This window comes from Labrus bergylta, chromosome 6, assembly GCF_963930695.1.
Source record: "Labrus bergylta chromosome 6, fLabBer1.1, whole genome shotgun sequence".
In the NCBI taxonomy this organism is placed as follows: domain Eukaryota; kingdom Metazoa; phylum Chordata; class Actinopteri; order Labriformes; family Labridae; genus Labrus; species Labrus bergylta.
In genome coordinates, this window is record NC_089200.1 from 15,088,643 (window position 1) to 15,232,821 (window position 144,179).

The 144,179-nt window shown below is 39.2% G+C and overlaps 5 protein-coding genes and 2 long non-coding RNA genes across 10 annotated transcripts; 2 read left to right on the forward strand and 5 right to left on the reverse strand.

Annotated features, from left to right (window-relative positions):
- Window positions 1-5,003: 5,003 nt before the first annotated feature.
- Window positions 5,004-39,849, reverse strand: opa1 (OPA1 mitochondrial dynamin like GTPase). Of its 4 annotated transcripts, XM_020639259.3 has the most exons (31): window positions 39,662-39,849; window positions 38,084-38,408; window positions 37,662-37,758; window positions 37,346-37,453; window positions 36,443-36,496; window positions 35,211-35,293; window positions 33,509-33,664; window positions 31,759-31,812; window positions 31,344-31,448; window positions 30,973-31,059; window positions 30,508-30,621; window positions 30,216-30,296; window positions 30,051-30,125; window positions 29,885-29,956; window positions 29,544-29,643; window positions 29,188-29,318; window positions 27,948-28,020; window positions 27,683-27,755; window positions 27,481-27,596; window positions 26,405-26,469; window positions 26,195-26,271; window positions 24,451-24,616; window positions 24,035-24,187; window positions 23,678-23,786; window positions 23,220-23,299; window positions 22,857-22,997; window positions 22,469-22,585; window positions 22,265-22,358; window positions 21,533-21,643; window positions 6,664-6,737; window positions 5,004-6,493 (listed from the first exon to the last, which is right to left on the reverse strand). In XM_020639259.3, exons 1-30 carry the CDS (start codon window positions 39,688-39,690, stop codon window positions 6,673-6,675), a joined length of 3,111 nt encoding a protein of 1,036 aa, XP_020494915.1. In that variant the 5' UTR covers window positions 39,691-39,849; the 3' UTR covers window positions 5,004-6,493; window positions 6,664-6,672. The 4 variants fall into 4 exon arrangements, with proteins under 4 accessions (XP_020494915.1, XP_020494916.1, XP_020494917.1 ...); XM_020639260.3 differs by lacking the exon at window positions 36,443-36,496; XM_020639261.3 differs by lacking the exon at window positions 33,509-33,664.
- Window positions 39,850-40,923: 1,074 nt separating this feature from the next.
- Window positions 40,924-80,382, reverse strand: atp13a3 (ATPase 13A3). The gene is made up of 34 exons (XM_020639264.3): window positions 80,219-80,382; window positions 69,793-69,875; window positions 64,259-64,345; window positions 63,984-64,157; window positions 63,658-63,900; window positions 62,664-62,734; window positions 62,349-62,432; window positions 61,884-61,953; window positions 60,232-60,366; window positions 59,504-59,576; window positions 58,574-58,705; window positions 58,218-58,400; window positions 56,807-56,964; window positions 55,749-55,937; window positions 55,381-55,442; window positions 54,742-54,892; window positions 54,428-54,547; window positions 54,064-54,081; window positions 53,513-53,666; window positions 53,285-53,405; window positions 52,920-53,044; window positions 52,067-52,227; window positions 50,489-50,617; window positions 50,267-50,346; window positions 50,040-50,082; window positions 49,819-49,928; window positions 49,592-49,688; window positions 49,413-49,485; window positions 49,075-49,252; window positions 47,967-48,145; window positions 47,786-47,874; window positions 47,517-47,597; window positions 46,698-46,790; window positions 40,924-45,604 (listed from the first exon to the last, which is right to left on the reverse strand). The coding sequence occupies exons 3-34, from the start codon at window positions 64,307-64,309 to the stop codon at window positions 45,407-45,409; spliced, it is 3,825 nt and encodes a 1,274-aa protein (XP_020494920.2). The 5' UTR covers window positions 64,310-64,345; window positions 69,793-69,875; window positions 80,219-80,382; the 3' UTR covers window positions 40,924-45,406.
- LOC136179401 (uncharacterized) lies at window positions 54,835-59,496 on the forward strand. The gene is made up of 3 exons (XR_010666525.1): window positions 54,835-54,964; window positions 58,603-58,742; window positions 59,263-59,496. It is a non-coding gene; the product is annotated as an uncharacterized lncRNA (long non-coding RNA).
- A 2,734-nt stretch (window positions 80,383-83,116) lies between the features above and the next one.
- On the reverse strand, window positions 83,117-88,984 carry tmem44 (transmembrane protein 44). The gene is made up of 10 exons (XM_020639234.3): window positions 88,716-88,984; window positions 88,516-88,642; window positions 88,349-88,439; window positions 87,986-88,143; window positions 87,597-87,683; window positions 87,324-87,494; window positions 86,785-86,946; window positions 86,449-86,517; window positions 86,192-86,329; window positions 83,117-83,348 (listed from the first exon to the last, which is right to left on the reverse strand). Exons 1-10 carry the CDS (start codon window positions 88,898-88,900, stop codon window positions 83,175-83,177), a joined length of 1,362 nt encoding a protein of 453 aa, XP_020494890.2. The 5' UTR covers window positions 88,901-88,984; the 3' UTR covers window positions 83,117-83,174.
- A 490-nt stretch (window positions 88,985-89,474) lies between these two features.
- lsg1 (large 60S subunit nuclear export GTPase 1) lies at window positions 89,475-95,844 on the reverse strand. Its single transcript, XM_020639266.3, has 14 exons — window positions 95,623-95,844; window positions 94,424-94,550; window positions 93,386-93,506; window positions 93,195-93,281; window positions 93,012-93,098; window positions 92,852-92,912; window positions 92,491-92,667; window positions 91,914-92,264; window positions 91,725-91,826; window positions 91,466-91,609; window positions 91,138-91,261; window positions 90,828-90,907; window positions 90,259-90,429; window positions 89,475-90,116 (listed from the first exon to the last, which is right to left on the reverse strand). Exons 1-14 carry the CDS (start codon window positions 95,719-95,721, stop codon window positions 89,937-89,939), a joined length of 1,911 nt encoding a protein of 636 aa, XP_020494922.3. The 5' UTR covers window positions 95,722-95,844; the 3' UTR covers window positions 89,475-89,936.
- Window positions 95,845-96,958: 1,114 nt separating this feature from the next.
- fam43a (family with sequence similarity 43 member A) lies at window positions 96,959-98,960 on the forward strand. The gene is made up of 2 exons (XM_020639267.3): window positions 96,959-97,034; window positions 97,160-98,960. The coding sequence occupies exon 2, from the start codon at window positions 97,187-97,189 to the stop codon at window positions 98,225-98,227; it is 1,041 nt and encodes a 346-aa protein (XP_020494923.2). The 5' UTR covers window positions 96,959-97,034; window positions 97,160-97,186; the 3' UTR covers window positions 98,228-98,960.
- Window positions 98,961-111,603: 12,643 nt separating this feature from the next.
- LOC114920504 (uncharacterized) lies at window positions 111,604-121,105 on the reverse strand. The gene is made up of 3 exons (XR_003808819.2): window positions 120,386-121,105; window positions 116,765-116,814; window positions 111,604-113,636 (listed from the first exon to the last, which is right to left on the reverse strand). It is a non-coding gene; the product is annotated as an uncharacterized lncRNA (long non-coding RNA).
- Window positions 121,106-144,179: the final 23,074 nt, after the last annotated feature.

Genomic DNA, 144,179 nt, shown 5'->3' on the forward strand with positions numbered 1-144,179 from the left:
ATTTTGGTAGCAGTAATTTTAATTACATTTTGATGTGTAATCAAATCAGCTTTTTAACTTTGTTAATATGTGCTCATGCTAACAATAGCTTAGCAGCCAATGTTAAGGGCAGGTGTTACAGGTTTACACTTTCACATTAAGGCTACTGGCTTTTTTTGGGGGGGGGGGTGCTTTTTCATGCCTTTATGGAGTAACAGGACAGTGGATAGAGTCTGAAACAGGGAAGAGAAATGACATGCAGCAATGGGTCAGATTGGAACCTGTGACTGCCAAGTACTGCAACCACTGCACATGGGTCACGCGATTTAACCGCAGAGCTAAACAGGGGCCTTGTTAGTAGATATATTGGTTTTGGACAAAAATCTTGACCTACTTTCTTCTGGAAATCAAACCTATCACTCGCTGTGAATGTTGATATTCATTAAAAATGATATTTTTAGGAATATTGTACTTCTTATGGTTCCTTTTGCCTTTGCAAGTCATACAGAGACATCAGTTCTAATTTAAGATTGTTTCAGAACAAACTTAAAACTCCTCACAGTAGCTTTAAATTCATCTTTTGTCATGGCTGATAAATTATGATATTCTTCATTTTTTTATTTGTCATATAAAAATGATCTTCCACACCGTCTGTGGCTTGTTGTGATGACACTCCAGCTTGGGTATGGGTTTTTTTCCCTGCTGTTGTGTGTTGTGTGTTGTGTCACAATCTGCATTGTGGGGCTCAAGGAAGGAAAATAAAGATCCGCCATCAGGGATTAATTAATAGAGGCCGTGTCCCTCCACAATGGCCTGATTCATTTATGACATCACTGTGAGAAGATGAGGTCATTTTATGGATTCTTTTAGGGTGGACGTCAGACTTAAATGGAGAGAATGTGCTGCGGTCTTGGCCACACACACACACACGCATATGGATCCAGGACCACCACAGGATTCACACGGTCAAAAAATTGAAGCACTAAGTTCCGCCATAATTTATAGCTCACACAGGACAAGAACAGGGCTTTCTGTATGTGTGTGTGTGTGTGTGTGTGTGTGTGTGTGTTGGGGGTGTGACAAGAAGGGTCACTGACCTTTGTGACTTGGCTAAAATCCCCCTGGGCCTAATTCAGCATTGGAATAGACCCCACAGCGCAATGGGAAGATGCCTCCAACATAATGAACACAAAGGCCAATTGTGACGCTATTCTCTGCGGGGCAGAAAGCAGTGGGCCCCGGGGACAGTACAAGGTTTTGTTGGCTGAAACAGAGAAGGAAGCCTGTTGCTTCAACAGGACTCTGATAAGATTCATCAGTGGTGACTCAACAGCAGCAGTTTGTCTCCCAGGGCGCAGAGTGTTAGATTTACATCCACTGTATTTATCTGCACTTGTTGAGTGAAGAGCTGATAAGTGTCTCTCTAAGGCCAAATCAGTGTCTCTCATGTGTTGAATATCTCCTCACATATTCTACAGGCTCTCTTCAGTACTGAGGGTTACAGAGCAGAAATGTACTCTCAAAGTTTGTTGTTGTCATTGTTCAAAAGCTGCATCATCAAGGGATCAAGTGCTGTTCCCTTTAATGTTGATATATGAAAAAGCAGCCTGGGGTTTCATGGCGCCTCAGTGACTGATACAAATAAAAATGAGCTACTAACAATGAAGGTATGTGTGCAAGAAAAATGTATTTTTTTCCTTTGGCAAAAGAAAGTAATAGGAAGATATATAAGAAAGAGCACCCTTGTCATTAACTCATTATGCAACAATCAAAGTGAGACTAAAGGGAAAATATTATTCTGAAAAGCAACGCTCACAAAACTTCACTATAGAGGTTCAGCCTGACTGACACAAGTATATCAGGTTTAAGGTTCAGCAACATTTTGCAGAAGACTGAACATGTTGTTGTGGACGCTGCTAATTATTGTTTGAAAGAAAGTCTGCTAGGCTTATTCCTCGTCAGAGATGTTGTGTATTTCAGTAAGAAAATGGCCCACACGCTTAAGGTTTAACAAGAATAAAATATATATTTCTGAATTAAATATTTTTAAATTGTATATAAATATTGTGTCTGATGTTTGGGAATAAACGTTTATCCTTTCCCTCCTGCAGGACCTAGTTGAACGGATTGCAATCTTGACAGTGGACTGCTTAAACCACTACAGTTAAAGTTTAATGTCCAACGGAGGGATGGTATAAGAAGGCTGTGGTAAAACAGGCTTTCCCATCAGATGATTGTTCTTCACACTTAAATTGTTGCCAGAGTTTCTGCCTCTCCCACAACCTCAGCAGACAGTTCACTAACAGAAAGGGGACAGAAAGAGGAGAACAAAGCCAGCATCGCCCAACAAGAAGGTGAACAAATGCTAACACTGCCACTACTGCCAAAAAAATCCCCATCCCCACAATTTATTGCCCTTTTCTAAGCCTTATTCAACATTTCCATCATATACTGATCTGGCACACCCCCTGCCAAAAGACCCAGAATGTGTCTGTGTGATGAGGTGGGGGATTAAAAAAACGAAGCAACAAGATCGGCCTTTTCATTTTGGTAAGAAAGAGTAGAAATGAAGCTTTGTGCACGTTCGCTGCTGTGGCATATTTGAAAGGTCTGGCCCGGCTGCTTTTGTGTCACCAACATAAAGGGGATTGAGGGAAAACACAAACTGAACCACTGTGCCGTTGTGGCTCTAGCTATTAGTCAACGTGACGGTCTTTGCAGATGCTAATGGCGTATAGTGTGTCCCGGGCATCCTCCCGCCTCCCAGAACGTGGCTATCTGATAGCACAAAGGCCTTCAGCTGGAGGTTGACTTTTCCCCCTTTCTTTTCACGCCTTCTACAGAGTCATTAGGCTTTTTTCACTTCTTTTCCCTTGTTTTGAAGAAAACATGGGAATATAATAGCTGCACAGAAAACAGAAAGTTGACGTGAGGCAGTTATCTCCATGTGTTAAGCCTCAGGTGATGTTAGTGAGACTGAGGCCTGCCCCCCTCCCCCTTTCATCCAGCCTTCCCCTCTGTACTTCAATCCTCTGAGCGATGTGGAGATGAAGTAACAAGCAGCCTCTTGTGAAAGAGGAGAGGATGCCCAGGAGTGGAGGACCTCTGGACTCTGACTTATTAATCAGGCAGGCCCTCAGCTGCCCGCCTGCCTAAGGCTGCAGTGTGTCTTCAGCCTGCTCAGGGTTGAGATAACAGCCTGCAGAGTTAAATACTCGGAGGGTTTGCGCAGACCTGGGGCAGGGGCCTCATCACGTCAGCACACAGGTCATCGCATCCAGCAGCAACCAGCCGCAGGAGAACAGCAAACAGTAATGGAAACACGCGTTGGTTCAACTCCACTCTCCAAGGATGAGAGTGGAAAAAAATTGTGTTTAACTTGCCAACCTTTTATTTGACTAAAATCTCTCATTCACTAGTAAATGGACTTATGTGATATTTTAAATGGATATTCATGATGCCCAGAGGCAAATGTTTGCAAGCTGAGGAGATCTCTTTACTGTTCCTCTGGTATGATCATGAGGTACAAACTAACAAGATACCAATCAGCCTCAACCAGACTTTGTGTTTTGTGCCATTCACCAAATGTTAGCATGGTAGCATATGATGGTGCACAAAGAATATTTAACATTGGCTGTTTAACAGGTGATAATAATATTGTGATTAGGAGCGTGTTAGCATTTAGTGCACTAACAGTAGCTTTTACAGAGTTGCTATCATGAATGTTTAGACATACACTTTACAACGTTCATTCTGAAAATAGCCATAGATAAATTCATAGTGAAACATGCACGCACTAGTTGCTCTGTTGTCACATTAGCATCTTCAGTAGATTGAGCCTGCCTAGTTGTCATGGAAATGTAGATGATATTTTTCCAAGCCTTTAAAGGATTTCAAGTCAGTGTTTGCTTTAGTAAAAACAAACGTTTAATCCAAGTTTATGTCAACCTGTTTTTCCAGAAATTCTCTTTGAACCTCAACTTCTTAGCTGACAAGGAAAAGTAGTCCCCGAGACGCTAATATCAAAAACGTAAATACAAATTTGTTAACATAATTAGAAAAGTTACATTTGAAGAAGTTAATTCAGTATACGGTAATAATTTAAATGTTTCATTTCAAATCTCGTGTCTTTTCTTATCATGTTTTCAGCCCTTAGGTTTGGGTATGACTTCTGCTACATAAATGAAGTTTCACGATTGTCAATTGAAAGCTTCAAAACAGTTAATAAATGGATTTGAGATTCGTTTTTAAGTCAAATTTCATTTAATTTGAGTTTGTCTGACAGGTTTAAGTGCTGGTAAGTGGGTGTTGTTAAAGGTACTCCTGCAGAAAGGCAGAAACCTTGGATATTAATCTGGCAGGTCATGCACTCAACTGCAGTTAAATATTTAAAAAAAGAGTTGGACACTGACTCAACAGGCTGACACGTCATGAAAAAGGCGTTGATTTTTCATTTATGTCCATTTTATTTTATTTTTTTACTTTTTTCCCTTCAACACAAATGTAATAAATAAAGCACATCTGATGGGGTACATCATGCAAACATTACTTTCTACAACATAAAACATTTTTTGAACCGACTCACCAATTTTCTGTTACACAAGTGGCTCACTCTGAATACATGTGCTGTACATGATAACTCCACAACTTCCCTCTATCTCTGCCTGTACAGAATGCACGGCGTATAATTTATATGTATACCCATATACACATGAATGAATGACTGTACAGGGTTAGCAAAGAGCACATCCCTCCTTCAGGCAGACATTACACTGTTATGCAAGCTAGGAAGCGAAAGTGGAGGTTCATAAGGGTAAATAAAGAATGGGCATTGAGCAAATTATCCAGATTTTCAGAAAATGGATTCAAGCTGAGAGACTAAAGACAAGAATGAGGTGGAGGAGTAAAATTGGTAGCCATGTGGAAATCTTGCCGTGGACAGTGACTTTCAAATGGATCAGTGAGTACACTCTTAGCACACACATTAAAAACCCACCAGCACGTTTTATATTTTTCTGGAGTACCTGGAGTACAGTTTCTGTTCATTTACCAAGGAAGAGAACGATTTATCTTTGTGTTCGGGTGTGTACTCTCACCCCTGAAGCAGCAAGAAGCACACGATCTCAAAGACCACTCAATCAGAGACGGAGGAGGAAAAGGAATCTGTGATGTGTACATGTTTTCAGAGATAACTGTCCTGCAAAAATAAAAGAAGATCAAAGCTGTTGTGGTTTGAAAACCCAGAAAGACAACCCACTTACCCCTGTGTAACTGTACCAATCTGTAAAGATGGCCTGGATACTAAACCATTAAAGTCTAAAGCCCAGGTCAAAAGTACTGTGTGTTATAAGTGTAAAAAAAAAGTTGTTAAAAGTATCTTGAATCTGGTTTATATATTCCTTAACCATGTTTGACAAACATTTTAATCTGATGTTATATTTATAATTACTTATGTCTTAAACTTGATCACATTAGAAGTTGGAACCTGCTGCACTTTTCTAATAAGGTGTATCATTACATTTTTAATCACTTTAAAATGTCCCCTTTTCATTTGAAGTTTGCCTTTTATCTGTCGGTTTGCAACATAGGATGAATGTTGTTAATGTACAAAGATGGAAGTGCAAACAGTACGCACACACAAAGACAGGAACTAAAGGTGAATGATGTGCATTTGGCAGACATATAAACAATGTATCGTCCAAAAAAAAAAAAAATCAAAATAATTGTATACATTATATTGTTTCCAACAACATCAGAGCTGCTTGTTGTCCTGTTAGCGAGCGTATGTTGTGGTTGAACAACAGAAAGTGTTGATATCAGAGATGAGGGGAGGGCAGCTGAATATCAAACCAGGTAGTTCTTTTTTGTTTTGTTTTATGGATTCAAGTTGAAAATGGGAACACTTTGTCCTTAAGGGATACATGTGGGGTAAATGAAGAGTGCAGCTGCAGTAAGTGCTTTGGATTTTAAGTGCAACAAAAATCTAACGGGTGAATGCTAAATGTAATACCAGATCATCTTCATGACATATTGTCGAAGCACCAGGCAAAAGAAAAAGGGTATGAAACTCAAGGCTACTTAACCCAACAGAACAGTATCAATGGTGTGAACTTCTAATCATATATACACAGATACCATCAGCTTAAAGAAGGACACACAAACATGTACCCAGCCTTTATTTCTTGAAAATGAGTCGGCTGGTGTCAGATGACACTGAGCAAACTTCTCATTTTCCACCTGATCTGACTGTTTAGGCTTCGATAGAAGTCCCCCTGACAACTAAGCATATGAAGTCAAAAAGAAAGCTGAAATCCAAACTTCCATGTTTTCCTTTTTTTAAAGGTCCATTTCTTTCATCAGTGACAAGGGGGGGGGGGGGGGGCAGGAATCCAAGCGGCAGGTATTAAAATCTGGTGAGTTATGGAGGAGCGGGTGACGAAGGTCATTTACATATTTAGTTGTCTTTGTTCAGTGCATTTTTTTGTTGTTGTGATCCATACATTTACTTTGATGACTGTAGAAAGAAAAAGAGGAGAAGGGACAACTGATCAGACACATATACAATCAATAGTTTCCATTGCCATGTTGATGTACGCTCTCGTTTCAGACGTTTAAACACTGACATTTAAAAGTTGTTAAACGAATATGCCAATTACTATTCTTCAAGGTTTCAGAGACAAATACCTGCTTCTCTTATTTCTCCTTGTGAAGAGCTTCTATGAAGGCTTCAAGTTTCTCTTGGATCTCTCGAACTTTCTCTGCAGAAAACAAAACATATTGATTAGATTAACCACGATAAACACGCTGAATGCTTAAAACAAAACCAATACAAAAGGACACAATGTCAATCAACTGAGTAGACACAAACGACATGTTCTGTTACACTTACTGTTACAGGTTATTTTAAATTATGTACCAAGAATCCAGAGACCATACATTATGAATATGGACATTTGCAATTTAAAAAAAAACTGTGAACAGTGTTGATAAAAAATAATTTATTTTGATTGAAAAAAATAATCAGCAACTACAGGAGCATGACTTAACATCAATCAAGGAACTTCAGAAAAGTTATTTTCAAATAGGAAAGAGAACATTCTCTGGTTTATATAATGTTTTTATTTCCTGATTTCTGTATTTTAATTTAATGTAAACCAAATATTATTTTTGGATAATTTGAATTTGACCCCTCGTCACAAAACTAAAAATGACTAAAGTTGTCAACAGCTGTCCTATGGAAAATTGCAATTTGCTCCTTCATTTTATTTTAACAATGAATAAACTGTGATTTTAAAAAGTGATTTTTCTCAATAATTACAGAGAATCATGGAATAAATCAATAATGAAATCAACTATTAGTTGCAGCCCGCCTTTGGTCAAAAAAAAACTTGTGAGGGCAACAAATAGTTATCATAAAAACAATTTATAAACATTGTATGAAATGATTATTCAGTAGTAAGGAAACAACTGGTAGGCTCATTGGTATTGCACGTTACTGTTACTTGCAGACCTAAACATTTTAAAATGTCATCTTCACGTCCAGCTGTGTGAGTGTTTCTCTGCTTCTTTTACGGTTCAAACAATATCTAACACATGGACTGAAAGAAAGATAAGGACGGACAGCAGGTTAGTAACTTTGATCTTTAAATGGAGAAACAATTGAACAATATTCCCATCCATACTGTACATTTGTGCAGATGGAAATTCCCTCACATTTTACCCAAACACCAGATGGTACCTTCTGAAAGTGACAGCCAAACCTCAAGGCAGACCTCATTCACACATCATGAGGAGGACTTGTGTACCCTTTCCCAGTTAGCTAAGACCACATCAAAGCTCTCACACTCCTCTTTTCATGGTGTGTAGCTCACGGGCACGTTGCTAATGGACAGGAGGAGATACCATAACAACAACATTTCACATGAAAGGGGGGAATCTACTGGAAACACAGTCAGTCACTTCTTTTCATTATTAGACTCTCATTGTCCGCAGACGAGCATAAGACGAGCAATCCTTCCAGCCAACATGTACTGTCACACGAGATGAGCGAGCCATCTAAACCAGTCTTAATCGCTGATTAAACAGTGGCTGAAGGAAGTCTGTGGGCCAACACAGAGAAAAAGGAAGCTGTGGCTCTGCAGTGCCAGCTGCACCTCCAGGCCTGGCTGCTGCTCCAACTTCCCTGTCACCCTCGCTAATCTGTCTGGATCTCCCCCAAGCACAAACTCAAACACCGACTCGGAAGAACAAACTTGCACTGCGCTATCTCGATCAATCAGCCACACGAGATCCATAGGCGATCTTTTGTTGATTGTTGTCCTGAGAGGAGGCCCAATGAAAACACAGTTTGAAAAAGTCTCATTGGTTTTCAAGAAGATAAATTATTGTGGTCTAGACCTCAGAGCAACAGTGTCCCAAGTGTCCATTTCAGGTCGGCACAAAGATGACAACTGTGTGCGTGCTTTGGAGTGAAACTGAATATGCTACTTGGGGGTTTGTGTGTGTGCAGCCCCCTTTTGAAGGGAGCACGGCTGCCGAGGTATCCTCTTCCTGATGGATGAAAAGCACACGAGTTGTGAGGGATGCAGGCACACCCCCCACACACGTCCTGAAACACTACAGGAGCTGGGAAGTGCGGGATACCACAAGAGTTGAAACGAGCACAAAATAACACATACACAAACGCACACACTCAGACTGAGGTGTAGGCAGAACTTATTAAAATTAATTGACAGCCAGAAAAACCCTGCCCTGTAAGACACACGCCCCCAGTCCGCCTTATGTATTGAAAACAGGCAAGAGCTGTACAGTCATGCCACCTCCACCTCTATTCACCTGCCTACACACTCACCGCTGGCAGGTGGCAAAAACAGAAAAAAAAAATCCCCAGCCTTTGATTCTCTGTTAACACACTCGGGCGAAATGGCAGGGCGTTAGGTGGAGATTACAACACCTAATGGAGGTATTAAGAGGGCCTGTGGAGGGGCATACTGACAAGTTGCAACAGCAGGTGTGGGGTTGAATGAAACATAACCATGCGGTACGCCATTACAGCACACAGCCCACCACAGGACATGGCTCAAAGGCAACTGAGTTGAGCCGTGTGGGCTGAGCACTCTGACCACAGGGCAACATAACTCAATCCAGGCCAATCAGAGGAGGATTAGCAACATCTGTCTGACCTGAAGAAAAACAGATAGAACAGTGGAGTTTTTGGCTGGTGTGAAGAAAGGAGGGTACTACCTGTCAGATCATCAAAACATGGGAAATCCCCCGGCTCGGTCTTCAAAGCTTCAAACTGGGTTTAGATGTGGTTGATGATCAGTTTCTTTATGAAGCCTCTGTGTTTCGAAAGCCGAGTGGTTCACACTGGTCAGACATTAAAGATCCTACTCACTGTCTGACTGTCAAACAACAAGCTCTGTTAAATCACAGGGCTCAACAATGACCCAGCAGTTAGATTAGTAAGTTTGTGGTAAGAAAAGACACATTTTACAGAGAAAGCTAACGAGAGGCTGAAAATCAGTTTCCATCAACACCTGTGGCAACTAAAACCAATGTTTGTCAAGATTTTCACATCGCACATAATCACAAGGCTAACCTTTCCTCAAAAGACCTTACACACTGTTTTAAATATGATCTCATTTATCCTTGGGTCACATTCAGAATGATTTCAGCACTTCATGAGAAACCATCCCTTGTACTTTTAAATGAGGCAATATGATCATTCTTGCACTGTGGTAGATAACTCCATAACATGAAAGCAGTATATTCATTGTTTATATAGCAACTGTGATGTCAAAATATAAAAAAAAAAAAAATGGAGATCTCTTAACTTTTAAAGAGGTATAAAATAATCTGAAGAAACCACAGACAATCCTCTAGTGTTGGATAAACCTTCAGACATATCAATCTGTTTCTCATCCATTTCTACTTGGGTGGTGTTCCATTTTCTTGTTGGTACAGTGACGAGCCACTTAAATGCATTTTAGTTTGAGTTTTGCCTGACTGCATGCCCAATATTGCCACACCATTTTTGAGTAAGAGTGGCAGAGACTACAACAGCATAACCCATCGAGCAGCATTCTGACAGCAGGAAACTTAATGACTTTAAAATGAGCCCTCAGCCGCTTTAGGAGCCCAGGGGGCCACTGGTGAATGTGAATGGTGTCTTTCAGAAAAGCCAATATTCTGAGGATAAAAACTGTGAGAAACAGATATTTATTCCCCCATCACCATCTGTTTGCCACCACAAGACATCAGAGGGGGAAAAAAGGCCACAACAAGGCTTTCTTTTTACGTCCTGTGGAAAAGAAACAAAAAACAGTGGACAAAGTCACCATTGCCTGGTGCAGTGGGAGTAGTGATATAAAACTCCATTTAGGCCCCTGTTTACCTAAGAGATGAGCCCCAAAACACAGTCATTCAACCGCTCACCCCTTTATGTGGTCATGAATATTCCCATAATCCCCTGGCCTCTATCCCAGAGGCCCCTGCTTTAAGATGCTTGTTGTTGTGTTGGTCGGCAAGGATGGAGAGGGGGGGGGGGGCTTTCCCTCCAATCTCCTCTTTCAATGCCTTCTCTCGGCTGATCTCCACATGAAATGATATCTCATTCACTCTCACTCTGTAGAGTCCCGTAAGCTTAGGACGGCCGGAGCGCTGGCAGACGGACGGCTGAGCCACAAAGCCGCTAATTGACCTGTAATTAGACTGCGAAACTGCATGGCCCTGCTGGACAAGTAGCCAACACAGAGGAGAGAAAGAAGAGGAGAGAAAAGATGAGGGGATGAGGCCTGCACCTTCTGTAAAGATAGAAAATAATCCTACCTCTAGATGGCAAGTCTCCTGCAAAGCTAAGCTTAGGTGGTTTTAACACAAAAGTGGCAACCAAGAATGACATAAAATAAAGTTTGATGCCAAGACTGAGGCTACACCTGCATTACTCTCTAGAAATTTCCTACTGAAAACCAAGCAGTAATTCACAGCATGGTCACTAGAGAGATCGGGTTGGTTCCTGTCCCTACCTGTCATCATCAGGAAGAAACGTTTTTATATCTCCTGACTTTGCTCTGCTGTTTCTTTCTATGAAAGAGGATCTCTTAATGTAACAAACAGAGAAGCCTTTTTCCTCAGTGTGCTGCTTGATTTGTCACTAAATCTGGATTGTCACGCTATAAAAACTGAGCCGTGGGAGACATGGACACAGGGAGAACTGGGAAGTCGACGGCCCAAACGCTGTGTCAGTGACTCAGCTATGAATCAACCCTTGTGCTCACCCCTCTTATCTAGAAAACAGATGCCTTTGAGAGCAGCTCAACCTGGGAAAAGACATACGTAGGTCTGAGCAGGTCAAAGTTGGGGTCGGACAGGGGGCAGACTAAACATAAACAGGAAAAAGCACGGCAAAATCCTTTGAAAGAACCAGGTGATGACCGCTGTTGGACTGTTTTCTGCAGGTTTTATTGACAAGCATTGCTTGGGTCTTTGAAGTTCCACACATTTCAAATGATTTTAGAGCAGGGGGCTATAAAGATGAGGATGGTGGTGATAACATTTCAAGGATGGTTAATCGAGTACCAGGCCTGAGAGGATTAACTAGAGGTAGACCAAAAAGAATACACCAGGAGATGTTCTGGGTTAAGGGGCGAGACATCATGGAACACTTGTTCCCATTGATGACCCTGCAGCTAGTGGGTACCGGTGGAGGTGCCACCCCACAAAGAGGCAGGCACCTGGAATTGCTTTTAGTCTCTAGCAAAGCCACAACTGCTGGAGTCACTGGACAGCAGAGGTTTGCCTCAAAAGAAGCTCAGAATATCTTCTAAAAGGGAACGTTCTTAAGTTACAAAAGTTAATCTCTTGCATTAAAGTCAACACTCAAAAATGCCTGTTGAATACGAGTTTGAAATCTTGGGAACCTGATGATTTGATATTTTCTCCATTGACACGACGAGAAAAAGATAAGCAGAGGGAGGCAGAAAAAGAAACAAGACAAGGTTTGGACCAACTTCCTCTGCTGTATGCGAGCGATGAGAAGATTCCAACCTAAAGTTTGCATTTTTACAAGAGGGGGATCGTATGGCTTTCCTATTACCTCACCCTAACCAGCACCTGATGTCACATCTTTTTGTGTGCATGTGTGAGTGACAGGCAGATCAGTGGTAATGTGTCCCTGGTGGCCACACTGTGCTGAAAACATAAGAACAGAAGCCTTGCTGGAGTTCCCCTCCCCATAACACACCTCCCTCTCTTTCCTATTTTCCCACACTTACTCTCTCTCCCTTTCTCCCTGAGGAGAATGAACGATGGCTTCACATTCTCTGTCATAGTTTTACTTCTTTATCACCACTTCTATTATCACCTCCAGATTGACAGTCATCTAAAACACCACAGCTCTTTTCCTCATTTCCATAGTCTGTTGGATGTATTTCCTGAGTTATGTCCCGTAAGGATTTTTTAAACCAGACGGATCACATGCAGATTGGTCATCAGCCAAATAAATCAGATTGTAAGTAATATTACTAAAAGCAGCACTGCTAACTACTAACAATGAGCAGTAGAAACGTTTTAATCAAATTTAGAGCAATTTGTTGGATGTTTAAATGCAGGGAGCCTGGAGTAAGAAAGTGTGTGACGGTTTTAGTATTGTTTCACGTTTTTTTTCTCCACATTCATTACCATACAAAGGTACTTTTAATGATTCATCCATCATCGTGGCCAGAGATTATTCGCTGAGTTTTTCAATAAGATGCTGGATTGATGGGTCCCCATGTAAATAATGTTTTACAGACTTGACTGGTTCTTGACATGAGAGAAAAGATGGATTTAGATTTAGACATGGAGGATGATAAAACAATGTGGGGAAAAAGGGGCAAGAGATGGATGATGGTCAAAAGAAAAAAAAAAAAAAACATAGGTCAGGACTTTGGTAAATGGTGGCAGATGGCTGGTAGATGGAGTGAGTGAGCGGTAAAGTAGAAGAAGAAAAAGAAGAAAAGAAACCTTGAGGAATGGAGACTATTGTGTTTTACATAAGCTTAAAAGGAAAGCAAACTGTATAAAGATTACTATATCACACAGAGGACATCAAGAAACAGGGTAGCTGTGATAGTAAGAGAGAACACCAAAGAGTGAACAACAGAGATACCACATGCCCGGCATCAGCCATGCTTCTGATGAGCTGTCTTATGAGAGGAGAAGGAAAAGTATAACTGTGTAAAAGAAACAAGAAGACAACTTTAGAATTTGAAGCTAATGGTAGATTGTTTCACATTTTTAGAGCTAATTAAAATATATATCTCAAACTAAGGGCAAAATAAAATCATCAGGAAATCTAATATGAGGGGAAGCCTTCGTAATAAATCTTATGACATACAGTATATGTCTTTTATCTGTATTTAACTTTCCTGCACCGCTCGACACAAAACAAAGACTGACAGACATAAAAACTGAGTGTTAGGAAATCTCATTCATACATGATTGGGACAACATTGAATAAATGCAGGCAGCGTCACTGTGTGAGCGTTACAACAACTGTAGATCTACTTGTTGCTTTCAAGCAGAAAATACATCGTTCTGCATCCGGAAGTTTTATCCTCTGTGGGACAATCAAACCTATATTGTATCACTTTATAGCCTTCCTGGATTGATTCAAAGAAAAAATGTAATGGAAGGATTAGTGTAAAGAATGGTTACATAAAGAAAAAGAAACGTAAAAAAGGGGCTAAATAATAAAGAGAGAAAGTCCAAGAAAGAAAGGATAAGGAAGGAATAAGGACAGTGTTTAACGTAGAGGCAACAGAAAGTGTAGCTGGAGAAACAAAACAAGCAATTCAAATTCATAAAAGGTCATGTTGAAGTAAGAGTGCAAGTGAGAGCAGCAGACCCCGGCGTGCCAAAGAGCAGACAGTCTGCCCACTATCTCACTGTATAAAACCACCCCCACGTTCCCTAAGAGCAGTCTCAGGCTGTGTCTACAATGATGTCGATACATTTTAAACCGCATGTTTCTGTCTCCTTTTGACTTTCTTTCAGGAAAAAGGTGGAATTTTTAACCTCTGAGGAAGAGACTTTTAAAAAGATACTCAAGTGTGTCAACCTCCACAAACAAACAAGATCAGGTAATAATATCAAGTAGCAACAAAAAACAACAGAACTGTGACCGTATGATGCACTCACACCACACATTCAAATCAGCACATTGAACTTTGACACCCTGGACACTTAACACAGAGACACTTTACACTGTTTACATTTTCTACATTTTTATATATTTTAATATTTATTTTAAAATTTTACATTATATATTTCTACATTACTGTATGTATGTGTATTGGTAATTTTAGTATTAGTAATTAGTGTTTATTTTTCATGGCCTTGCGGAACAGTCTTTACATTTCACTGCACATCTGTATGAGCATGTGACAAATAAAAATCTTGAATCTTGCATCAACGCTGAGATGAAAACAGTGATCTGTTTCATGGCCATAATGCTGTGAGGCAGAAATAAGGGTTACAGGGCTTGGTAAGACATTTGTAAATGGTGATCAAAACAGTCTTTACTTACATATACTGTAGGGTTGGGGACCAAATAGGGTTCAGATTGAAGAAATTCTCCCCAACTGTCCACAAAATCTCACTACCTCACATAAGCAAGAAAAATGCTTGAACTGGACAAAATTAGCCGCCACCCTTTTTTCCATCAGAAGGTTTGTTTATCATGTTTTCAGTTAACTAAATGAGGAGAGGGTCAACCTCCCTTACTCATCAACTGACAGGACATTTCTCTCTGAAATGTGATAACACTTTCCAAAAAAAAAAAAAAAAAGACACCGTTTGAAAAAACTCAGTCAAAATGTTGGTATTTCAGGAGCAATAAGTAGGCTATTGGAATAAAGACAGAGAGAGAGAGCATGACTACACCACACTTGCAGTTTTTCCAAACAGCCTTTTTCACCCCACATTGCTTTTTAAAGTCAAAGTGAGCATGCTACATTAAATTGCACCGGTTCACATATGGCAGGGGCTAAATGATCTGTTGGATTAAAGTGTAACCTGTCAGTCAACCAATGCTATGGTCAGCAGACAGAGCCATTACAGACAGGGATACAGGGACGCCTGAGGTTGTACAAATGGGTTTGGAGGGATGAAGGTAAGTTCTTATCATGTGTGGTGTGTTAATGGTTGCATAAAATAATAATGTTAAGATAAGGAAGTTCGGGGGCGCCCGTGGCTGGTTTCGACTTAGTTTTTGTCAATTTGGGGGAATAAAACTTTCATTTCAGACTGGAAATCGAAGAAAATGGAAAACTCGACTTTGCAAAAAATTTGAATGACAAGCGATATATAATTTTCCCTTCGAGGCAGAATGGCCTAACTGTAAAATAAGGTACAAAAGATAAAAGATCAAGAGATGTTCAGGCTCATTTCCTGCTTGCCCTTATAAAGCCTCACAGGAAACATGAACCAGCTGTAAGCTTTGTCCAGGAGCCCCAGCAGAGTCCTGACAAACTGTGGTTCTCTCCCATCTGAAAACAGCCACATGTGCACACAACACTTTAAGACGATACGTCATCCTCTACAGAGCAGCACTCCTCATCACTAATCACTCTGGAGGAAGCTGCTCAAAGAAGGAGGAGGGGGAGGAGATGAAAGGAAACGAAGTGAGCGTGCGGCTGACAGGGCATTCCGGTGAGCAAGCCCAGACAACCAGAGCTTTATTGTGTTCTGTTTCCACACAAGAGAAAGGAATAAGGAGAAAGTGACTGCATGTGCAAACATGCAAACACTTAACACATTATCACTGTTCTTGAGAGCACCTTCTGTTGACACCTTTCATTCCTTCAATCTCAAACGGCCTCAACACAAAAGTAGATATCAATAATATATAAGCACATTTTTGCAATCATCAGGGGCAACAAGCCTACAAAGATGGTGAAGCTATTAAAGGTTGTGAGAGGGCCAGGTGTTCATTTTGAGCAGCTCTGACAACAACATGCCAGAAACCAGCAAGAGGAGATGCTACATTACGGGATCTTGTATCTGAAACACTGACAAAAGCTTCTTCGAAGGTCTTGGGGCAAATGTACTGTCCAGGATGTTTCCATTTCAACAAAGTACATGTCTGGAAATAGAAAACTTACACAACACATATCTGAACCCTAACTTCTTAAACATCTTTGAAACCTTTGATTCATGCTAATGACTCTGCTAATAGTCTGAGGAGAAATTGTATTATTTTGATGAACTATGACACTTCATATCTGGAATTCCAGATTGAGTTATATTTACCTAAAATATATGTATCACAGTAGTGACAGCAATCATTTCAGTGGTTGATCATGCATCAGCATGGTAAGAGGCAACTGGGCCTAGTGTGAGTGTGCCGTAAAAAAAAAGCACAACAAAAAGAACACACACATTTATATAGGTACCAGCATTACAGGACACACATTTATACACAATGTAGATACTCGGTCATGGGAGAGCGGTAATGCAAGAGTCATGGATGGAGGTTTTAACTAGACAGCTGACCTCGACTGCAAACTGAAGAATAGAGCTGATGTAATATTGTGACAATACGGGCCACAGTGTGCGTCTGTGTGCATGCAGGTGCTCATGAGAAAGCCCAGTACACAAGCTCCTCATCAATCTGATAAAAGCAACCAAGAGGGAAGCAGCAAACAGGAACTGCATGATGTGACAAAGGAAGAAGTTGGGAGGAAGAACAGAAATGAACTATTTGTTGCAATAACATGCATCAATGCAATAAAGATTGAACCTAAATGCAAAAAAATGAGCCTGGAAAGTTAACATCACCATTGAATCCGAGCAAAAGCTCCTTTAAAAAAACAGCTCTAAATGTTATAAATGCCTCATGTCTAATATGTCTTAATTTGCAGCATCATTTGCTGACATAAACCTTTTACTAAAATGGTGCAGGTGTTATGTTTATGAGTGAGAGGGGTCTGGAAGCTCACAGTATTACATAGGACATCCAGCAATTAATAATGCTGTAGTAATTCTCGAAACACTGGTGTAGGGAACCTTTTCAAATCAAACACTGGTATTTTTTTTCCATCACAACACACACACAAAACACAATTTCTATGAAGGGCAATGAAGCAGCCAAGCGTCATCCCAGTGGTCTCCTTGGAGGCCTGTGATTGAACATTAGGCCTGGGCTTTGCTCCAGAGACGGCACTGTGCCATACAGCTGGTCTGGCACACGTTGACAAACACACATACCTCCTTACAATTTAGACGGTGTTACTCATTAACGGTCACGCTCTTACTCATTCTCAAACACACACACACACACACACACACACACACACACACACCTGACCTTTATCTGTAACCCGAGCTGTGCTGATTCTGAGCATGCCTGCGGGTAGGGGCAAACAGAGCTTTACAAAAAAAACTGCCTCTGGGAACACATTTCTGCCTTTGTTAAGTGTGTTTATCCTTTCTCCCGCCTGCTATCAGTCCCTCTTTTCCCTCCTCTCTTCCCTCCTTTTCCTAGAGTTCAGGCTGTCAGGTGAATGTGGGATCTCCAATCTGTGTCTCATTCATTCTCTCAATCCCTCTGTTAAGGAAGGGTAAGGAAAGAGAGGACCAGGGTCAGATGCACAGAATTTGACAGAGGCAGCAAACAGTGCCACAGATATCCAGAGAGATGGAAACAAGGCTAGCAGGATCAAGTAGCCAGTGGAATAAGCTTGCTGACCTTTGGGGTTAGGTCACAGTTTAGGCCTGAGGCGATTCAAGCTGCTGTCTTTTAACAGGCTCATGAACAAGGGGGGAAAGAACAGGTATCAGGAATGGGGTTAAATAATGCATAGAGTAAAGTTGCCACATAAACAGATATCTACAATTCACTTTTCAAAGTAGCACTGTAGAATCCTGCATGGCTAAAAAAAAGAGGTTTGTGCTGCTCCCATTAAGATTAAGTTCGACAGCAGCTTTTTAATTATGGAGATGCAAAGATGCTCCACTGATTGAAAAGCTACAAGTTTAAAGTCTGACTTTTGAATGCTTTTTAATAATGACTTGATGCTGTATTTGTTCTATATATTTGGTGCATTTTGAATGATCCGAGATCCATACCCCCCAGCCAGATACCTTAGTCAGACTCATGAAGCTAGCTTTGGATAAGGCATCATATATAGCAGATACAGGGTATGCTAATGCATACTTGATAATCACTTAAAGATTTAATCTGCATCAACGCTTGAGCACCACAAGTGAAAATGTCTGCAGATCTCCCCTTACGGTATGAATTTTTAGGTTCAGAAGACTTCTGAACCTTCAGAAGTTTCCCCACTTGGTGCTCTGAGGCGTATTACAGCGTCAACCCATCAGCAAGCCATCACAGTTCAGTCTAGACTGACGGACCCACATACCCACGCCCACACACAGGGGTCTAGTCTACATTACCCTGAAAGGCCTGTGCAAAGTGTCAGAAAATTAATGACCCAGATCCTCCACTCACCCACCAACTCAAAATGACAGACTGACAAAGCTAAAACTCTCAAACATACATTTTCTGGGTAGGAGGAAAAAGAAAAGTCTGACTTCATCATACCATCAGCTCTAAGTGATATAGGCATGCTGAGAGGTATATATGAAGCATATTTAAATATTATGAGTTACAGCAAAATGAGTGCCGTTAGTATTTTTGAGTCATGTTTATGCATCCCATTTTGGTTAGACGGTGAAGTAAGATAGGAAATGAAAGGCGAGAGAGACACAAATTAATATGAAGTAAAAAGTCGGATTCCAGGCGGAGACTAGGAATGATGCAGTCCATTGTCAGCGTCTATATCCCTCTGGCAACAGGGTACCAAGTGTTGCTTTTAGAATGAGAATATGAGAATCAACTTTTCTTTAGCTTTTGGTTCATATTCTATGATTTTCACCTACACAACCATTGCACAATAAAAAGAATCATTTGTGATGTAAAAACTAAATCACAGATATTTGTATTCTCAAAGTGAAGCTCTTGCATGCTCGTACTAATGTAAGTGAAACACCTGAAGCATAAGGGAATTAAAAAGTTAAAAAATCTAAAGGGAATATATTGCACAAGAGTCATGGTGTGAATTTTGGCCAGTCCCACTTTAAAACAGCTACATTTTAATTGTCACGGTGGATGAAAAAACAAACAAAACAAAACCCAACAAAAACTAAGTAGATACAAAAAAAACTGAGATGTATTATGGGGGCAATATTTACATGTTCCCATGGACTCCATGAGCTTTTAAGAGTGTTTGGTGTGCATGCACAGGTGTTTTTCTACCCTCTAGATCCCATGAGAGATTCAAACCACATTTATCAAAGAGTGGAGTCTTAAGCGGTGGAAGTGAGGATGTCATGCCTGTTTGGGAAAGTTTGGGATCGACTTGCCTCATAGGATTTGCAAGGCCAGGCAGGTCTGGGCATTCCTGACAGTGTGTGGAATGGAGAGCCTACTCTGAGTGTAAGTGTGTGTGTGTCTAGTGTGTGTGTACTCTCCTCTCCCCTTGGCTTGTATGACAGAAAAAAAGAATCCAATGCAGGAAAAGAAGTCCTCTCTTTGCCCCCAGAAAGTTAAATACCATAAAGTGTGTAAACCTCAATCTGCAATATCCTGTTTGTCATGATCTGGGTACGTATCCGTGTTTACATTACAGGGCACAAACGTCATTCAAGGTGAGTGTCTCAGGGTGATAAATGCGAGTCTTCTTGGTCAACCACACTGAACAAACTCATAGACAGACCAGTGACTCAATGTTTTGCATCATTTAACTGTGGGGCCTGTACAACATGAAACCCTTGTCAATAGTCAGGAGGCCCAAATGAAGACAGAAAACAATGGGGATAGTGTGCACTTTGTGAAGTTAACAATATTCCAGGTTAATTTTGGAGCCGAAGTAACACCCATCAATACGATTCTGTTTATCAAAGCCAAGAAAATCGGATGCAGGAAACAGCTGGATGATATTTGTCAGATTTAGAGGACAAAGCACTGCATACCTTATTTATTCTGTTCCTCGACAGGTAGAATCAGAGATATGGCTACCATACAAACTCAGGGTTTTTAAACACTAATTTTAAGCTTTTTAAATGTATTGTTTAATAAAGAACATGAAAAGTACATGAAAAGATCACCTTAGCCAAATCCAATGCAGAAAGGCGTGTTTTCGTTTTTGTAGAAAAATAGAATATTAGTGTGTGTAAACAATGCTGACATTGTGTACGCCAACGATGACCGGATCTATTATTATATTAGTGTCCTAGTGGAGTTCTGAAATGGAAGAAAGCCAGCTTGCCGCTGCGTAAATGCAGACTTTTCTTCACAAGCAGAGTTCTGCTGAGTAAGACTGCAGCTGGAGACGGCTCAACCCTCATTGCCTTCAAAAACATACACACGGGGAAGCTATTGAGCAACCACATAGTGCCATTGTACATACAACACATACAGTACATACATAAAGGCTTTTAAACAATTCAAATGAGACATTTCTGTATATTGGGATTCTGAATCTTTGACGCACATGTGCACACAAGTTTCCCAATGATCATGGATAAATTATTTTCTTAAGTGATAAATTTGAAAAAGCTTCTGCCAGGGACAGCCAACCAGCACTATTGTGCCTCAATCATCTCCCCATAAGTACATCGGGATTAAGAAGCCAATAGAAACACAAGGCAATATGTACAGGTCAGGGTTGCTTTTATTCACGTTGCATATGCACAAAACTAGGCATATGCAACTTCCATGAAACTTTGTGATTGAAAAAACAAACCTGATGTTAAATTGTCAGTTAGCAAACGGATCCTGTAGCCGATGCAGTCGAACAGTCTCTTTTTTAAAGTGGGTGTGTCAATCACATTAGTGGTGAATATCTGGTTCTTAGAGATATGCTTACCTATATCCCCTCATGCAATTCAGAGGGAAGTTCAGAGAGATATATTAAGTAAAAGAGGCTGTTACTATAAGGTATGTGTGATCTCTCATGGACCAAGATGGCGAGAAAGAACTGTGATGTGGGCAATCTGTGTGACTCTGTTGATTACACCAATGTTATTCTTTCTATTTGTAATTAAATGAATAGAATAGAATTGAATAAGGGCTGAGCAGGTAGATTATGTTAAGTGTGTTTATCATGTTATGCCAGTTATACTTTCTAGACAGAGCAGCATGGTACACTTGGACCTACGTGCAGTTGAGTACTTTTGAGAAGACAACACAGCCATGTTTGAAATGTGGCAGCAGTAGAGCTCATAATGGGTAAACAGTAAATCTGCCATTTAAGGATCCTTAACTGTGTGAATTCTGCTACAAGCAACTAGTCAACACTATTTCGTTAAGCACTACTGCCACCTACTGACAACTCTAAGAAGTCCTATAAAGACTAAATGTTTGGGTTGTTCAAAATACCGTGTATGATCCCTTCCAGCACTAAAAAAAAGCATTTTCACTTTTCCCTTAACGTAATTACTTGCATTTTTGTTTAACTCATAAACAGGAATAACTTTGCTGCTGTAAAGTGTTTGAGTAACTTACTGAGATCTTCTGCCAGTTGGACTCGGCGACCAGTAATGAGCTGACTCTTCCTCTCCTGGTCTTCCCCGAAGTCATCCAGCACTTCCTTTACATTTTTCTCCAACCGACGCACTGAGAGGAGAAATCAAGGGACAAGTATAACAATCAAATTTCAATCCAAAAGTGCATCTGATTTCTTCTCCCATTTGTTCCCTATGAATGTTGTGATCAACAAGTATTTCAATCATTCTAAGGGTTGAAAGAGGTATTTTAATTCTCACAATAGGCATATGTAACTTGGATAACTGGTTATGGATGAAGCTTAAGGCCAGTATTTACGATTGTGTGGATAACCACATTTGGACAGCTTGGAACTATGTAGCCGGCTTCTTTACAGTGATCACCTTCTTTTTTTTCCAAAGAAAATGTAATCATTTATAAAAGAGCAAAGTTTTAAAGTAGGGCATAAAAAAAAAAAAAACAAGCTATAACCTCTTAGCTTTTGAGTTGAAAACATACAAGTACCGTTACAATGCAGCTAAATCCAACTACATGACAATAAGACAACTGATCCAATCTTGACAGAGCGATGCACCGCTGATTGAATGAGTAGGACAAAGTAAAGAGTGGCCAAGAGTTTTTATATGTAATTCAATTCTGGCTTCCAAAGTATCTACATTCTGTTTATTTTTCTGTGAATGATAGACATTTTTTTGTGTGACTGAATCTTCCATTTAGACACGCGACACTTACCTTCAGTGTTGGTGAGCTGTTGTCGGAGGGTGTTGGCTGTGATGACCAGCATCCTCTGGATCCTCCAAAACAGTACCACATCATTGCACTCCAACTGTAAAATATAGACATCTAACTTAGCTTTTCATTCACTGACCTTTAGATTCTGCTGCTTATAATATAAAAAAAGTCAGACATGTAGGATTTCTGATTCTCTTTTGTTACCTCAGAGTCAACAAAGTGTCTCTGGTAGTAATAGAAACCTCTCTTGCAGAGGTTACAGTGGGACAGCGCGTTCTGCAGGAAGTGTCGGCGATACAGCTGATGCCACGTGTCCTTTATCTGAAGAGAGAAAGATGTTTGTTATTCAGCATTACCTGGACTGTAGACATAATCAAAGAGGGAACATGCATCTCATACATTACAAAGCTGTTGGGACTTTCACTGAACACAAAAATTAGGACTTCTTGTTTTAAATAAGCAAAGACATGAGATGATTCATGCTCAAACTAATAATTAAGATATGATTTCTATTGTTTTTGTTTTCAGTATTTTCATGTATATTTATCCAGTCTCTCGTTCAGACGCTGAGTTGAGGGTATTTTGGTCTCACCAGCACAGGGTCGACTTCGACCCCTCGTCCCTCCAGGTTCTTCCTAACAGTGGTGACCTCATCATTGGCCAAGTAGGCTGTGTGATCATCGTGAAGCTTCAGCAAGCGCTCCAGCTCATTTTTCGTTTCATTACGAATGTGCTGTAAAGATGGAAAAAAGGGAGTGAGTGCTGAGTTCAAAGTGATGATAGTCTGTGTTTAAAGTAGATGGTTGTTTAATGTATCGTATATATTTGAAGAACTGAAAAAATTATGAAGCATACAAGCATATTTTTTTTAAATTTATGGTAATAGATGCCTCAAAAAAAAACAACAACAACGCAGTCACAATTAAAGAATTTTGGAGACATTTCAAAATCTGACCTGATCTGGTGTGCGATTCTTCCAGTTCAGCCACCTCTGCTTCCAGTCTGGTCCCACCATATCACTGATTACTGACTCAGCTACAAGACAAAAGCAAAACAGGACAACAGAAGACATGAAATACATAAAGAGAAAGGAGAGCATGTTTTGACCTCTTCAAATTAATTTTCTAATAAATGTTTCTGTATCTTGTTTTAACCTTGTATTGAAAACTAACCTTATATTATGAAGGGAGGGAATATAACAGAAACTGCAAGTCAGATGGTTAAGGTCGTTGCTTGTGGTCACTGTTTTTAACATCTCCTAGTACAAAACATGACACTACTAATGGTGTCATCTTTAAGCCCCGGTTGACAAATCTACTAAGAGCTCTTGAAACATTTTGACAGGTATGTTATCACATGGTTAGGAAGGAAGTCCAGGACTGGTATAAGAGACATTAGAAGAGGCTAACATACTGTCTTTGAGGCGGGACTGCAGAGTTTCCTCCATGAAACTGATCGCTGCATCCCACTGGGGCTTGTCTGTGATGGATCGGTCCTCTAGAGCATTGTGCTGGATCACCCTCTGACAGAAAAACAAAATAATGCCCCATTATTTGGTTAACTTTAATGTCATAAAAATGCACATTGAGTTCTGTACCAGATGCTCACCAAAAGAAAAATGCACCCATGTTAGCGAGTGGGCTCTCTTGACAAACATTTAAAATAATAATGAAACCCTGCGTTTGTCAAGACCTGTGAGATCAAATAGTATTCATGCCCTCCACAACCTTCAACCCTCATCTAGAATGAAAGGATTTACTGTGTGTTTACCAGGCTGTCCATGGCCCTCTCGTTCCATTTGTGCCTCTTGATACTCTCGTCCTTCACAGCCTCCTTCAGCTTGTCAAAAATGTCGTCTTGGTCTTTGCCTCTGTATTCAGCCATGAAGCGGGCAAACTCTTCCTGCAGTGTCTCCCAGGCAACCTAAAGGCAGGCAAAGTATAGCAGGGAAAGAAAAGGCTCATGTTACCATAACACCACTGCCTGATTGAGCTTTTATTTCTGCAGTCTTAGAACAGACCATTAAACAAGGAGAACATTACAATTTAAATCAACCCTCTACTTTCAGTTTTAGTAATATCCTCAACTTACCATCATCTCTGAATATCTGATATCTTATTTTAACATATTCCCTTTAAGAAGCAGATTTAAAAACCAGCTGAATAACGACTGCCCGTTTGCTTTACCTCTAGTGCTTTGTGTGGAAGCTGCTTGTCCGTCCACTGCTTGAGCTTGATATCTACTGTGGTGTTGAAGGTACCAGAGTCCATTGTTTGGGCAGCAGGTAGGTATATATTTTCAATCACATGGGTGGAAACACGCTCCCACAGCTTCTTTTGCAGGATGGACTCCCTGGAACGGTCGAAGCAAAAGTCAAGTCAGCTTCCAGTGACTCGAGGAAAGACAACATTTTTAAAAATGGCAACTCTAGCTGCTGTGATTTTGGTTGTCTGTATTCAGTCAGGTAGAGACAGAAGTTCTCTGACAATACTTTACCCATTATTTCTATATTTCAATTTGGGATGGATCTAACGGGCAAGGGGTGGCAAAAGAGTCGATATAAGATATTCAGCTTAGTTCTTGAAGGAACAAGGTTTAGGGAAAGAATTGAGGGAAGAACCTTCCTTGTGCTGGTTTAATTTTGTGATGACTGCCACTGTGATTGCAGTACGAGTAGGACTGTACATTCCAACACATCTCAAGCATCACCCTGTTAGCAGCTACCAGCCTGCACACTCCCGCCAAATCCCTCTATAGAAGTGTGGCAATGAAAAAAAAAAAAAAAACCTCCCCAAGTCCCTGTTAGATGAAGCCAGTGTTCCGCTCCTCTCATTTATCATAAACGCACGCTCATATTTCATTAGGCTTCCCTTTTGTTCAGGCTAGCTCTCCTCACTGTCAATAAGCACCATCTTCAATAGTGCTTGCTGGCTGCAGGCTGGCTAACAGGGCCACCCCTGTTCCCATCCATGGGCCATTCATCAGAGTATTGATCAAGCAGAAGTGATGGCACGCACACTTGGGACGACCACAAAACGATGCATACATCTCATTTAGCAAGGTTTTCCTCTTTGGGGGAGAGGCAGAACTATGCACTCCTGCACAGATAAATACACACAAAGACAAACCTACAGTTTGCTTTAAACTAGCTTTCCCTCATACCTCGTTGAGAGCCTTAGTAAAAATACATGAACTCATTGATTTAAGACCAGGTCGAAAATGTTTCAAAGTTCAGTGCTTATAATGGGCCACCTAATTAAGAACAAAAATCTACATAGTGAGTTAAACATTTTAGACTAGTAAGAGTAAAATGATGATTTGGCACTTGATTCCCTTAAAGGTCAAACAATGTAAAACCACAGTTAAACACATTTCTGCTTCTAATGGTATTTAAATTAATATAAATATTCCATGTTAATGTTAAAAAAGAAAATCAGAAAATGCATTTTTGAGCATTCTTCTTATTTTAACCAATAATTTATTAACATAAAATACATTTCGCCTTGATTAAAGCTTTTATTTTTAAAGCCTTAAAGCTCCTGTGAGGTGTTTTTAGCTCCTTATGAAACAGAATGAAATGAATACTGATGCCTCATTTTGCTGCCATGTTTAGATGTCTTCTACATTCCCAATTTTTTCCTCCGTTAATGACTTTGTAAACTGGTTCAACGATCTGATCCCCTCAGCTCTTGATACCGTGGCCGCTAAAAAGACCTGACTTGCCCGTTTTGAATCAAACCCCTCAGATAAATAATTTTGAATCAGTGATAAATTAGACTTTTACAAGATAGCAGGACACTTTTGTCAAAAAAAACAAAATAAACTACTTAAACCTTTACAGGACAAAATCAACCCATACTACTTTGTCCACAGGGGGGCACCAAAATGGACACAAACTCAGCCTAAAGTAGATACTCAGTATTGACTTACCAGTGTAAGGGGGTCACTTGACTCAAACTGATTACTTCATCCAATATTTCATTTTTGGCCTTTTCATAGAGTTCATTCTGCAAAAAGACAAAATCGTAAAAAAAAAAAAAAAAAGAAAACAGACGATTTCCTCCCCGTCTGTTGTATTACGAGGTCTTGTTTTTAATTTGATACAAATTCTTCATTTTCCAATGTATTCTCAATCCTCACCCTGTCCAGCTCTCTCAGTCGAGGGTAGTTGTTCTTCCATTCTGTCTCCAGATTGAAGCGAGATGCTGGAGAGAGAAGGGACAGTGACAATGTTTAAAATAAATACATACAGTATCTGTAGATGTACTGAATTAAATGCTCGTTCACATGTATGGATGATCCTCATATCTTGCATGTTTCCATTTCTTATTAATGTTTGATGCTATACTCCATCCAACAATAATTCTCCGTAATCAACAGGCAACGAACAAACAGGTTCCAGAACCTTCTTTTTATTGACTTGGTATGATATAAAGTCAGCTTTCAGACGGCTAATGGAGCCTATCCTTTAATAAAAGTGGGTGAGGACACACTCACTGTCCTAACTGGTCCCTTGGGAGAAGAGGGGATGGTGCCAACATCCCAATCTATATCAAAAGCCAGTTTTCATTCTCATATATGCACACAGAGAGGGATGCAGTGAGACAGACACACACACGCACACACACACGCACACACACGCACACAAACGCACACACACGCACACACACGCACACACACGCACACACACGCACACACACGCACACACACTCAGCCTGCTGTCCCTTTCCACAGCTCCCTATCCACAGTGGGGATTAGGCTAATTGCTGGTTTGTGGGGCCACATCGGCGCCAAGCATGGAGGACGGAGGCCGGCTGTATGCGATTTGATGGGATATGGATCGATACTCAACACAATGAGCCTGTGGGAACTGCAGTTTCAAAGCCATAAATCTCCTGTACTGTTAGCGACAGGCTTGTGACTGTCTAGACTAATTGCAGTTGGAAGGCCGGATAGTGAAAAAGTGAGGTAGGGTGTGCTGAGTAGAGCCAGTACAGGGAGGTAGGGGCATCAGAAGATGAAGAGGATTAGCATCTGATCCCTGAACAGTTAATGAATAAAAACTCACCATGTCCATTTACACTATTAAAACATGCCTGGGACTGTAAAAGATGTTTGCTATAACAATTCACGAAAAGGGAAACAATAACAAGACATATGAATCACTCAACCATTCATTGGATTAAGGTTAGTTAGTCCTGCTAGTGTATTCATACCTTTGAAGACATCCGCCTGCTGCTCAACAGACTCCCTCACCATCTTCCAGAAGCAGTCAGAGACAGCCAAACTCAAGTTCTTTGTGGTCACCTGGTGGGCTTTAAGCATGCCGTCCCTTTTTACAGAGACACATTCAATGTCAACTTTAGAGTATTTATTTAACAGAAGGAATTAAATGTGGAGGGATGTGGTGTCACTTGCCTTAGTAATCTGGAGTTCTGGAAGAAGTCTTCCTCATAGTCTTTAATGGAGTCTATGCTTTCACTGCTGCTACCTGCAGAAGTTGCCCAGAACAAGATGTGAGTCAAGGACAATTTGGTTAATGATTGATTTTAAAACACCAGGCAGCTACAGATTCTTGGCTTTTCCAACTGTGTTTAAAATCGAAGTAACTGACATAAGAAATGATCAATCATGACCTGAGTTCTAATTAAATCATGTGAAATTAAATGTTGCATCATAATACCTCTTCCTGTCACTACAGCAAAGTAACCCAGGGCCTTCATGGGAAACAGCTTGCCTTCCACTATTTGCTGGATCTAAAAGAGAAAAAATACAGATGATTACTACAAAGTTACACCAGTCCACCTCAGAGTTCAGACTCAGGATTTAATGCAGGAAGAAATCTGTGTGCACTCCATTTATTTCAGCAGAGCATGAGCGAGCTTTGCAAGTCACAGACAGTAATTTTACTGTACATCACTTTGTTGCACTAAATGAATAAGCTCACTTTGACCTACGAACACAACAAGCCTGGAATTGCTCCTTTACATTGAGAGTAGGATTACTCTCAGAACAGACGATATATAAATTGTGGTTGGAACATCAAAATAACAGAAACAGAACACTACACTTTAACACAATTTCACTGCAAAGAGCTGATTCTACTATTTCACCAACTCCCTTTCCTCACGTCAGATCGTCACTGACCATAAATGTCATGAGAATTGAAGAAAAATAAATCAGCCACAGTGATTCTTGCTAAACTTCAGAAGGTCAAAACTTTTTCTTTTTTTTTATATTCAGGTCTAATTACAGATTTTTTCCTCAACTGTTTATAGGTTCTTGTTTAAATTGCACATATATTTTTATCCCTGCACGGGTTATGTACATTTCTTGTGTAAGTCTATTTTTAGTTGCACAGTCTAAGTTTAATTCGTCTAGGGGTATTCTTTAATTGTGATTAATTTGTAACAAATGTTCCATGTCATGTACGTCTTTGTAACCTGCTACTGGATGCTTTGAATTTATCTATCTATCTATCTATCTATCTATCTATCTATCTAAAGCCTGACATTATAACAGATGTGAGCAGCTCCCTCTTGTGGATCTGCTGCATGTAGCCTGACACTTTATCCTATGGTAGGAACAATCTGTAGCTTTAACTGGTTTCATATCTAGTTTGAGGCTGGCTTTCTCACCATTTTTTACATCTTGATGCAACTTCATTAGGGATGTTAATGATTAGGATTGATTCCTACAAGATTTCATTTTCAGATTTTACGATTGTATGTCGACTCATAGACACACATTTCACTCGTGGCATTATTGTCTTTTTTTTATGGCTGTGCACAAAGAGCCTGTAGAGGGTTTGATGCTTTGGTCATTGCAATTTGTGATGGATTAAGTCAAGAAGTGTCAAGGCATTAACTGTAAAGGCGTAATTTTTGTAGTATTAGCTTTTTGAAAAGGTTCAGTTGTCTTACTCTGCTCGGGCTGGCCAGGTTCTTCTCTGCCAAGTCCACCTTAGTCAGGACAAAGATGGTTCTCTTCCCCTGGGGGTCCATCTGGCTAACCAAGTCTGTTACAATGCTGCGCTCTGCATCCACACTGCCATCTGGAGGGAATCAACAAAAGCCACAGAAGATTTAAGTATAGTTTACAGAATAATGAGTAAAAAAACAAGAGTAAAAAATATGAAAGTTGGCACAAAACCTTGTTATATGGCACAAAAGGAGACAGGTCTGTTAGTCTATGTTCTGAAGGTCCATCTCCATGCTCACAATGTCAAATGCTGCCTTTGTGATTTTCTGTGATTGCGGATAGTATGTTATTTGCTCACCCTGAATACAGAGGATGATTGCATTGGGATTCTGCATGTAGGCCTTGCTGATGCTGAAAATGGTTTCCTTAGTATCTGCTGCCATGCCTGCAGTCACCGTCTAAAAAAGATCAGCAATAATCAAACATTCAAAACTCGTATTTCTGAAGACAAATTTGGTCAAATTGTTTTGTTTTACAGGAGAGAACATCTTTAATATAATCAGGATGATCTACAAATGAAGTCATGATCTCAAACAGTATAAAACAAAATAATAATCTGAAATAAACATCCTGTAAATAATATAATTAGAACTAACAGCAATTCATTTCCACTCTTACTAGTTTATGATCAGTACTCACACTGATGACACCTGGTAAGTCAACAAGCACCATCCTCTGGATGCCGGGGCCTTTAACACTCAAGGATATTGTCTGACATGAAGAAAATAAATATTATTATTATTCTTTAAAATAATAAAGACGGTAATAACAAGGAGCAGCAATGAGAATGGAAGCAGCGTCTTACCTCAGTGCTCACTGTTTGTCCCTCCTTCACACTCTTCCTCATTCTCAGCTCGATCTCGTGCCTCAGAGCAGCCAGCTGCAAGACAGAGGAAGAGAGGACAGATATAATAATGAACAGGTAACAATGAGTATTCAAATCCACGTATTCATTCACTTAAAGACTTACATCCTCCTCCTTGGAAAGATCAAACTCTCGGCCACTGTCCTTGAACATGGCCACATGGTGGGGTCCTTCACTGAGTGTTACCTGAAGAGATCAAAGTGGTCAGGAGCTCAGATTAATTACAGAAACTGTTTTCATCACATTTTCCACTTTGAGCATCAATTAAAAAAACAGCAACTTTTGAGGAAGCGAATCATTTCATGACCACTTAAAAGCAGATTTACAAATTGTGTTTTTGTTGTTTATGTTTAAAAATAAAGATAATACAAACATCAGTCCATCTCGTCCCACATACCTTGACAGGAGAGCGTGTCATCATCTCTCCTGAGCCCCTGGGAAAGATCCTAGCCTGGGCTACCATTTCCAGAACACTTGTCTTTCCAGCGCTCTGATCCCCAACCACAACCACCTGAAACAGAGAGGTGATTAACGAGGAAGCAAAACATGCAGATATAAGGACAGAGGACAGAAGAGGCTTTGAAGGCAGCTAAACCCAATGGCATGAGGAAAAAGTGCAGAAGGAAACATGTGAATAAGTGGCCAGGGTCCTAGAAATATAAGAAAAAGTTACAGATTTCTGTGTTAAGCTACCAGCTCAAAAACATAATTTTGGATATCAGCATGTTTATACCCCCCAAAAAATACTCAAAATAAACATTCTTCTTACATGTTGTGAATAAAGAAAAAGCATACAAATAAAGCCTCCCTTTAGAGAAATCAATTTTCTATGAAATGTAGAATGAGTCTGACCGCTCCTTACCCTGGGCAGGTGGTCCTGGGTATTGTAGTTTGAATCGTAGTCAGACAAGATGTCTAGAACTTCGGAGTACAAGTCAATAAGGGATTTCTACAGGAGGGAGGAGAACAGTAAAGCATATTAATGATATGCATCTTTACATTGCATTGAGTTTACAATGTTATTCAAAGTGAAAACGCCAGTGAAGGGTTAACCAAAGGTAAAGTAGAATAAAGCAACAACATAGAAATACCTGCATTTCAAGAATGTAATTAAAATAACATTAAAGAAAATCCTGAATATTTAGAGTGATCATGTTTGGTTGAGCTGAAGGGAAACTGTTGGATATATCCATGTGAATCATGTGTGTGTTTGTGTTTCTATATGAAACCTACCTTCACTTTTCTTTGGTGAATCCCCTTGTCATCCTTTTGCAGCACCACTTTTCTTAACTCTTTATTCTCCTTCTCCAGTCTCTCCAGCATGCGTTGATATTTAAGCTGGGAGAAGAACAATACGACTCAAAAAAAACGCATCAGCGTCACATGTAAAACCACTTCAATGCCTAACATCTGATACATTTTTGATTTTATAAACTAGTGGAGCAATAAGAGGATTTACCACCTTTGAAGCTGTAGAATAACACAGCTATTTGTAAGATCTTACAAATTAAATGACTCTAAAAACACGTAAAAAGTATATACGAGTACTGGATGACCAACAATCTATTAAATTGGGATCACTAGTATGGTATTAATATTTCTCTGTGCAGTTTAGATTTAATGGAAAATAAATCACGATCCACTGTACCTGCGTACGGAGCAGTTCTTCTTGAAGCTGGTCTATCCTTTCTCTGTCAGATGACTATTTGTTACAGTAAAAGAAGAACAGAAAGAAAATGGGTTACGCTTCCTTTCTTATTTGAAAAAAAAAAAAAGGGCTTTCCTTTACTCTCGCTGTGCTACTCCACAAGCATGAAATCCGAGCAGCACCATGAAGGTTGATTGCGTGCACACTGTATTACAGAGAGAAACAGTGTTGAGAGTCAAGTTTATGCAATAAGAGGGGGACAAAAATCAGATCTCAGGCAGACATTACTCATGGGGTATGATTCAGACTTGATCAACAAGCGATTGATTCACCAACAGGCACAAATTACAGACTGAGTCCTGTACGAAAACACAGCTGAATATGATCACCAAATCACATAGTAATTACTACCTGATCGTTTTTTAATGATTGAGCATATTAAATGTCACACTTGCAATATTATTATCAAGATTAGAGACAGGACAGAGAGCAGGAGACACAGGATACAAGGACAAACGGGATTTCAAAGCAAAAGAAAGGGAATTTAAGAAACACACCAAACTATCTAACAATCTCCAGAATACACAACTTTAAATCACACAGAGTGTATCCGAATGTTCTCTGAATTCCTCAATTAAGACAGTTCTGTGGGCATTAAAAAGCTGCTCATAAGGTAAGGACTTCAACGATGAGTCCACTCAAGTTAGCTTCAAAAAGTGCAGCTCACACCATGCAGCGGGTTGCCACTCCACTCCATGCAGTGCATCTGAACATGAATGATTGCTGCTGATGATAACACAGCCATGTATGGGAGAGCTACTTCATTGTTCCTTTGGGACTCCTATGAAAGCTGATAAGTCGCATGCATGCCTTCTTCGCAACCGACTGGAAAGGCAAATCTGAGCTAGCCTGACAGACTATGGGCTAACACATGGAGGCTACAGGTGGGTTTGAAAGGGGACAGACTAAATCATTAACACGCCAATTTGTCTGCACTAGAAATACTTCAATTGACTTAAAAGGTTAGAAAAAATAATTTGAGCAGAGGTCTGGACAAAAACACCTGTCAGGTGTAATACAATCAAGTGGCATAACAATGCAATTAATACTTGAGACTTGAGATGTTTTTTCATTAACATGGTACATTTAGAAATACCGGTTGCTATTTATTGTCTTCAATACAATGTTGAACAATAGCATTCATTGTATGATCACAGCACTCTGAATTGTATTATAAGGCTTGTTCATTATTTTGCAGCTGTTAATGTTAAAGTGTTCTCCAGCCTCTGCACATCAGACATTAACAAATAGTACTACCACTTAAATCTGGATCTCTGACTCTTTCATAAAATCTTTTCTTTGGATATTCAAATTGCCAGCGAGAAGAGAAGAGAAATTTAACATCAGCTGAAAAACTGGATTTTAGCTGACCCCTAGTGGACTTTTAAACTTGCTGCAATAATGTTGAAACAAATTCCAAGTATCAATACATTGCAACAGAAGTCCTAGGCTTCTTACAGGTGTGACACAGCACCCTCCTGTATACAACCAACCACACCGTGGTCAGAGGTGCAACACACCTGAAACTTTTACAGTAGGGGTAAATGAAACACTTCTTTTCAGCGTGTTAAATGAATCTTTTTTTTTTTGTCCAGGCGAATACATTTAACTGCCTTGTAAATATAAGTTGAATTTCTTCTCTGGAGGCGTTGATGGGATAGGGCGAATCTAAGTGGGGTGGGACCTTCACCTTGCGTTTCTGTTGAAGGGGACTGGGGTTCGGAGGCGGACTGGGAGCAGGCTCTGGCGGTGGGGGGCGCGCATTATTGGCTTCTGCGGCCCGCCGGACCTCCTCCTCGTGCCGCTGGATCTGCTGTTGAATAAGAATGAGCTCGCCCAGCAGACCCTGCTGGGGTACGCCATAATGAGAGACAGGCAGGAGCGGCAAAAAGACAACAACCAGATGTTGGGCTGGTCAGTCATACAATGCTGCATCCAAACAAAGGGCGAAAACAGAGAAAACATGGGCCTGCGGTTCTCTGTCTCATGAATCTCAGAAGCGTCTCAGAATCACGATACAGTCAAAGCTCCAGTTAAAAAGACATAAGGACTTCGGCTTTGATAATCTCGCCACCAACATCAGTGTGACCCAACAAAGTCAGTCTCTCTCATACACAAAGAGAAGATGCCAAACTTTGCCAGACTGAAAGCAGAGGAGGTGACTAATACCACAACCAGTACCTCTCAGCAAGTGGCAACACGTAATCTTTCCTCACCGTCACGCTCCTCCGTAGATATATGACTGTACGTCCACTATGAATAACACAGCACTGTAACTGTTTTTTATAATTACACTTTATAGTGTAAAAACTGCAAGAGTCTGTTTAAATGTGCAACACAATGATGTTGGTCAGTTCTGAACATAATAAATATGATGAAGATGAAGATGATGATTATATAAGCAAAGCAAGCGCTGGGATATTTCCTTACCAGGAAAAGCATCACAAAGCATCTGTTTAGCAGGTGGAATATGTTTTGTTCAAGGTTCCCCAACATGAATTAATTATTTTGCTCGATGTAGTTTTTTTTTTTTTTTTTGGCTTCTTTCTGCTTTGTAAGATGCAAATACAAAAACTGTTCAATGTAATCTGAAGAGCAACATCAACATTGTGTTTTATGAGCTCATGTTGGAGACCGTGATTGCAGACAAAAAGCAGGGCAAAGGAGAGGAAAACCACGTGTACTTCTTAATGCTCTTCTTTATATTGATGATCAAACTTGTTTTAATGAAACAATAACTCTTCACAGTTTTCCAAAAAAACACAGAAAAACATGAATATAAAGCAGAGGGACACTGAAAAGGTCACTTAGTGGAAAAGAATAAAACGAACAAGAAACAGAGAGGACAATGGCAATGACACCAGTACACATATGACGAGTTCAGTCAGAACTGAAATATCAGACTGTATAAACTATCAGGCATTAATCTGTGTGAATGAGTGCTATACACAAAAAAATGAAGCTGGTAAATGTCTTTGGTTGTTGTTGAAAGCCAAACTTAAGAGAAAGTTCACTGTGGTACAACCTCCTCAACTTACTCTAGGAAAACTAACAGTTTATTATATTATCCTATGATTGCATGACAATAACAAAAGAGCCATTGTTTCACTATATCATTGCCACATGGCCTTAAAAATCCTTATCTTGACTGTATTAAAGGCTGGCAGCCAGTGTGAGACTCTAGACTCCTTTCACATTCAGTGGAACAGACTGATTCAAAAGAGAAACATAAATATGTCATAAGTATGTTTCCTTTAGTCCATTTGTACTCAGTCCACTGCAGTTTCTTGCTACTGACATGAAAGGTAGCCAAGCTGCGGGCAGGAGCTAAGTGAGAACAAGCGTATGTAAAGTAAGAAGCTGAGAACTGTAAGCAGGTTTTATGTACTTGCCTTTTTGTATTGCTTGTCGCTGCTGTCTTGTGTGGATGCAGCAGATGAATCTGCGGCTTTAAGTGGAGGATCCCCTGATGTTTCTATCAAAGGAGACACAACAACACAAAATGAGCATGCTTGTGAAAATTGGAGTTTGGCTATTGAGTGCTGAAATCAAAGAAGCTTAGGGAGACTAAAATGCCCACAGTGTCAAGATGCCAGATAGAAATTTGAAACACGTTTGTTCTAAGAAAAAGGGACAAGAATAAGTGCTACAATTTCAAATGTTTGGAAAAATCTTGCACTGATGGTGTTTTTTTTTACCTTTGGTTTTAATAGTAGAGCAAAAAAATGAAAAAAAATAAAACACAAACATTAAATGCACCTCGAGTTGGTCAAAAAAGTTGAGCCTAGAATGTAATAATTGATTTTTAGCAGTATCATGATTATTATTATAACCAAACAAATAATCAGTGAAAATATGTAATATACGTCCTGGCACATTTAATTTATGATGCATCCTCTTTGGAAAATATGCTATCAGTAGTTTTTCCCAAACATTTGAGAGCTACAAGCAGACTGAGATCATCCCAGAGATTAGTGAATGTTAATGTCATTAAAGAAGGCAGTCAATACAGGCCAGAGGAGAGAGAGTGTGGAAGTCAAAGGAGGTAAAGAAAACACCACACAGATCGGAAAAGGGACAGCCAATGACAGCCAATGGCAGGTTAAAGAAAGGCCAAAGGGAAAAAGGGTGACACTTTATGACACTTTAGAGCTTTTTAGACAAGGAAAGAACACTTCTTATTGTAGTGTTTCTTTTTTAAACTATTCAACACTTCTCTTATGAGAATTTTAAGCTAGGTTCTCTGTGGATTTTAAATAAATCAGAAAGATGGAGGGGGGGGGGGGGGGGGTAACAGATTTCTGACAAATAGTTTTAACTGGATAATTGAATAAAGCATATTCCTTTTGAGAACCTGAGTCAAAGATTAAACAATTTTATAATCTCAATGAGAGGTCATAAACTTTACTGAACACATCAATGAATCTGTGTTCATTTCAAAAACAGCCAATGTAGTCAGCACTGGTCTGCAACATGGAAGCCAACGTCCTGGGAAGATGCTCTGCTACCACCTTTAGAGCAGGAACCCACAACTACACCAATACTTGGGGGTGTTAAACAGCATTAGAGAGAGAAGAAGGGGGGGGGGGGGGGGGGCAACGCTACAGAGTGCAGGTTTACACACCTAACAACAGATGCAGACCAGAAGCTCCTTTGACTTCACTACCCAAACTCACACCTGTGAAGAACGTTGAGGAGGAGGGGAGGGGAGGAGGAGAAAAAGGCAGAACAACACAAGATAAAAAAAAAAATCATGTATGACAGAAGCTGAGGGATGGTGGTCAAAGCAGGGACACAGCTAGATGAAGTGTATTTTAAAAAAGCTGTGCCAGAGCTTCAGTGAGGCAGCCACTTAATAAGAAACTGTTAAAAAAGCACAACCCGTACCCGAGCCTCAAGAAGCCCAACGTCTATTTTTTTTTGCCACTAAAGTATAATGTATTTGTTATTGATGGATTATGAAAACTGTATTACTTCCCTGTGTAGGGATTTAATGGAAGTAATTGAGTTAGGTCAGATTAGACTCAAAGGGCTGAACTCAAAACATGTTGAATCTGCTCCGTTTTTTTTGTAGAATTTTGGAGGTTATTTCAGTTTATTTAAAACTATTGAGATTGTTTAGCAACAGAAACCAATTTGCAAATCTGCTGAACACAATGACGAAAGTTTCGATTGACAGGTGTGCTTTTTGTAGAATATTTCAATTTCATGAAGAATGGCTGATGCAGAGAAAGTAGAGCACTAGAGTAAAAAGTAGGATGCTTTTCTAGAACTTTTCAAAACTCTAAGTACATATAATCTCTCTCAGCTATGGTCAATTTAAGGGAAAAGAAACAACAAACTACTATACTTTAAGAACACATACAATCAAAAAAACAGATCCAATGTAGAAGGGAACTACATGTTTGCTATTGTTACTCCTTTAATTAAAGTTGTCTTCATTTTAAAACCAGACACAAAATAATTATGATTTTGTATTGTTAGTATGCAGTAGCTGGAAGGCACAGTGAAGATTTTGTTTACTCACCAGATGAAAGGAGGCTTTTGATGAAAGTGAAGTTCTCTCCTATCTTGTCTAGGTCAGGAAGAAGTTTGACTATTTCCTCCATCTCTGGTAGAGCTTTGGCCAGTTTATCTTTGGATACAGAGACAAAATGTCAATTGGACAAGCGCTCAAAAGTTGGACCTCACAATGCAAAATTGTTAAGCTTAGCTATACATTAAGATAAAGTAATTGTGCATGTGATGTGAGACTTTTGAAAATCAAACACATTTTAAATGCAAGACAAAGCCGGGTATTTGTAGATTCATATCAATCATGTCTCTAAAATCACATCGCTTACCAAGATCAATTTGTTCACTCAGTTCCCAGACAAAATCTGGAATGACCCAGTTGTATTCACTGAAATCGGGCAGCATGTCCTTCCACTCATCATAGGTCTGGAGATAAAATGACAGGGTAAAGTCAAATAAATGAAAGTTGTTCTACCCTCCTTAATAAGAATCATTGTACAACCACGTATAGGAAAAGAACAGGAAAGCTCTCTTAGATATGAAGAAAAAATGTTTTGTTACACAGGGCAGCTAAGATCATTGTTAACAACTTTAACTGTAGTTGTTTGTTTATTGTGAATCTAAAGTGACAGGTTTGCAGTTCTTAAACTCTGTGATGATAAGATAACAACGGACTTAACACTAGTAGTTAATGGCAAGACAATGATAAGAATAGTTGAAAAACTCTGTGTTGGAGACCCTTAATACTGACCTTTTTAGCTGTGTAGCCTCCTCCCACTGCAGAGCCCAGCAGAATGTATCGTAGCTTCAGCAAGCGGGCAGCTAGGCGGGCCACCCAGAAGTTGCGCTGCTGCTGATGGCCACGGCCCCCTGATCCCGGGGGAGGCTTAGGTGGTCGCATGGGCAACCGTGACATGGAAGTGAAATAACGGGCAGCAGTGCGATGAGGGGCTCTTTGAGGGTTTGTGTTGCCGGAGTATCGGTGGTGGATGGCACGGGACAGAGGGTGCAGCTTCTGCAGGGGTACCCGAAATCTCACGCCCATGTTGGTGGAGACCAGGTTCCTGCAGGCCAAGCTGAGACGACAAGGGCATTGGACAACACATTAGAAAAGCATCTTTATTCCTGTGCTTATAAACACCAAAATATCTGAATACATCTTATTATAGCAATAAGTAAGGTCTTTTACCTGCTTTTTGTAACATAACAATAAGTAAGGTCTTTTTACCTGCTCTTTTGTAACATAACAATAAGTAAGGTCTTTTTACCTGCTCTTTTGTAACATAACAATAAGTAAGGTCTTTTTACCTGCTCTTTTGTAACATAACAATAAGTAAGGTCTTTTTACCTGCTCTTTTGTAACATAACAATGAGTAAGGTCTTTTTACTTGCTCTTTTGTAATGTTAACAGACAAAGAGTAAAGTATTTTACCTGCTTTTTGTAAAGTGTCTCGAGATAACACTTGTTGTGAGTTGACGCTATACAAATAAAAATTGATTGATTGATTGATTGAACGCTTCTTGTTTCCACTCCTACCGAGGCAGCCAGAGGCCAAAGACATCAAGTCATCAAATCAATTTTGTAACAACAACATGTCACCGCCCAGATCGAATAAAAAAATAAAATAAATGTTGCACTGTGGAAGAAGGAGAGCTCAAACCTTCTGTGAAAGTACCAGTGGTTTACTTTAAATAATTGCAACAGGTAAAGACAGCAGGGTTCATGTCATTAAAATGGGTTTTTTTTCCAGAATAACATACTGAATCAGGCTTCTGGATAGACACACATATGTTAGGTGGGACAGTGTTATTGTAGCTGATGTGTAAATCCGTATGTACAATTTGGAAACACAAGACAAAACGAAACTATGTTTAAGTAACACTAACACAGATTCACTATTCAAAAAGGTCAATTAACATTCAAATAGACAGTATATAGATCATTTGGTTTCCTATTTCCTGTTTACAGAGACCAAAATGTGATTTACATAACAGCCTGTAAGCCAATTTGTTATCAAATTACAGCTGAGATGAATGCCAGCTATCGGCATTCACTGTACCTTGAAGCTAAGCTAACAGGCTACAGTAACGTACAAACACACAGCAGCAGCAGCATTTGACCGATTTGTAGCTTATAATACATTTCAGTTTCAATGTTGGGGAAGGTTTTGAACGAACTAAGCCATTAATACATGTGTCTTTTAACTAGTAAGGCTGCTGTTTTCATGAAACAAGTAGCTCTCCTCGCTGTCCTCAGCTGTCAAAATGACCGGCTAGGTGTGCTGTCCAGCTTCTGTTGCGGGTTTTCTTCTTGTAATACAAAACTCACCAGGCAGCTTTACTCCCGACACGCAACATGGTGCTGTTATATACAGCGAGTAAACTCAAATCTCTTCAAATTCTCTCCTTTTTAGGCACGGCTTAATTCATCTTTCCAAGTGGTACACATCTGCCTGCCTGTAGCTCGTTAGCTAACAAGGACACAGCCAGAATGACAGTCCACTTCCTGTTGACGGTGCTACCTTCAAATGAGCACTGACAAAAAAAAAACCCACACACCACCAGATAAGTACTTCCTATGTTGCACTGCCCGTCACTTCTGTGCTCTTTTTTTTACACTTTACCAAAGATGTATCTGTTGTAACTCATCATGTATTCAAGTCATTGCAAGCTTTTATAATAATATGTTGGAGGATAGAGCCTACATTATTGTGAAGACACAGCATGTACTAAATGGCTGACAGTTTTATAATGTCATTTTATTGTCCTTTAAATTATGATCTCCTCTTACAGACAAAAACAAAAAAAAACAGTAGACAGCATTCTTCCTACAGCGTACATACCGAGAATATTACTTTATCTTCCTTTCTTTCAGTTTAGAAAATCTAAATGTTATGTTAGTGAATACATCTCTCAAGTGAAGTGCCCAAGTGAGTGTCTGAAGTAGACAACATACTGGGTGCTGCCTATCAGATGGGACACTTCAATGGGCAATATAATACAACGAATATGACTTGATAAAGATGTCATTTGAATACACAGGTGCAGTTTAGGCTAGGAAAGTACAACGTGAATAATAATAATAATCAATAACTGTCGATAGTTTTTATGTCATATAATTGAAGTATTTACAGATATATCTGCCAAGTATTTTGTTTTGTCATATTGGATGTCTGTGCAAATGTAATAACTTGTTATGGCAGGTATTTAAATGTCACATTTGACTCTCTCTTCCTCCCATCTTTATGGGTGAGTTATATAATTGTACTTTAGATGGAGATGTGTGTAAGGTCCAACTAGAACAGACTGACTTTGTACTCTGTCTTTGTCATGATCCTTCTCAGTCTATACTTCTAGGTTGGATACTTTAAAATGTACTAATTCAATTTTAAAAGCTGTTAAATGTGACATCTTCTGCATAAATTTCAACTTGCTAAACAAGTCTCACAACACGTAAACTCCATACTCAAATTTTTTAAAACTTTTGCCGCACATTGGAAACTTTAGGCCCGATTTCCATCCTGCACTTATAAATAAATAATTACGGTATCCTGTTCAGTGGAAACTAATTATGCAAAGAAATGCAGCAGACTGTTTTGAGAACATTTATTGAAAAGAAAGAAATCAAGATAAATCTGAAATACAATAATCAGGGGGGGAGAAAGAAATGAAAATAAATACAAAATAAATTAAAGGTACAAAAATTTTCATAAAATGTACATTTCTGCCAATAAAAACAATACATTTACTCCAAACAAGGTGTGGGAGCTTCAAATGAAAATCACACCAAACAAACTGAACTGAGAGAGCTAACATACAGTAAGGAAGATTTACCAACAGTACATTTTTATTATTCTTTTATTCTTCATTACAAATAGACACATTTCCCTGAGGAAACAACATCCACATGAGGCTTCAGATACTCTGTGGTTGACTCGATCTCAATGCCATTTGATGTTTTGTTAAAAATACATGATGTGAATAAGAGGCCGATGCTAACTGTCAACAGTCGGTATATGTTGTACCTGTATGAGAGCAAAGAGGTTTCAGCATTAAATCCATTGCTTGACAAAGCAGTGTCAGATTAAAAGGCAAAGCTGTAGCGTTGAACCAAAGCATTAGTATTTACACATCAATGAACTGATGACTTCTTCTGTATTAAGGTGCAGTTATGACACAGCTTAGACTGAATCATTTTGCCCATAGCAGCAATATAATCATTTCTACAATAGACTGCTGATATCGAGCAGCAATGCACATTCTTTTTGCCAATTACATTTTAATTTGACATGGATATAAAAGATTTTAAACAGTGAAACAAGTACATTTAGTGCTCAAACAGAGAAGTGTCAAGACTGTCAGATGTTGCTGATAGTTGTGAATTTGTTTAGAGGTGCCAGAAAGACTAAATGAATTAAATTCCCTTCTTGTGTCAAAGTATTGAGACCAAAGAGAAGCAACCAGTACATAGGAGGATTTAATATACTTCATTAACCTGAAGAACAAAGAAATCTCTCCATTCAAGTTGCTCTGAGTTTAACTTTCATTAAACTCTAATGCAGACATGAGTTGCGTAAAGTTCACCCAAGACAGAAAAAACATTGATCCATGTGCCCCAATCATACTTTACAATTTTCATATTGTGTGATAAATGCCCAAGATGACGAAATAAGGAAAACCCAAGATAATGCAAGTCCTTAACAAAAGTGAAAGTAAAATAAACCCAAAAGCCATGAGTAGACATAGAACTGATTGTAACACAGTACCAGAATAGTAGAAAAACACACACCAGCCCTTTGATAATCCAAACACCATACATTTTCAATAACTAAATCTTGTGACTTTAATGCACACACTAGAAATGTATATCTCATATATACAGATAGAATCGAATATATATTATAACGGTTACTTTTTAAAGGAAGTCTCTACTGAATCAAATCATATTTGAGAGAATTTAACACAGGCTAAAATTGAACTTTTTCTTCTTTGTTTTTCAAATGAAGGTGAAACGGAAACTCTTTGGAAATAGATTCAATAAACATTGTATTGCCTGCAATAAATTTATACTTTTTTTTTTCCTTTACACAACATTCAATTCTAGCCTGACTAAAAAAAGAAGTGACTGTAAATAAAATAGACAGAAAAAAACACGACCCAAGTTGAATCATACCAGCATCATTTTTGATATCGAACAGAAATAAGTAACATCGACATTTCTAACAATTTTCTTTAGAATCATTCCATCGATTGGGACAAGAACGTCCATTTGAGCCATGTTGTGCATTTCTCAATCATTTTTTTTTTCATATAAATATATCCATCTTCTCACACTAATAATTTACCAAAAAATACTATAACAAAATACTATAACTTTGCTTATCAAATAAATAATGTAATCATTCAAAGTATGGACACAGATCCCATTTGAGCTTGTCATTAAACCGTATGGATTTGGGATTTTATGACTAGTCTCTGAACAGTTAATGGCTTTTAGGAACTGAGCAACTTCAGACTCTAGTTATTACTGATATAGTAGGAAATGTGTTGTGATCTCCTTTCTAAATGAATGAAATAATGACAGTCAGAGGACAAGCTAAATGTGAAGTCGTGTGTTACACATGAAGAGTCATGTAATACAGTGTTTTTCAAACAGAAACAGCAACGTTACATATAGTTTGAAAGACCTTTGAATTGTTGTACTTTGTGACACAAGACTAGTTGAAAGCATTAACCCACATAATTCATGACAGGCTGCTATAATGAGTATAGTTAGAACCGGCCAGCACTGTGCCTTAAAGTTATACTCCACCCTTAAAATGCCTCTTTGAGCATTTAGTTTATAGTGGCTGTGGTTATCTCTCAATCAATGAATTAATATGATTTCCAGTGATCCATTCTTGAGGCAAATAATGAATCCACTAATGTCACTTTAATGTCAACTGCCTCGTAAACTCATCAAACAAACATTTTAGAACTCAGTACCCACCACGTGATGAAGTGTTTGAAACTGAAAAAAGCTTTTGGGAAACAACACCTTGAATTTAAATGAGGGAGCAGTGAACATACAATATAGCCCTTAGCTCTCCATGCAAGTAGCCTATATTTAACGCATGAATACAATTATATACGGTCCATCCATCTTATGCAGCATGTGTTGTTGCATGGATGTTTTAAATGTGCTTAGAGCAGCGAGCTGATGAGATTTAAATGCTTTGCCTTAATTTACATCATTTTAAATCAGTCTTCCATGGGAAGAATTATTTTCTTCTTTTTTTTTTTTTAACAGAAATATATTTGTAGTGCTGCTGGCTTCCTTGAACTCATCTGACATGACCATGTAGATGAATGATGTATATAATGATGTCATGCATGAGGTAAACGTTCCACAGTAACCATCCATATTCATGCAGCTCTTAAATGAAGACATGTTGATGTAAATGTTTCTTAATTCTACAGTTATGCCGCATTTGTAATGATATTTTCAGGATTCAAACTATCAAGTCTTTAGAACATGATGATAGGTAGCTGGCTTCATGCAAGTCATTGTAAGCTTTCTGTTTCCTGTCTGATGTCCTAATATGCTGACAGGGCTCGACTCATAGATGCAAAAATATAAGATTCTACATTTTTAAGTACACTAGGGGCCCAAGAAAAGAGCTCAAGGAGAGACATGTTTGCTGTTCTTAAGTATTATGTTTCAATAGTGAAACAAAAAGTTTCACCTGAAGGAGTGTGAGAGGCAAAGCTATTATGTTCCCTGTCGAACAAGACTTGAGCTAGCCTTCAGTATTTCACATTCAAAATAGCATTAATTTGAAAGTACAGCTGCGGTCGTTGAGAATATAGTCATTAGTTTCAGAGATATCCTGTTATACACTTGTTAAACGGTTGGTTGAAGGACATGAAAAAGCTGGACAATAAATGTCTGTAACCGTTCCAATGACAAGACGTGAAATAGTACTTCAACTTGGACCAAAAGGTCACAGGATCCATGAGGCTTATGTGTCTTACAAAGCTGAAATTAAGTTAGTCTTTTTTTGTTTTTTTTTATACTTTTCTACTTAACAATCTCTGTTATAATCATAACGCTAAACTCTAGCAAACCGACAAAAACAATGGAGATACTTCCACAGCATGTCGTTGAAAAAAGACTTGCATGTCTCCATCACTGTTCTCTTGATGCATTTACTGTCTTACAAAACATGATGTTTGAATTCATATTATGTTTCAGCCTAATTAGGAGTGAAAATGCAATCACAGATATGTTTCTAAGTGTCATCATTTAGTAGTCTTAAGTATAGAACTGTAAAAGACCACTAAATAGTAGCAATCAAAGTCAACTAAGAGTATCTATGCATCAATCCACCCATCCTCCACTCCACCATTTCCTCCCACTCACCTCTTTCTCTGCCTCCCTCCTCAAACTCATCCAGACCATTTCTTCTATCACTTGGCCTTTCAGTCAGAGTAGCTAGTTCTTTTTAGGGCCTTAGTTTTAACAGACTTTATGTCTAGTTACTTTGTTTCAACTTCACCAAAAGTTGAAATCTAGTTTTATGGTCTATAAGTTATTGTAATATGATATGATATAATGGCATACAAGCAATCATTCAAGATTCTCCTAGGAAATTGTGCCAGCACATGAATGTAAGAGGAAAGCTCTGAATTGGACTGGCAAGGGGGCTCTATTTTGTACTTGTACACCTTTTAAAGAATATAGATCTGAAAAGGTCATCTGCAGAGGTCAACAAAACTGACCTGTCTTATCAACCATCTTTTGATTCTGCATTTATAAATGATCAGACACCAAGAGGGGATTCCATTTAGTATTACTTGATGTTTAAATGTAATTTACACAAACTAGAGAGACCTGAGAGCACATGAGTTGTTGAGCCAGAGTGCTGAGAGGACTCAGATTTATTTGGTGCTTCTGTGTAAGATTATTTTAGCTGTACAGTCTCTGGAACTACAGTATGAGCTGCAAGTCTCAACCCAATTCAAGAGATTGAATGTGTGTTCGCTGAACACATGTTAATTTCAATTTGATACTAGGAGGAACCATGGGGGGGGGCTAGGAGTTGACCATGATGTGATAGGTGGAGCCATTTTCTGGGCGGGGCTTGGCTTCAGTGGTGGTGGTTGGCTTTGGAGGCCAGTCAGGGTCCACACTGAGCTCCTGGGCTAGATGCATGTAGCGGGCCTTGGGCGCCATCTTGCGTGGGCAGCACAGCCAGGACAGACACTTGTATGTGCCCAGGTTAATCCCCCGCTGAAAACAACACAGCCAAAAACAAATCAATACAATTACCACAGAAAGAAAAAAGAGATTAGATCAATGAAGAGGTTTCACAAACATGTGCCGTATTTTGTTCAGGTTTTCTTAAACACTTTACTAACATGCAAAGAAAATAAACTACCATACTTATTAAACTGTCACATGCACAAGATAAAACTGAAGAAGAGCTATTGCTGGACACATTGTAACAAGAATGAAGGCATGCAAGTCATTCAAAATGAATTGTAGCATGATAATAGTTAGAAGGAGTTATCTGTAGACAGCCTTAAGAGCCACTCCTTAAAAACAAGCTAATGGAGTCAAAGATCAAAACAAACAAAAGATTCAACAGCAGATCTTATTGACCATATTTTGGAAAAGTCTGCTTTGAAGCTTAGTATGGCACATAGGCTTAATAGGAAATGAAGCGGAGGGAGAAGAGGTGGCAAGCAGTCAAACAACGGAGATATCCAAGGCATGGGAATGTTGTGCAAATTAAGAAAATATCACTTATAATCACTAATAATTTAAACTATAAAAACAACACACTATCAATATGTGCATGTTTTCTTTTTATCATTAATAGGAATGGCACACACTGTACACAACATGCAGGCCTGTAAGAAGTAGTTAGCTTCACCTTAAGAAATTGTTGCATAGAAAGAAAGTTGAAGTCGGCCTAAAGTAGCTAATAGACAGCTAAGAAGGGTCATTAAAGGCACTTTTTAAAAGAGGTAATGGGATCAACCCACTTTCCAGAGTGTTAATGTGTTCATCATTGACCACCGGTAGCTGTACATGTATTAACAGTTTTCCAGTTTTTCTTCGAGCCTATTTTAAAACATTGCGGATGAGCAGCAGGTTTAGTAATTAATGCAATTGTAATCAAGCCCTGGACAGGAGGACAGGAGAAGGAGGGGACAGATCAGGATGCGACTGACATCTCGCACATGCATGTCTTGGTTAAGGGTTACATTCAAAAAGTGTGCTCTGCGGCATTGGAGGGAGGAAGTAGGGACAGAGAGAGGGAACACCACACAAGAGGAGAGTGAAAAGGCTGAGGAGGAAGGTGTCATGTTTTCCCAACCTGTGGTGTCTGGGCGGCAGGAGTGTCGACAAAGCTTCCCTGTTTGTCTCGGCTGAATACAAGCTTCCATAAGATGATGTCAAGGACGAAGGTCTACGGAATAGTGCAGTGGGCAGGGAAAGAATTACAGTGAGGCGAATTTGATTTTCACAGTGTCTGTTATTGTTTTTTTCTGCACAGAGGTCTTCCATTGTTTTTGCTCAAACACATTCAGCAGAGTGTTTGTCATTACATGTGAGGTTGTAATTAAATTTGACATATTAGTAAGAAAGAGTGCATTGATTCTGTTATTTAAAAAAAACAATGTGGTTATATGCAAAATCATTTGGTGAATACATTTAAAAAGTGAAGTTATATGCACTGGTAGTTCAGGATGTAACATCATCTAAGACATCTGTTATGTAGTGTACGGATGCAAGGATTTCTGCAAGTAAAAATAGTTATTATTATCCTGCTATACTAAGTATGGCAGGCCAAAAGGCCATTTATTTTCACAGCACAAGTAATTTTCTTAAAGAGCATCTGTCTGTTCAAAAATGAAACAAGATAAACGTGTGCTGCTTTAGGGAATTTCAAAAGCCCCAAAAAAGCAGAAATCACTCAAAAGTAGCTTCAAGCAGTCAAACATAAACTGTTAACTTTCACATATTCTAAAGCTCGCCTCTTATAATATACACATATTTGTTTCCCACAGAACACGATTGATCCTGCTGTCCAGCTGAATGAAACAAAGATGAGCACACTGCATGAAAAAACAAAAACTGGACATGAAGGAAAAAAAACATGTATTAATACTTTAGGTTCAAGGGTGTGTCTTACCTCCATCAAAATAGATGCAGCAGCGTTGACGAGGATGATGAGGAAGAGTTTAACTCTCCACTCAAATGGGACACACACAATCTGTTCAGAGTGAGAGAGATAGACTTTCAAACACTGATCATCAGAGATCAAAAACAGCATTTGAATTATATCAATATTCTAAAAAATAAATATATTTTACATGAAAAAAACTGAGTAAGAGCGGAGTAAAGGTACATGTTTTTCATATGAATGATTTGATTGCTGGTCCTACATTTAACGAGTCTTACCTCTAGAAACTTATCAATGCTTTGGACAGGGTAGAACATGATGAACAGCAGGCAAACGTACAAAAAGAAGGAAGACAGCACAAAAGGCCCTGGGGAGGGGACAAATAAGTTCATAACAATGAAAAGTTACTTTGTAACTCAGAGCAGTTCTACTGGTGTCAAATCAGTCAGGTTTTCTTACAGTTCTTGTAGCTCGGCTGTCTGAAAGGTTTTCCTTTCGAGAAAACGATGGCAATGATGAGATACTGGAAGCAGGAGACATAGAAGAGGCTGGTGTTCTCAAAGTTTTGGATGTTGTGGTCGTCCAATTCGGTGTCGTTGTGGTCAGAGACATTGAGGTGTGATGAGTGGTTGCAGACACTAAGTGAGACGAGAGTTCAATTATTAAACGAGAAAATAAAATATTCAGTCCGGCGTCATCATAATATAGAAATGAGACATGGAAGTGACAGTTAATTAGAACATATCAAATTATTTTAACAGGAAGGCTACAGCAAATCCTCACATCGGGGCTGCTGCCTGTTTTGGTGTGTCACTATTATTTTGTTGTATGTCTTGTGGATTGTTTCTGTAATTGTTCCTCTTTTGTCCTCTGGAAATGGGCTGTTATTTACATCAACTGAAGAGGGTGCGGTTATTTGAAGTAGGCTTGCATAAGGGTCAGACCTTTATTAATAGTTTCCTCTAAAAAAATAAACCCGTTTGTTTCACTTAAAAAGGAAGCCTGTTTGAATTCTTATCTTTTTTGTTGTGATGCTGTCCTTTAACCATTTCCCTGTTAGAATTAGGGAAACATGCCATGAATACAACTAAGTATCCTCTTTGTATTAAACAGCCTTTGTCATGACATATTCGCAAGAATGTGATATGAAGGCTTGAATGAGACCCTTGAAATGTAGCTATCGCCATCTTGTGGCACTTGTATATTACTACAGAGTATAACTTGGCTCAGACATTATTACATCCACTCAGAGATAGAAATTGTATAATAACACCCAAGACAAGTAGTCTGGAAGAGAAAAAAAATGTGATGAAAATTGAATGTTTACAATGTTAAATGTATTATATTGAGGATTTGTTTAGAGTGCATTGTGCTTATTTTGGCATTCATATAATGTGAGAGGCAAATTTGGGTGTGTAAACCATCACTTATACTGGATATGCTGCTTTTATTTGACCATCTTCTTTTATTTGAAGAAACAGGGTAGGTAACATTTATATTATGATGTTTTTTTTTTTTAGCTGTAGAGCAGCAGAGGCATAGGTGAGCGTTTCTAATAGGTACTCACTCTGTATGCGGTGTCCAGACTGTGTACCAGGGCTGGTGTCGGACCCAGAGGAAAGTGATGGTCTGGAAGCCCAAGCAGATGAGGATCTGGGTCAGCACAGAGAACAGCAGAGGCCCTGAGATCAGACCTGATGGGGGGCGACGTGCCACTAGTTCTTTCCACGCTGGGTTTAAACTCACTGAAGAGGAGAAGAGGAAGGGAGCATGATGAAGATTGGCAGAGAAGAGGACAAGGTGAAGAGGCATTAAATAAAGATATTGATTAAGATAAACCAAAGCAAGGCAAACAACCATAGGCTAAAAAAACAAACAAATTATTTAGTTTTTTCTTATACTTACTGGTAAAGACAATAACGAGAATGATGGCCATGTCAATAAAAAGGAACTGGAAGTCTCCAAGGTTACTGAGGATCTAAGAAACATGAACGACAGCACAGTATAAATCAGTGTGTAGAGTAAATTCTGTGAAGTCCCTGAACGTGTTCTATCTTCACTTGTGGTAGCAGCAGCATACTTACAGAGTAGAGGAGAGTGACACTAATGTACTGGATGATGCTGTAGAGCGCCATGAACTTGAAAACACAGAAGGAGGTGATGAGAGCAGCACGCCCCTCCCTGTAATAATAAGTAAACATTGAGTCATCTCTATGCAACATAGAACTCGAACAGTACGTCATTAGTACATCAAAAAAAAAAAACATTCTAGCGCTACTAATTAGTCTAAATTGGTCTAAGGAAAAGATACCTTATGAGGCTGGGTACACAGGAGATGTTGGGGGTCCTGGAGGTGAAGGGAGATGCTACAGACGCCTCAAGCTCGGACAGGGAGATGCCACCATGAGCCCTCTTAAGAGCCTGAGTGAGGAAAGTAGGAATCACTAAATATGACCACATGTCAATATCTTAATGTACATTTTTAACTGTTGATTTAAAACTAGTAATTGCTTAACAAGTGTGTGTACATACCCCACAGTCGTTTGCTCCATCTCCACACATCCCCACAAAGTAGCTTTAGGCAAATAAAGAGCAGTGACAGTGTGAACAATGTTATCCATTATTCTTTAAACATGATCATAAAAATCTAACTGAAAGTTAAGCTGCTGCTCATCATTTAAGCAAGCCTCTCAGTAGCATGATCATGTACTTTGGATGTAATAGTATAGCTCCATCATTTATTTGACTAAATCACTTACTCGACAGCCTGCAGCGCCTCAATTAACTGGGTTTTCTGGTCAGGGGCCATTCTGGCAAACACTGTCCCATGCAGCACAAGCTACAAAACAGAATGCACCGTCATTTCAACAGACATATAAGGATTCAGGGAGATTATTCTAGATGTAGCAGCAACTTTTATTTAGTATAATACACAGAAATGCTGGAAACAAAGTCTACTCTCATTTAAGAGATCAATGTACCTTTTGAAGCATGTCAGGGAAATGTTCCTCGATGACAGCAAATGATTTTCCATTCATGGCAAAGTGGTACAGCTCTTGTGGTTTTTGCTCATCTATGTGGAAATTATCCTCCAGACTGATTGTCACTTCCTGTTAAAAGAGGCAGAACATTAAATACAAAGCTATCCTCAGACAGTACGTTCTTGTTAAACCAACTGGTCAGACTGTCACAACAATTCAAGATTTTGATATTCCATAATAATCAATATTATTAGTATTATTAGTATTAATATTGACTTGTTTTATTGGACCTCATTATGATATAAAATGATTGGCATTGTTGGAACATTAGTCATTTCTACATATTTGTTTTTAGACCATATCTGTAAATTATAGTGGAAGAAGCCTGAGTGGCGTCACCCATTGGTTACTTAAGTGGGCTTTGAAGAACTGTCGATGCTGGAAATGCTTTCTCAACCCAACTTTTAGTCAGTTCTTTGACCAACAACTAAAAGCACATACAGTTACAATCAAAATTATTCAACCCCCATTGCAAATTAGGTTTATTGGCAAAATTTACAAACTTTCGGCTCTTTGCAATGAACAAACCAAACAATTATAAAGAAGTAAAAAGTAAAGTAAAAAGAATACTGCAGTGTCAAAATTATCTAACCCCCTGAATAGAATCCCTCATAAAAGCACACATTTGCAAATTGAGTGTTGTTTCAAGCACACTTGATGCAACCAATCAAGGGCTCAATTAGTTCCATCAGGTGTGCTTGAAACACATCAAATACCTGGTCTGACAAGGAGTTTGTTGACAGTGACAATTGGTTGCATGTGAGAAACATGGCTAAATCAAGAGAATTGTCCAAAAAGATAAGATAAGAGAAGAAATCATTGTCTGGCACTAACAAGGAAAAGGATACAAAAAGATGGCAAAGGCACTAAATGTTCCTAGAGAAAAAGTTGGAATCATAGTTCGCAAGTTTAAAGCTAAAAGGAACTGTGGCTACACTACCTGGACGTGGCAGAAAGAGGACGCCCATGAGGAATGGGCTAAGATTCCTCAGGAACGCTGCCAAAGGCTGGTGTCTGGCTACGCATCACGTTTGCAGCAGGCCATAACAGCAAAAGGGTGCTCTACGAAGTACTAAAGATGCTTGTCATAAAGGGGTTGAATAATTTTGAGACTGCAGCAGGCATTAAAAGTGACATATTGTGTTGAACTTAGAGAAACCACTGATATTATTAGTTGTGTTATGTAAATTGTGCTTTTTTGATTTGTTCATTGCAAGCAGCTGAAAGTTTGTAAATTTAGCCAATAAACCTAATTTGCAATGGGGTTGAATAATTTTGATTGCAACTGTATGGGAATCTTGTTGAGTTTGGATTGGGTGCCAGGGAAAACATTTAGTTATCGACATGCTTGAATTTGTCTCTCCGTCCCGTACGTGTATGAATGTGTATGCATTAATGCAGCCTTGTACTGTGTTTGTGTGATTGTGCAAGCCTTATTGCAGGCTGCTCTTTCGCTATGCTTTTTCTCTCTATTTATTTTGTGCAAGCAATCTATTCCCATTTGCCTCAAATCCTCACCTCCAGGCGAGGTGTCTTGCTTGGTTTGTCAGCATATCGCCAGGTGATCTTGGCAGCTTGTCCATTATGTGGAGGGAAGGCATCAGCAATGATCACTGTGTCCTGGGGAGGGATCATCCCACAGTCTCGGGCCACAGAGATGGCGGTCAGCATGTTGTCACCTGGAATATGAGTATAGGACCTCTCTTATTTTGCACTTTCTCTCCATCTCCATAAGAAATATCAAGGGTGATGTGCCTCACTCTTGTTATGTTGATACCAGCTGTTTATGGGAAGTAGAATGAATTTAGCTTATTGCCCTTGCTCCATTTGACCTTTGTCATGCTGGTATTAAAAAATCCAGCAAAGTCAGACATTAGTCACTTTATCACAAATACACACACATTAAAAACTTAAGATTTTTCTTAAGTCCCATCCTTCAAAATAATGTCAGTAATTATTTCTGTAGGTAAGGCGGTCTGTGAGTAGATCATACATTTGTCACGGGTTACTGAGTTCCTTTTCAGCTCCAATGTACGAGGTCTTTTAAAGGACTGTCTTTCATTTTAGGATTTGTGTAGCAACTTCCAACAGTCAGATTTTAAAGAGAAAGCCAAGCAAGGAGGTTTTTACAATCCTCTCGTACATGTTGGAGTTAGTTTGTGCCAGTCACACTGAGCAACCTAGAAACAGGTATTAGTTGAGATTACAGGTAGAGCGGACTGAATACCAGAGAGATTAAAATATCTTTAGTGGCAAAAAACAGATTACCAGACTCATTATGTATTATGTTTCTATTTGTAGTCTCAGTGAGTGGTTGTGTGTTTTAAGAGACTATATAGATACAGTTATGAATTAAGATTTGTGGACTAACCGGTAACCATGACAGTGCGGATGTGTGCTTGGCGGAGGTCTTGCAGAACCGCCGGGGTTTCAGCCTTGAGCTTGTTCTGCATGATGATCAGACCAAGGAACTCCACGTTTGTCTCGATGTGATCCCTTGTTTAAAAGAAAAGTCAACACATATTAGTAAATAATACATATTTTAGAATGTCTATGACAAAAAAAGAAAATAGAAGTGCTTCTCATATACATTAGCTTTATAAATGACTATAAACAAACATTTCAAATATAAATTGTTTCTGTGGTTAACAGCTTGCAATTAAAGCTGCAACAAGTATCTGTATAGTGTAAAATGAAGATGAGAAATAATATTATCTAAATTAAAAAGTCTGCCACCTGTTGACATTTTGGACTTTGTGCCAGGTGAGTTTTGATTCAAGTCGACGATGAGCCAGAGCTATGACCCTGAAACCCTGCTTGGTATAGCCCTCCAAAACCTCCGCAAAGTTTTCTGGCACTGCAAAGAGGCAGAGAAATATAAAATCACAACAGTCAGAGACCGATAGAAAGCAAAAAAAGAAGACATATCTAACCTGTGTGGATTTTGTAAAATCAACTGCTAACCTGTGTCTTTTCTGCAAAGACTAGCCACCACCTCTGGTGCGCCCTTTACGTAAGCATCCATGCGTTTCTCCCCCAGCAGACGAGCCACCACACACATCCTCTGGAGTGCTGAGGAAAAGGGAAACTGGCGGACAATACCGATCTCGTACGCTGTCTGCACATGCACACCCACACAGACGCAAAGAAAAACACATCAAAGTCTTTATCTTCTGTGTGAAAGAGAAGATAATGCTACTTACTGACTAGCTACAAAATGACTTTTAGAAGGATATTTGGAGACTCAAATATTTGGTTGACATGTTTAGAAAAAACAAATTATACAGACTAGATCTCAACTTTATTTTTTCAAACTAAAACATAAACAAATTCCCTGAGCTACAAACAAATTGATTTGAAACTTTACAATTTCAATCACCTTTGTAAAATGCTGTCAAGTGGAAAAAAAACATTAATTTTAATATTCTAGCCAACATTACTTGTACAACTATAAATGCTCACTACTAAGAACTGAGCTGCCCTTTCGATGTGAATATGGGAGGCAGAATACTTACGGCTAGCTCGTATAACTCCTAGAATGAGAAACAGAGAACAGTGGGATGAGTCAGTGGGGAATTTATAAGCCAGTCATTCAGTGTTAAAGTAATGTTGCCTTTGTTATTTTATGATGGTAGTGTTTATTTATGACACACTTTTTTGCTTAGATTACAGCTTATAACCTCTAAATCATTTGTCACCTTTCAGTTACAAAACAAATTATACAACGCTCACACCAGCTCTGTTCTATTAATTAGTTATGTGTCATTTGAATTTATTTGTTTGCAATGATAAGAAAGTGTTAACTATAACATTTCAGACTTTTCCCTGACTCTGAAATCCTGTGATTATACTGCGGAGCCACTAGGTTTTTGTCCATACCATGTCCTGGTCTGGTGATGCAGCTGGCTCCGGGGGCAACAGTTGTTTTGGGGGTCGAACCACAGTGGGCATGATACGATTGTGGAGGGCTGTTTCCTCCTCAGTGGCCTCTTCCAGGAGCTGAACAGACAAAGATTTAAATCGAAAACATAGTTGAGATAATTTATTTTTTTTCTCCCTGTAACAAACTGCAGAAAAATGGGAAATGGGATTTTCAGTCACTCTTTACACTTTTAGGGTGGTCACTCTAATATGATTCCCACTTTTCTGTCCTGACCGATAAAACACTTTTGTATTGATAGAGAACAGCTCACCCAGCCCGTGGCCTCAAACATTTTTAGGTCTAGTGGGTCTCCAGACAGCTGGCCGTCTATTTTGGTGAGAGAGTGGCAGGTGGCCATACAGGCCACAAACTGGGACTTGACAAGGTTTTCCTTATAGGCATTTTCCTCTGACAAGTGGAAACTGTAGGGGCAGGAGAAACAGGATTTGGACAAGAAAGGACCCATTTTACTCGGACATATACATGGAGAAAAGGTGAATCTTTAAACTTGTTTAAAATGTGTTTTTATGATTTCCTTAATACTATACACACACAAAATCAATAACTAGTTTCTTAAATGAAAAAATCCTTAAAGTCAATATTCCTGCACATTACAAAATCTGATCAACACCCATAGGAGTCCCCATGCAGCCCAAAAGCATTTATTCAGTTTGTAAGAGGACTCTTAAGGTAAGAGGTAGGTTGAAGATCTTCTCAATTTTTAATTCATCCTTATGCTTTTTGTTTTTAATTCAGCATTTTCATTGATTTGAAATGAGAAAGGAGAGCTTCAGAAAACACAATCTCAGCAATGGCTAAACCAGAACAGTGACTTGAGATCTTTAAGGTAAAAATGGTCTTAACCACGATTACTTTGATGCTTCATAAATCTGAGAACAGACGAGCTTACCTTCCGTTCTCAACCCTCTGAACTCCCCACAGATCTAACCCATCTTCTGTCAGAGTTCCAGTCTGTAATTACACAGGAAGTACATTTAACTGGTTATTTACTCTTGTCGTTTGTAGCAACACAACTAAGACAGGTACAATCAATTTAGGGTAACTTCAGAAGTAAATACTGATATATATAAACTAACTTCAAAACATCATTAATACACATGCAAACACAGTTTTCATTCATCCTCCTCAAAGCATTCTCCAAACTGTAAAAATAAATAGAAATAGTCATAGTACTTTTTACCAAGTTATATCCAATGTTGTCTACATTTATGCATGTACTGTCTAAAGGTCAATGCTAAAAGAGATGCTAGTACTCACCTTGTCAAAACAAACCAGATTGATTTGTCCACAGATATTGATCCTCTGTGGGCTGATACAGAAAATGCCGATGTCTCTGAGTCGTCGCTGGGCGTAGACGATGCCAGCTGTCATTGCGGCGGGCAGCGCTGGTGGCACAGTGATAGTGATGATGTCCAGAGATTCAATGATGATGGTCTTGGCTGGCACCTGGGGAAGGCAGAATTGAAAAAAACATCAGGAAACTTTTGCATTTTAGACAATTTTTTTGAGCCCTGAATCAGCACTCCTAAAAATGGGATTCACAGTCCAGATTTCAGAATCACATAAGAGGCATTTCCAAACAAAAGCCAACAGGAGCCAGTTTGAACTGAACAGCTTGGTACAGGGTGTTTTTCTGCACTTTCAGAGCATGGACCCAAAATGGCTGATCCTCAAAGTCTGATGATAATCCTACTATAACAACACTATAATCATACAACAGGCTTTATAAAGAAGGGGAAACTAATGCCTAACACAGTTAATGTTCCTCTGCAAAAAACTGCTTCAGATATGTTTTTCCATTCTGTTAGTTATGGAACAGCCATCCACTTCTCATTATTAGTTTGCTTTGTAGTGATTCTGCCCTCTAGTGGGCAAATATCTATTTGGTTCAGTTTCAAGCTTCCTCCCTAGAGAGCTGTTTTTTTATTGTGCACAGATTAAACTTTGGTTATTCTGGGAAGTTTAAAGGCTTGAGTGTGTGTGACCATGTACTGCAAATGTAGAAGAAAAGTTGCTGAAGAAGGAAATTTGTGATCAAAAATAATCCCTTGGATTGACTAGCATTAATTTCCTTTTACAATTGCTTTGTATTGGTCTACAGACGCAGTACCATATATTGTTCTGATACATTTTATAAGTATTGTGTTGGTCAATCCACAGAAAGCCAGAGTCTCTGAATAGTCAAGAATAGGGCAGTTTAAAATTAGATTTTCTTAAATTGGCACTCCCATTCTAATCACTGCACTCACTAGCAGTCTCAAGGTACGTTATATGTTATGTCATTTTATAAATTCATTCATGGCCTCCTACGTTACCTTGTTCATGATGCTGAGGACAATGGAGTAGACAAAGCCAATTCCAGCCACAGCCACCAGACACAACAGGAAGAGGTAGGCATCACGGTACAGCTTGAAGTCGGTGGGTTTTGGATAAAGGATGGAGCGCACCAGCTGGCCTTTGGCTGTGCTGAAACCTGGAGGTTAAAAATTGTTATGAATAAGTGTGAGAAGCTTTCAATATTTGATTTTAAATTATTTTCTGACTGAGGCTCAGGTCTCTGAACTGTTATGAATTAGGCTTAAATGGTCACAGAATTGTTTTAAAAATGACTTTAATGTTGATAAGTCATGTACTGTATTTACTGGATCACATCTTTGGAATATCGTTGGCATTGTTGTTGCTGGTTTGAAGCAAAACACAGCACGCTAAATGGAAATAGCTTCTCCAGTCAGTCTACTAACAAAAGTTATACTGTTTTCAAATGCTTAATCCAAGCCACTAATCCTGCTCCGTAATCCTGCTCTCAATCTGCATTCTCAGGGTACACAGAAAATTTCCACAGACATATCTTGGCATTTTAATTTGATCCTTCTTTTACTCCTCACATTCAACAGCTGGTAAAAAGGTTAATATGGAAGCCGGGCTTTTTTCCCCATAATCAAATCCTGCCTCTTTTTTAATCTAAAAAGAGACTGGTTGCTGCCACTTTTACATCTGTGCTATGGTGATGTGTTTCATATGCAAACTTCGTCTAAAGGCTTACATTCACTGGACACGGTGTGTCACAGAGCTTTGAGGTTCATCACTGATAGCCTTAAGTCTTCTTTGTTTACTGTATTCACATGTTGGATGGTCATGAGACTAAAACACTGGCATATTCTTATTGAGAAGGCCATTTCAGGTCTATTCCCCTCGTACCTTCTGACCTACATTAGTTGAAAGAGTACAGGTACTAATAATATTCGGTCCCAGGAACTTTTCTTACCCTTTGTTCCAAAGGTCAGAACAGAACTGGGGAAAAGGTCTCATTAGATGCTTTTCAGTGTATTTTTAACGACTTGGATTCAGGTATCGGGACATGTTGTGCCTGATCTATTAATAAGTACTCGACTTTGACAAATATTTGCTGTTTTACTTGTTTCATGTCTTTTAATGTATTCACCTATTTTGCATTATGTTTGTACGTATAGCTTCTCTTTGTTTGTACATATAGCTTCTCTTTGTTTGTCAGAAACTTTATTTACTGTGCTGCTGCTTGTCTGGGCCAGGAAACTCCTAGAGTTTTCTCCTGGTTAAATAAATATATTTTTTAAAAATTACAAAATTGATGATCTAACTGTTTCATTGTCAAAGTTTCTGCATAAAGCATCATAGAAATTGTACACCAATGTAGAGACCATTCTAACTTGAACAATTCTTAATGAATATCACAAGACACACACGTACCTGTGCGGACCACAACAGCCTTGACCAGTTCTCCTGTGTAGAAACGGGTCTGGATGACATTGGTGCCGCAGAAGAGTGTGTGTCTCTTATACTCCTCTGTGTTGTAGGCACTGTCAGCTTCCTCCCTCCTCTCCCCTGGTTCAGGATTTGGGAGGTTGGTCTTTGTCACAGGAACACTCTCACCTATCAGGGTTAGACTAATGTTAGGACAGACGGCTATGAGCTCTACAGAAAGAGTGTACTGATGTTGTGAGTCTCCTGAGGTCCATCGCTTAATTCATCTACAGACATACTGGGCATCCCACCAGTGTTTCTCCTGTGTAACAAGATAAACACTTTTTCTTATATTTACTAACCTGTGAGCATGCTTTCATTGACGATGCAGGTGCCGCTGACCAGCACGGCGTCACATGGCATGATGGTCCCATTGCTGGGGATAATCATAACATCACCAGGCACAAGATCTGTAGACATGATCTCCTCGATATCTGCCAGGAAGAAAGTACAATGGAGAGGAGGAAAAAGGTAAGTGGACAGAAGTGTGTGTCACTGAAAAGAAGATAGAACATTAGGAGTGTGGAGAAAGGTGAAATGGAGCCAACAGTAGCAGATGGTGGGGGCGATGAGGAAATAAATATTTTGTGTGTCAGAGCCCCTGAGTCTTGTTCAGCACATCTTAATACTCACAGCTCTCTGGGCAGCAAGAAAAAAAGCTGAGGCATCACAAGCAGAGTGCCAGATCAGTAGGTGAATGCACTGACAAAAATATAACTGGAGTACAAATGCTTACAGCATTTTTTTTTAAACTGAAGTTTAACTATTTTCCTCGGCTACCTCAGAAAAATGTATTTTAATTGGCAACAGCTGATAAGACAAACAATGTAAGAGTTTATATCAATGCATCACCTCTGCAGAAACAATCCCCTTTAAAAGGCATGCAGACATGAAAAAGCAATGTAGAGAATGTTTAAAGAATGCTTTCCAACACATAAATAAGCTACACCCACTTTTTTTTAATACACACATTGTTCATTCTTTCTCATAGCCTGCATTGTCCCATACTGGCAGCCTTCTGGAGGACAGCCAAAGCAGGGTGACTTTGTTATTGAGTCTGGGCCAACACAGGAGCAGAAACTGTCTACTGTCAGGTTTTGTATAGAAAGCACTCTTTACAAAAGCAGGAAACCGTTCAGCGTAGTACTTGCTGTGTTTTAATGTTGAAGTGACTGAAACTCTAACCCTTAACCCTGATTAAAGAATCAAAAATTATAAAGAAATCAACAAACCTTTGTTGGCCCTGCATACAGACACACGGACGATACTGTGAGTTGCCACCATATCATGAAGCATGACATATTGCTGAAAAAAACAACAACAAATATAATCTTTTAAAGAGTGAACTTTTGAGGTTGTCGATTTAAAAGCTAGGAGTAGTAGACATAGTGTAGAGGAGCCTTTAAACCCTGAACTAGACACAAGAAGAGGCAGTGAAAATGTCTGATATGGTCTTTTCCAAGGCTGCTGCTGTTCTAGTTACTGTAGTGTTTTTTAGAGGGTTGAGAATGTTGTGTACTTAAAGTTACTGATATGTTGATGTAACAGTTAACTGTTCTTTATTTTAAGTTCCTTTGATTTGTTTTAAGGAATTTCTGGCATGTGGTTTTTTGCAGCAGAACGTTAATTTCTTAGGAAGCTGATCCGAGTTCATTTTAAAAAAGGCATTTATATTAAGTTGATGTTTCATAAGTCTCATACGAGCAGATGATCCTGTCAGAAAATACCAATACCCCAGACACACATTTATTCATTTAAATCTAGCAGGTTGCCCCACACAGACGTCAAAATGTAGGAACATATCTTCCGGATCAGACGACATCTCACTTGTAGCTTAAGAAGTTCCATAGTTGCAAGTAACATATGCACAAATAAGAACCTATTTCGTTTCTTTCCAGGGCAACTTGTTTAATAAATGGCTGTGGATTCACAAAAAGTCCCAACTTTCTGTGGAGCTCACCTTTTTGATGGTGTACAGAGAGGTAGCTATGGATATGACCGACATGAAAACAATGGCCACAGCATAGTAGTAATACTCATCGGCACTCCACAGGATCACACTGAAGAGCTGGAAGATGTAGAAAGGATTGAGGACCTGCAGAAGGAGAGAGAGAGAGAGAGGGAGAGAGAGATTAGGTTGGCAATTGCAAAGATGAGAGCTTGAAAGTAGAATAACAATTACTTTATAAACAGATATATCAATAAGGACATAATTAAGACACTGTCAGGACGCAGAGGTGTTCAAGTTCCCATAAGTCAGCATGATTCCCACTCAAGATGTTAACTTATGTAGCGAGAGAAGGGCTGATGTCACTAGAGGTTCAGATGTTTATCAGTGTTTAAGGTGCAAATGAATGAGATGCATATGTAAATAAAGAGTGACCACTGAGGCAGGTTGAGGCTTAATGTACATGGCCAGGTCAGCAGAAAAGCTTGAGTTTTGTATTTACCATGAATCAGCAGTTCTCTTGTGGAATTTTACTAAATGGATATCCAAACTTGTTTCCTTTAAAAATTAGGTATATAACTGTAAATGTCTCTTATTATTCTCCTATATATGTACCGGCAGAGAAAGAGAAAGTCTGATCAAACTGACAATGTAACTGAAACCTAATTAAATGAGCGATAAAACTGATTAAGTATGCCGAGAACAGAGGAACAGATGTGCACTTATTTATACGGCTTAAGTACACAAGTAGGTGTTTGTGTTTCAAAAATAGATCTGGTGGTTGAAGTGACTAATGCCTTGCATAAATAATGGTTTGCATGAATCGATCAGAGATCAAGTTATTATTTCAAGTTGCAGAAAAATAAGTCCAAATAACTAAATCAGGGGCATTAGCCCAATTCTACAATTTGTCTAAAGAAATCTCAAAAACACTGGGCTGAGCGCAAAAGTTGACATGATGCATTTTATTGAAGGAAACATGTGTCTCTGTTGAGTGTTTCCCTCTGTTGAGTGTTTCCCGTTGAGTGTTTCCCGCACCTACTCAGAAGTGCCAAGTATATTGGCCATTTTCCCTCCAGTGAATGCACCGATTTGAGGTGTGAGGTCTCTTGTTTTAACTGATGCTTCTTATGCCCTCATTTTTATCATTTCTCTGCAGCTGCTTGCTGCCAATGTGTGTTGCGCGTTTAATTTAGGAAGAATGTTGTGAAACGCTGAATCATCAACAAGCCTGCAACATACACAGATCCCCTGTTGTGGTAACGGAGTATCTATGGAAACATTTCAAAACATGAGTAACCTTATTTGAGCATCATTATCAAATGTACTGCTGATAAATATTGTAAAAAAGAGAAGACACAAACAAAAAATAAACCGGATACAGAATGGGGCAGGTGGGGTCAAGCCGCTGTGTGTAAGTATTAGAGGCTAGTTCAAAGTTTGTGTGTGTAAGTGTGTGTGTTTGTGTGCGTGTGTGAGAACATATAAGAGAATGAAAGGGAAGAAGCGAAGCAGAATAAGGGTTTTTGTGTACAGTTTATATCCTATCCTTTTATTAATAAATATCCTACCCTTATACAAATAAGGTACGACCCCCCCCGCCCCTTCCATCACCCAGGTACAGCATCATAACAACACTGCTGTTTATGCACACTGGACCCTACCTCTTTGATAAGCAGCTTGAAAACAGAAGGCACTTTCACTGCAATTTCATTCACTCCGAAGAACAATCTCCTGACAAGAGGTGAGAGAGACATTTATGAACCAAGTAAAGTTAACAACTCCATATGAAAACAGACATAAACATGCATGCAAGGGGCAGCAGTGAGACATACAAACTGTACCATTGAAGGTCAAGGGTATGAAGTATTAGTTTTAAACAGTATTTAAACATGATTTCCCTTCTTCATAGTGTAAATAGTCTTTGTAATGTATCCAAACTGTCTTCCACACATTGGGATCCCTGACTGGTATCGTTCTGACAAATCATAGAGGATGGAAACATTGCGCTGAACACTTACAAAAATTGCTGGTGCTCTAAATTACAAGACAGAATAATGTGATTTATAGGCCTGAGGACCCTTGTCCTATCAGGCTGTTTCAAAGTTGTGTCAGCTGTCAGCTGTTACCTGTACTCTTGCTGGTTCCTGGTCAGGCCTGCGCTGTGCTCAGAGTGGAGGGTGGAGCAGCTGACCTGCAGATCCTCCAGGCCACTGTGTGGGAAATAGATGTAGGTCAAAGCACTGGACAAAGATGACACTTTTAAGTCACATATTCATACGTGCAACGTTTAATAAAGCTTGTTTGTAATTGATGTATACTGTGACGTATCACTGCAAAAAGACTGCTCAATAAAACCCAAGGTCATTTTGGCTTACTGTCAGAATAAGTGCAGATTAAAAATAGCCCATTAAAATGTCTGTGGAAAATGAATGAGTGCTTACTTTAAAACTTCAAAGTTCTGCAGCTCTTCGTTCCAATAATACTTTGTGCTATGGAAGGTAAAATAACGAATCTGAGGGAAAAGAAGAGAGAAGAAGCAAAGCTGTCTTACACATTTGAACCTTCATAAAACATATCACCTATACTTTTTTGTTAGCACAAACTTAAAAAAGGCAGGAAACAGTAAATGATAGAGCCGTATGACTAGAGCCGTATGACTAGAGCCGTTTTCACAAATGCACTCCGGATAATATCTAGATATTTACAGGAGGACTTCTCCGGAGATTCTCACAACCTAGCCGTTCACATATGCTCCTCACAGCTGGGGACTTACCCTGTCAGAGGGGAGGGGGGGAGGGGGATTTCCCGACATAAGACGTGACGTAAAAATACAACGCGGAAATAGCTACACAATGTTATAATGAGAATATTTGCCTTTATATCAATGCTATGTGTAATCCAATGGAATGACAACATCCACAAAAGAGTGGAGAACAACATACTGACGAACAGAAAACATAATGGAGCCGTTTAATTACGTGCACGGAGATCGTAGTGGTCGCGTGCAAACACTTTAGCTGGCCACTGTATATAAACGTCATTCTCTTCCCATTGGCTCGAGGTGAGCTCGAGTTGAAATCTCTGGAGTATATGCGGCCGCGTTCAGACATCAGCTCACTCGGATTTTCTGTGGAAAAAATACTAGGGGTCTGGCTGGAGAAACTCTGGGTAAAGTCCGTGCGAAAAATGCGGCTGTTTGCGTTCACACATAGCCTAAATCCCCTCCGGGTAGCCAAATCTCCGGAGTTTTTCAGGAGATTTCCGTATGTGTGAAAAGGGTTGATGCGTCAGGAAGAAATCGGCTTTATGTGACATGGTTACACAAATATATCACGAACATGGTGTATAAATATACATTACTAATAGCAGTAGATGTAGGTCTGGCAGCCACTTTAAGATATGCCTCAAAGTGTTAACGTGCTTGTATGTGAATACCTGTATGGGCTGGTAGTATGAAAATCTACTGATTAGCTCTTGAGCGGGGCTGCCATCGGAGGGATGGGGACTATGTCCGTTGGCCAGAGGAGGGGAGGCATGGGAGGAGAAGGGGTGGGAGGGAGAGGAAGGGGAGGACAGGGAGGAGGGGGAGGTGGTCTGGGTGTCCAGGCTGTGGAAGGGGTTGCTCCCTGGGGCCAGCATCACTCGAACCCTGGCCAGGAACCAGCGCCGGAACTCATCCTAAGCGAACAGAGACAAACAAGGTGAGTAGTGGACTATGAAGGATTAGTCGATTCATTATTTCTGTTCTACTTGCAACCTACCGTGGAACGCATCAAAACGACTTTAGCATCTCGAGCTGTGGTACGGGTGCAGGTGGATTTGACGCACCACTCTGGCATCCAGTAGAGCAGCAGGAGGAGGAAGCCCCCTGTACACAGCACCCCGATGCCCACCAGGGCCAGCCGCCAACGACATAGACGGTAGCCCTGCAGCTCCTAAAGGTTGAATGGTTTTTAAAAAATGGCAGTGCATTCTGATGAGTTTGAAATCAAAGATTTCAGCATTGGGACTGATGTCGAATAAGACAGAAGCATACCATCTCCTCTTCTTCCCCTTTGTTGAGGACCTTCAGGTCTTCTTTCTCCATGCTGCAGAACAGTTTGCTAAGCCCCTGCCTTAGTCACTGCAAACACAAGAGACAAATGTCAGGGTGACCTGTATGGGAAAACATTTAATCTCTTAAAAAGACAACCAAAACAGTTCCTCGGCACCAGAGGGTCAGACACCCAGGGTTGAGTTGCAAGATGCTTTCAAAAATTCTGATGCAAAAGTGAACTGTTTGGAGAAAGCCATTAAAACCCGGACCATCTTTCATTGTTTTTATTTATGGAAAAAACTGCATTCCTCTGGTTGTAAAATCATGAAAACTAAATAAAACACTTTGCTGTTGGGGTTAATGACCTGAATAATCTGGAAACACTAATCTGCATCCAATCACCATTTAATCTGGTTGCAAAATCTAGTGTGACATTGTTGGTGAAGAGCCAAAGGGTGACCAGACAGTGGTGACCATTGCAATTGGATTAAACACCTTTCATCCAGCCCCATACACCTTACTGACTATTTACATCAGGTTAAAACACTGAAGTGTCCGACAATCAGCCTTACTGTAAGAAACCAAATCAAGTAAGTAGTACTCGAGTGTGACTGCTGATCCTGCTTTAAACTTTTCTTTGTTATTTTAGTGCCTGGGTTCAATTTATTTGGCAATTTAAAAGTTTTAGACCAAAATGTTATTTTAAATCATAATAATAAACTTGAATGATCTTCTTGATATTAAGAGACCATTGAATCAACAGAATTGACTTATTATTCAATACCATATTTGAACTTAGAGAAGGCAAACATAAGAAATCAGTTTAGATATATTTGGCAAAGTGGCTTTCATGTAATAAAAAAACAAAAGTAATGACTTAAACTTGATCCTTCGGTGCTCTGTGCATCTCAGATTTTGAAGTGTCATATGCTCCTTGAGTAAGTAAGACTTTAATTAGATAGCACTTTTAAAAACACAGTACACTGTTACAAAGTGCTTCACAGATAAAAGCAATTAAACAATTCGTACAGTGAGGCAAATGTACATGAATAAATCACAAAGTCCAACAAGGCAAAGTGGGTCTATAAGGATGGTGATGGTGCAATGAAGATTCAGCAACTGAAGGTAGCCACCTGACTGAAACAAATAATTTATAACACGGTTATGATTCCCAAATGTGATGCCTGTTTAGCAGTGTGCTTTTAATTTAATAGGTTGACAGGGTGTCATCAGTACCTTCTGGTAATACCTGTTGTTACCCAGCTGTTCGGACAATAAAACTCTCATTTCTTGCTCTCTCCCTGCAGGCAGTGTGTTGCATGGCTGTGTTAGTATTTTTCTCAGTTGCCTTTTGGCCCTGTTTTTGCACTTCAAAACATTCACACGCCACTCTCGACCAGCATACACGCGTCACCTTCTCATATAGACCCTTTATCACACCAATATGGTGTTTTTGTTGTGAATATCATTTAGATACTTTTATAAATGAATACCTGTATCATGTTTGAATGAGCCAGGATTTTGCAACAGAAAACATAGAGACTATCTAGTCAGGTGTGTTCCACTTCCATCATCAATACAATTGACAAATCCAGCAAGTTCATTAAAATAACAGGCAGTGTTTAGTAAGCAAAAAGTAACAAAGCCCTCAACCGAGTGTTAAATTGCTTAATCGTTTCAGGGAATAAAGGATCATTTTTCTTGTGTTAGAAACAATGATCTCCATGTTCATGCTGTTTGTCCTCAAAAGACACATGTTTTGTTCTAAATTCTTGTAAAGACACAAACCCTTGTTTTTTTTGTGCCTGATAAGATCAGTCTCAGAGGAAGAGAATACTTGTCAGTAGGTATAATCACTCTCACAAACTGGAGGTGAATGACAAAGCAATATGTCAAACATATCCCTCTCAGGGTCTTAAGCATGAGATAGAAAACTTTTCCAGTTTTGCACATGTACTGAGGATACGTTCAACTGCACTTTCGACAATAGGACTTTAATTACAAACAGGTTCAGCAGGGATTGAATGTTTTACTGAACTCTGTTAATACATATTTAACCCAGTGTTAATCCTTTAACTCTATATTGCTATAATGAGATGAGACACAGTATTACCATCTGTGGACACAAAATGCAGGAAAGCTCACAGAGGTTAATAGTTCACTGGAGCACATGTGACATTTTCCAACTTCAAGAATGCACAGCTCTTCCCAGACAGCTGCTTGACCTAAGAACACCTGAGTTTATCTCTTAAGAGCTTCAACACACACACGCACACAGACAGACCAACTGAGTCATCAGATGTGTGGGTTACCCAATATCAAGCTTGTCCACATCTCCTCCTCTCAGTTGTCCCTGAGGACCGGCCAGCTGCTAAGGAAGGCATGCTGTCACTTCGTGTGAGTGTTTGTAAGTTCTGCATTGACACTGGCAGAGACGGGCATGTGGGTCAAAAGATGAGCCGGCCCAGAGAATCACCAGTTAAACAGCAGACAAACTGTCTCTGTGGCTCTGTAAATCAGTTTTGCTTGGGATTATTCCGGGGCTTCAGGGGAAACTTGTGACATCCTATCCAGGCCTCTACAATGGAACATGACTATATGTTCTTAAAGAAAATTGCAATTACGTTGGTAATATTAACTAAAAGTGCAAAGGACTTTAGACTAGTAGGGATGTCCCACGTAATCCAGAGTTCACTACAACTATGCATCCTTCTGTTATAGAAGTAAAACTTGGCATGCATAAAGACAAGTAATTTATCAAATTAACTATCCAACAAGCAAACAATGCAGGGGCATATTTCAAGAAAATAACTGAACGGATGTTTAATTAACCTAAAGTTGTTAAGTTTATTCATTTGAAGCAGAGGCTGACAAAGACATTGCTTTACAAGTCATATGAAAGTCTCAAGTCAAGTCCAAAGTCCTCAGTTTTGAATGACGAGTCATTAACGAGTCATTAGCTCTCTTCACTATATGAAATGCCATTTCAACAGAGTAATAATCTATTATATTTACACAAATAATGAACGCTTTATGAATGATTTCATTTAGCCTACTTCATAAAATAAAAATAACAAGACCAGTGTGACTGAACTAAATCACACAAAAAACGCTGAAGGGAAAACTAAACACAAGTAATGAAAGCTGTTATGTACCTAAGTACAGAACTTCAGTAAATGTAGTACTGCTTGACTTTATTATTAAAAAGGTAGCAGTGCACAGACCACCCTGCTCCTCTGTGGAACTGCCCCGGCATATAAGTGAAAAGGGAAGCGTGCATTTAGTGGACACTGCATCTTCGGTGTTTGGATATAACGCACAGATCATGGACGGTGTTCTGTTTAACTTAAAGTATACGGGATAGACGCTCTGACATGCAGACAGCAAAAGAGCTGGATAGCCTAGAGACGCTGCAACTACACCAATAGGCTTTGCTTCATTTTTTGGCACAGAACTGCACAAGTTTGTCTATTGACACTGATTCAGAGCTGCATACAGAGCAGAAAATGATGGCCTTTATCTGTGCAGTGTTTGCACAATGTGTTTGAAGCAAAAAAGTCAGATGGGGATACAGACATGCCTTTCAAAGTGTTAATACATCAAATGAAAAATGGTTGAAAACAAAAAGACACACACAAAGGTGGAATACGCAGAAAACACTTGAAGTTACAAAAACAGAGGGAGAGTTAGAACCATCAAACTGAACTATCAGACCAGTGGCAAGTTGTATCAAGACATGATGCCCATACGGCCACTACTTCTACCTTACAATGCCTACTTATCCCCCCCCCCCCCCATATCTCCATACACATACAATCTGTTTTTGATCTGCAGCTGCACTTGGCTGGATTTTTTCTCTGGCATACCGCTGGATATTTTGCTTAGGACCAAGCCCTTCCTAGTATTTTACAATAGCAGCCCCCTGGCCGGCGCTAGGCAGGCGCTGGGTGCAGTTTACAAGAACGTTCCCTCCCAACTCTGTGATATGACTGGAAATGCAAACATCAGTGCATCATGTTGACATTCTTTGACTAGATTACCATGCCTGTCACCAACATTTTTTTCAGTATATTGTTTTAAATTAATTTCTTCAGATATCAAGCAGTGGCAACTAGGACCTAAAGGTTTCTCTTTCCACTACTCCTCACATTTATTTAAAGGGGCAATATGTAACTTTTCACATGTATAAATCGTTTTGTATCGCCCATTAATAAGCGAACGGTTAACTGATGTGAAAAAGTAGATGTTCACTGTCTATCTGTGTTGCCTGTATATAATTTTTCCCCGGGTCGTATTTTCCGTCCTCCTCACTCCGCTCCGCTTACAGAGATCAACAGTACAAACTCATCGCACACTCCCGGTCTTCACCTCCACAGCCAGAGGCCGCCTTCCACAAACTTCTATCCACCCTAGGAGCTCTCAAAGGTGGACAAACTCGTCACACACTCCTGACAGTGCCTGCCGAGACTGTCGTTTGTAGGATGGAGAATGAATACAGACACACAGACTCCTTCACAGACTTTCACATGTGTATGACCACTTACCTCCTCTGTAAACATTATGCCGGTAAATATCCAGTGTTTCGCAGCCAATGATGATGCTCGTTTGTGTACGTACGAGCACATATGACGAGCAAGCGAGGGAGAGCGAGCAACAGGTTACTGGTGCAGTTCGCCTAATGGCCATGCGGTATCGCTACAAACGCAGTATTTTTGAAAGTTACATATAGCCCCTTTAAATAAATATATATTAGAAATAGTTTTGATTCCAGAGTAGAAGAATAATGTTATACATAACATTGTTTACAGTACACCATGCCACATAACAGAGAAAAACAAAATGCAAAAACAAGTATTTGTTAATAAATTTTACTAGCGCAGTTTGGACAGAGGCAACTAACTGTCAACAACAATGCTAAAAAACTAAACCACAAAGGATTCTGAATGTGTTGGAGCAAACAGCAAGGTGAACATTTTGGTTTATTTTTTTCCCACTCAGTTTAACTATATCCACCCTAAGAAGGTTGTTTGGAGTTTGTTTTCGTTCCTCAACTCACAGACTGATCTTTGATCCAGTAATTGGAGGCAGTCCTTTTTGTAACCTCAGAAAAACTCACATGGATCCATAATTACAGGCTGGGAAGTTAATACTTAGAGGGCAGAGAGGCTCCAGCTAACTCCGATCATGGCTCAAGTATCAATATGTTACAAGTTAACTCAGGCCGGAGACAAGTGGAGTGATACTTATCAAGGTAAACTTGTGCAAAACAGGGAAGGGAAACAGAAGAAGAATTACCAGTAATGTGTGTTTTTTTTTTTTTTATATATTCTGGATGACATTTCTGAGGTAAACTCTTTAAAAAGCCCAGATCACTTAAATGTTGCTCAACAGTGTTGGACAAAAATAGAAGACACTCCAGCTCAGAACAAAACAATGTGAGCAAATCGGTCAATAACTCATCGAGCCATCCTTTGTCTCTGCAATCTGGAAGATTTGAACATATTAAAGTTTCTCGTTGGTTTGTGTTCTCTTACCTTGCGAGCCAGGGACAAGATGCCCCAGGCGGTCTCCTCCTCCCTGCAATTAGCTTGCTCTCTCACCACACCAACCTGGAACCCTGCAGGGGAAAAACATAGAAACAATGAACATTACACAAAGCTTTCAAAGACTTAGTCTCCCCAGTGAATTGACTGTGAGAAACTGGAGGTGACCTGACAGGAATCTTACAGGGAAGAGGACTTGTTATGACTGAAACAATAATGGATGATCTTCGTTAAGGCTAAGCATAATGAAGAAGCAAAGACCAGCGCGTTAATTTGAGAGCATACCACTCATGCATGTTTATAGACTTTGGCTTACCACCCTCAGCTGAATAGAATTTGACTTTCAAACACAAAGCTTTGACATATTGATCCACCATTTCTTTCTTTTCCTTAGCATCATGAAACCTCTACACCTGCCCTTGTGTTGCATTTTTCTGTAAAGTCTGCTCACCTGATTTTTTGAAGTAATTGCCCAGGTGACAAGCTATTAAAACATTTCTGTCCAAACATTCTCTGCGTTTCAAGTCACTACATTACTTTATACAGGCATGAGTTTTCTGGATAAGTGTCTGTATTCAGCTAATGAGTTAAAGAAAGGGGCAGCTGAGCTCACAGTCCAGAGCCTCACCAAATACAGTATGAGGCCGTTTTTGGGACAAGAACTTGCAGTATTCCAAGTTTTTACCCTTTTTTATGACTTGGACTGTTTTCACACATGCACTCGTAGGAGAGGGCAAGCCATGATGTTGCAGATGAAGCCACAGAGTATGAAGCTATCATGAGTTTTTTTTTTTTTTAACATTAATATAAATGCTATGTGTAATAGAACGTATTGACACTATCAATGAACAAATTGAAAAGATCAGATCAGGTGAGCAGAAAGTGTATAATGCAGTTTCATTAAAAGCACAAAGTCTGCACCGATATGAACGTCATCACCCCCGGTCCAGAATTTTCCTGAATATAACCTGTTGCATTCTAACATCAGCTCGCCTTGACTTCACATGGAAATTTTACTACGGGGGCTGGCAGGAAAAAATCTTTGTAAAGTCAGGGTAAAAAATGTGGTCGTTTGCAGTCACAAACCCAGATTTTTTTTTTTTTTCACAATTTTTTATTTATTTTTTTTTTTCAGAGCTTTGTGCATGTTTGAAACAGCTTTGGTAAGCTTGTTTTGGGGAGGTGGAAACCCTGTATAAATAATGGGGTCCCCAGTAAAACACAAGATTTAGGAGGTACACTAACTTTGACCACTGACCATCATTTCATTTGATACAGACGACTCTTTTTCGAACAACTTTATAATAAGATTTAAAATTTTTAAGGAATAATTTGTAAAGAATGAACTGAAGTTCAGTTTGAAGTAAACCAGTCAAACAATAAAGCTATATTTGCGACACACTACATCCAGTTTTAGGGAGATAATATTATGGATAAGACCACACTGGAGAAGGTGAACAAATTGTTTTCCAATCATCTTTAGTTCTGATCTATCCGTTCTCACAGGGTCCTCTGTTGCTAATCCCGTCCTTTGTGACCCTGATAATTTCATGCTTCAATTGAGTCATTTTTTCCCACAGTGACGCACCGGATAGCGTAGGGGTCAACATGATAAGCTAACCATGAGCAGAAAATAACCATGAACAATGACCACATGCTGAGATATGACGAGTTGTCAGGTGACTCCTCCTGACTTTCACTCCAATGTTTCCCCTAGCATTCATTTGGAGTAGAAGCCCGCCACCCCATTGCGACCTCCTGCCACTCCAAAAGAAAGTTTACTCGTTTATAAAATAATTTACTCGAATTTATGTAATTTAAGGGCACTTGTTTAATTTCAGTAGAACATGAACGTCTTTTATGCATTTCACTGTCCTGTTCTGTCAATTGAGAAATGCATCTCCAGAATGCCAGTACGGTTTTCAACTTGTGATTGGGTTGGCATAACTACATCCAGCACGTACATTTGCCTCGAGTCAACCCCTTGTTGAAGTCATTTTCAGAAGCTGACCCAGCACTGTGATCCGTCTCTTAAGCATAATTCACAAAACTCCTGAAAAACTGCTTAAGATTTTGGGGTGAGCTGCACATGTGTACGTTAACATACAAATTTTCACTCTGACTTTATCCGGAGTTTCTCTTGCCAGCCCATTTCCGCAGAAAGCCTAAATGAGCTAATTTGATAATGCAGCACAATATAATCAGGAAAATTCACATTGAACTAGTGACCCCCTGACATGTACCTCATAGAACCCTACTTCAAAAATACCGAACTATCCCTTTAAGGAGAACAGAAACCCTCTGTGGGGCCTCTAGGAGTAAGCATGACATCAGTGATATTTATAGTATCTTTCAGCCCAGCCTAAAGCCACATTGTTGTCTGTCATTTGATTAGTCTGCCATTGTATTAATAAGCAAAGCTGGCTTAGGGAAGAAAATACAAAAGGCAGTTGTTGATCTTTTTGTCAAACTACAAGATTAAACATGAATATTCTCAGTGAATATCTTTTCCAAATCCAGAGAAATATGAAATGGGAGGCAGGGAGGTTACTCCTCTCAATGTGATTGGACCCATGTAAAAATAATGTGACGGATGAACGTAGCCTGTGATTAAACTCAATGTTTCCAGAAAAAACTCAATCCACTATGATCCCATCCCACACTGCCAGCTCTGTCTCTCCATCTCAACAAGTGCTTTAAGTCAAGTATTAACATTAAACTCCAATAAATATCTCTTTAACAGACACAGACATTAATATTTCTGATGAAGAAGCAATGCTTCCAGGCAAACTGACATATCGTCTTTGTTATGTAACCTACTTTTTTTATTCTTAATCGTCACCTCATTTTCTCTAGAAAATGGGAAGAACATTTATGTGTCATACAATTTCTAAAATTAAAAAAACATTTTGGACACTACTCTCTATTTCGATGGCCGCAGACAGTGACATCATTGCTATCGCACAACTAAAATGTGCAGCCCAATGTTGGCCGAGGATCAATTAGAAGGGTAAAGAATTTTAGTGACTACTGATGTTATATTGAGTGTATTGTCACAGAACAGTTTAATATAATGAAAACCAAATGCTGAATATTTGAAACATATATTCACACCAAAACTCATTTATTTGTGCTTACAGACATTAGTCTCGTGCCTGTCCTCTTCATTAGAGAAAACTACCGTTACTCTGTGGAAAATAATTCATTTTATCACTTTATTATAACAACTTCTAGATTTCAGTGAAAAGCCTCAATATTTGATTTTTTTTAGTTCGTGTTCTGTGGTAAAATGTGTCTATGTGCAGTTAAATGGAACTGAGAGTCACACAGAGTAACACAAGACACACAAAGTTTTATGTTTGTATGCTCTCCTTCTCTTTCTCTCTCTCTTCCTCTTCTCCAGCACCGTCACTGTGTTTGTGATATTGAAAAACTTCAGACTGCAGGGGCAGATCAAGGGGCTTGCCTCAGCAGTCTGAGTTCTTCAGTATCACAAACACAAAAGAAAAATCCATCTGTGAAGAATAAATTTGCTTTGATGGACAAAGAAAAGTTTTGCTCTCGGTTAAGCTTTGACAATGTTAAACATAGAAAATGACTAGACCGTTTATTTAGCAGACACGTTCTTATCACTGGTTGCTCCTCTGCAGGGGTAAGTCAAACAGGTGATTGGCGTTCAGTGTGCACTTTATCTTCAGAGTTTGAATAGAACGCAGCACTGTTCAACAGAGACTGTATGGAGAGGTTTACTGCCTGTATCAGGCTGTGGGATGATGGTACAAAAGTTAAGTTACTGATTGTTGATAGAAGCAGACATAGAGAGAGTGAAGTGACAAAAGTCAAACTGACGGGATCCCGCGCAAAACCAACCATAAAGAATAGGTCTTTACGGATCACAGATTAACTGTGTACTGTTGCACTAAAAGGAAATAGTGGCACGTGGTGGCTGGTGTTCCTGTTTGGTGTGCACATGTGCATCGGTGTATGTTTATGAGTGTCACTGCGCCCCTGTGAAGCTCTGAAATTCAGACGGAGGAGCAGGAGAAAGAAGCTGCAGCTACACCAAACACACTTGAAACTCAGCATATTTTCATACACGAGTTTGGGTACAAAAATGTACCCACCATGTGGGTGGATAACCACCTGAGACTTACTCACCAAAGGGAAAATCTACCCGCAGTTGAGGCTTGACGGGTGTTAATTTTGGACCCTGGTGTGGGCAAAGAGGCCAGGTGTGATTTTTCGTCTCAGTCCAGCCCTGGCAATAGGTGAGTAGCAGGATATATGTGATTTTGAAATAAATACACAAAAGGGGTCTGAAAATGAATAATTAATCATGATCTCAATATTGAATAAAATAATCATGATTATCCTTTTGACCAAAATGGTGCAGCCCTAGCATGACTCTAACAATAATTAATATCATTTTTACAAAACTAGGATCACTTGAAGTGAGGCAGATCTATTGAGGCTGCTCAGACACATTATATAAATATTCTTTTACAAAAACCTGAACCAAAGCCAAACTCCAGGGTTTCTTAGACTAGACATATACTCCTTTCACTTTGAATCCTGTTCTTCACCATAGGGACAAAAAGGAAAACATGAACAATGAACCATGACCTAATGACACAGGTCTATAATTCATGGAAGCATTCGGAGGAAAGTGTTTTGTTGCCATCATACTCTGCACTCAATGTGCTTTCTTTATCACTTCCCCTGCTACTCAGGGGGCATTATGGTCAAGCTTTGTTCCCCATCATGGGCTAATCAGTCTGTTTATCACTCTGATACTGGCCTTTAACAAAATCTTGTCCACCTGCCCTTCCTCTGATGTCTGGACAGTCACCACCACAAAGACTATAACTGTAACAATTCCTCCTTAACTTTCCAAGAAAAAACAAATATATTGTATAAACATTTCAATCATACTGAGCGGAAGTAGCAAGACAACAGCACACAACCGCAACTCATTATTATCAGACAAAAATGCTAATCTGTTTTTTGTTATCAACTGTAAAAGGTTTCCTCCTTCAAAAACTACAATCTTGGTTTCGGCTTTTTGGAATATAAAGCTCCTTGTTAACTCACCTTTCAATGCAGCAAACATCCACACCTCTTATCCACAGCAATGGTGTTAGAATAAATCATAGATGAAGGTTGTTTTAAGATATATTATCTGCACATCATAGATCAGAACTCAAGTGTGAAAACCTGTTGAACATTACAGGCTACTATGATCGTCTCAGACGGAAAGGGGTGTTACCATGAATGACATCAGGGAGGAGGGAGGACAAAAAACAGGGCAAGACTGTATCTCAATGTTACTTTAAAACATGTCGAAAACCTATGAGGAACTAAATGAAGGGAAGGGGCTGGGAAAGAAAGAATAATCCTTCAGATCAAAAGTTTTACTGAGTTTTAAGTCAGAGCACATGACCTTGGATTAACAGTGTGCAAGACATCACATTTTACTTCATTAAGCTTATTGATATTATAAGCTGATGTGACAAATTATTTAGTTTTCAATAAACGATATGTATCGTGTTGTAGACTCTGTATCTGGACATGTATCATATTGGGAGGTCATGAGAAATACCCAGCTCTACCACTCTGTAACTGTAGTTTGACAAACATCTGTAAAACTTGAGGCTCACATGAGTAAACAAACAATAAAATGGCAAAAAATTTCATTTAAATAAGCTAGCAAATTTATATCAGCAATGAACTCAGTTCATCTGCAGTGTCCGATATATCTATTTAACATTGCACAACTCTATTCTCAGGTTTGCTTTGCTCTGTAAAATGTCACAGTTGTTTCTCTGTATCATCTCACTTCCACTGATGCGGGCCACTGGTATTGTCGAAGGCAAACCGCTAGACCGGCACATGAAAGTTTTGTTTCTCTATCACACCGCTTTGGGGCTCCCACAGCAAACAGTGCCGGGCTGCTGAGATTACTTTTGCAATGTCAAGATATTTCTCATCTCTACTCTGAATCAACACTGGCAGTTCTTCCATCACAGGCTGCTGTGTTTAAACTAACCTGTGAAAAGTATTGAGGCATTGGCTCAAAGGCTTGTGGAAAAGTGGCACATTACTTCTTTAAATGAAACTAAATTGCTTCCAAATCTTGAGTTTGTACAAGACCTGAGCTCTCTCTCACTGAGAGGAAGAAGTTCAAAGATGCAAAAGGGCAAGTTCAATGCCTTCAGTGCATGAATCCAGATCATAACACGTGTGTAAAGTTGTGTTTCAACTTAAAGTACCCGGGACTCAAAGGCCTGTGACATTCAGTTAATGCAGTATAAAAGTACCTTCAGTCGGTAGCTTTCTGTGTTTCCAACACGCTCTAAAGACCAGTGAAGATTAGGCAAAAAGTCTGCTAAAATGCAAAGGAGTCTTCTGAGGCTGCAGTAATTCATTTTGGGATTAAAATCTCCACTTTCACTCGCATAAAAGGGTGGAACATTAGTTTGCTGCAACCTGCACAGAACACGCTATGCACCAAGAATGATCTGGGAGTCATTCAAGGCAACGGAGCCCCCCGTCTACAAAACCTGCCGTGAAAAAATATGTGGATACTGTGCCAAACACATCAAACTTGATGCAGCAGCTGTGAGATCATCATCAGAGTAATGATACTGTATCATAACGGAGTGATATACGTAATTGGGTTCGAATCCGACCTGTGGCTCCTTTCCCGCATGTCATTCCCTAATCTCTCTCTCTCTCCGATTTCCGGCTCTATCCACTGTCCTATCTCTCCAATAAAAGGCACAAAACGCCCAAAATAAATCTTAAAAAAACACTTTGAAAGACATTATTTACAAGCACCTAATGTTTGATTATGACATAGCCTATTGAGCATGCCATGCAAATCAAATATTTTATTTTGCTAACAATAGGCACATTTTATATAAAGAAGGTTTGGTAAAGTATTGTTGAAATTGAAACAAATCGTATTTGATAAATTTCTTGTTCTGTGTTTTGTAGGTTGTTTGAGAAAAAAATCGGTTAAAGTAACAATTAAAAACACGTGGCCTTACTCAACTAAGTCACGATGAGAAGCACATTGAGGCATACTGTATCTCAAAGCAGTAGTGCTAATCTCTTATTAGTAGGCTTAATTCTGACTGAAGAAGGAGCCACTCCCAATAAGAAGAGGAGTTGCAATGACTAAAAAACAAAACAGAGCCAGAGAACATTTGGCAACAATTACTAAATCTGTCAGGCCACAGAGCTTAGCTTTCAATATGTGTTAATAACCGTAGAGGGACATAAACACAAAGTAAACAGAAAAAAAAATGTGCAAAAGTCTTATAGGTTAATGTTTCTGTCTAAAATGTTCTTTTAGCACTAGTTTCTTAACTGTTAATGTTTTGAAAGAAATCACTCAGGGAAATTCACAAATGGAATTTAACTATAACTGATGAGTCAGCAAGTCTTAACAAGCCCCACATTGGTATATCTCTTTGAATGCCTTGCACACAGATTTAGTTTATCCTCAATCTCGCTAAATCCTGTGAAACAAGTCTCTTATTTCCCACTATAAATAATAAATATACCAATAACTCACCCAGAGTGGCACAGTGTATGTCACTGAGGTATTTTACTCCATCTGTGGCTTCACTGTATCCCAGTCTTTTGTTACATTAAAGTTAAATGTTTGCAGAAAAACCTGTTTGCACAAGGTATTTCTGCGAGAGTGAAAAGCTAATATGGACTGTAGGAACAACAAAGACACAGTGAATGTGTGTGGATATCATTTCACTCAACTCAAAGGTCAGATTCTCCTTAAAACCACAAAAACTCATTATCTCCTAAACTGCTCTGGTATAAAAACACATGTACCAGTCAGTCAACAGACTTGTTAATACATTAGAAAAGTGAGTTAAAATTGTGTTTTTCCTCAACTCCACGTAAAGTTAAATTGGATCAGGACATTTTGAAAATGATCTCATTGGCTATGATTGAGGCCAGTCCCCTTTCTGAACCTTTGTGTACTGAAGGTTGCTCTGGTCAAGATATACCAGCCATGCAACGACACACATAAATAAAAAAGGAGCCGGGGAGTCTCAATAATATCAAGGCTGACAGTGTGCATCCACAGGTAATGTCAGCAAAGCTACTCAAAGCCTTTTAGAGGAAATCAACCTGGAAAATGTATATTATCTTAAGAAAAATGTAAGTATGAAATTACTGAAGCTACGTACAGTAATTTACTTTGTCATGATACACTTTAATCAATAAAATGTTTTATAGTCGCACAAAGTTGCTGGACTTGCTGTAAGTCAATTATCCTGCAAAATCTACAATGTGAAGACAGCAATGCACCCAAAAAATCCACTTCAAAGTAACCCCAGATTAAAACTTTACTGGAAAAGCATTTCAACATAAATCAAAATACAGTCAGGCCCAAAATAACAAAATGAGCAATGTCATTGCTTTCAGACCAAAAATGCGGTGTAGACATATGAAGCCATTAAGTGAAGCACCTCTGCAGGAGCAACAAGAAGGAGCCACTGTGAGAGATCAGACCAGAGACAGTGTGCATGCAACAGCTGTTTCCCTGGTGCTTCTACAGTAACAGCTTCAGGGTAGATTGTCAAAGAGAAAGCCACAGTTGAAAATAACTCACATGACAACTCCTCCACTGTTTTGCCAGAAGGCTTGTGGGAGAATCTGAAATAAAGTGAAGTGGGAAAGTTGTAGTCTGGACCCTATTCAAATTGACAATTAGTGACAGGACTTGTAGGAGGATAACTACATGTCCACATGTATTTTGACATGAGACTCAAAGTATTAGAGTCCAGATGTGCAAAACATTGATCTGTACATGCCAAAGGGTGGTTCTACTCAATACTGACACATGCAGAACTATGTTCAGAAATTATGTAAAGATTTTCTTGGCTCTCATAAAATGCTGGCCAGTCAACAGTCACAGTTATTTTTTTTTTTAACAGTTAATTGCAAAACTTGGTTCCTTTTAACAGATTAGTTTGGCTTCACAGAAAATTGACAAGATGGTATTGATAACAACTCCATAATAGATTCTGCGGACAAAGTTTTTAACCATTCGTGATCAATATTCTTAGATAAATAAAGTGGGCTTACAGTTTCACAGCACTTCAAGTTACGGACCAACACACGAGCATGAATTATTATTATTATTATTATTTTTTGTGCGATGCTCAACTGTTCACAACAATGTTCACAACAATGTTCATTAACTGATAACCTCGGAGGCAAACAATTCTGATGCGCCAGAACATTTGAAATCATCATAAATTCTCAAATCCTATCCCAACCTGTTTTGCCTCCCTGACGAACAGTTTGTCGTCTGACTTGTTTACTCTTTCTTTGACTTCCACAAGCATCTATTACATTTATACAGCCCAGTGAAAACACTGTTGCGATATTTAAGATCCAACTAAGCTGCTTACAGAGGTTTTCAGACAGGTGTGTTTCCATTTGAGTGAGCGCAGGTGTGCGAGTGTTAATGTGCTTCAGGAACAGTTTTCCTCTACATCTCCCCAAAAAAACAAAAAAAAACACAGTGTCAAACAAGAACAAGGGCATAAGAAGTTGTGTTATTTCCTTTAAAGGTATTTGAATTAGATACGCTCACACACACATAAGCTCTACAAGCTGTTAGTGGTGTCTTAAATAATAATAAATAAAATAATAATTTCTGCTTCCCAAACTGATTAAGCAGGATTGAGTAGATGACATCCTGCAGACCAGAGTGACAGGTGTTTGAGAAACAAAACGAGGCCAATCAAAGCTGGCAGGGGAGGAACAGCATCGCCTAGCTTTTCACCAGCTTAAACCATTTTATGTCTCATGAAACCACTCACCTTCACTGAATGACAAGCAACTCCAAATTATTACAAGCTACTACCTTCACAACAAACAACTGACCACGAGCAAATTAAGAGCCACGCAAGTAAAACTCACCTAGGTCTACTTTAACACAGTGTACATGTTACAGGTTAGGTTTATCCTCACTAGCCATTCAAAACAATATCGACGGATGCGCATTAACAATTGTGGACCCTAAATCATGTCTGTAAGCCCCCCCCAGGAGAGCCAGGTGAGTGAGTGCCTCATCGGGAAGACGAGGAGATATCGCATTAGCTATCTGGCTAATGTTAGCAAAGCTCTATTGTTAAGAAATCTCATTAGTGCCTAGCTTAATAACAACGTACATGTGGCGTCCCTTTGCCATCCTGCTATCGGTTTCAGATACCGTTAGAGCATGTTTATTGTTTCCTCCTCACACCTACCCGCTATCTAGCCAGCGTTAGCTTAGCCTGTGACGCTAGCGGCTCACACATGGGTTGATGATGATGATGATGATGACAGCGATGTAGGCAAAACCACGAAAACGTATGCGAGAAGAAAACACACTCACCCAGAACCACCTGGACACTCTGAAGATCACCTTCGAGTCATGGTGAGGTGAGAGCGGCTGTTATCTGAAGGAAAACGTCGTTGAAGTGAAAAGCGGGCTAAGTTTAATAGGAAAAATGTTGTCGCGACAGACGGGCTGAGTGAGAGGGGGAGAGAGGGCTGACAGCTCAGTGGGACAGACTGAGTACTACAGCGGTAGTGAACTGGCCTGAACTGGCTGTCTGACGGCAGGAAGTGACGCTGCGTGACGTCACGGTGGGGGAGACTACGCAAGGTGAATAGTGCGCCCCATCACCAATAAATTCATGTAAGCAATTAAAGTAAAATGTTCAATCAGTGTCATGTGTAGCAGCAGGGAATGGCCGAAAAAAAAATTACAGATGTTGGCAACGTTATAAGAAAGTGATGAGGCATTGTTAGTCTAACAGTGGTACCCTATATCAGCAGCAAATTCGGATTTCAGAGATTAAAATGTTGCACCAGTATTGCACAAATGCATTGAAGGCTGGCCCTTTCATTTGGCTACAAGCTGATTATGTGAAATTCACATTTATGTTGTGTCAAAATTGTATGGCTGTTTTTATATTGTGCTCCCATTAGCTTATATTTCTACTAGATATGATAAGATAATACTTTATTTATCCCACAATGGGGACGTTTACATTGTTACAGCAGCAAAGAGGAAAGATTGCAGACAAAAAGTGAACACATTACAATTTAAATAAAAAATTAAGAAAAATTAAGAATTTACAAAAAAAAAATAGACACTAAAAAATAGATATTAAAAAACTACTACTACTAAATGTTGTATAAAGTCTGACAACTATAACCTAGTTAACATATCCATTAATCCAGGAAGTATTCTTAACCTCTCACACAAAAATACACTGTTATGTGCTCAGAGGTGATTTCAGTCAGGATCAATAATCAAATTGCCTGGTAAGGTTTTAGTAAGGACTCTGCAAGCACTGATTTAGTTTGCACTTCTATGAAGTTAAGGTAGGTCTTCATAACTCCAGACAGATAGACAAATAATTATCTGAAAATGTTCTTTTTTGTTAACTTCATAAAGTTATTTCCGAGCAATATAATTTACAAAGCTGTTTAACAGAGTGTTAACTTACTAACAAGAACCTCACATGTCAAAATGTGCAGTCCACTTTATACAAATAATTCACACAGTCTATGTTAACCAATTATTTTTCCAGAGTTATTGAGTAACAGCAAGGTAACTATTAATCAGTGCTCAGTTTCTCATCACGCATTCACTGCAACTATTTCAGAGTTGTGTATCTCCTGAACAGTAAACCCTCTCCCTCCTCCAATTCTGGCCAACTCTAGCAAAAATGTCCAGCAGGCTCAAATCATCACACATCTTCCCTGCCCTCTGCAGAGGAGCGACCACTGACGCACGAGCCAAGAAAAACAGAAAGGCCCGTTCGCCACTGCTGCTTCAGATGTGCTAATCCATGCTCTTCATCACCTCTGCAAACAAAATTCCACCTTTTTATAGGGACACAGTTTGTTGTCTTTGGTTCAGTCTCAGAGGTGACAACGAAGAGGCCCAGAGGTAGACTAGTGCTTGCTCAGCATTCATGACATCTGACGGCTTTAATGGAATACAAACACCTCATTTCTGTCTTTGCTTTTTGAATTATTTGTGAAACACTAAAAACAGAAACTTGCTTTTGACTTGTACCAAAATTGTTTTAGCAGCATTAAAGTTCTCAGATTTACATCAACCATAAAGATGATGCACCCAGAACCACTAAGAAGAAATATTTTGCAATATGATCCGAGGTTAACTAACCATTACGTGTGTGTTATATGATCTAAATAGGCATCTCAGATGTTAAGCCTCTTTAGTAAGCTATTCACATAGGATACATTCCAGCAATATGAGACTGGTCTAGGCATCAGTAAGCACTTTGTGGCTTTTCATTGTTTACATTTTAGTCACTACCTAGAGGATTTCAAGATAAAACAGTTACTATAATAAATAGACATATTTATGAAGAGCTAGCTGAAGTATTTGCATTATCAGTATGGACAGGATAATATGGCTGAAATATAACATTTAAAAAAATCTGCTATTAACAAGGATTTCAAGAAGGTTATATAATCTCCATATGTTATGAATAAAGATAAAGAGATAAAGATAAACTTTATTGATCCCCCGTGGGGGAAATTTGTGCATTACAGCAGCTCCAGAAAACAGGGGAAAAACTGGTTTAATTAATTTGTATTGCTGGTATAAGCAATTTTGTTGTTTAACATTATGAGTCATTTCCCTGTCATTTTCTCCAAAACAACACTTAAGGAAATGTAACAGGGAGGAGTAAATTGTGCTTTATAACTTTGCTCTAATCTGTGTATTGTTCCATTATCAGGTTTTAGGAAGTCCCTTCAGTAAAAAATGCCCTGGTCTGTTGCTCCATCATCATCCCCTAAAGCTACAGAGCAAAGAGATGGACAGAGGTCACAGGGATGATGGAAGGACGGGGGAGCCCAGGCCGTCTAGTCTGGGGCTTATCTGCTCCACTGGTCCTTTTCCCAGTCCAGCCCTGATAACCCAGGTCGACTAGCAAAATACAGGATATGACCCAATAACCTTGCAAGGCAGCAGGGGACCAATATTGTTTTATTGGGGGAGGCCTTTTCTTTTAAATTCCCCTTCAGATCAGCTTCATCAGGCTTAATTAATGCTTTCAGGACAGACCTTTGGCAGCAGCTGTAATTTGCTTTGTACACCAACAAACCTGCAACTACAATGCAACCTCCGGCTGTGCCAAGACCTGCAATTTTCAGCCTCAATTTACCCACCAGGTTAAGGTGATGGAAAATATAAACAGTATTACACATTAGTTATACAACCATAAAACAAAATAGAGATAACAGGTCACTGTTTGCACTTCTTTTTATTTCTACTCAAATTAATCCAACAATTGTGTATTACATTACTTATGGTCATCTTTACCACACAGAGTTCTCTGTGGGGGCCCAGACGTTGCACAGGTGCAGAGTTTACAGGGTTTGGGGTGTTTTGGCCATTCTACGAGTGGAAACTCAGCCCTCTCCTGTTGTTTTGCTGTTGGTTCATTCCACTGGGCGTTTGCCTCTTCAAAATCCCACTGAAAAATATGGACAGGTCATAAAAATATGGGGGGGGGGGACTACAGCTAAAGGTTTATGATATGTCATGTTCTCCTATGCTTTTATAAGAACCATTGAAGCCAATTAATTTAAGTTTATTTTATTGTTGTGCTTTTAAAAGTTATAAAAGAAAAGGGCCTATAGAGAGTATTTGTACTCTAAAGGTATCCCCCCCCCAAATGGCTAAATGTTCGTTAGCTGTCGCAGTCGGTTCACTTTAAGCATATTTTTTTAATTAAGATTTCTTATTGTGTACGATTTAATGCTGGTTATATATATATATATATATATATATATATATATATATATAGTTGGAGAGCTCTATAGTTAGAGAGCCTGAAATCATATTTTTATGACCCAGGGTGTGTGAGTGAATCAGCTAAATGTCAAGAATGCAAAAGATTTAGACTTCTATGCACACAGACTTAAGTCCAGGCCAGGAGGCATCACACAAGAGACCATAAACATGTCCCAAAATAGTAGAGGGTAAAACAGGCCCCCTATAGACAAGGCAAACATTTTGCAATACTTCCTAAGCAGACAGACCCAACCCAGTGCTGGTCTTTAATCAAAGACCCTTTACAGCAGAACAATTGAGCTACAAGGAAAATCTCAAACAAATCCCCCCACCCCCCCACCTCCACCTCAGTCTCACCCCGACAAAGAGCTAACACTCAGCAGAAAACACACAGACAGCAGAATGGACAATTCAAGCTGCTGGCTGCTCTGACTGCTCAGCTTGTGCAGGGAAGCAAACTACAAATTGTTATGGTTTGTTTATTAAATATTTCAACACTAAAGTCACCTTTCTAAACTGGTTTGGCCCTGCAAACCTTTTCTACAGTTGGGTAACCTGCGGCTTAATGAATACAAAATGTTTTGTTATTAAATAACAAGTGACAGCTTTCAGCAGTCTTGAACTCATAAAGCTCTGTGTATTGAGAATAAAACATTAGACAGCACCAACCTTTACGGAAATGTATCTTCTTACTGATTTACTAAGTAAACAGCTTCTGTGAAGTCTAACTAACAAGTGAAAAAAGTGTCAGAACTGGAGCTCTTCTAATCTGGACTCATCTGGAAATTCCCAGTTGACAAAAAAAGGAGATCTGTTCAGCACTGATCAGCAAAGATTAGCTTTTTATTTTCCAGAGTTTACAGAGTTCTAACAGACTTGCAGACTTATCTGAGCTGCCCCAATAATTCAGGATTTTTAGGCCTTTTTTAGTTCTTTAAATGGCCTACCAACCAATTAGATTACCCACAAAGTCAAATAAAGTAGCATGTTTTAATGCGTACAACATAGAACATTTTGAGCATTTTTTGTAAAGCCTTTACTTCTCTATACTCACTGTGCCAAAGGCATTCAATTGCCTTTCCTGTTTGTTGAACAGTATCAAGCTGCAATTGTGCACACATCGTTTAGCTTTGTTTCACATTAAATTACATCCTCTGTATTTGTCTTGGCTTACTTGCAGCACAGTGAGGGAGTTTCTCTTGTGGCTGTAAGCTTCAGGGCCTGAAAGGATGAGGCTTGTAATTTCATTCTCCCTTTAACGTAAACCTTTTCAAAAGAGAATACATTATACAATCCAAAATGTCCTCTACAACAAGAATAGTTTCCACTTTAAGTCCTGGGTTAAGATACAAACCCTAATTCTCTGAAAAAGAATCTCTCCATGCACTTTAACCCACAAAATACCTTATACACACACTCATCTCTCTTAAGGGTTTGACTCATCGGTCTTGCATGGATATGCTGACCACTGTCGTCTCACTAAACCTCTGACAGCTGTCTTGATTTACTTCCCTCAGAGTCACATGGTTCATGTTCCTACTGCTGCTTCTTCTTATGAATTCCTCAGAAGTCTGGACTTTTATCTGCTCAAAGTTAAATTGATATCAAGGCCAAGATATTGACAGAAAGAAAGTGTTTCAAGTCTGGAAGAGGGGTTCTTGATTCATTTAAGTGATCACACTGAAACTCTTTTTGAATAACTTCAATTTAGCACTCTCTAGGCGAGTATTTTCATCATTAAGTCCCCAAACACATAGAGCTCTGTGAGACAGTATGTAATGACTCTTTATTTTATGAAACTTTAACACAGACTGAGTCATACAGCTAAAGCAGAAGTTAGTCAAACATTCTTTAGACAGTATCAGCCTCAACTTTCACCTCTTTGTGAACTCCAGTGGTTCGTATTGAAGGAATAAAAACAACAGAGTCCTATATAAAACGGTAATAAACTTAACAGATTAAAGTCAACACACAAATTCACAGAAGTTGACATAAGACAGGCTAACTGGAACATGGTAGTCATACACCAACTCCATTATGTTAGCATGTTGTCTCCCCCTAGAGGCAGACTATTAGAAGTGCACTTGCAACTTCCTTTTTTTAACACCACAACCCCCCTTTTTCCGTATAAATTACAGGAAGGCAAAGCTATTCGTGAATATGTTCAGTGTATTTGCTCACTAAAGAATAGGTAACTATTTTGCATTGAATGTTTAAATTGATCACTTCTCTAATTGATACGATTACTCAAGTTAGTTTGATGGCAACATTTAAAATAAAGTTTTAAATAACTTATAAGATTACAGAAGTTAGATTTGTTAAAACATCTTGAGATGTACATCGCTTTGGACAAAAGCATCGGCACATTTACATTGTAACCTTAGAACAATTTAAATATTTTGAAAATAAATTGTAAAATAATTGGTCAGAGCGCGGAAGTTAATTTGGTAGATAATTTAGAAATATATGTATTTTCACTTAAAGAGATAAGACATTATTTAAATGTTAGGTAGTCCAACTCACCTCCAGATCGGAGCTTTCCAATGAGGAGTCGTATGATGTGTCTGAGGAGAAACCGTTGACTCTCACCACTCGCACCGTCCTGTGGAGAGGTCGGTCCGCCATCTCCTCCTTAGACAACATCACCTCCTTCAGCCATGTCTGCAGCAAATAAAATAAGTAGTCAACTACAGTAAAAACCACTGATTACATCTATGAAGTGGAAAGGTTTGTCTCAAAGTGCATTTCTTCTGCCACACCAGATTCATCCCTTTACTTACTTGGCTTGCAGGTTGAACACTCATATCAATATATCGGCCCATCTCAGTAATCTTCTGGTTTTTTTCTGTCTTTGAAGAAAAGACTTGAATAATATAATAATCAAACCAAGACATTTGGGAGAAATCATAATCAGAGGTGCTCCTAAGAAGGTTTTTTTTTTTTTTTTATCTTAATGCACATCCAAGCTTGATGCATATGCAGAGAAATGAATGGGTGAAGTGTCACTGTAACTTCAATCTTATGCAGCCAATGTGAAAAATTTAAAAAATGCTTTGCAAATTGCATGTTTTCTCAAAAACGCTTAGTTATAAAATACATGAAGAATAAATCCTTACTTCTGTTTGTGCTGATGAATTAACTTGTTGTTTTCTATGTCTATTCATGACAGCATTATCCTCACTGGTGAGTCCTGAGCAACCTAAAAGGCTCTCTGTATCCAGAGAAAAGCTGTGTAGCTGCTGCCTCGTTCCTTTTCTGCACCAGCACATGACTAGGATCTGACAATATTTGATTTAAGGCATACAAATAGCACATGGATTGATTTTGCAGTTCACATAGAGGAAATGCAATACATGAATAAAATCTGGTTTTCAAAATCTGAATTCCAGGATCATAGTGGGATGATCTTCTCTTCTATTTCATATTCATAACATTAGTGAGACTGTTGTTGTTCTTTTTTTCCTATCACAGCTGTTGATGCTGCTTCTGTTATTCTAAAAACAAACTCCTGAGAAATGATTTCATAGAAAAAAAATCATTCCTGTTTTGATGTACTGGTGTGTGAATGAGGAGTGTTATTCTGGTTTTAGGGAGTCAATCTGCTCAGTCTGACAGAGTGATTAACTGATGTTCACACTGTTCTATATGAGGATACAAGAAGGTCTAGGCAGACACAGCACAGAGCTGACAGTAGCCACGGCAGGACTCTCAAAACAAACGTATAGTTGGTGTCGTAGACGAGAATCGCAGCAGCATAGAGAGCGCCAGCCAGTGAGCACATCAGTCCTGAATAAACATAGGGCCAGGTCAACATCTGTCCTCTGTACTAAAAAGCAGGGGGGGGAGAGAGAGTTGAAAATAAATTAACTTTTGGAATAGAGGAGAGGAAGTCTGACACCAAAACACTGCTGTATTGTTTGTCACTTACTGCTCTGCTGAGTGAAGGGAACCTCGAGGTACAGGAAACTACGAAAGAGAGGAGGCCAAGTATGTAACCCAGGACTTCAGTGTTGTCCTGTATGAAGAACAGTTGAAAGTTTTTAGAGTCAAATGTAATACAAGATAAATATTTCAACTCTTTGTATATTATGTTGAAGAACATAGAGATGAATTCATGCTTCAGAAACAATATGCATATCTATTGAGTATTTTTTTTATTACAGAACACTACAAATAAAAAGTCTGAAGGCAGACATCAGCGAACATATAATTAAAGTAGAGTTCAATATTCTTTTACTCAAATTCAAAACGCTGGCAAACACTTTTAATATAACTAGAAGGAATGCAACCAGCAACAGTGGAGGTGTGTGTGCTCACTTGGAGGGTGACATGCAGCAGTTTCCTCCCGGGTAGACTGGTCTCTAATGGGCGCAGGGTGACCCTGGACTTGAGAATTCCTCCTCCAACCATCAGAAGAACGCACACTGAGAGGAGGTACTGCCGCCTCCGGCTCCTTATCATCCTTTGCCTCTTTTCTGAGGAAAAAAATACACGCATACATACAAAGAGATTTCTGCAGGTTGTACTTATCTGTGGACACGTGGAGCACCTTTCTGTTTTGTCGGACCAGTTAGGTGCCAATATAAACACACCTACATTTTCCACTTAGTTGAACATTGTAAAGATGTTGGATTGCCTGAGATTGATATGTTTTGTGTTATTGTATTTCTTTAAACTTACCTGACTGTGAATTCCAGCACAGGAGCACAGGGAGGCAGGAAGAAGTAACATGGACAAAATCCACAGCAGAAGCAAACGTGCCCATTAAGATCTGCAGAGGAAGGAGCAAAAATATGTTCTCACTGACTTCAAAAGACAAGAAATACCATTATTAAAGAAAGATTTACCAGGATATACAGTTGACTGGACAGAATGGCTCCCACGGTGTTGCACAGGTTACCGAGGAAGCTGTACAAGGATGTTAACGTTTCTCCCGTATTTTGTCTCCGAGTTCTGCACCTCTGATACACGAGCCTGAAACAGGCACGAATGTTTTAGGGCTAGAAAAATGAATCTGGACCAAATTCTGTTATGCGTAACTACTTACAGGATGCATGACAGCAGGACAAGCAGCGCAGACAGACAGTTTAAGCCGATGGATGCGCAAAGTTTGTCGGCGTCGCTTGACAAGCAGGTAGAGATTGTATCCGCGCAGAAGTCCAACAGGCTGGAGAGAGAAGTATTGGTATTTTCTGTGCTACCTTTATGTCCCCTCATATTTATTGTTGACATGCGTACATTTCGTCTTACTGAGAGAAACAATAAATACACATGGCACCTGTGCAGCCACGCGGCGACATACAAAGTCGCAAGAGCATCAAGGGGAAGGCGTGTATATATGTGAGGGAGGAGCTCACCTGAGATTCACATTATTGAAACTGCTTAATACAAGTCTAATTGATCTAGACTTAATTGACACTAAGGCAACTTCTCTTTCAGTGTTATTTTATATCAAATGTAAAATGATTACTAGCACTTCAATCTCAAGATTAATTTGGAGATGAACATTGAAGGTCAGCAGGAACTAAAACCTCCAGTCTAAGGCTGGGCTCATGTGGTTGGTCCTGGTGTTGACTAGAAAGGCTGTCAATTTGAGCAGTGGGAAATCAAGGACTTATGTGCACCTTTTAGAATAAAACAGAAGTCTACAATTTGCTTAACTGGACGTCAAATCTTCTAAAAAAAAAAGAAAAAGAAAGGACAGGAAATCAGTAAATGAGAAATCACTCTATAAATATTATTATTCAAAGATGATTTTACCAGTGTGTGCTTTGCTGAAAAACAGAGAAAAAAAGTGACACACTAATACGAAAACTTTCAATTTATTTCATAATAGATCTTTACATTAATCAGAACCATTCAAGCAATAACCCACACACGGCTATGTATCTGCTAAATGTAGACTATATAAAGTGTGGTTTTGAAACATCCAGAAAATACAGATTGAAAATGTCATTTTTTTTAAAAAGGTCACACCCTCTGGATGTTGAGTCTCTTTCTGAACACGGTGGTGATGTCAGGTGTACAACAGGTGATCCAGTTGATGGAATGCATTTCGCCAAAATCATTTCGAACCAGGGCACGACGGTTTATACGCCTCATCTCTAAAACGTAATACAGCCTGACCTTTCCATACAAATGAGGCATGAATCTATCTACCGCTACTGCTCAGCAATAATTCCTTTGGAATCACACATGAACTGCATTCAAAGTTTTTAATTCCTGTTGAAATCATCTTTCATTCAAGTTCTTTGATGAAAGGTTTTCATCAGGCGTCCAGATGGCTGTTAAGACGACGTACTTTCTCCTTCTTGTTCCTGTTGCCGTGCTTTTTCCAGGGTTTCCCCGCCACAGTCTCTGATCCAGCTTTTTCTGGGCCGACAGGTCCACTACCGGGTTTGTAGCCCATGACAGACTGGACCCCCTTGGACAGTGCACGCACATTCGCCTGAGGACAGAGATCCATCAGTTGTTAAGCATTTCATGATACAATACACAGCCTTTCTGCAGCAGATAGACCTAAACTAACTTTCTTAACAATTTTAACTGCATTTTTAAACAAAAAAGTGAAAGGCGCTCGATTGAAGTACCTGATGGAAGAAGTTCTTGTCAACCACATTTTCAATCCTCTTGATTTTGTGTTTATTTGTTGTTGCAGACAGGTCACAGTTGTCCACGTCTCTGTTTAGGAAATTGTTGTGCTGTGGCTGGAAGTCTTCAGCATTAATTTTAGGAGGAGGATGGCAGTACAGCAGCTTTCCCTGTAAGGAGTCAACATTGTGAGGAAAAGGATTTTCTATTCAGGCAGAACATTTCAATACAATTTTTAGAATCTATGGTGTGGCAACAAAAACAACAAATTATAGGAATGCAAATTCTCTACTCATAAGTAAAGGATATGATACTATGTAACAATTTCAAAATCTACTCAAGTATGAAGTACAACTATATAGAGGTCACCATTGTCTTCTTAAATTTATAGCAGGCAATGCAGAGGTTGCATTTTGCCCACCAGGAGTCTGCCTTAACATTTTGTCACTCAGGAGATTGCTTTGTCCTCTTTACAACAATAACCTCCTCCAACTATACATTAGTCAAAACAACAAGTAATGTACGAGTGGTTGTGAATTTTAAATTCTGAATCTGGTATGGCACTTACACTGACATAATCCTTCAGAATGTAACGGGCAGATCTGGACTGATCGGGCTGGCCATGTGACGTCATAAATCCTCTCATGTCTGACATGAGGAGAAAACACAGTGATAAGCTTTAAACAAATCGTACACACGGTGCTTTAAAAAAAAACCATACACACATACATTTAAATGAGAAGATAAAAAATACATTCAAGAAGAATGAAAGGTGAGTCAGTCAATACGATAAAAAAGTCAAATTTAAATAAGTGCTTTACTCATTATTATTTTAAAAAATGAGGTGGTTGGATCACTCTTAAGGCTGACAGACTTACATCCATAAGCCATCAGCATCTCCTCAGAGGTGGGGTTTCTGTCGGGGTCTTCATCCTCTCGTGGTCGGATGATGTTGATGCCGTAGGTGCCTTCCAACACATGCCGAGGGATCAACTGACATATGTGAGCAATCTGTTAAGGACCTACAGTATGATCCAGATGGAATAGAAACTCCCCACGTGTGTTGCTGAAGTTCCTTGTGATTGGTACGTTCAGACAGCATCACTCAAAAATGTAATTCATCAGGCCCCAACTTTCGCAGACGCATAAAAGTTACAGCTGCATATGTTGTACGAAAAGAAAAAAAAAAACACATGTAAAGGATATAAGGGAGACTGCAGGTACGTGATCTCTCATCTGATCAATGGGCAGGATCCCAGAGCAGATCATCTCAGCTTTGGTTGAAACAAAGGAGGGCATGACCAGACCCGGGCAGTCACACAGACACAGGCTTTGATCCACATACAGAGTCTGTGAGATATGTCAAAAAAGAATACAAAAAAAAAAAAAACCCACCATTAAATCACATCTTAGGCTTTTTGTTGTTTTGTGATCATAGTAAGATGTTTAAAGAGTCATTTTGTACCTGAAAGTGCTTAGTGTGACCAGGAGTGGCTGAAACAGACACCTTCTTATGTCTTAGAATAGTGTTGATGCTGGAGCTCTTTCCCACATTAGGATACCCCACCTGTTTTAATTTATAAGCAAAAAATAAAAGTTACTTCTAAATAATCTTTAATTAACAGTGCTCGTGCTGTGTCCACTTTTTACCCACCAGTCCCACAGTCAGTTGTCCGTCTTTACACCTCGGCCCGTTGTGCACAGCCTTAAACATGTCCAGCAGCTCGTCCATATGCAGCAGGCGGCTGGAGTTATGGAAGGAGGATTCACTGGATGACCCAGCAGCCTCCGCCTCTTCTTCACCCTCATCTTCTGAGCAGGTGTGCCATTCCTTCTCATCTACAGTTATCCTTTCCCGCTGCTCTTCTTCTGTACTACTGTCCTCATTCTCCTCAGCCTCTACATCTGCCCCTTTTTCAGTCGTGATGTCTTCATTGTCCGGCAGTCCTTCATCTTCTGGGTCACTGTTTTCACACTCCTCACCCTCACCCTCCACTTCCATGCCCTGTAGAGCAGAGATGTTGTGTTACTACGTTCGGAAGGCAGCAAGACTGAAGATGAAGACAATTCACAAGCATTTCTTCCCCCCAAAAAAAATCTGAAATGACAAGCTCATAAAATCCACCTCCTCATGGTGAGAGAATCTGGATCCTCACAATTATCTTCAACCGAGAAATACATGAATGTGTGCATTGTTCTGGGTACAGCTGCTAAAACCTCGTCATGCTCACCTTTTCCTCTGCATCCAGTCTGTCGCCCTCAGCCAACGCAGACCAGAAAACAGCCCTTAACCCCTCTTTCTGGAAGTGTCTGGCCCACGCTCGCCTTTGCTCTCTGGTCAGGAGGTCGGCCTTGTTCACCAACAGCATGTTCACCTTATGCTCTGACACTTCCTTTACATACAACTCCTGGCAACACAAAATACAAATGCATACATAATAATGTTTTTATGGAATATTTTTGTTGGACTCAAGGAGAAAGATGATTACACCATAAGAAAAAAAGAACATTAAGTTTGCAGAGATAGTAAATGATGAGAAAAAACAGGCATGTTTCTTTTCCAACTAAAGCAACTCCGCCTTATTTACTTACCAGGTCAGGACATCGAAACAACAATGGATTTCTTGCATCGACAATTTGAACGACGACGTCACTACAAAAGAAACACAACAACAGTTTTTGCTTCAGTTCTCCAAATTATGTGAAAACATTCTTTATTATGAGATGCACATTTTGCAGCGTTTGTTTTCACCTCCTCTCGATGACTCTCCAGAGCTGTCTCCAGAACTCCAGGTTCCTCTCGAAGGGGGTGAGAATTAACTTCTGTTCTTCTTCCAGGCTTTAGAGATAATACTCACAATTAGATTAGATAAAACTGACCTCTGGACAAATGCTATTCTTGAATTTGTAAACAACTTTCCAAACAATTACTCACTCGGCAAGCACTCGTCTCCACTCCAAGAAGCTGTCTTTCTCTGCTTGCTGAAGCGCTTCTGGGCTGGTGCTTTCATCCCAGTGGGGGCTAAAATTTAGGAGAGAGAGAGAGAGATCACAAATTCAGAACAATTCATTCAAAACACTTAAGAATTGTTCCTTCATAAAATGAACTAGATCTTTTCTCTTTACCGGCGAGGAATTCTGAGGAAGTGCTTGTTTTCTTCATGCAGCTTTTTCAGCCTGGTTCTCTCTTCTTTTGTTAATAAGCCAGCTCTAGCTTCAGCTGGCACAAACTTGATGTTGAGTTTCTCTAAGAAAACAAAACAAGATGCAATGAGAGACAGAAGAGGAATCAAAAGACATGGGTATCAACCAGAAGTATCTATCTACTGTATGTATAACTCAAAAGGTGTACATATTGTGTTTGATTTAGCCATTTTCAGACACCCTCTTCTATTTACACGCCTCTGACATCTTGCCTTTATTGTGAATGTCACAGAGGCGTAATGGGGGGGGATGAAGTGATCCCCTCCCTGTACTGTCTTCGGAGGTAGAAACAGAGGCGTAACAGGGACGAGACGGCGGGGGAGAACTGCGCCGTGTGTGTTGTGTGTGTGTGTGTGTGTGTGTGTGTGTGTGTGTGTGTGTGTGTGTGTGCATGTGGAGCTCCCGCTGTGTCTCTACACCTCCTGGTTCCACAATGCTGTAACACAATATGAATTCAGACTGGGACTCCAATATGTTGACATTACAGAATCAATATGAATGCACAAAGATGTAATAACGGCTGAGCTAAGTTACAACACTTTTTTTTCCAAGTTGAGTACGATATTAACTTTTCGGCAACAAGTGAACTTCAAGTGTTGATCTCGTTTAGTTAGTGTCCTCAGACATGCTGTCCATATCTCAACTTCATTCAGAACACATGAAAAATATTTATATAATGTGTTAAGCACTTAAAGTGATGCACACTTTGAACCTGACAGAAAATCATTTTATATCTACTAAGTTACAGATGTCAGCGTCATTAACCATACCAAAATACACAACAAACAATCTGGTTTCAGTTCAAGAGATGACTGTTACACACAAAAAATGGTGACAGAAGGACAATTGAAGCTATCAGTGTACCTTCTCAGACTTGCTAAGTAACAAAGTGGCCAAGACATAGCTGAATTTAACATACAGCCAAAGAACTACACATAAGGGGTGTAAGATTTGAATTACCTGCAACAAACTCTGTTCCTGCCAATTCAGCAGTGGCAAGAAAGTCGTCCATTGACGTCTGTTCTGTCACTGACTGCAGGTTCAGCCGTCCCCAGTCGTAGCCATCGTTCAGCTCACTGGTGTGGATCTGTGCATATGAAACAGTGGTAACATGAGAATTACATTAGAATTCTCAGAATGGTCATTTGGATGGACTTTTTTTTCAACAAGATGATAATAATCTCTGTTTACAAAAAAACCCCTCTGGTGCCTCCTGGAGGAATACAACTAAAACGACAATCAAGCTTATTTTTCCTCTGAAAAAGAAACCAAGCAAGTCGTCCACAATGCTTTAAATTACATAATTATAAACACACAACAAATGCTCGTTGTGGCTGGCATAGAAAGTAAATATTTTAATAGCCAATTGATGATATAAGTATTGTCAAGAGTAATGCCAAAACAGGGTGAATCATGGAAAGCTGAAAACAGATTGATCCAGTTACAAAAGACATACAAAAAATACCGTTGAATACATATAGCAGTGCAATGAAGAATTAAACCACAAATCAAAATGACAGATATAACAGAACACAGAAAATATATCGTCTTGGGAGGGAAAGAGAGACAGACGCCCTTCCGGCGGCTCGAACACTTTTAACAAGCTGGACAGTGGCGGTTCTAGACCACTTTAACTGAGGGGGGCCAAACTGGGGCCAGTTGTTTTGTCAGAGGGGGAACGTTAAACCCAGGTGAAAAAATAGACAAAGATGATCGCTTTAAAAGATATATATTTATGCCAAATAACAGCGCACATCATTAAATACCATGATTTATACTTGTTTCAGTAACAGAATTTAATACTAGATTGTGAGTCCTGTTGTTGAGTCAAATACTGTGCATGTGTTATTAGAGGGGGTGGGGGCTCTTCCTTTTGGAGGGGTGGCCACAGGGGGGGGACCTAGCTCAGTGTTACAGGGGCACTGGCCCCTGTTGGCCCCTGTCTAAGAACCGCCCATGAAGCTAGAGCAATGCAGGCTGCCCAAGCTCCCTCTGTGTTCCGCTCTTTACACCACAGCGTTGTCAGCACTTTGGCTCTACTTTGTCGAGTAGTTAATTGACAGTAAGGCCTACAAACAGGGTCAACAGTGAGCTTGATAATAAATCATGAACAGTCAAACTTGTATGATTAGTTTAAACATGTTGTTTCCATATCTCACCCACGAGTCGCCTCTCTTCTTCCCTCGGCCTGCATGGAGTCTCTCCTTTATCAGAGATCTGCCCAGTCCGGCTCCTCCGCCTGTTTTCTTCTTCCCCATACTAATGCAGATGTTGTAATCCGACTAAAACAACGTCGAGACACACTGCAACAAGAAAAATATCTACCACAGACCACTGTCCTACATGTGCAGCACGCCTGGGCGATACGTTGTTGACGTAAGTACCGGAAGTGGGACAAACCAATCGCATGTCTCAGATGGAGGAGTCAACCTGACACACTGGGACGTTTTGGAAAAAAGCATAATCAGTGTAAGTTCTTGAATCAGTCGTGTAACTTTTCTGATTGAGCAATCGTTAAAAATGTCGAAGTCAAAGCTGATTTAACATAATTATTTAAGTTGAAGTGATGGTTCAGTCCAGCTTCTGTCCAACGCTCAAAGGTGCCCTGAAGAAAATAGGGCAATACTAATTAGTTCCACATGCCAGACCTTTTTATGATAGCCTACATTTTATGAACAGTCCACATAAATGTCATTTTTAGGTTTATTGAAAATCACAAGTTAAAATTAAGTATACAAATAAATGATTAATTTATCACGCATTTTAACACAAATACAACAACATGGACTGATGTGAACCGCAAGAGGGCAGCATACATCAGCCAATAAAGGAAGCTCAGCCACCTTTCTTTACCAAATGAACCAGCAAAATGAACTGACAAGACATTGTAAGCCCAAATCTTTTGAGGCGTTATATCATGGTAAACATGTCTTGAGCCTACATAAGTTTAATAAATAAGACCACTTTTGGCACAATTTGGGAGGCAACTATGTTGGTTTCATCTCAGATTCCACATATCCAAGTCCAAACTGTTTATTTTAAATAGGCTGCAGGTTATGGGGTCAAAAAAAAAAACAACAAAAAAAAAACGTATATTTAACAAAAAAATATGAGACACAAACTTTTTTTTTGTCTTATTGAAAATTGTAAATTAAGTATGCTTATTTTTGTAGAGATCAAATTCACAGCAATTTCTATACATATATTTGGAATTATTTATTACGACCTAAGTTGTTATTTTGTTATTTATTTCTTTGTTGAAAAAAAAACATTGATTGATCTACTAAGTCTTATTTTCTCGTTCGACCAGCTTTGGAGAACACAGCGAAATGTAAGCAACGACTATACCCATGAATGAACGACGTGCAAAAACAGAGAGACTCCATTGGGCACAGACTTTTATCACTTGGTTCAGTCCCCTCCTCCCCCCTACAGTCACACTCAAATGGTTTCTCCCTGCATATAAACCGTGAAACTCGTGTCTGTACAGCAGACTGTACACTGTCCCATCGAGAAACCGGACGGCGGTCACCACAATGGGCCAGAGCACTTTAAAAGATGGACAGATGAAGTACGGTGTTTTTTTGCGTTCCGTTCTCATAGAGTAGCTCATACATGACTTGAAAGGACGTTTGACACTTCTAGGATTTTAGTGGTAGCCTAATATAAGGTTTTATTTTCTTTCTCTCTCATTAGACTTTGTTGCTGTTGACTGGAAATAAAATGCTGCCTTGGAAGAAGAATAAGTTCGACCTAATTGAGGAAGACAAGCAGTCCAAGCAGAAGGGCTATGCGGTGAGCCTCAACTACTCCGCGCTCACCTCCTTCGCCAAGTCCTGCCCTGAGAGCGCACTCAACAGGGTGGGCAGCATGTTCAAGTCAAAGAGGAAAAAGGTGAAGATCACAAGCGAGGACCCGACATACACTGTGCTCTACCTAGGGAATGCCACCACAATCCAGTCCAAAGGGGACGGCTGCACGGACGTGGCGGTGAGCAAGATCTGGGGCAAAAGCGAGATGGGTAAGAACGGCACCAAGATGAGGCTGACCATCAGCTCACAGGGCATCCGGATGGTGCATGTTGACGATAAGGCCAGGAGGCCAGGACACTTGTACTTGCTGCACCGGATAACATATTGTGTCGCGGACCCGAGGCTGCCCAAGATTTTCGCCTGGATTTACAGGCACGAGATGAAGCACAAGGCGGTGATGCTGCGCTGCCACGCAGTGCTGGTGTCGAAGCCAGAGAAGGCAAAGGCCATGGCGCTGCTGCTGTACCAGACCTCAGCCACGGCGCTGGCTGAGTTCAAAAGACTTAAACGGAGGGACGATGCACGGCACCAGCAGCAGCAGCTCATAGGGGAACAGCCCATCCCGTTGGTCCCCCTTAGGAAGCTGCTGAACGGACAATGTTACTACAAACCCCCGGTGGAGCGCAGCCGGAGCGCGCCCAAGCTGGGCTCAATCACAGAGGACTTGGTAGGGGAGCAGGAGGAGGAGAAAGCGATGCACTTTGAGTGTGAGGACATTCTTGACACTGTCGATGATTGTGTCACAAACGGGAAACAGGAGTTGTGTCAAATCATCAATGACTTAGGAGAAATGTGCATTGGAAACGATGTGCAGACACTGAAAGCTGACCTCAGAGTCACCAGACTTCTCTCTGGAGAGAGCACAGGGAGTGAATCCTCCATAGAGAGCAACCCAGAGCTCCCTCCGCTCACCAACGGGCTCCAGGAGGTAAAGGTGCTGGAAGTTGCCTGAATTATTTCAGGCATTTCTTTGCGCCTTTGACGTATTGTTCTGCTGGGGGAATGTGTCTCCAAAAATATAATTTCCTGCGTCAACTTTATGTTGGAGAGAGTTAACCATAATCTGTGCCTCCTCGACTAATTTAGAGGACCCAGAAAACTTTGAGGCAAAATAAGTCTACTGAATGATATTCGAAGAATGTGTAAACAGAAACAAACGAAGAGGCCACTGCATACAGTTTAGAGGTTGAACCGACAAAAATCCCAGTGCGCCTTAGGACGCACGGCACTAATTCCATCTATTTTACTTAAGAGGATTTGTTGAAGCCTCGAGCTTGTTTACCTAATGTTTTTTCTCTTGAAAAATTGCTTAAGTGCTCCTACAAATTCCAAAATAATATTGAGTTTTATCGCACGTTTTCCCCTAAATGATTCAGTGGATCTAAACATGCATCCTTAATTTTCCTGTAAGGATGCTTTTCTTACAACCTGGTCATTTTATTTTTACTTTGCACTGTTGTAGAAGTCATTCAAGTGTTATGTTGACTCTGTGTACATGACGTTTGTTATGTTGTCTGAAACATAAATGTCATATCTTTGCTGTGCAAAAGGAAACACAACTTTATGTATAAAGATGTAAAGTAAGATGTTTTAAGTATAAATATGTTATTTTTTAAAGAAAAAAATGTGGTTTGTTATGTGAACCTCATAGAATTATCAATAAAAAAGAAAATGATTTAAAATTGTTGAAGTTTATGTCCAGATTTGTAAACGTGTTGTCCTTGTTGCTCTTTAATATGAGTGGGAATTTCCTTAGGATTCTATAAACGACAGACTTCCACTGCAAAATGAAGGTCACATCTAAAGTGGAAAAAGGAAAGACATGCTACAGGTGGTTCCTTTAGCGTCATCTTATGTTGTTGTGAATTTGTGTTCCATTTAATAGTCTTGGCTGGATTTGTATCCTTCTTACATCCGGGGGAATAGGCTGTGGAGGTTATTGCATTAAGGTACTGAAGGCCCTTTCATTGGTACTGGCCTAAGGGAAGCCAGGCCACACAGGAGGACGTCACCACACGCACAAGCAGTTAGAACATCACATGGGTCCTTTAATGACAGGGCAGAAGAAGCACCCAAGGCCTTTTTAACACCATACTGGCTGTTTTTTTCGGTGCTCAGTTGCTGAGACACTTCTGAGAATCTCTGAAGGGTAGAAAAGGGAATTGAAAAGTAGAAAAAAACATATGTGTTTACACTGTGAAGAGAATCATACACAAGCAACATTCCTTTCATATTTGCCCTAACAAACAGAGCAACATGTAGTGTCATGTGCCACTTCCTCTTTGACACATTTAAATGACACCAATTTAAAAACAAAATCACCTCCTCTCTTCAACCAAAGTAAAATGGACATAATATCTGACACCCTGAGTGGCAAAAAAAACCAGAATCACCTTTCATGTCAGCACATGTGACACATGTGGGTCAGCAAAGGGATGTGAAAAAAGCACACTTTGCCAAATGTATTTAATGTAGCGGAAGACAGATATCATGTGGAAACACATGAATATATATACGTAATGATAGTGTTAAGAGTCTGACTGCCAGAAGCACACGCACTCTCATTAACACCTCAGTATTAACTTGTTGCACGCTGACGGGGCAAAAAAAAAAAGACACTAAGAATGAGAACACACAGGTTCTGCTGCACTGAGGAGGTGGATTTTGGGATTTTTATCAGTGCAGACTGTTGTTCTCCACCTGACAAAATCCCATTGGCCATGCTGAGGTATTAGCTAAAAACAAAAACACTCCCACTATGGTTTTAGAAGAAGAGCCAGAGACAGAGAGTTAATGTAGTTCAGCCAGGGGTTGGCGAGTCCTATAAAAAGCTTCCCAGCCACTCATTATAAATGGATGTGCTTTCAGGGCGCACACGCACACACATGCTCTAAATCTACACTGCTGTTGCTCTATTTGTGGCTTTTCAAATTTATATCCTGCACATGAGCTGAACGCAACATAGCACAGAAGCCCACACAGAGTCAGTTTCTGTTCCACATGTGGTATGATGCCCGTTCTGCTTCAGCAGCAGCTGCAGCCTCACAGAAGTCACACTATAACGCAACTAAGATAGCATGACATCATCAGCATGTACCCAGCCTAATGTAATTAGTGAACAGCCAAGTAAATGTTAACACATAGCAACAGGTCATGCATGTGTTGCCCCTTCTTTAATAGCTGTTAGCATTTACTGTTGGATTTTTTTTCTTGACCTACATTCTCAAGCAGCCTCTCTTGTGCCACACCTGTACAAAAGCAGCCATGGTCTCGCAATCTTCCAGTCTAACCTGGATGTCATGCCACATGTTCATGGACAGCCCACTCAAACAGTAGCTACGGTAAGAAGAAGATTAGCTGAGACCAGAACACATTTAAAGCTAAAAAAGGTTGAGAGAGCGGAGTAACCGGCTGATAGAAGAAAATAATAAAAGACACTTTTATAGTTTACCAGTCACTTTCTTTTCCTTGAACAAACACTCAGGTATTTTCTTGACCTACTCTCGAGTATGTGTGAGCCACAGGAAAGAAGGCTGCACATTGAATAAGGCCATTTGAACTATTTCACAAACCGTCAAGAAGTTCAAGCCAAATACATGTGTCATCTCTGTAGAATATATTGTGTTTCATATATGAAATCTTAATCTGGAGAAAACAACTAATTGTAGCATTTTCTTTTAAATGTAGTGAAGCAGCAGTAGAAACTTGACTTCATTAAAATGTATGAGTAAAAGTACTTTCTACCACTGTAAGTAAAGTTCACACTGGGAATGTATTTCTAATTGAAATGAATCACTTGGTCTTCCTTAAACAATCAATAATTTAACCTGGTCATCTCTGCCTGCCTTTAGACAGACACAGAAGGGTTTTCTAATTATCTGCAGGTGAAAAGCTACCCCGGGCTGTCACTGTGCCAGTTCATCACCAGACACATAGACACCGACACACTGCTTCACTTTGAGCCATGCTAGAACATCTATTTGTCTATAATTCATGAGATGGGTTGGGAAAGCACCAGAGTGGTTGTTTTGGGTGACTGGATCTGATTACAGCAGTAGGACTAAGGCACTTAGCACTAATGTCAGAGGGGATGAATCAGAGCACAGAACGCTGGTGACCTCTTGAATGTGGAAACATTAAAAACAAATTACTAAGAATAATAGCAGAGCAGCATGTCCTGACAAGCCCTCAAGTTATAAATACATGCTATAGGGAGACAGTAACTCAGGATACAGGACAGGTGAGGAGAAGCTGGATGTGACACTGCTATTTGAAGTACAGAGGTGTGTAATCAACACACTCTCAAAATACAGGAACCGTGGCTGAGGGCCATTTTAATGCAAAACATAGAATTAGGGTGCAGCAGACCTAGGCAGGGAACTTACCTGGCCTATTTTTTTTTTTAGAGGATGATGTGTTTAGATCCTGTGCGTCACAGACAGACAGCTTCAGACAGCAGCATGGATCGCAAGCTGTGAGTGTGCGATAGCGTGTGAGACAAATAAAGAGAAACATCTATTACCTCTGTCATTGGTGTAAATCTGACAGCTATCCTCTCCGAGTCGCTGTGGATTGAGTGTGTGTCTATGCATTTTATGTGTGTAGGTAAAGGTAATGTTGATACTCAACTAACAGGCATGCTCTAATCAATTATTGAGAAAGTGCTCTAACAGTGACCATGTAAGTAAAACTTTATAGGTAGATGTCGGGTAGATTATCAATCAATCAAGCAATCATTATTTGTATAGAACCAATTCAACAAATGTTATCAGGAGACACTTAACAAAAGAGCAGGTAAAAGATCTTACTCATTGTTATGTTACAAAAGAAAATGGGATAGGGGGAGATGGGATAAGATGCAGGAAGGATATCTCCTTTTGTATTCCTCGCATTCCTGTTGTCCACACTTCCTTGCCGCTGAGGTGGAGGTCAGAGCAGGCCTGCGGTGGTTGTGGGGGCGACACAGTCCAATGGTGGTGGATGGACATCAGGGATGTCGGATGGTAGTAGTCACCTCGCTGAAGGCTGGGGGAGCTCTGTCTACTCAAGGGACTGTTGATTGTTGGTCAGTTTTGAACAAGAAAATTCGAAAGGAATAAAGCTTTAATTCAACCAGAGAGTAACGAAGGGGCCAACTAGGAAAAGCCAAAAACTGTAGTTCCCAGAATTGCAACTTAAGTCTGGCCACAAAAAAAGGTTAATCCGAACAACTCTTCATTGCACAACATGGGAAACCGCAAACAGGTATTGAAATACACATCTGCCTGGGGTTAAATCAGCTAATTCAGGCACCTTTTATGTTGTCGCTGTATTTCTGTTGTTAAAGCATTTTTGAGATTTTATGTGTGTGCATGAGTTAGACAAACAATTTGATATTTTTCAGGTTGTTGTACTAATCTTCCATCTAACAGGCCTGAGCCAAACATAGAGAATACAAATCTTGTAATATATTAATCATTTGGTATGACAAGCAGGTAGGTATCATCTAGCTGCTTTTTCTTCTGGTCTTATAATCTAAGAATATAATAACTTTGTCTTTGTTCTTTTTTGTCTCTTATTCATTTTAATTGTACTCTCTACATCATTGTAAATAAGGGCTTGACCTCAATGATTTCTCAAGGATAAAAAAAGGTATAATGAAAATCATCGTCTGCGATCACTCTACCATGTTTGCATACTTTTTTAGGGTTTTTCATAGATTGATTCATTTGTGTAACGATATTTCTTATGAAATGTTAGGCCACACAGTGTTAGCCTAAGCATTCAAACCTGGGCTGTTTGGTCCGTTTGAAACAACTTAGTCAGATAGTTTGGGGTGGTGTGAATGCTTAAATGGACTCAGGTGCGGACCAAAAAAACAAAACTCTGGTCCACTTGAAAACAGGGGTCTTGGTTCGCATCCAAGTGCATCAGAGTTCGGTTCACCGTAGATGAAAATGTGATCCAAACAAGAAAAGTGAACCATAAAGCAGTGCATTGTGGGTTGAATTTGGACATCAATAATGTCAAATAGACTTGCAGAACGTGGTTAACGTTGTGCTTAACTATTTCTTAGAAATGTGATTATCTGAGTAAGTAAAATACCCTTGACCCACTGGTTCCCTGAGTGGAAGGTGTTACGCCCCTGGCCGTATTGTGTTTATTGCCTTGTGTGTGTGTGTGTGTGAGTGTGAGGATCTTTGATGCTGCTGCAGGTGGAGATCGGGGATTCGCTGGAGGAGCTGATCAGCTGGAGGGAGGACGCCGCCGTCATTGGTCCGGAGTCTGGTCGCAACTCTTTAAGGCCTGCTGGGATCTTCAGCAAGAGCGACGTGTGTTAAACTGACAGCAGCAGCTCGTTGTCCCTTGGCCTCCAAACTTTTATTGTTGTTAAAGCCTTGTTCCTTAGTCGTTCGTTAGCTCTACAAATTGTGTTTTTCTTGTTGAGTAAGTCTTTTGTTTGAGAAGGAGTTTACTGCCATTTTCTTTTGTGCTCACTTTCTCCTGTTTTTGGTTTTGTGAAAAAGTTAGGTTTAGAGATTGTGTTTTGTTTGATAGGTTTTTGAATTTGTGTGTTAAAATAAATCCTTGTTTAAATCACAAGATTAGTTTTGCCTTTGGTTTGGGGACCGGGGAAATAACTTGTTTCGGGGTTTTTTATGTTACAAACCTGCCCCCCTAGACGGGTGCATAACAGAAGGGTCACAGAAATCCCAAAGTTGCCCTGATTTTTTTTAGTCTGGAACAAAGTGGTAGTGGAACAACACTTCAATGGAAAGTTAAAATAAACACAGGTGCATGGAAGAAAAGTTTTTTTTTATTGGATTCACTGGAAGTTTCCCTCTGCTAGCATCATAACCTCTCCTTCCTCAGTTCAACACATACACAGTCCCAGATACTTACAGAATATTTCATCACTGTGCACACAGCCATCCTTTAGTTTCAGATGAGAGTCCTGCCTACAATTTCTCCCTGTGAATCATACCTGCTATGTCTCACATGACACTTCACGGTTGGTCTCCATACAGTCTGTGTGTCTGTGTCCATGCACCGATCCCCATGAGGCAGTGAAACTCTAGATCTTGCAGTATCCCATTCAGCCACCGCTGCTCTTGTTTTCCACTTGCTCGGACACAAAAGCTTCGCCCCTGGAGAGCCGTAGATTTCAGCAAGGTTATTTGGGTCTTTCCGTTCATGGGGAAGGAAATGGAATAATAACAGAGGAGAGAGAGAAAATCACGGGGTGACCGTCGGACAGACTTTGCCTGAACAGAGTGTATAATCCAAAATGGGATTTGGTAGACTTTAACGAGATACCTGTCAGCACGTTTTGTGTAGAGGGAGACTTCAGATACATCCATTTCCCCAAAACACTTGTTCCTCCTAGCTTTGTTGTCCAGTAGCTAGAGCAAAAGCAGAAGTAATTTAATGGCAACTTTCTCACGTTCAAAAACTGTTGACTACTCTTCAAATTTGTCCAAATGTCAGCAAGCTTTGGTTAAATCCAGAAGTCATTTTAGTGTTTCAAATACAGACAGGAAATAGATGCACTTTCCAACACCTCAGGTCTTAGGCTTGTTCCATAGGTTGCACGTTTCTTTGTGTGTGCATGTGTGTCTGTATTTGTTTTTTTTATCTGTTGGCAGTAGGACTTCCAATATAGCCCATAACTTTCACCAAAAAAAGGCAAAGTTCTTGCTGTACTGTAAGATTCTTGTCATGTGTATCTGCTTTGAACCTAGCTGTGCTGTTATGAATGGCTCTAATCTGAACACGTGACATTTTATTATCACTTGCACTTGCTTCAAAGGTGTTTTGAGACCTACATGGAGTATCCTTAAATGTATTCATATATTACTTTCATTAGAGGATGTCCCCCTTTAGTTTTAAACACAATGACATATTTACTAAAAGACTCCCAGAGGCTAGGGGCATTAATTAGACGAATCAAATTTCTGCATGACCTGTAACAGGCAGAGCTTGTCACTGATAGATACATCCTGACCTTGCAGTCTATGGTCCTGACTTGTGTATTTAGATCAATTCTGTGCAGGGCATTGTGTACAATCAAGCTACTGCCTGGTATCGACTGACTGCCGCTGTGAGAAGGGATCAGGGTCTGTTCTGCCTGTGTTTAATTCAAAGGCATTATGGCCAGCATGTCTGTTGACATCCATGATGAGGCATCCTATTGATAACCCATTTCAAGGGTGATCGATACATAACTTGGTTGTCTGGGTGCAGTCAACTTTAACCTAATGGAAAAAACACAGTTTTTCCAGCCATTTAAACATTTCATTACTTTGGTCAAGGGAAACCATTACAGTGGACTGGGTGACACGATAATGGTGTCATTAAAAATGACATGATGCTACTGCAGCAACTGTTCATTATTAAGACGTTACCTTGATGACCTTGTTTTTAGTTTTAGTGCTATTAATTTGATCTTTTGTCCTGAGTAGACACAATTAATCATTTAAGTTACATTGTTAAGTTTTCACATGACAAAACAACTGATAGAAAAAAAATGGGGAGGGGGCTGACCCCATGCTGCTCCGTAATAATCAACAAAAATGAAGGTAAGGAGACACTGAATTGAGAAAACTGACAGAAAAAGTGCATACACTAATAGCACCAACAATGCAGAAAAGTTTAACTGGTAAGTACTCAGGATTGCGATGTGTTTAAAACTTTCCCTTAGGCAGAATAACAGTAACTCACAAACGAAATGGTTCAGAACGAGTGTTGTGTAGTTGCATTATTAAGGTTTTATCAAACATATTTTTGCACAAAAACTTCTAAAAATCAAAAACCTTGATTATTGGCACTTTTTTCACTTGCACACTGTTCAGCCATTTCAGCAAGTGATCCACAATCTTGTTTTGTTGGCTACGGAGCACTCATACTGGGGGCTGCATGCCTTGCTCATGGGCACTTTCCAAATGATAGCCATTCTTCTAAAAGTGTGTCTTCAGTTTTAGAAGTGAACATCGGAAGAATCCTGCAAAAAAAAAAGCAAAGAAGCATACAGTACAGGACCGTGTGTCTCCACTTGCGGCAGTCCAAAGCATGTGTTGTCCTGGAAGGGGAATGTAAACAAAGCAGGGCCTGTTGTTCACAGAAATCCCAGTAATGTTTATCAGACGCTGCTTTGTCAAGAGTCTCAGTCTTAAAATAAGACTCAAACCAAAAGCAGAGTGTAAAAGTTGCTGCAGGTTCATAGATCTCAGCTGACAGTGTGTTTCCAGTGAAGTGTTCTTTTGTGTAGTCTCTGATGTTGCTTTTCTAGACTGATCCCTTTGATTCACTCACGTAGTCTACTTTATTGACTCCTCATTTGCTTGTCTGCCAGGAGAGCAGTTATTTTCACAGCTAAATCTAAAGTGTCTGTGATCCGTGTAGGCTTTGACAGACCTGATCCGTCTGGAACAGTTAAGGCCGTTTGCCAGCATGTTCCTTCCCTGCAGGTTTGCAATGAACATGGCACAGACGTAGAGCGTGAAATTCTAAGCAGCCACAATCATGCTGCAAACCAAATGAATGCCAAGGTGATGAAAACAGATGATGCAACATGACAACATCTACACAGGTTTGATTTTGTTTAGTATTTAGAGCTAAAGCATGATTGAATTTGTTTAGAATAATTGCAAAGCTGTTTAGTATGAGGCAGTACACACACAAAAATGATGTGGCGGACTAAGCAGCAGAGGTCAACGCTATGATGACAATATCGGTGCAACGTGTAGTTTGACATATTCATTGTATTAACAAAAGAATGGAGAAGAACATACTGGCAAAAAATAAACACAATGAAGCAGTTTCCTTACGTGAGCAGAGATCACACTAGATGAGCGCATACAGTTTTTGGTCTTGTGTCGGCCGCAGGACATAACCTTCATCAACCCCCCCCCCCAATTTGCTTGCAGTGAAATTTCCGAAATATTTGCTGCTGCGTTTTACAACAGCTAACCTTGATGTCACATGGCCAATTTAGAAGGCAGCAGGAAAAGGTAAAGTAAATTCTGCATGAAAAATTCAGCTGTTTGCTGTCACACATCTTGTTCACCTTCAAGTTAGCAGGAGCTTTGTGCATGTGTGAAAGACATATGTATCCAACATTTTACTTTTAAATTCAGAACCAAGATTTTGGCCCAATTTCTGTCATGTTCATCACAAACATTCCCACAGATTTTTTTTCTTAGATATACACTTATGTAGCTTCCACAGAGACAAGTAAACAATATCAACCATTTTAGTTTCCAAACCTTTTCATTGAGTTGTTTTGTTTAGACCTACACTTGACACAGCTCACACAATAGCTATTTAAGTTTTAAAAATGAGGCCAAGGTTGTACATCAGAAAACAATAGTCATAAGACGACAGAAGTCTGAAGATGACTTACAATTTATAAGGCTATCATTGCAAATGTGATGTCATTGTACCTGGGACATTATTGCAAAGTGAAACTTACTGAACATTTTTGCTATTTCGTATGCTCATACTGTTAAATTGTGAGGCCTGTTGTTTTAAGTGTTGTGCTGATTTGTTTGTGTCCCATGGAGTTAAGTTCAGTGATGGCTCTGTGGTAATAGAACTTTTTGTGCGGGTCTTCAATTCCTCGCAACGCCTGTTATTTTGTGTTGAAACTTGAAAGGGTGATCATGCTGCTGGCTCTGTGGAAGCAGCATGATCTGAGATTGTAATGATGACATGGGGAGGTCAATTATTTTGAGTTCTGTGTTGATGACTCTCTAGAAGAGACTTCCATTCTGCTGCCGCGCAGTTAGCATACCACACTGTAGCACAGAGCATCATGCTACACCTTCTATAGGGCAGCTTCACCAACAAAACTGTTAAAAGGAACCGATGCGGTAAAATGTAATGTGCTTTTCCAAAAACGCTAAATAATTGCTGACAGCTTCTTCATAACTAGTGTTTATTTGATGATACTTTACTCATAAATGGTGAATCCACCTTTTATAAAGTCTTAATACAGAATCATTAAGCCCATTATAGATTAACGTATGGATCAACAATTAAATATTTACAACTGTTGATGAATAACAAATAAGTATAAAATATAGGAACAATGCTTTATAGATGATGAATAAATTATGAACTGATGATTAGCTAATGCTTTACTGACGTTTAATAGTTATTATGAAGTATTACCAATCTTTTACAGCAAAGCACGATTAATAGCGCCTCTTCAGGCGTCATTGCAGCAACTGTTCCTGAACAGGATGGCATGTGCATGAGCATGTAGGTTAACCAACATGCCAGCTTTTACTTGAGACTGGATAATTTATAAGGACCTTATACATAAAAAAAAAACATAACATAAAAAAACAATTAAATAAGCCTGAGCCCTCTGCTACATCCTCCGAATCAGAATGCTGTCAACTCTTCAGTCCAAGCACAAGTCTCTGTCAGTTTACTCAATTGTGATTAAATATCAAAACATAGAATACTAATGTATAAAATGCCTTTCGCATGGCATTCTTGACAGCATTTTATGTGCCTTTGGAAGGCAAGCTAGACCTAGTCACCACGCTACAAAGTCTCCATAAAAATGTTAATAGAGTCAGAGTCATGTTCTCTTCTGCTTTTGTTAAATTTAAATACCAGAATGATATCAAGTACTTTATTAGTTTTGATTTACATAAGGGAATTACAATAAACATACTGTAGCAGAAACTTACATTGTGAGTCACAGGGTGAAATGCAGTCCTTTGTGGGGCAGCACTACATCATTTGACCCATGTTTTGAATGAAAACACATTTTAGATGTTTCATACTATTCAAATCCTCTTGCATCACCAGGATCTTGCACCTGTGCTGCATCACATCAGTGGTGTCAACATTTCCCCGACCCTGTATTCTAGCCTCCTCAGGATTTAGCCAGATGGTAGCTCATCTTCTCCAAGCCTCTTAGAGCCTCTTAAGACACAGGCCATGAGCTCCAGAAAACAACAGCAACCTTGCTGGGCATCCACTGCCAGACTGTAATCTCATCCCCCCTACAACGCTGTCTCCCTGGAATTAGCATGTCATCAGCTCTACACACACATACACACACACACACACACATTCACCGTCTAGGAAATGCATTGTGTCCTTGGCTGTTGCTATGACCACTATGTCACATGGCTTACGTTAAAGCGACAGTAAATGAGTGTACATTTTGTTAATTAGAATTTAACGTTTTTCTCTTTGCTGCAGTATACTTCTTTCCTCTTCCACTGTCATGTATTCTACAGAGTTTTTAAAAATAGTTTTATTCCCCCTTAGTGCTGCGGAGAATATTTTTAACAGATCACTTCCTGTTCACCAGGGGAGTTTTCCCTTGACAGAGCTATATCTTTCACTATTTGCTTGGATTAGCAGGTTTTCATGAAATGGTTCGAAGAAATTGTGTCTTAAGTAGTACAGTGGATCTCAAGTGGTGGGTCGGTACCCAAAAGTGGGACGTGGAGCTGATTTCATTGGGTCACATAAGTGTGCATGGAGAAAATAAAAGTGTCAAAGAGCCTTTTAAGCACCTATAAAACATGTTTGTTTTGTTCCATCTATTTGTTCTTTCATATGTTCTGGACTGTCTGAGGTCCAAACTACATTTTTTTTTTATTAATCAAATCTCATCAGTTGAAAAATGTCCTAAAAGTGGATCCTGGCTTGTCATTAAGGAGTTAGTGGTGGATCCTGAGGCTAGACAAGTTGAGAACCACTGAACTAGTAGAAGAGATGAGATAGTTATGTGTTAAAGCAACACTGATTAAGAGTTCTATGAAACTGCATCATCAAGCTAATTAGAGCACTAACAATCTCTTTAATAGTGAGCTGTAGTCTCAGTCAAAAGGTCTTTTGTTAGTTTATTCATCTCTGGATTTCATTTGGTTCCAAATATCCACATGTGACTAAACATACTGCTATTATTGTCACAGCACGTATTGTACTGTAACTGATTTGTGCCACACCTACATAATTAATAACACTATTGAACAGACATACCCGCCTTACTCTCTGATGTACGTCGCTTTGAATAAAAGCGTCTGCTAAGTGAATTGAATTGTAACCCACACACAATACACACACCCCCACACATATTAAAGAATTATTAAATTGACTGAACCCATTGTGCTTTGTAGTCTTGTGATAAGGCCTTTTTCACGCTACATGTCACATTCACCCATCCACTCACATTCATACATTGATTGCTGAGGGTGCAATATAGAATGCCCATTAGTATAAACTCATCGCATTCAAGGCATTCACTCACCACTGGCTATGCCATCAGGCGCAATCGATCGAACCGGCAACCTTCAGATTGAAAGACAACCGTCTTTACCTCTAAGCCACAGCCGTCACATACAGAACAAGCACACATATACAGTATAAAGTAAAAGTAAAAAAATAAAAAAATAATTCAATTTCCAAGTAAAGTTTGAAATGAGCCACTCTGTCAAATACAAAATACTTGTACGAGAACTTCGTTTTTCTGTTAAAGGACTGGAGAAAACTCATTTTGTAGGCATTTTGACAAGATAAAACAAAAAACAAAAAAATAATAATAAACTGTTTCGCAGCAAGAGGAGATTGTTCCATAGAACATTGTGTGTGTGTGTGTGTGTGTGTGTGTGTGTGTGTGTGTGTGTGTGTGTGTGTGTGTGTGTGTGTGTGTGTGTGTGCTCACACATACACTGAGTTATGAACATCTTGAAAAAATATGTGATAACAAACATTCCAATGACATTCCTGCCATGACCTTTGCCCTTCCTTTGACCTTCCCTTGTTGTTTTTGTGTCGGTGTCTGGAGATGAATAATATTAGTGTGATGCACTTGAATGCTAAGTTGAAAGAGAAAAAAATGTATTCCATATATATCTTAGATTTACATTATAGTTGGTTATGCTGCTGTTTGGCATTCCAGAGGATGTTTTAAACATTTTGGTCTAGTTTGAATAAGGCCTGTTGATTTGTGGCGGCGGCAGTGATGTTTGTGTTGCTACTGCAGCCTGCTGCCCTCTGGGTTATCAGTTTGGAAGAACTGGCTTCCTATGCTGCATTGCTCTCAAGTTGACGTGTGCACAAATGCTTTATTTGGCCGCTGGTCAGCTGACAAATGTGCAAAAAATCCTTTCATTTTAGGGCATAACCTCTCCCTCTCACTCAAAAATGTCAATTTTATAAAGAGAAAACATTTGAATATGAGTGCTGAATGATGTAAGCTGTTAGGACATTTCTGTTTTGAAATGAGTATAACTATTTTTAATGCAAAATCTAATTGAGCTTTTAAGTGTTGGTCAGTTGCCATATAAACTTTTATACATTTCAGATCTTTATCGACATTTTCCTTATTTTTTATTTCCCTCTAACATTTTCTTCCTTGTTTGTCTCAGTGTTTTCCATCCTGTGTCTGTGTATCACCATTTTCTTTAAAGTCACATAAACAACCAGTCACGTTTTTTTAGTGGCGAGAGGCGAGTGGCAGTTTTGCATGTCCAGAGAATAAGTCAACAAGTCTTCGTCATTTCCTTCCCGTTTCCCTCACTTCATTCTCTGGTCCCCTGCTGCAACTGCCCCCTCTTTCCTCCACCTGGAAACACGGAAACACACACACACACAGACACACAAAAAAAATCTGAAAAAGCCGTACAAACAGGCTCACAAATTCCTTTCCAAACAGATTCACATACTTTTAGAACCGACACAAAAGCAAGCAAACACAATGCAGGTGCATCAACAGGATTTTCATAAAAACAAAGACACCAAGTAATCTTACCCTGAAGCAAGCGTCTGCTCAGGAACATAGCTCACGTTCAATCGTATTCATGTTCATACTTCTACATGCAAATAAGTCACATGATGTGTAATATTTCTAAAACGCTTGTGGTGACACTGTTAGAATATGTGTTGACTTTGTGTGTACTTTCATGACCATGTTTTTGTAAAGAACGGTAATGTATTCTGCATTATGTACAATATTATCCCACTTTGTGCATATTAGAGTTGATTTATGTTCCTCTAATGATATCATAGTTGCAGTCTTTGGGTTCACCTCACTGAATCAGCATATCTCAGTGAAGGGCAAAGCAATGAAGACTTTCAGGTGCAGCAGGTTATTAAAGCAGGAGCCAGCCGGTTTGAACAGAGAACTTCTTTGTAATACTATAACAATTATCTCTGAGAGGTTGCTCAATAAAGTGACATGAAGCCAGCAAATAGATGGAATCAGCATCAGAAAAATACTTTTGAACAAAAACAAGAACAAACATTATATGCTTCATAATACGTATGCATACGTATGCATGCAACAAATTCCATTGCATATGCAGTGGTGGAGACTTCTGTACATGTCTGACTCCCCTTGTTGCCATAGATCAGCAGGATTTGATTGCATGTGACAATCAGGTTTTCATAATCACATGAAGTTCAGACGTGGGAAAGCAGGGGAACCACAGTGTGCAGGAGAGGATCAGCACATCGCTCTATAATCTCTCAGCTTATGATAATGAAATTGACAGATACCATTGTTTGCTCTAATAAGCAAATTGTACTAACTCAGTGCGACAGGAATGCTCCCAGTCAGGATTCTTGTGATTAAATGGGATTTTACACTGAGTGTGCGGGTGTGTGTGTGTGAGCATACTTAACCCAATGGTGAAAGGGACATACAAGACTTTGTGTGTGACTGTGAGTCAGTGTGTTCATGATTTTGCTTTGTCAAAGAAAATCTATAGCACAAACCAAAACAACCTGCATTAACAAAGTCAAACACACGAAAACAAAGAACTACATTTTTATGCTTCAATGGGGAACAACGGAAATCGTCTTCATATGCAACTATTTTGAAGTAAAAACTGAGTTATTATGGAAACAACGCACCAATGAGGAAGAGCTTATATTGAACGTAAGTGCAAAGTGTTCCCTGCCAGAACAAAAATGGTCACACATGATCGTTTAGTATTATGGTAAACAAAATAATAATTAATTCTTTCTGTTGATATTAAGGATTTTCAAAGGTTGGTTTAATTAGAGAACGACTGTAGATTGTTTCTATAGCAAATTATAAAGGCTTAAAAATGTCGTGTCATAGAAATCTTCAAGATGGCTGAACTGTGCTTTGATCATGTGTGCAACATAAGAAACTGAAAGCATGAGAAACTGAAATCCTCCAGCGAGACGAGGTGAGTTTAGGGTTTGGGGTAAGGGAGGGGCAGAGGTGGATTCCACCGGGTCTTGTTCCCATCTGTCACCAGAAGAGTCACGTGCCTTCACCGGCCTTTCTAACCTGTCCGCCTCGACACAGCAGAGCAGGCTGGAATGCAGCGCTGCTCATATCTTGGCCTCTCTCTCTGAAGATGTTGGCATTCGGCCAATAGCTTAAGAGAAAGGGAGATGAAAGAATAATAATAAAAAAAAACACACGAGAAAGGAGTTCAAAGATACAGAGGAGAGAGAACAAGGTGGAGACCAGAGGAGCTGAGGAGCAAAAGACTTTTAGATACCGAGAGACAAATTTGGAAATGTCTTCTTCCTCTGTAACTCCTGTTAGTTATAATTTCTCTACAAGTTATTCAGTACAACTACAATCATTAGTATGTATGATACGAATCAATATGGATATGAAGTCCCTTTATAAGGTACTGTAAAAGAGAGGTGAAGCAATTCCTATATATTCTCCGATCAACCAATTGGCCTTGTGTTGCTCAGACAGAACTGAAAGACTCTTGTATTATCTTACAGTTTAACTCATAAATGAGTAAAGCTGCAACTTTCTGCATGTTGCCACTATCTGAAGTGGTGAGTGTTTGACAGAAAAGATTGCAGACTAGTTATAGAAAGGTTATAATAATAATAATAATAATAATAATACATTTTATTTATAAGTGCTTTTCAAAAACTCAAAGACACTGTACAATGGACAGAGGACAGACTAACAGACATTGCAACATTACACATAAATCATAAAGATAACAACAATAAAGGTAAAACTACAGAAAACAGAAAGAACATCACAATCAGGGTTATGCAGTAGTCTGTGAAGCAGCTCATAAATTGTGTTTAATTTAAATATGATGACAATAATAAACGTGTTGTGAAATGTGTCACTTTCTCTGTGACGGGCTTGCATAAGGCCTGGTTATAGCTGCTTGGGCCACAGGCCACTTGTCGTCTTTGGCTGAGCTGCTGCGGTGTTGTTTTAGAGACATTGCAAGATTGATCTCTGAAACACATCAATGTGGCTTTTTTTATTTCTCAGAAAAAAATTTCTGGTTACTAGAGTTAATCCCGGAACATAACTGTAATCACATTATTCATCTTAAGGTTTAACATCTGCATGGCAACACAAAACATGGGATAAGTCAGAAAATATTTGCCATAGTTCAATTATTTCAAATGGCTCTACTGCATCGTTTACATGCTCCTTTCACATACACGCTATTGACTGGAAAAGTCACGGATGAAATATGTTGTGGTCCAGTTTAAGCATACATCTTCATAGTTATCCTCATTAAAGTTGAACAGGAACTTGTGTTTACTGTATATCACCTTTTTTTCTGCTGTCCAGGAGCATGCCAAATTGTATTTCTGGTAGTTTGAAGTAATCTCTGTTCTTGGCCAGAGACCTGTTTTTTAAACAAATCCCTGTTAGATGTTTCCCCACAGGCACTGAAGCTGCTGTTCTGTGCCTGTGATATGACCACTCATCTCTATACGGAGCAGAACAGGAGAACACTACAATGTCCCATTAATTAAAGTGAGCTTCCCCGAGCATGGAACACATGAGTCTGTATAACGTTCTGTGCTTAGACAGCCATTGTCTTTGTTACGGACATATCGGATGAATGGTGGACAAAAGGCTTTAAATCAAACCAATGAATGAAATGGATTTGATTAATCCTCTGCCCATATAATCTGTACATGGCAGAGCTAAGAGGATTCCATCAGAAATCATTATTTTCCCTCGTCTCAAGTTGCTTCTCAAGCCAGTGATGTTTCTGATCATTATAATTAGCGAGAAAATAAGGGGGGAAATGCACTTGCATTTGGGTATAAATGCAGCTGCTGTACACAGAAAATAAACATTGCGCATGACAAAAAAAAAAAGATACTAATGATGTCCATTGGAAGAATAAGTGAAAAGAAACCTACTTTGGATGTATGATGAAAGATAGAGACCAAATGTAATATGAATAATTAAATAAAAGTCTGGTCTTACTGGCCAACAAATATTTATCCTAATTAGAAACAAATTATAAGAGTGTGTATAAAAGGCCAAAGCAAGCCTATTTATAGACCACCTTTTAAAAACCACTAAAAACATATTAGGCCAAGGATCTGTACAAGTTTCATAATCACTTTCTTAAACTACATAGACTCTGATACACACATTACACAATATCTATAAGTTAGGCTACATTTTTTCAATCAGTTTGAAAAGTTGGACAGTTATCCATATTTTCAAATCTTTGATAAAAGCAGATAAAGCTATAAGCCAGCTAGTGTCCTCCTTGTTATAGCTTAGGCTTTTAAAAAGAGGCTACAACATTCCCATCACCATTCCCAAATTTGCCAAATTAAGAAAAAGTCAATTGCGATTTTGAAACGACTTTCTGTGTTGGTGCTGTAAGAACTAAAGAAGGCATTTAAAATTGTTGAGCAACATGGTCTTTGATCTAGATTGAGGCATTTAAATTCTTGAAAAAAAAAAACCTTGACTGCAAAAATCCTATCAATAACAAAGGCAATATGTTTGGGTAAAATCATAGTGGTCCCCCAAGGCTCTATTCTTGGAACAATTGTATTTACATTTTATAGTACTGAAACACATGCATGAGGAAAAGCTTAAAGTTGACCTTTGACCCAACTTTAGCCAATTTAAGACGATACTTTTTCATCATGGCTTTAAGGGTCTGATGCCAGCGTTCTAGTGCTCAATGTGACTGCGGATGGTAAGGACTAGACACAAGGTCCTAAATACCCAGGGATTGCAAGGTTTGTTTTAACACTTTGGACTGAAAGTTGGCGCCTCAGTCAGTTTGTACTACTTTTGGAAGGCCAAAACGTTAGCATGGCCTTGGTAACAGTTGGTGCAGTGATTTTATGGAGAGGAATGTCCTAAGGAAAATGAGTGGCAGAACACATTTGTGTATGGAGGAACTGATTTTCCGACCTAGATTGGTTCAAAGTTGATACAAATAAATAGATTAAGCAAAAATGCATCAGCAACACTGTTATTGTGCTGAAAAGGTCTGCGGTGCATAAAACAAGAGGAACAGATTGCATTTCAGATATTACCCATGCAGACAACATCACAGTGGTGGTATGCTGTAAATATTTTTTCACATGAGAACATCTGTAGCAGTTAGGCACATTGGAATCACAAGCTATCGGGTCAACACCCTTGAGATGCAGTTTGCTGAGAAATGCAACCCAGTAACATGCAGCATGTCTTTTATTAGGTCTTCATTGAATGTCCTTATACATTTTTCACACGTTTACTCACTTGCTAAATTCCTCACATTCTGCTGTCTCCGCCATCTCCCTCAATCTAACCTAAATGTGGAGAGGCAGAGGAATGAGAGTCAGAGATGAATGAAACTGGAGGGGAAAGTAGGTCAGAAAAGTGTAAGTGTTGAATATGCATTAAAACAATTAAAAACAGCTGTAGCAGCAAAAACAAGAACGAGCAGGTGTGACAGAATCAGCTTAGCTAAGAGGGTTTCCTCCCCTGAGAGTGATGGTTCTCTCTGCTGTCGCTGGTAAGATGTCACTTATGTCAGCTTTAATAAATACCTGTGGGTCTGAAGACTGAGGTTTGAGATGGAGTGTAAGAGAAAATGTGTGAGTGTGCTTTGTGTGTGCATCTGGGTGTGCATGCTTTATTCAAGGTCTAACAGCCAATCTGCACTTCAATGGTTTCTACTCATATAATGCATTTCTTTACTGCTTACTGGTAGTGTTTGACAAGACAATTTTTATCATTATCAAAGACTAAGTGGGTTACATTAAAGGAAGAATGGAAAAATAGCAGAAATCTAGTATATCCTCTCTGAGTAATGACTGTCCACAATCAGTGTGACGCGCAAGTTGCGCTGTCAGTGATGTTTGAGCCGTATTTACATCATGTTTACATGGACGGGACGGCCAGCCAGCTCGTCCCCTTGAGTATAAAAGCCGTTTGAGTGAGGGACTATAGAAAAGCAGAATAACATACTGTACTCACTGCTTATTTGAATGTCTTATTTGAATGTCACAAAAAAAGACAAGGGCAATTGTGTCCGTTCCAATTTGATAACTCCTTTGTGCAATCGCGAGGGGAGAGGGGTTGGAGGTGTGTCACTGGAGGAGAGCTGAGGATTCAGTGTGTCGGAGGGGTCGCTAAACAGCATTTTGTTTTGGTTTCATGATGGTGCTCAAGGGTGACATCTGCTAAATCAAAAAGTCTCACATTCATCCTTTGAGAATAATTTGCGACACCGATCAAACAATAAAATGTTGTCAAATATTTAATCAATTTCATTTTTATGAATGACTGAATTAAAATATCTTCTGGCAAAAAAATGTCAGCCAACGTCTTTAGTGCACAGTGCTATCTGTATTTACTTTTGTTTATGTTTGTGTGCCTGTGTGGGAGAGAAAAAAATATGTCGACCTGAACACATACATGTTAACACAAAGAGAGAAAGAATGTGTGTGAGAATGTGCATGTGTTTGTTTTGCATGTATCTAGGCTGTGTGTCTTCAGCAGGGCTCATTGTTGTTGTGCAGAGGCTGCCTCTCAGCCTGAATAACAGAGGCCCTCTTATCTCTGCGCTTGGATAGGAAACATGGGTTTACAGCATTTGTGTTTCAAAAGCCAGAGCTCAGCAGTAAGAAACACACAAAGTTCACCCTGCCCATACACACAAGCGTGTGTGTTTAAAAATAGACTCCCAGCTCAGGGTATCTGAGCTTCTGCCTCTTTGGCTGCTGTGTGGGAATAGAAAGAGGGGGTGGCGGTTGTGGTTTGAGTTGCTTAAAAAGGATTGTGTAGGTGTGAGGGTAATCCCCTTGTTGTTTTTCTTTGTCTGTGTCTCTCTTTTCACTTTCACCCAGTGTTTGACACAGGGTAACAAACAACCATTGACTCAGACACCAAAGACAAATATCAAAACATTGGGCCCATTTTACTGTAAATACCTCCAAAAGTTAAATTCAACAGGATTCAGTGTCTGATCAAGAACAGTACATGTGATCTGGACAAGCCAAGGTTTGATCACTGGGTCTGCAATACATAGAAACCAAAGGAGTTTCAAAGGGCAGAAAGGAAGCATGAAGTGGAAGTTTGTAGATGATGTAAATTAATGTATAAAATTACACATTGAAATCTTATTTCTCCTGCAATGTGGTGGTAGTCAGGTGCCTTTCATCCCAATAATAAATAGGCGATATATGCTGTGAAATTATCAGAATTTGCTTTACATACAAAATGCACTTGGAAAGTCTTCAGGAAGATCACAGTCATCAAAATGAGAGTGAACGTCACGTCAGTTAATCGATGTCTGAGGAAATGATGTTATGCATGTGACATAGGTAAGTAATCATTTAAATATAATTCAAATCTATTGACTGAATATTTAACATAGATACTAAAACATTATAATTAAGTAAAAATAACAAAACTGCATACTTTTCTCTGAATAAAAAGGTTAGGATTTATCACTTAGGATTGAGAAAGCTGCAACAGTGTAAGGTTTAAGTTACCCCATAACCCTGTTAACTCTATGAAAATGATCTCTTTCAGTGTGCTGCACTGCTTAAAAATCATAATGTTCTACTGTCGCCTGGTGAAAGTGGAGTACAATCATTTAATCCAAGAGTTTATAAATATAACTCTGACAGTTTATTCATGAAAATAACTCATACAAGAAAGAGCGGATGAAAAACTTCTGAAGCACCTGGGTGCAAAACATGTTAGCTTGTGCGCTGTGTGTGTGTGTGTGTGTGTGTGTGTGTGTGTGTGTGTGTGTGTGTGTGTGTGTGTGTATGTGTGTGTGTGTGTGTGTGTGTGTGTGTGTGTGTGTGTATGTGTGTGTGTGTGTGTGTGTGTGTGTGTGTGTGTGTGCCTGTGTAAAAGTGAGTGCGTGTGTGTGTGTGTGTGTGTGTGTGTGTGTGTGTGTGTGTGCCTGTGTAAAACACACACATACACACATTCTGATCAGCATTCACACACAGGAAGTGTGATAGATGAACAGGCGTCTTGGCGGAAGGCAGTGGGGCCGGAGCAGACCGCTGCACTGCAGTGTTTTCCTTGATTGACTGAGCTTCACTATTCAAACTCTCTACTCCCCTTTGACCCTGATCCATGTATGGAGGGAGGAAGTTTCCTTCTCTTCTGTTTTGAATGTTTGACGCAAAAAAAGAAAGAACAATTAAACCCAGCTAGACCACATACAAAGACTCAGGGGCTTTTTTATTCTGAAAAATAAAGTTCTCATTTTGTTGTTTCAAGCACATTTATTTCAGTTTTTAATTCCTTTAATTCAAACAGTGCTTGAGATTTTGATGATAAATCTGAGTTGGATTCACTCTAGATAAAAAACAAAAAAAAAAGTTTAAAAAGCGACTGTTGTGTTTGGCTCTGGCTATTAAGAGTTTAACTCTCTCACCCCTAACATTGACTTCTATTGTTAAGTTGGAGACCTTGTCTCAAACAACCAGTGGACAAAAATAGCCATCACAGTGCTGTAAACAGGAAGCGAGACGGGGTTTTGACTGTGTGTGTTTTTGAGTGAGTGTGTGTGTGTGTGTTTTCTTACTCCCTCTACGCTGTCATCTGCTTCGTCTCTCTTTGTCTCTCCGCATTCATCATCTCACACACACATTCACTGCACTCACTCAGCGCACATAAAGAAACCCCACTGGATTGTGTGTCGGTATCAAATAATGTGTGTGTGTGTGTGTGTGTGTGTGTGTGTGTGTGTGTGTGTGTGTCTTAACCTCCCTCTGTCCCACAGGATCGTCTGACCTCACACACACTCTACAGTCGGCTGTAGAGTGTGCTGGGGGCGGTGCTGGAGAAAATTCAACAAGTTCACTTTTTCTTTTCAGGATTATTACAAAAGAACAAATCTGAATAAATTACCTTGAATGCAAAAATTAAACTGTGAATCCCAGAGAGCAGCCAGAAGGAAAACACTGTCCTCCCCTGTTTCCTTTTTAAACCACTCAGCTCACAGTCTCAGTGCTGCTGTGGAATATACTGCAGCTCTGTAATCATATCTGACATGCAGAGAAACAAATAAACAGAGTGCCCTCCCTCAAAAAGCTGCAGCTAATCCTTAATACACAAATAGAATAAGTGCAACAACTCTTAAATGCCACAATCAATCACTTTTAGCCCAAATCGAAGTGTGTCTGAGACATGACGCAAACAAAAAACAAACAAGGTGACTCATTCACAGTCCTGCTATCAAACATGAAGGATGGACGAAACATTATTTTCATTAAGAAAAGTAGAAGGTAAGTAGAAAGATCCTGATCAGATTTCTCAGAAGTTGATAATAAAAGAAACCAGTAGAGCTTTCTTGTAAGCAAATAAAAAGTGTTTACACTGACAGCATTACTGTTATCACTAAAAACTGACGGCGTTCAAGTTAAAGCAACATTTGAGGACATGTTCACTTCTTATATTATATGTTTTTTTTTTTTTACTAGGCTGTGTATATTGGGTTTTATGAGTAACAAACAATTATTTGAGTGTTCATTGTTTATATTTTTTTCTGGAAAGTTGGTCAAAAGTTGAAACTTTGGTCAGTGTTTGTTGTTCTAAAATGTGCTCTATAAATAAACTGACTTAACTTGACTTTCTTGTCTGAGTTAGATATAAATGATTGATACCACTGTCGTATCTGTGAAGCATGGCACTGTATGAAAACAAGAGCGATAAACACATTTTGACACACACATAAGAAAACTGCTCAATAGCAACACTATAGGGGTCAAAAGGTCAACATGGAGCATTTAAAGTCATTAAAAAAAGATAGTTAACACAACTTATTGTCCCATTTAAATCTATACAGGAAACACTTTTTTTCCCCCTGGAGGAATCTTTTGCAAACTGATAAAATGTAACTTAGATAATTTAACTAAGTATTAAATTATGAACTGATCAAGTGTAATGGTGTAGTCTGAAGTGAAAAGTTAAATCATCAAATTCATAACAAGGCTTCAAAGGTTGACATGTTTAAAAGTGCAAACCATTTAAAAGAGTCAAACTTTTCACATTTTTAGAACATGATAGAAATTCACTTACAAGAATCAAATCTCTCCTGAAATCTCAAATAATGTATGACGTCCTCAGGAAATGTCTGAGAAAGAGAACTTGATAACCCTGGAAGAATTTTGCTACAAGTGAAAAAACAGATTACACAGTACAGTCATCGGCTAAAAGGGAAGGCCTATAAATAGTTTTCATTTTAAAGCTTAGGAGTACACATGCAGTAACTAAAGAGGAACAAAAAGAACAGAGAATAAACTCACTCTTCAAGGTTTGGCTGTCAAAGCTCTGCACTCTGATTGGCTGTGAAAAAAATGTCAGTTAATTCAACAAGTGTATGCAGGTGTTAAATGGTGACGTGAAACAAAAGTGAACTATGTCTCACTCCCTGAGCTGTATTCTGTTACTAATGAGTTTGAGTGCTCTGATAATTGCAGTGTGTGTACATAGAGGTGAGAAATGTGCGTCAAGTCTAATTTGAAGACGTAACGCAAACAAATCAGCATTTAATGACAAAAAACAAACAATGTTGGAGTCAGTGATGTACTCCAACATTGGTTGCTATGATACTGGTTTAATACTTACGACAGTCAGTTCTCTCCAGCTGGGATGATATTACTTGTTCTTTTGATTTGAAGCTGGAGGAAACCGGATGTTATCTGTCAACTGTAAAATAAATACTTGTGGATAAAAATTGGCCTCTACTGATGAACAGTATATAACGTATTAATATTTACTCATTCAATAATAATATAAATACTATTCAATGCTGTAATGTTAGCATCATTTGAGTTATAGCTGGTTGACGTGGAGCTTATTTCACTTCATTTATTCTTTACTGCAGAGATCCTTAAACTAGGTTCGGACTCGCTTTAATTTAATTGCCACAGTGAAAGCTATTGCTGTGTAATAAATGTAATGGGCAGTAAAATCCTATAACTGAAATAAATTCCAAGTTGAAGCTACTATGAGGAGCTTTAACCTCGTTATGAAACAGACTGAACTCAATAGCGATGTCTCTTTGGCATGACTTACAAAAGCAAAAGAGATCATCAGCAACAACACTGATGTTAAAGGGATTCTTCACCCATTTGCATTAAGCTTTGGATCATTAGATACCTGGTAGTATATTTGAATGGTCGTGCATCCCTCCCTCATTTTCCCCTGAGATGGGAAATCTTTGTATTTCTGAGTCTGAAGAGGAGCTTCCAGTGACGCAAAATGACAATTTTTGCGTCACTGGAAGCTGTTGCGGTTAGCGGTGTGAAACTACAACGCTAGCTCCTCATATTTTCGACCACTGAAGCTACAGACCAATCACAGATCAGTGGGTGGGAACTCACTCCCAGAATCAAAACTTGACGTCCGCCATATTGCTTGGAAGCTATGCTAACAGGCTCTATGGAGAAAGCTGATAATGGCGAAAAAATCTAAATATAGCGGCGAGATGACTGCTGCCAACAGGCCGGTCTTGTGTTTTGGCTGCTGTGGCTGCTGGCCGCCGCGACACAAGAGCGGCCTGTCGGCAGCAGCCATCTCGCCGCTATATTGCTATATTGCTGGCCACTGCCGGCTGCTGCCAGCTCAGCAGCCGAGACATAAGGCCTGCCTGTTAGCGGCGGTGAGGACGAGGAGCCGGGGGCCGGCTTGAGCTGGGGCGGGCTGGTAGTGTCGGTGCTCTCACTGTTTGCCTCTGGACACAGACATAGAGTCTGTTTTCTGCCAGGAATTTCCAAGATCAATTCTGGAAGAAATCTCAGAATCAGTTGAGGAAATGGCCGTATGTGTTGAAGTAAATATGTCTGTAAATGTTTTTATTACTATATTTCTACTGCTATATTGTATATTTTGGAGAAACTGTAACAATCGAATTTCCCTATGGGATTAATAAAGTATTTCTGATTCTGTTGGAGTGGCCTGCGGTGCTGTGCATTCTGGGACTTGGTGTCTTTCATCCACATGAGCCAAAAAGACACTTTCTGCCTTTTCTTGGCCAAGAAGGCACCAACTTCAAAATTTATTTCACATTTCTCCTACATATATGACCCAATGTCAATACAGATTCATGTTTCAACGGGTGAAGTATCCCTTTAAGCTGCCGACATAGCCTTGATGAGTGATTTGACTGTTAAAAGAAAGCAGGAAAAGATACACATGTACAGGACCAACTCAGAAAAGAGAGAATACATCTTTGTCCATGTGGGCTACACAAACATGTTCCTCACAGGAGCTTGAAAGGCTAACGAAGGTTAAATAAAACATCTACAAACTTGTTATTTAATCCAATACTTTAACTTCAGCGTTTCTGAACATGTATGTTGTTACATTCCGACACTGGATTAAGGTGTGTGACTGACGTGATTGACCAATTTACCTGTCACCTGTCTAAATGTTCTTGCATGTTCAAAATTACTCCCTCACATTTGCATATAGTTAATCTTGCACTCACACCCAGAAATACATACTTTCACACATGCACACTCACCTGTGTCACATGCCTTACCCAGTGTGTCTAGCTCCTGTGCTGCATCGTCCTCTGTCTCTGCTGATTAGCTGCCAACCAAGGAAGTAGAACAGGAGACAACACCAACAGCGCTCTGCTCCTACTTGGCCTGTATGTCTGGGCTATTTCCAGCCGCCGCCTGTTCTCCGGATGCAGCTCAGTGCAAGAAGAAAGAAAGCAGAAGGGTCCTGTCTCCCATCTACTCTGGCTCTGGCTTTTGTCCTCTGTGGCTCCGGAAAAAGTCCTCCAGAGGTGTTTAAATCAACGCGGCCCCTCAGGACAAAACCCTGGTCGTGAATTCAAGTGCTTTGTTTGAAACTGGACAGAAAGGGATTGCTGTTCTTATAAAATCAAATTGAAAACAAAAGGCCATTGATGTGTCAGGATGTTTGGCATTGTGATACTGTTGGCATACAGCTGACTCATCATCTTTTTTTTGTTGAAATAAAAAAGAAGGGAGACTTCTATGAGTCCTCCTGTTAGGCTATCATTACTTTCCTTTTTTTTTCAGATTTCAATCACCTTGGACCATTTTCCTTTTTAAAATCTGCTCAGTTAAACATTCACAAAAATACTCACAGTTACACATTAAGCACAAGGTCACCTCAGCAGGTGTTTTCTATGTAGACGAGTTGTTCCTTGTATTCTCTTTCCATTTTTTTCTCCTAAAAACCAAACTGCCAACCTTCCAGTCTCCTTGATCTCCCCTTGCTCCACATAGATTACATCATGTCTGTGTAATTCAAACATCTTTCTTCTACTGCCATTAGCGGTCACATTAGAAGTCACCAACAACTTTACAGGAATCCACTCAAATGTGTCTGCATGGTGAGTGAGAGGCGTGTCTGTAGAGAGCGTGCATGGAGCTTCCATATGGTATTTTTACCAGCAGCCAGGTTTAAGTAGAGGACTAAGAGTCAAGGATAATCACAGGGGTCGTGACTTCTCTACGTCTAAACCACCACTTCAGGAATAAACCTCATGAGATGCAATGAGCAGGCAAGCCCCTAAAGAAAGTGACCTGATCTGAACCTGAGGGAACTCAGAAGGGGCGATGTCTCCTCAATCTTTCCAAACAAAATCAGCCTGGGTGTTTTTTTTGATGCTTGGAAACATGACATCCATGTGACTTGCATTTCACAAACATTTTAGGAATGCAAGTTGATGTTATTATCAGCATAACCAAGAGAGCGCAAGTAGGTGCAAACATCAACAACATGTCTGAGTGATGGGTCACTCTTTAGTTTATTAAGAATACTTAAAGGAAATATTGATTTCTTTGTACGGAACACCATTGTTACAAATTATTTTCATAACTACAGTTACACTTTGGGCCACATCAAACTTCATAAGCACAAATATTCTACAATTGAAACCTTAACTGATATTCCTGTTCCTTTTTCCAGCAACTATTACAGAGTCTTAAGCCAAACTAATGTCTCTGAGGCGGGATGCAAAGAAACGCTTTTGGGTAAACACAAATATTTTATGTTAACATTCATTCTCAAAATGCAACAAATATAATGCAGCAGCATGTGGTCTTAGGATAAAATGTTAGCATGCCACCATTTTTTTTAGCGCTCGATGGAGCTCTGTTCTTTGTCTGATCAGCCATAGAAGCTGCACTTGGTCATGCTACAGTAACAAACCTAATCGTATCCCAATCTTCAGACACTTTAATATTTTATTGGTCAATCAGAATTATTGAGTAACATGCAGTAACATGACTGGCTTGTGATCTACAAAATTCCTGCTCATTTTGCTGTCTGCGTTGATTATGCTGTGCTCTGCATGCTGCTGTGAGTGTTAATGAATGAGAATTTTTTCTGGGACTCTTGATTAAAACAGTTTTCATGTGCTCCCCTCCTGCTGGCTTCCAGGACGTTCTGCTGCTGTAAGCAAACTTTTGAGTCGAAACTCAGTGGGACTGGCTTGATTCTACGCCAGTAAACCAGCAGAGTGCTTCATGTTTTCTGCACATTGACACGATGGTGGCAGCACATTGACAGTGGGAGCTGTGTATACAGTCCTCATACTCATTATTGCGGATTTTCTTTTAAGGCTCCAGTAAAATGGATTACACAAACAAATGTGGATGCACTTTGAGAGCAGTTTCTCAGTTCTGTGTACATGAATGAGTCAATGTCTTGTGATAATTAACATGACTCTTCTTCCAGTACCATCTTGCTGTCTTCTCACATTTTGACTTTCATGTGAAACTGATGAGTAATGTCTGGTGAGAGGTGTCACGACGTGCCTAAACTTGGATGTACAATAATCCCGGAATGGAACTGAATTTCAACATACAACATCTGTTTTTTACTCTAATTTAAATGTTCCCAACTGAGTTTTTTTTCATCATGTTTACTTCACAGCAAATGGCAGAAGGAATTAAGATCATTTCAGAGCTTTTAGAGCACGGTACATGAGCTTCAGAATTGTCTGTTCATTGATCAACTTACCGCTTGTTGTCATGACTGCATGTTCTCTTGCATCAGTGCTCCACATATGTGACCCAACTGTAACCTCTGCTTGCCTTCTTGTTCCTTTTTTGATGACTTTGAACATTGTTGAGTCTTAAAATAAACAGTCCAGTTAGAAGATTGGCCCCATTTTGTCAAAGGATTACTAATTGATCAAAGGAAGGATTGATAACTGATTAACTAGAATATCCCATTAGAAATACATGACGTACTAATATCTTTTAAACTTATAAGAGTAATTAGTCCTGACTTCAGTGGCATGTGTTTCAAGATAAGAGCAGTTATGACCAGTATGAATATACGATTGTTGTGGAAGCCATAGTTGACAAATGGCTGACCAAAGCATTTTCATTTAAAGGTATCGAGGTCTTTTGCATTTATTGATGGGACAGTTGAAGCGAGAAAGTACATTTCGGTAAGAGATTTGGGGATGACATGCACCAAATGGTTACGAACCAGTGAGTCAAAGACGCCTCTGTATAAGATAACCAACCAAAGGGTAATACAATTCTAGAGGTACATCATGTCCCATTTGACAATATATAACCCTTTAGCTACACAGACTACAGCTAATGATAACAAGCAACAATTGCATAGCATAGCATATGACATTACGCTGGAAAATGGCTAAATGCCAACATTACAATGTCATAAATCCAATATGGTATGAAAGATGTGGAGTCCTTGCTATTAGTAAATGTTGCAATGAAGTTCAATACCAATGTTATCTGTTGTAAAATGGCACCAATTGTGTATTACATTACATTTTATCTCAGGATATTGCCCATCATCCCACAATTTTCAGTTTGGATCAGAGAACACAACAGGACCACATAATAATGGCAATTATGTTCCCTACCCTGAGCATGATTACAGAATATGGTGAACACACACAAATAAGTAGCCTGTTGCTAACACAGTAGAATGACCTAGCAGCTGCGTTTTTTTTTTAATCAAAATGGAATAGTAATTTGCACTTTAGGACTAAGATGTCACGCCAGAATTTTTACTATAAACAACAACTGGAATAAAGTTCTTTTAAAGTTACATGTTACATGTCACAAGTCCATTATCTTTGTCGGGAAAGGTATCATTACTAAAGTGCATTTTGTGTTAATATAGCATGGACTGTATAAAGGGACAATATTAGTGCTTTAGAGAGACCTCTCAGAAACTTTTCTGTGAAATAGATAATATCTTTTATCATCTATCATCTACTTCATATGGACCCCAGTGACACAATTTGCTCATTAAATACAATGTCACTCTTTGCCAGAGATACATTTTGTTGTTCTTGATTATTTAATGCTTCATATTTTTCCTTTTTGGTATTCTTGCTTGGTCAGTGCTCTCAATTCCCCACAATGCACAGTTGCAGACCCATACATGTAGACATGCATGTTCATGCTTCTTTCCTTTTAGGACCCTGACTGACCCTTTCTGTCATACATCCTATCACAAATAATCACCTTGCATCAACTAGGACCTTAAAGTGAGTCTGAAACGGCACTTCAGAGCAGATAAGGACAGGAAATAAAGTCCTTACAATCAAGTTAAACTCTGACTAGACTAAAGACTAAAAATTTATTATAATGTGCTCTTCCCGAGTCACAATCTAGTTTGGTTGAAAGAATTAATTAGATACTTGTAATAGTGACTAAGAAACAAAAGCAAGGGACACAAACAGGAAGTGACACAATGGCAAGAATGTGATTGGTCAGAAGGTGCATAAGTCCTCTGTGTGTTTTTGCAGCATACTGATGCAAAACCTTGCTTGCTTATATGACCTGCTGATTTTATTTAAGACTATAAGCAATGAATACTTTGTATTGTATGAATGTTAAACTTGTCAGAGTATTATTTCAGTAAAAGACACATTTCTTTGATGTCAAATAACTTACATCTATTTTTTCCTTCAAATGACACGGCATCCGTATGTGTTTTGCTTTTGTAGCCAGCCCAGCTCTGAAAATGTATCTTGTTTCACAAGAAACATAATCCTTCCTTTATTTCACATCAGATGCAGAAATCAGCAAAACAAGGCAGTGACTGTCCTCACTGACTGTGTCAATTTAGTGCTACATCTGTTGGCTATTCTTATGTAACAGCAGGTCAAAACAACATCTCTTTCATTTGGCTTTTAGAGAAGGCCCCCTGCAGTAATTGTCTGAGAGGGATTTAATGGTGCTTCACTTTTTATCCTCGGGCCTCACTTAGAACTGGTGCCACTTTCAAGTAAATATGAGCCATATAATGAGGATTGCATAACAAGAAATGTCTATGTGGAATTAAAGACCTTTCAAAATTGAGTCGTCATTTCCTTCACTAGCATGTGGCTTTTATTAGCATGTTTGGTCACTCACACAAAGGCTGTGTACCTATTTTACCCTTCTGTCATAATACCATTTTCTTAAACCATCTTATGCAAGAAGACTGAACTATGATCAGTTTTTTTAGGAACACTTAAATATGAGTGACTCAAACTTACAAAGCAAATGGATGGACAGTAAATAAAACCTTTGCCCTATAAAAATGAAAACTTATTGATGTGGGTTGGATTTTAATTTGGAATCCTTTTCTTTGGGGCATGGTGGCGCAGTTGTGAGTGAGCACGCCCAATGTATGGAGGCTGTGGTCCTCAAGGTGGGTGGCCCGTTTTCGAATCCGGCCTGTGGCTCCTTTCCCGCTTGTCACTCCCCACTGTCTCTCCCTGATTTCAGACTCTGTCCACTGTCCTATCTCTCCATTAAAGGCACAAAAGCCCCAAAATAAACCTTTAAAAAATAAAAAGAATCCTTTTCTTTTGGTGGGCAGAAAAACATTTTAGAAAACCAGGTGGCGTGGACTAAAAAGAAATAAAGTCCACCTGGGTTGGAAGTAATTACATACGATGATACAATAATACTATGATAGGGGGACTTGATCTATCTTTTTTCTTACTCATTAAAATATCACACATGTCTATTTACAATACAGAAGGTCCACACACTGACGACCCACACCACACACCCACTCACCCATTCAATCACCACTTGTTGTAGCCAATGAAATTCTGAAGACGGGGATATGCTGCTTTAATCAATGTCTCCAGGTGATTTATTTATACACACACCAAGGAGATTGGTTAAAAGAAAGAATTACTTTCATTATTGCATTTAAAGTAAAAAAACAAATTATTGGATATTTATACCAAGATGGGCTATAAGTCATAATTTTCTTGGAGTAAACAACAAATCTGTTTAAAATTAGACTCTGAGCACACCGATGTACTATTTTTTTTTTCAAAGCCAACAGAGAATCTCATTATCAAATAAAAACAGAAGCATTGGAGGACGAAGCAGTGCAGACACATTAAAACTATGTGTGATATAAATTCTTAAATATCATCTTCAGACTATCTCATCATTACAGTCACTGCAGCGGACCTTGAGGAGCCACAAGGGGTTTACACAACATACTACACATTCAAATGAACTCTCTGATGCAATCTGTTGAAATCCACACACTACACATGTGTCCTACAACACAAAAGGGACAGAATACAGGAACAAAAGGGTGCAGTTAGAAGGAAGTGGGTTTAAAAAACGTATCTGCAGTATCAGATAAAAAAAAATTATAATAATTGTGCTTTGCTTTTAGTTTCAGACTTAGTATCCACTTAGTGCTTGTAGATTAAATTACAATATAAACGCTTAATTCCAATGAGTCATGGATTGTTCGATAACTGTAAAAAGAGCTCATCTAAAAATGGCAGAAGACTGGATACAGGACAAAGTGTTTAAGAAATGAAAAAGGTTTGGGTTAAGAGACAGAAAGTGAAAAAGAAGAAAAGACATTGAGACTTCTGAATCAATTAAACAGTTTACTAGGAGGCAACAAAGCTCCTTTTTTAGGTCTCAGTAGAAAAGGTCAAAACCAGCCTGTGTGGGGAAGTAAATTGAGCACAGATCACAATCTCCTATAAAAACATCTGGCCAGCACTTTTAACCACACACACACACACACACAAGTCACCTGATGGCGTTCAAGTGTGTCCGGCTATTATGAATGTGGTCAGTTCTCTGTTTTTGAGTTCAGCAGTTTGGTGGCTGTAAATCCCAACACACAGCTATATGAAATATAACTCAGATATAACAGTGGAAACAAAATAAAAAATTGCTTAAACATGCAGGAAGTCTTCGTGCTAGCCAGATCTCTAATTTAGCACAACAAAGTTTGGATGCTGAAGGTGGTAGTATAGTATCTTACTGAACTTCAATCCTACGCAAATTCTCAGTTATTGGGAAACATTATTTTCTGAGTGTGGTTGAGGTTGATGTGAGTGTCCCTGCATGAACATGTCTCTGACTAATGCATACTGTCATAAGTGTCCACAGGGAGACCTGAAGTAGCACATTGCGCTGGATGGTCTCTGTTTGTCTTCATCTGGGGTTGTTGCAATGTTTCCTGAGGTCTTGTGTTACGGATAAATAACAAAGTTACATAATATATTTGAACATAGCTTACACACAACCACACTCACACACACATACGCACAGAGACCAAGAGGAATACATTGAATTACAATCCATCCATTACAAATATGAGATATACAAACACAAACATATCACTTCACTTGAATACTCCAGTATGCATCTTCATGTGTGTGCACAGAGATCACTTGTTGATGTTAGGATATCTTAATTTGACTTACATCTAATTTATAATAAAAGCTTTTTAGTTCCCTGGCCAGCTCAGTTCTTTTAAAAGGAAGTATTATCGGTACAGATTGATTACATTTGTTTCTCTTTCTTTAAAGTCAATAACTACCAAGAGAGGTGAATAAAACCAAAGGGGAAGTTCCTCATCTCTAGTTCCATGTTTGCAAAAATACGTTACATGTGATTGTCCCTTTGGTCAAAAGAACAGAACTGTTTATGTTAAACCCAATTTCTCTCTTTCATTAACAATCATATCAATTCTTAATGGGGGAGTATGGATGTGGATGTGCTCGTTTTATTTAGAGGTGCTTGACCCTATCCTGAAATGTGCAGCTTTCACTCATTTTAGATACATCAGCTTTAAAAATAGATAGTAAACTAAGCATGAGCTCTGTGTAGTCTGTCTCCTATACTCACTTATTTCAACCAAATCTGTAATGAATAAAAAACAACATAAATGCTGCAGCCTGTTTAGGGGTCTGGTCTGTGTCTGCTATGGCACAAGCATTTGACAAATAGGGACACAATCCATAAACTTTTCATCACTTAGCTCCCACTGCCTCCAGCTGAAGCTGTTATTTTAGAGATAAATAAACATCACACACCCAGACACACAGGCTGGCAGTTTTTTTTTAATATAGATAACAGTACTGGAAGCAGGAAAAGCAGCAGAGATTTATTTTCACACTATTACATTAGTCCTAATTTACACCAAGTGTAACTGCTTTACACTAGTAACAAAGCAAAATACATCTGTCTTACAGCTGCAATATATATTTTACAAGAGGATCAGTAATACAGTATATAAACACTATGAATATGTTGCTGCAGATTGGGTATGAATGAATTCTTTCTTGGTGAAAGTAGCAGAGTTTGCCTGTCCTCTACAAAAGGACATTATTAGTGGGAGCATTAAGACGTTTAGATCAGGATGTTGTTGTAAGACACACACACCATCTGCTACATCTTCAATTGGATAGATGATTGATTGATTAAGACATAAAGTTTGTGTGCTCTGTCTCTAACATTTAAATTCAGATAAGAAAATCTAAGCAAAGAAAATTGTTGTTAATGATATGAAAAAGAGAAGATCTTTGAAGCAACAATTTATTTTTAAATGTTAATATTCACTTAAGTGTATCTTTGTCAAACAGTGAGAGTACCTTGCAACACACAAATGTCCTTGTTCTCTGAGTGCTGCAAAAGAAAATCATTTCATACTGTAGCTGTATAAATATATGACTCTGGGTTATATTTACCTCCACAGCGACAGGTGTTGGTTTGTGGTTTAAATTCATTATCTTGTTACTAAAGCCAAGTTGCAACTGTTTCACAATGTGAATTCATTGAAATGGACATGGTTTACATGTGTGAATATGTGTTTCAGTGTCTAGATGCTATTATTGTTAACTGTTAATATGTTTATATTTGTGCTGTTTATATTTTTGTATTGCTGCAGGGCAACCCTGGAAAAGAGACCTCGGTCTCAGAGGGTCCTCCCTGCTAAAATAAGGATAAAGAAAAAAATTGTCACGAGACCACCTTCTCATCTGTGCACGTGATATTTAAGAATGAGAGAAAGGTGAGAAAGTTAAAGGGCAACGTGTCCTCTCAATGGGAAACACATGCGCGCACATGCACACAGACACACACTGTGCATGTGCCACCAGGCCGAACAGCACGTGATAAGAGTTTACCGATTTTTTCCCACTGATGACAAGCCATTTCCCACCAATATGTTTTATTCACAAAAGATGACGATATAAGCATGATAAAGCAACAAATTAGAGAAAACATTTAATGAAAGGACCGCTAGGATACCCTTGAACCAGAGAACATGTAAAGAAAGAAAGTTCTACCAATGGGGATAAACACTTGATGAAGTGCGCCTCCCAGCAAAGAAATGTTATGATTTGCCCTCCAGGTTGCCTTACCCTTCTACTGAAAAAACATAAACAAGTGCCATCCACTTTGCCTTTTCCAGTTAGGCAAACATGTTGAAGTGCCCTCTACTGTTCTCTCCTGTTGGAGAAAATATTATAAACTGCTCACTAGGATGTCTTGGATAAAGTGCCATTAGAGAAATCATGACGAACTACCCTTTTGCTTTCCCATCCAGTGGAGAAAGTGTATTGACGTTCCATCTAAGGTTCACTGTCCATGGGAGAAAACATGATAAACCGTGTCTGTTGAGGGGAGACAAACTGATGAACTACCAATAGTGTTTCACATCCAGTAGAATAAAAGGTGTTCTCTCTCGCATTATTTCATTTGAGAAAACCAAAATCAAGGTTTTCAGACTAGAAAAATGTGATGCAGAGCAACATAGTGTGCCCTTCATGCTGGAAAATGTTTTGGCCACTACATGCTTCAGTGTGGAAGTTGTTCTTGAAATCTGTGTCCATGATGAAAATACTTCAATTGTAACAAGAGTTTGTAACTGTTATAACTGATATACCCTTATTAAAAATATCTGGCAGCTTGTTGAGGCACTTAAAAACACTGATGAAAATGTTTTAATTGAAAAAATTCAAATAATCCTACATTATGATTTACCTTTCTCTGATTTATTCCATTTATATATTACCTTCACCAAACATATATGCTTAAAGTAAACAAAAGCATTAGAACATGCGTTTTAATCAGTTAAAAGCTGATAGGTTTATCTGCATTGGTAGGTGAGCAGCTACCTCATTTCTGCTGCTAAAATATAATTTCCTGCTTGAGGAAACAGTAAAAGTTGGACTCAAATTTCAGGAAACCACAAGTGTTTCACCAGCAAGTGTTGGGAAGAAACTTCCTGTAGCCTACCAGTCAGATGAGGATGGTCATTGGTCATGTTTTCTTACACTGATTTGGGAAACATTGACATACACATTCTTACATTAAGAACCACCTGTGTTCCTTAAAAAAAACCTGTTTGGCCGCAAGCTGAGTGGGAGCGATCCCAGGGTGCTGAGGGAGAACAACAACAACAACAGGGGGGAGGAAACATCTGCAGAAAGGGTCAGAAGCACATGGTGGTATTTCCGCACATGGAAGATGACTCATAAAAATCGTTTTTTTAAGTTTCCCTTGAAGAGTGAACATTTAGTGGAGGGATTTCATAATCCATAGATAGACATACAGTATATAAATGTCAGATTGTTTTCTCTGTTCTGGTGTTTTTATTTTTAGTCAGCTGTTCTTAGGAAGGAGTTAAAAGTAATTTCCCACCACTCAAACAAACAAGACTGGATATAAATACTGGTGGTGGTGGTAGGGGTGTCCTCACAAATATTTAGGAAATGACAAAAGACCTTTCAGCAACTTATCTTGTACAGGTGACATAATTTGTTTAAAACTTAAACCAGAAGACAAGGTAGATGATTTACTTTTAGTAATATATGGAACTTTATCTATCATATTTTTCACCAGATACTAAACATACCCTAACTGTCTTTAACTCTGCAAGTGCTTATCTGTAATCCAATACTAATAACTTATTAATGTTGGTGCAAAAGTCTGTTCAAACTGTCCTTTCACATGTGTACTCTGCTTTGTGATCTTTGTGATCTTTGTGTTAGTGCGAATAAGTTATTTTTTTGCCCTTCTGTATATAGATGGGACAGTGGATAGAGTAGGAAGTTGGGAGAGAGAGTGGGGAACGACAAAGGAAAGGAGGGTCGGACTTGAACCTGGCTGCCCCAAGCTTGACTTTTCCTACCTACCGTCTTGGCCTGAAATTTATTTTTGTGATGTAATTGTTTTCCTTTAAAAAATATAACATCTTCACCTTATAAAAGTCCAACTCCATTAAAAGAAATGAGTAATAAATGAACGCATTTAAATTAAAGCAACCGTTACCTTTTTGACTGTATGAACTGCCAATGCATCCCTAGGAGAAAATCAGATGTTTGATAACCTAAACATTTTTAATCAATCAATCAATTTTTATTTGTATAGCGTCAACTCATAACAAGGGTTATCTTGAGACATTTTACAAAAAGCAGGTAAAATACTTTACTCTTTGTCTGTTAACATTACAAAAGAGCATGTAAAAAGACCTTACTCATTGTTATGTTACAAAAAGCAGGTAAAATACCTTACTTATTGCTATATTACAAAGATCCAGCCTATCCATCATGAGCACTTTAGCAGCAAAAGTTACAGTGGTAAAAAAAAAACTGCCTTATTAAAAGGCAGAAATCTTCGTCCGGATCCCCATGATGAAACAGCCTTCACAGGCCTAGACTGCGCCAGGCTTGGAAAGGGATAGGGGGAGAGATGGGATAAGATGCAGGAAGAGGGATAGGGAGCAAGGGGGTGGGGGGAGGCAAGCCGTCCATCAACAATCCGGTGGGGAGGGGGTTGTTCTGGCAGGCCTAATTACTAATAATAGTAAGAAGATTCCTTTTACAATTTACAACATTAATTCTCTGAGAATCCTAATTATATTTAAGCAAAATCGGTATTGTAACTTTAAAGTCAAAATGTAATCGATATCGAATCGGGAATTTAATTCAATTGGGACTTTTTGAATCGGAATCTAATTGAATCAGGAATCAGTGGTGATACCCAGCCCTAGTCAACTACCATATCTGCTGAGTGTTACTCTGAGTGGTTAACAACCACTGCTGTTCACCAATAGCTTGGTCTTCTTGTGAGTACTGAAAAGAACAGCACCCTGAGGTTAAATGGTATTGAAATTATGGCACCCAGACGACCAATCAAATTGTCTAGTTTTTAAATCACATAAACATCCCAGCTTTAAAACACTTTACTTCAGACATAATATCAGAGTCACAATTAAAATTAAATGTAAAAGTTGATGTATAATGTTACATACATTATCTTCTAACAGTACAATATATTCACCACTTAAATCTATTCATAGTTTCTGTTTAGAAAGAACTTATCGTGTTTTCTATTGATAGTGAAAAAAGCGTAAGAATGATTCCAGGTGCTCAGGTGATTTAGGGAGATAAATGATAAGGGTGACACATTTTTTTTGCCCAGACATTTCAACTATAATTTTTCCATCAGGTTGATGAATGCCATAAGAGTTGTCTCAGATGTAGATCAGTTTGAGAATGGATGTATTTGTTACAGCGTTCCATAGTAACCGTGCAGAAATCTGATTTATCAACAAAACCAATTATATTGCAATGTATGTATGTATGTTATGTGTCCTTTCGCCTGGAAAACAGAATGGACTGAAAAGGCCTTGGCATGATTAGAGGATCACGTTGAAAGAAATTGATGTCCATTGTTAGAACATTTATGAGTACCTTCTAAGTGTGAAGAAGGTAATTACAGATAACCTCATCCTACTTCAACTGACACAAAAAAGGAAAAGAGAAAAGTAATTACTTTCTCTAATTTGAACATGGTGTGTGGGTGTGTTTGTATAACAACAGGAACAGGAAATAACAACTAAAGCTAATGGAAGTGTACTTGTGTTTATAGAGGGTGGCATTCAGGACCCTTTTCCCTCTATTTGTACACATCATCATCCCTCCCTCCTGTGCCCTACATTCCTTCCCCATTCAGAGAAGCAGTGTCACACGTGAGTCCAGCGTCATGTTACACCTACATGTTCCGTGTCTGCAGTCACTGAACAAAACATGTTTGTCCTTCCCTTTATGAGAGGTTTTCATTCTTACAATATTCGCTTCTACACATCGATGAACTGCGATGCACTTACCTACAACTGCAAAACTCACCTTTAATAGCTAGGTTTAACCTTTCCTCCTCCAATCACTTGATAGTGTAACCCTGGCTGTGTAGTTCGGAGGTGTTATTTTGTGTATGTAGTTTTCTTCATGAGCAGGCTGACTGAACTAGTGAATGGAATTGAAATCATAAAAGGAGACTTTGGGTGAAAATTATTTCCTCCTGAACATCTCTTTAAGTAAAGTAGTGCGTTGCTTTGATTCTTGGAAATGATAATTCCTTGGCCTGTTGTCAAGTACCAAGCCACTTGATATGGTACTGACCATCATTATTCTTTGATAAATCACCTAAATGCATTTGTAAAATTTTAGCAAAAAGCTCAACATTTCTGATTTCAGCTTCTCAACGTTAGGGTTTAATAGTGTGTTTAATACAATTCAAATATTATCTAAATACTGTATGTAAGCTTGGGCTTTACAAACTCAAAAAGGGCAATTTTTACAGTTTTTTCTTTTGGTGCGACATCGACAAATGATTGATTGGTTGAGAGAATAATCTGCTCAGTAGTTTTATCGATAAAGAATATTAGTTAGCTACAGCTCTACATACCATTAGCAATATGTTTCTCTGAACTGCATTGCTTAAATCAAATGTCAAGCTACAATGACAGTAGCATTTATTCTCGATCAATATGGCAGTTCTCACCAACCTGACATTGACCGGGCGGAGTGATCTGGACGGCAGTGATGATGATCTGATCCTGCATGATTACATGAAGGGACAAGGTCACCTTGCTCATCAAAATGAAAAACAGCGTTCACTAAAGAGGTCAAACCCAGCTTCCTCCCTCTGCAACATCCATTCTCTAAGTGTTTGGCCTCTGGCAGAGTTAGTCCTCCCTCTTTTATCAAGGACTGTCTGTATCTATGAAATAAGACAAACTGTTACAGCTGGATGTGATGAACCCATATACTGTAAATAAACACAGGGATCTGGTCGTTTACATTGCTACACGTGATTAATGCAGTGTAGTGCAGTTGATAGAATGTGTTGTAATGTAAATATTCATCATCTTAACCATTGTTGCGAAATATGTTCACTAATGAACAGAAGACAGAACGAGGCCATACTCACACTGCGGTTCATCCTCTAATTAAAGTCGTACAAGCTATTAATAAATCTCCCTACAATAAAGCATCTCTCTGCTGCTGCATGTGCCTCGTGTGAGACTTATCACCAATGATTCTAGCACATTTTCTGCATCTATTCCTGCAACAAAGTAACACGAGTATTTACCCTGACAACTCCCTCGTACATTATCTGGTGACAGCATATTCCATCCCTTCAGGAAACCGTATAAGCAGACCTTTAGTGGCGACACGTTGCCCCTCAGTTGTCTTATTCGATGCAGCTGATGGCATTTTCACGAGGCGGGTAGTCAGCTAATGGCAATTGTGATTTGGTGTTAATAAACGAGACATGGAAGCAGATTATAAGGGCAGACGCTTCAGCTTTATCCTCTCAGTGCCATACAATATAAGAAACCGGCAAGGGTCAGAAAAATAGTCAAGAATAATCCATGATGACGCTGCTGCACTGATCTTAAATGAATGAAAATGAAATGAAAAAAATGAAAAGTATATATGGAAAATAAATAATCCACATGGTGCTGAAGATGAGTGAATTATTTTCCAACAGGACGCACTGCTTCTTTGGTTCTCCCTTAAATAAGGTCTTTACACAGTTTTGTTGTAATGCTGATTCAAGGTGCACTATATAGATTTGGTAGTGAAATTTGAAAGTTAGAGGAGGGAAACAATTATATTCAAAGGAAAAAATGGGTCCCTGGAACACTGTTTGGAGCTAAAAAAGCTACCAGGAGAGTTACGGTTTCACTGCCCCCCACCATAACTTCTCGTGTAGTATTTTATCTTCAAACAGTGATCCAGGGACCACATTTTCCTCTGAGGACAGTTTCTGTATAGAGTTATAAACATTTACCACAGAATCTGTACATGTCACCAACTTTCACATTTTCTACCAAAATGCTATAGGGCACCTTTAAGAAGCCAATAGAAACAAAAACTGTATTTTACTTGTTAAACTGCATTACAAATCAAACTATACCTCATTCAAATGTAAACGAAAATTATCAGGGAGAAAATTTGATCATCCATAATTGGCATACTGCACGGCCATCTGTCACATCCTACCTCTTATTCAGAATATTAATGGACGTCGGCACAAATGAAGGTTTACAGCGGTTCAGCCCGGTTTGAGGGACCCTGAATCTTCTCCCAGAGGGTAAAAGCTCACACTGTTTTCTGTGCCTGTCTAACAACACACTGTTCACAGAGGGTTTGGAGAGATGGGTGTTTTTTAACACCTACGATTTTCATAGAAAGTCTGCACAAGACAAGTTTCCTGTGATGTCAGCCAAACAGACAAGTGACTATACCAGGCTGTTATTCTGTATCTGATCATGTTTTTTAAAAACAGCAGTTTAAAAAAAGTGACGTCAATTTCTGCTGAACTCCATACATTCTCAGTCTGCATAAGAAGTACATACACTCTTGCAGAGACTCTCAACGTGGGTCCTCCAGCTGTGATGTCGGAGAATAGTCGCTGGTTTTCAGAGACTGAGTATGAGCAAGACAAGATTTTACCTTTTAAAATACACTTTTCTAAGTAGAGACACATTAACCAAAAAGTTTTTGATCCATGAAATGCTAACTAAAAGTGCCCATTACCTTATGACTTCTAAAATCTATTGGCCACACGAGAGAGATAATAACATGAAAGTGAACTCACCCTGCAGGGAGTAAGACGTTCTATCAGTCAGAGCCAGGCTACCAGTTTGCCCAACTATTAAGGTACCTTAACCTTATGAAGGTGGAAATAACTTAAGATGATTACTTGAGGAGCCCTTATTCAGGGTAACAGTTTCAGATTGGCCCACTGATACAAGTTCTATTTCACATTCTGACTTTGAGGCTCATAAAAAAGAAGTTGAGGTAATTATCATCTCTTAGAGCTGAAAAAGTATCAAATTGAAAAAGCTTAGAACAAAGATTTTTCAAGCAAATTAAGGCATACATGTTTTATTTGTCTTCCAAGGATGTATTTAACTCTTCAAAACACAAACTTGTTTTTTTTTTTCATGTGTATTTCTAAAACAACATTTTATAACATGATGAATGTAAACTTCCAAGGACTTTTGGAAGACTAATCCAGTATGAAACAAATCAAGAAATACATAAGAAGCTTCATGAATTATCACAATACTATTGAACTCTGCTCTTTTTCTTTATAAAGCAAAGCATTTGGGAGCAGGTTTTTGCACAGAACCTATAATGTACAACTGCATGTGTAAGAAGTCGGCATAAGCACACATTAGAACGTCAAAAGATGCCAAGTATGATTACAGTTCAAAGACACCTGCTGTCACTTTAAAGTGTACACTTTTAAGAGGGTTATCAGTATTTTTTCTAGGCCACTTGCAAGTGTTTGCAAAGTCACTTTGAGAAAAAGACAGCTGGCAGGGAAAATAACTTGCATAATATTCTGGTCTGACCTCATTGATAAAGACTTTCACAGGAAAAGGTGACATCATCTGGGAGCTGTTCTATTGGCCGTCAGCACATTGTCCACCACAGTCAACATACCGTCACAACATGGCACACTCTGTCAAAATTTCACAGTATTCAGGTGATTAGAAACAGCTTGAAATGTAGACTAAACTTTTTTTTTGGCACATTAAACGTTACAACAGATCCTTCAGATTATTGGTTACCAACCTGGAGTCCGAGGGCACAAGGACTTGTCTGCTCTGAGGTTGTCAAATTAGATTTGCACAAGCACATATGAACTAAAATCACGATAACACGATAACTCACTGGATAGTTTAAACTATGAGGATATATCTCAAATCAAGTGTGTGCAGGCCTATTCTGTTGTTATCGGTTAAGACACCAAAATTGTCGTTAATATTTGACTGCAATATACATTTCTTTCCATGTGGGTTCTGGGGCAGTGCTCAGCTTTTCTTAGAAACAAGGTGGGGGAATGTTACATTCTTTAGATGATGTAACATTCTGACTGGGGACACTGGGACACTGGGAATGCCTAAGTCAGGTACTGTATTTCTGGATGAATAAACCTACAACAGCATTTAAACTATCTAAAATGCAAGGTATGAACTGTGTGGGCGTATCAGGGCGTGTCTGACAACATTTGACATATAAGTTGTGCACAATCTAGGTGCTAATTGAGACACAAAGATTATGAAAATGTAATCTTATTGGCATTGTGTTCAATCAAATTAAATATGTCCAAATCTTATCATAGCCCAACACCCTCCTCTTGTCATCAGAGGATTGTCAGAGTACTGCTTTTTAAATTATCTGTCAGATTCCAATTTCACAAAGATTGACTTTACAGTACAATTATTGCTAACATGAAACAACTGCTGACAAAATACAGATATATCAACCATATTTTGTCTTTGCATCTTGGAGTAATTTCAGTTCTGCTCCATTTTCATTATCACACTACTGAAACATGCAAGCAGTAACAATGAGTCCAAAAACCGACGAGTTCCTCGCACAGCGTTTGACTGTTTACACCAATGTGTGTCATCATAATTGAGTCTTGAGGTCAGATTGTTGATTGTGGGGCAGTTTGACCATGACTGTACAATTACTTTTATAACTGTGGCCACATTATAATTACACATTAAGGCCTATTATTTAAGGTCCTTAAAAAACTGTTTTTAAAATATTAAAGGTGCACTAACAATTCTATGATATATTTTCTGAACTAAATACATAAACTTTATTCAAGGGAAAAAATGGGTCCCTGGAAAACCTTTTGGAGCTAAAAAGTTAAAGGGAGAGATACGGTTTCATTCTTGCGGGCCCCCCACCATAACTTCACGCGTAGCATTTTATCTTCAAACAGTGTTCAAGGGACCAAATTTTCCTCTGAGGACAGTTTGTGTATAGAGTTATGAACATATACCACAGAATCTGTAGATTTCTCCAACTTTCACATTTCTCTACCAAAACTCCATAGTCCACCTTTAAGCTACCTTACGTTCTCATTTTGAATTCAGCTCTGCTTCTGATAACCTGCAAACAGACCATTCCTGAAATATTAACTTTAAAACTGAATTAGGTCTGGGCGGTAAAACATTAACGAAAAATCATCGCAACATAATTTTTCGCAATATTAACATAACAAATGTTCAATAAAAGTTAGATAGATTTAAACCTGTAACAGAAGCACCCAAACACTGGGAAAGGGGTCGCTAAGGAACCTTAAACACTAGTTTCCACCTGACATTAAAGAGAAGAAGAAAAAGACAAACAGCCAATCTTGTTGCAGGGATATGGGTGTCACAGTTGTTGGAGTTGGAATAAAAACAGACAAAATTAACGATAGCAACATTTTGGCTATTTACAGTCCAACATAAACCAAAGCACCCTGCTCTGTAAACTGTGCCAACCAAAACGGGCAACACCACAAACCTTTTCAACCATTTGAAAAGATATCACCTGTTAGAACACACCAAGAGCAAGAAAGGAGAGTCCCTAACTGTGGACCCTGTTAGTGTTAGTGGAGCCTCAGCTCAGCTATACTCCCCAATAGCAAACTGTCATATCAGCGTTTATGAAGGTGAAATGTTCCTCTGTTTCAGAAGTTTGTCATGTTCTGACAATAAAGAATTGTTAAACCACAAATTACTATCATCTCATTTCTTCAACTTTCACTCCAAAGCAAAAATCAGACTTTAAAAATTGAAAGAAATAATGATTTGACATTATCATGATAACTATCAATATCGACTGATGTGAACATTTTAAAGGTGATAACATCTTTATACATATTGCCCAGCCCTAACTAAAAGAGTGACATCATTATTGTAAAAGTATCTGAGCTGATTTTGCCGTCACAGCAAATATTTTGTGAGTGCTTTGATAATTTTTTAATGACTCAAGTGAGGTAAGAGTTTTCTCTCCCTCATCATTAAATCATTAAGAACAATTTAGGATGCTCCAGAGTTACAGTCCCCATTGTGACCTCGAGGCCTAATAACCAATTAAGGATCAACTCCTCAGTGACCAACAGAAGAGGAATGCAGTTAAACTGGGACGCTCCCGGATGTCTATGAGTCAGAACTGTCTTAATAAAGAACATTCTTTTAATGATCACCTCTTTCTACATATATGGTTTGATGTAGTAATAATAATAAACATCATGTAGAAAGAATACATTTCTGACTCATTGACATTGGGGAGTGTCCCAGCTGAACTGCATTCCTCTTCTGTTGTTCACTAAGGAGTTAAACCTTAATGGGTGATTAGCCCTCGATGTTACTATGGAGACTGCAACTGTGGAGCATCCTAAATTGTACTTAATGTTTTCACGTTAAAGGCGAGTAATCACTGGGAGATTGACATTTTTTAATAGGTCTTTGATATGTCACAATAGGGAAAAGTCAGGTAGGAATAATACAATGAATGGCAAGGGACCTTGAAACTTTCCAGCTACCAGATCAAGTTCCACACCGGGACCTCAACCAGTGATCCTCCTGTTCCCATCTCAAGTCCCTACAGACTGAGCTACTGCCGCCTACTATTTAAGAGAAGGTAAACTTAGAAGACAGGAATCAGGCACAGAACCAGAGTCCAGGCTGTCAGGCAGAGGTTCTGACACGCAGTGTAAGGACTCAGGTAATGAATGTTGGAAAGCTTAGTGTAGCACAGGAATGGACCTGTATTTATTTTGGGCTTGATCTAATCGGGGAATAAGAAGCAAGAGGGTGGCAGGTCCTGAAATGACATTAGGGTGGCTAGACTGACTGACTGACTGAATGCATGAATGACTAAAAACTGGGTGATAAGGGAGGATACATGATGATGATGAGTCATACAGCACATCATCAGATAATGTTGTGGTTTCTGATGACACGGGCAAGAATTGTGCATCATATCTGCAGAACTGTTTTTTTTTGTTTTTTTTTGCCTTGAAGTTTAACCAGCTGATTCTGTTTCACTTGCTTTACATTAAGTTTTAAAACAAAGCATTTACTGTTCCAAACATTCCAGTGGTAATATGAGAAAGTATGTTCATGCTTGTGAAACCAACAGCAAATGACCCAGACGATCTCACAGCAGGGAGTTAAGCCCTGTTACCAACCTTTAAAACAAGATTATCCAGCTACAGTGACTCCATGCTGATGCAAACATTTACACTTGTCTTCCACAAAAACTTTTAGCATGCTATAATGTAGTTGCAGCTGATGTGGGGGTCGTGAA

Bases quoted from the DNA above. Each gene is read 5' to 3' on its own strand.
- lsg1 (XM_020639266.3), bottom strand. From the start codon at position 95,721: ATGGGGAAGAAGAAAACAGGCGGAGGAGCCGGACTGGGCAGATCTCTG. The intron at 92,913-93,011 runs GTGAAAACAAAC...TTTCTTTTGTAG, and splicing joins TGGAGAGTCATCGAGAGGAG to TGACGTCGTCGTTCAAATTG. The intron at 91,610-91,724 runs GTACAAAATGAC...CATATCTCACAG, and splicing joins GTCACACTAAGCACTTTCAG to ACTCTGTATGTGGATCAAAG.
- atp13a3 (XM_020639264.3), bottom strand. From the start codon at position 64,309: ATGGAGAAAGAAGACCTGAAGGTCCTCAACAAAGGGGAAGAAGAGGAG. The intron at 55,938-56,806 runs GTAACGTAGGAG...TGCCTTCCCCAG, and splicing joins TCCTCAGCATCATGAACAAG to GTGCCAGCCAAGACCATCAT. The intron at 54,548-54,741 runs GTGAGCTGTTCT...TTGTCTGTTCAG, and splicing joins TGTTTGAGGCCACGGGCTGG to CTCCTGGAAGAGGCCACTGA.
- opa1 (XM_020639259.3), bottom strand. From the start codon at position 39,690: ATGTTGCGTGTCGGGAGTAAAGCTGCCTG. The intron at 36,497-37,345 runs GTGAGTAAACAA...CGTTCTTCACAG, and splicing joins CAAAAGCCTCCTTTCATCTG to GTGTGAGTTTGGGTAGTGAA. The intron at 35,294-36,442 runs GTGTGTAAACCT...CTCCTTTGATAG, and splicing joins TGGTCTGCATCTGTTGTTAG to AAACATCAGGGGATCCTCCA.
- fam43a (XM_020639267.3), top strand. From the start codon at position 97,187: ATGCTGCCTTGGAAGAAGAATAAGTTCGACCTAATTGAGGAAGACAAG.
- tmem44 (XM_020639234.3), bottom strand. From the start codon at position 88,900: ATGTCAACAATAAATATGAGGGGACATAAAGGTAGCACAGAAAATACC. The intron at 88,144-88,348 runs GTAAGTTTAAAG...TTTTTTCCTCAG, and splicing joins GTGCTGGAATTCACAGTCAG to AAAAGAGGCAAAGGATGATA. The intron at 83,349-86,191 runs GTGAGTTGGACT...CATATTTTTCAG, and splicing joins TGGAAAGCTCCGATCTGGAG to TGGGATTTTGAAGAGGCAAA.